Below are 144179 nucleotides of genomic sequence, written 5' to 3' on the forward strand. Positions count from 1 at the left end.
TATGCAGCTATTCAAGTTCTGAAAAGAGAAATTTAAAACGTCATATGCTTACCCATACTGGAGAAAAGCCTTATTCATGTTCTTTGTGCGGCTATTCATGTGCTCAAATGGTACTTTTAAGACGTCACATGATTACCCATACTGGAGAAAAACCTTTTACATGTTCCGTATGCAGCTATACATGTTTTGAAAAGGGAACTTTAAATCGTCACATGCTTACCCATACTGGAGAAAAACCACATTCATGTTCCTTTTGCAGCTATTCATGTTCTGAAAAGGGAAATTTAAATCGTCACATGCTTACCCATACTGGAGAAAAGCCTTATTCATGTTCTTTGTGCGGCTATTCATGTGCTCAAATGGTACTTTTAAGACGTCACATGATTACCCATACTGGAGAAAAACCTTTTACATGTTCCGTATGCAGCTATACATGTTTTGAAAAGGGAACTTTAAATCGTCACATGCTTACCCATACTGGAGAAAAACCACATTCATGTTCCTTTTGCAGCTATTCATGTTCTGAAAAGGGAAATTTAAATCGTCACATGCTTACCCATACTGGAGAAAAACCTTATTCATGTTCCTTGTGCAGCTATTCATGTTCTGTTAAGGGAAATTTAAAACATCACATTCTTACCCATACTGAAGAAAAAACTTATAAATGTGTAATTTGTAGCTATTCCTCCGCTTTCAAGGGACATTTAATTCGTCATATGCGTACCCATACTGGAAAAAAACCTTTTTAGCGATAAGATAAAACCCATAGCGTTTTCGTTGCTAGCATAATTCTAAGAATATAAATAATATTTGACACATTAATTTCTACCATTGTAAAATTAATAATAACAATAGCATACAATAACTTGTACGTACATTCATTGTACTTCTAAGAATTGTGGCTGTTAATTATGGAAACCCATTTTTGTACCCAACCTTAGAATTTACTATGAATTATGTATTTAAACAACTTATAATAATCTGATTTGACTTTCGTGTGTGTCTACGTTGATTTAAAAAATTAACTTGTTGTCAAACAAGTATTTGTGAATTGTATCGATATGCACTTTGTTATAGTAAATATATGTTGAACAAAAGTGGTGTTACATTTTTTTTTTTTTATTAATATCAATAGCAAAATTTGTAAGTATAATATAAGTATATTTTTTGTATTTTTTTCACAGTCCTCCTCACTAGGGTTTCCTGTTCTGAGGCGGCCTGTAGTTTTTCTTAAATTTTTGTATTTAGTTTTGAATTGTCTTTACATTGTCTTCATAATGTTTGTAAGTTGATTATTACTTTGATCTCTAAGCCATGTTTTGACTTTTGTTTTAAATATACTCATTTCGTTTATTTTTTTGGTTTCATTTGGTAGAGCATTGAACAATTTTATAGCATGGAATTTATAATTTCTCTGTCCAAAGGATGTGTTCAAACTGGGAGTAATCAGGATATTTTCGCTTTTTGCCCTGGTTGTGTATTTATGTTGGGCACTGGAGTATTCGGATATGTTTTTTTTCAGTTTAAATAAAATATTTTTTGAATATAGTTTCTGTACATTGTAAACATTGAAGTTTTTGAATATTTCTTCTGTCGGAGTTCTAAGCGGAACTTTCAGTATAGTCTTTAATACTCCTTTTTGTGCTATATTGAGCCGCTCTGTGTGAGTGCTCAAGGCAGACCCCCATCCAGTTATTACGTACTCTATTTGTGATTGACACAAAGCATAGTATACTTTTTTAATATCGTTTATATTGAGGATATTGCGAATGTTTCTAAATAAGTATATGTACCTGGTTAGTTTTTTTTTAATTACATCTATATGTGAGTTCCAACGGAGATTATCATCAATTTCAATTCCAAGATATTTGATGCTTTTGGAGTGTGCTATAGTGGGACAGAGGCATGATAAGCCTCGATTTTTTTGATAAATTCCTTGGCATGAATGTAATTTGAGATTAAGGTCCTCTGACGGCTGCCCTCTGGCTGTTTTAGAAAATGTCAGATAATTTGTTTTATTGGCATTAAGCGTCAGGGAGTTTCTTTTAAGCCAGTTTTGCAGGAGACCAAGTCCGTGTTCAGCTTCTTTGTAGGTATTTATCCAATCTTTTTCTTTAAATAAAATTACTGTGTCATCAGCAAAACTAATGATTTTTCCTCTTGTTTCTAGGTTACAGATATCATTAATGTATATTAAAAATAATATCGGACCTAGTACGCTTCCTTGTGGTACTCCATGGTTGATTAGGAGAGGTTTGCTTTTTCTCTTATTAATTTGGACGCTCTGTGTACGCTCCGTCATATAGCTTTTTAGTAAGTTTAGTGTTGTACATGACATACCAATTTTTGAAAGTTTTGAAAAAAGTATTTTGTGATCTATTGTGTCAAAAGCCTTTTGTAAGTCTATGAAGATTGCCAAAGTTTTTTCTCCACTGTCTAAACTTTTAGTGATCATATCGGTAATTTTTTCTATGGCGTCACTAGTACTTAAGTTCTCCCTAAATCCATACTGAGTTTTTGATAATTTTTTATTGTCTTCTAAGTAGGATAAGAGTTGTTTTTTTAGTATTCTTTCCAATATTTTTGAAAATGTATTTAGTAGGCTTATTGGTCGGTAATTGTTTATGTCATTTTTACATCGTTGTTTAAATATTGGTATAACAATCGCTTTTTTGAGGGCTGTAGGGAATATGCTATTCGTTATAGACATGTTGACTAAGTATGTAAGTGGTTCGATAAGTTCTTTACAGAGATATTTTATTGCGTTGGTTGAGATTGTGTCCTCCCCTGAAGAAATATTTGATTTTAAAGAAGAAATTGTGTTTTTGATATCGTCAGCTGTAATTTGTTTAAAATTGAGCTGATTTCCTTGCTCAGGTGGTTCGTTTATTTGTACATCTTCATTACATTTTGTAACTTGCTTTGCTAGATTTGATCCTATATTTATGAAAAAATTATTGACGTATTCAAGTATTTGGTCAGGATTATCAGCGTATGTCCTGGGAACATTGTTTATATTCAGCACGTCAATTGATGTAACGTTGGCAGATTTAGAACTGGTTATTTCATTTATTATTTGCCACATTTTCCTGGGATTTTGTTTACAATCTACAATTTTTTTCTTATAGTAGGTTTCTTTTGTACACATAATAACTTTTTTGCAAACGTTTCTGTATCTTTTGTAGTATCTTAACATGTGTATATCGTATGGAATTTTTTTAAGTTTCTTGTGTAACTCGTCTCTTTTTCTTATGCAGTTTATAACATTCTGTGTAATCCATGGTTTAATATGTACATTTTTGTGTGAGATTTTCTTAGTAATTTTTGTGGTATTAGATAGTATGTTATTCTGAAGAAGTTCTATGAAATAATTCCATGCATCATTTGTATTGTTCATACTTTGCAGTTTTTTCCAATCGGTACATTGTAGATTACGTTTAATGATATTCCAGTTGATTTCTGTTTTTTCTGTTGTTAATGGTTTTTTCTTCATTTTATTTGACTTGTTTATTTTTATTGAAAGCATAGTTGTATAATGATCGGTTATAGTTGAATTAAATACAACAGTTTGAGTAATGTCTTTTGTTTTACTCATTATATGGTCTATGCAACTTTCACTGTTGTCCACTTTTCGAGTAGGAACATTTATTAAGCTTTCCAGTCCATGGGATGCTAGCATCTGCAGATATTGAATTCGCTTAGGGTGTCCATTTTCTAAAATATTTATATTTACATCTCCAATAATAAATATGTTTTTCGTTTCTTTAAGAAGGCAGAGTTCCTTGTCTACGGATTTAAGGAATGGGTCGATGTTTCTTGTTGAGGGCGATCGATAGATTGCTAATATAGCTTTTTCTTTACTGATTTTAATTTTTAAACAATTGGCATTTGTGATAATAATTTCTTCAACTTCGGCTTTTATTTCGTTTTTAATGCATATAATTACACCATCGTTTTGTTTTTTGTTATTCAAACTTGAGTAGGTTGTATATCCAGCAATTTCCAATTTCATGTATTTATGATTTATCCAACATTCAGTAAGTATTATTATTTGAAAATTAACTTTTAAATATTTTAATAAAATTTGCAATTCATCAAAATTTTTTCTTATGCTTCTTATGTTTTTGTGTAGTATATTGAAAGAGTTGTTATTTAAATTCGATAGATCATTTGGGTCCGAGGTTAATATAATGTCTGCCATTTTTATATTTTTTTCGTAATCGTTTTTGTGCCCTTTTGTTATACAATATTTTTTATATCATCTACATGTTTTATATAAATTATTTTTTCGGTTGGCATTCTTCGCATCATTATTTTTCCATCTTTGAACCAAACGTAGGAGTACATTTTTTCGTTGGCAGATTTTTTCGTTTTCCAGAGCAGTTCCCTTTGATATGGGCTCAATTCCTCTGCAATATAGATTGGTTCGGTGGAGATATCTTTTATAGCTGCATAATTAATATTTTTCCTTTTAGAAAGAAGATTGTCTCTTGTCTTTTTTTCCGCAAATTCCACTAGCAGTTTCGGTGGCGCATTGTTCCTTCTATCATGTGTCCTTTTTATATCAATTATATCATTGTGCTGGATTTCCATTCCTGCCGCCGCCGCAACTCTTTTTACTATCTCCATCTGCTGCTCTCCATTTTTTTGGGGAATGCCCGCTATTTCTAAGAAATTAGACCGAGATTTGTATTCGAGGTCTGAAATTTTTATTTCAAGTTGTTTAATAATGATATTCTTTTCCTGGTGTTCCTTTTTTATGTTTTCAAAATCATTTTCAATTTTTTTATTTTGTAGAATTGTTATTTCTAGTTTTTTTATTAGTTCATCGTACTGACTACTCATAAAATCAATGCTTTTTTGAGTGTCCTGGGTTTGTTTTTCAATTTTTGATATAATTTCTTTTTTCATGGATTCAAATTTTTTTTCAATAATCTGTATAATTTTATCAATGTTAAATTTTTCTTCGGTTTCCGTTATAACTCCCTTTCCTCTTGTATTTGCCATTTCCTATTTCTTTTTTTTTTTTTTTTTTGGTTTATTAATTATATTTTTATTAATGTTGGAACAAAAATGCCCCTAAGTATATATTAATTTATGTAAATTGTCTATGGCGAAATAGTTTTGTATTGTCTATGGTTATTGTATGTTTTCACCAAATTTGATTTTGGGTTACAATGACAATACTCTTTTTGCACTTCAATTTACAAATGTTTAATTTCACTGCCACCGTCACAAATACTGCCACTTTGTCTAGCGTATCACTATATATTGTTTTTTTAAGCGGGTTATGTTATGAGGTTGTTTTATTGACACTATATTGATATTATTTACGGTGCTGTCAAAAACGGCTATTGAGTCAAATCATAGACAATTGTTAATTGTTTGAATTATATGTTTTTGACGAGTACGACTATCAGTTTAAAAGCTGTGGGTTAAAACATGCAATGTACTACATTATTTTCTATAATAATAATGTTAGTTTAAAAGTTGGCAACATGTTGTGTGTGGTAACCCATTTGGTTTTCTTTTATCTATGCTCTGTACACTGCTTCCATCTTTCTTGTAATACGTACATCGTCAATAAAACCAGTTATTAAAAGTGTTATATTTTAATTTAATAAACACAGAAGATTACAACAGGTTATGGGCCCAGATCACCACAGGTCACAAACCTATCAAAAATAAATCTTCCGTGAAGTTACTAGTTGAAAACAATTACCGGAGAAACGAAAATAAACACCACACGCGTGTTGGCGTTGGAAGTTAAGTTGCCGGGAAGGAGAAAAACACTTGCTACATTCGGCTACAAGGAAGGAAAAAACTAGTAAAGGCAAGGCAAAACCGCCGCGATCATTTTGCGTCCGCGATGGCGTGCACGGTGAGCGTCCTGTGTGCGTGCAGAACCGTTCACACCAAACTAGCGATCAACTAGCGATCAGCTGGCGTCCGTGGCACTCGTTCGTTCGTGTCGGTTGTGTGGTAGGTATAGCCCGGAGCGGGAACCATTTAAATAATCATAATCATGTTTGGAGACGAATCTGAAGAAGAATTATTACTTCTAGCGGCTATTGCAGATGATGAAGATAGTAGCTTATCTACCCTAATAAGGAATATTTTCGATTTACGATTTACGGTTTATTTATTAATTAAGTTGGAGTTTATAATTCGGTAATCGAACCTATGTATAGTGGCTATATAGTGGATAAGTTGGGCGATTTTTTTAACCACTGCATGTATTTTATTTTTATTTTAATAATATTCGTTATTAGGGTAGATAAGCTATTAGGAAGATGGTGAAAAAGCCCCTGAAAAGTGTAAATTTACTTAAAAGACGGTTTGGTAAGATAAATAATTTCGACGGGTTGGTAGGATAAAATGAAACCCATAATGCAATTTTGTTAGAATTTATGTATATTTGAATTAACTATTTTTTAATGAATTTCAATTACAAGAGTTTCTTTCGATTTCAATTTTTTAAATATCAGATTAATGGGGACAAAATTCTTAAGAATGATTTACACTTACATAAAACAAATTAATCGAACACATATAATAACTTCTTACAACTTCTTTTGTACAAAATATAAACATAGAACTCTGCTAAAAAAATACACGCGTTCCGGTGCTGTGTAGTCAATACACATCTCAAAATAAGCGATTTAATATCGGAAAAAATATGAATATTCATAGCTAATCGATTATGTTTATTATATTTTATATCGAAAGTGATAATAATTGTAATTTAATTGCTGAAAACATGAAAAAACCATCGGCAGATGCTAATTTCGTTGATCATTCTCTCTGTATTTGTATCCGACATCATGAGAAATACCACAAACTCGGAGATAATTACGTTGCGTGCAGCGTGCAGATCCTGCAAGCAGCAACTGATCGCGGACGCGAGCGATCGCCACGTCCAGACGCTGCACAGGACGTCGCGGCCAATCTGAGAACGCTTCGATGTGAACACGTTGCTACAAGTTCATACACAACATCTGATCGCCACCGTGCACGGGATCGCGGACGCGCTTTGAACGCGGCGGTTTGTTCAGGCCTTAAGAAAGGAATTAAAAGACACGATGGACGGAAATGATACAGTTATCAAACTGGAAGGAATAAAAAACTGGAATGTTTGGAAGTTTCAAGCAATGGTGTTGTTACGGGGTCAAAATCTAATTAATGTCGTTGAAGGCAAAGTTGTTAAAGGGCAAGGCTCCGAGGAACAGAAAGCATGGGAGACACAAGATGCTAAGGCTCAAACAATGTTAGTGACCAGGATGACCGAGGAAGTGATGTTACATATATTATCTTGCACTACTGCTGGCGAAAGTTAACGAGCATTTTTGCACAAAAAAGTGAAACAAGTATTCACATAATCCAGCAAAGATTCTTCCAATATAAATGTGAAGAAGGAATAAAGATGTCAGTCTTCCTGTCAAAAATACAGGAGTTACAAAATCAACTCAAACAAATGGGTGAAGAAATTTCGGAAAAACTCATAATTACGAAGGTATTGATGTCATTGCCAGATATCTACAAACACTTCATATCAGCATGGGAGTCTGCGCCAGATAACAAAAAAACCCATGATAACCTTGTCGCTCGTTTGTTAGTGGAAGACTAGATAGTAAGGGAAAAGGCTGAAGTCGCATCGCCGTCATCTGCGTTTATGGTAAAGAAAACTGCTCCAAATAAAATAAATGTAAAGTGTTTCAAATGTAATAAGATGGGACATTATCAATCTGAGTGTATGAGTCATGTGAATAATAACCATCGTAACTTTCCAAACAAAAGTGAAAAAAAGTGTTTTTATTGCAATAAAGTTGGGCACAGCAAGAGTGAGTGCTGGCATAAGAAAGGAAAGGAGAAAAATGCGTTTGTACTACAACAAATACCTAAAGAACTGTATCAACAGTCAAAGTGGTAGGTGGACACAGGTGCCAGTGAACATATGTGTCAAGACAAATATCTATTTTCGACATTTTCACCAGAAGTGTCACAAAAGTCTGTGATAATAGGTGATGGTACTCAAATAAATATTATTGGTTGCGGACAAGTGGAACTAGAAGTATTCAATGTACAGTATTCAATGTACTGTATGTGCCAGACTTAAAAATAAACTTGTTCTCTGTAAATTGTGCGGCTGACAAAGGTTATGTCATGTTGACAGATCAAAACATTTGCAAGTTTTTCAAGAATAATAAAGTATGGGCCGTAGCAAATCGTGTTGGAAATATGTATATTATGGATGTTCGTTATAAATATAAAAAGTGCATTGCAAATGTAACTACAGTTAAATAAAGTTTGAGTGAGTGGCATGTGAAACTTGTACACCAGAATATACAGCAGGTGAAAGACGTGTTAGAGAACAATAATATTAAAGTCTCAAGTAATTCTCTTCAGAAGTGTCAAGGCTGTCTACAGGGTAAATCACACCGGCTGCCCTTTATGAACTCTGAGACAAAAGCTGTTAAAACATGTGAACTGTTACATGCCGATATTTGCGGGCCGATGGAGGCAGTATCTGTCGGCGGGGCGAGGTACTTCTTGATTTTAAAAGATGATTACTCTTGCTATATGTACTGGACGGGAGTCCGCACAAGACTGTAGATTTTGGGCGCCGGTTCCAAACCGTGTCTTCAACCGATGAAAATGCTCCTATACGGCCGATGATGATGATAGTAGTACAAATTTATGAACAATCTGCCTCCCGCACCTAGTGCTCGGTGATTGTTGGGCACTGGGAGTGCTTTCGTCTCTGCTCACTTCTGGTGTTGGCGGTTTTTCCTGAGCAGGGCCGGCTGGTCTTGATGAGGTAACACCAGAAGGTTTTGGAGCAGAAGACTCGGCGAGGTGAGGCAGTTGGTGGGCAGAAGTCACTTGTTGATAATAAAACGCTTGTTTTGGTGGTAAAGATGAACTGATTTAATATTTTTTGTGTTGCCGCTTATATGCAATAAGCTTGACTCGCAGCCGACATTGTGCTGTCAGCCAAAAGGTGGTGGGGATTATATCCGCGCCAGTAATGCGTTTATATGCCCCCGCAAAATGTAGCATATTCATTTTTCCGGTGGTATAGCCGAAGGCAGACGCTTAATTTTGGGAGTTTGCAAAGATTTTGCAAGCTCGCCTGAATAACAATTACATAGTTTAATTACATAGCAGTTATAAGAATGTGTACCTTGATAACTAGATTTTTAGTTATTTTTTTTATTTTTTTAGCCAAGATACGACAGAAAATAAAAAAAAAGTTTGTAAATAGTTAGTATTTTTCTTAGGTTCCCCGTAACATAGCGCTCAGAAAGAGAAAAGATTCACTATGCTACGAGGTTCCTGGATTTTTGTACAAGCGAAAAAGGTAAAAATAATTGTACAAAAATGGTTATACAAATATGTCAAAAACAGCATTTTTAATATCTCCTCAGTGGTAGCACATAGCAAATAGTGTTTATTTAACTACCGCCGAGGAGATGTACAAGTAAAAAATAGGCATTTGCAACATTTAATAAATTGATATTTCTTAGTAAATTGTACATAGGAAAAATTTGGACATCGTTCCGCTCGGCAGAGGTAGGTGCGCGATGCGGTACCGATGCCTTTCGGAGTCAAAGTTTTCAGCCCGCTTTGGCCGAAACGGGGACAAAATGAGCAGTGGCGGGGAGTGAGGATTTCGCCAGTGGCGTGGGGTAGGCACATTTTATAAATGTAAAACATATTTTGATAAAAATAAATAATGTGGTCAACAACGTCCGTTACACTATAGAACTGTATATTTTATTAAAAAGAAGGACGAAGTGATTAATTGCATTAAAGATTTTCTAAACAATGCTGAAAATGTCACGTGTAACAAAATAATCACTTTTAGAAGTGACAACGGCTTAGAATTCATTAATAAAGCTGTGTCAACTTTGTTCTCAAGCCGGGGTATAGTATACCAAACTTCTGTACCATACACGCCACAACAGAATGGCAAGGAACGGGAAATAAGAACCTTAACAGAAGCAGCAAGGTCAATGCTGTGTGCAGTGGCGTAGCTAGGTAACCAAGAGCCCTGGGGCAAATTAATAAATGGGGCCCCTCTGCTATGTAAACTGATTGGGTTTTATCAAATAAAAATATGAAATATACAAACACTTTAAAAATGCTAAGCTACTTAAGCTCTTTTTTGTGCACTGCATACTGCAGGACAGGTAATAAAAATATTAAACATTAACAACACAAATTACAATTAATACTTGGTGTACGTTTGGCTAATAAAACGAAATAGAGAAGATTCAATGGTTTATTATATAAAGGTCGGGCCTAACAACTGATTAGATAACAATTATATTTACATTTTTTTCCTAGCTTTAGTTTTCGCAAAAGTATCAACGACATCGTTTAAATCCAGGCTTGATGCGGTTTTGTTTTCAATTGCTATTAGCGATAAATGTCGGAGTCGAGTTTGGCCCATCTTATTTCTTAAATTATTTTTAATTTGCTAAATATCCTTTCAGCTGCTGCAGAAGTGACAGGAATTGTAAAGAATAGTAAAATTCCATGTTTGCTCATTATTTCCTTACATAATTGGTGAACAGTCCATGCTTGAGTTAGTTGAGGTAAAACTAGATGGTAAATATTAATAAATTGAAGTGAAAAACTAGGGCCTATTATATCTGAATATTTTCTTTGGAATTCGTCACACTTTTGTAATAAAGTTGCTTCATCAACATGTAATAAAAATGTTGGTGTTAGAAAATCGAATATGTGACAGACTGCACTCATACCAATAAAACGTGTATCTAATTGAGATATTACTGTGTCTAGTACATTATTGAAAATCTCAATTTTAAATATTTTTTCTCGGTTTGGAAATCGGTGATCAGCAGCTAATTCATCAAAATGTTTTTTAACTTTTCTTTGCCTTTTTTCTTGAAAATGGGTATTATTACCATATTTTCTTGCAGTTTCACTGGCTTTGCACTTGAATAATTCGAAATCATTTCTACAAATTTTCAACTTTGCTTTGGTCTCTGCTAAAACTTTACTCGCCTCGCCCAAATTGATGTCGCATTTTTGTAAAGTTTTGGATGCATAAATGATGTCGTTCAATACACTGTGCATGAATTCGCAAAGCAACACGAACTCGAAATTTAACATTTTTGTTTTAATACTCTCTGCTTCACTACGCTCATCTTTATTAGGACTCTTTAGAACTATTTCTGATAATGCTTTGATAACATCAAAATAACGAAGTTTTATTGCAGATTTTATTATCGTATTGACCTTACTGGACCATCTAGTCGGATTTAGTTTTTTTAGAGTGGTGTCCGATTCGCCAGTGACTTTTGTAAATCCCAAAGTTTGATGCTGTTTCCGAAAAAGTTATACAAATCTTGCAACGTTGCGAAAAAAATGTGTATTTCCACACAACTGCTAACGGCATAATTTATCACCAAATTTAAATAATGAGTGGCACAATGTATGTACTCTGGGTTAGGCTGGATAGCCTTAATATGTGTTTGTACACCATTATACACACCACTCATCACACTGGCTCCATCATAGCCTAGAAACACTTATTTTACTTCTATATCAATTGGCTGTCCATTTTCCGATCTGGTTATTACTGCATACCTCACAACAATGCTTAGCTGATCTACCTTCGATATGTCCTGTGTCGTGTCCAGACAGATGGTATCCTTCCTGACTTAAGTCTTCTTGATGTCTTCTCAAAGCCAAAGAACTCTTTGCTAGGGTAAGTATGATATCGCATAACCTTTGAAGAACCATTTTCCAAAATGATGCTTCTTTGCGAATTTCATCTTCAAGTTCCTTGTCGATAGTATTAGTATCGTTTTTTTCCCAAATTCATACACAGCACATGCTTCCGAATGGCCACTCGAACAACTGTGTTGTTTAATTCTTTCTGATAAATGCTTCCAATCTCGATTTCCCGTACACCAAACATTATTCCTTTGTGAAGCAAATAACCAGCAGGGTTGACAATAGGCAGCGTCTAGTATTTTGGAATAACACAACCAAAAACGATTAACTGGCCCATATTTAGAACACGAAAAGTGGTACGATTTTGAAAAACACCTATTGTTCTGGTTGATGTCTGTTGGAAAAGGTCCTGAAGGCTGTAAAGGCCCCATATCAAGAATTTCACGTTTTTCGTTGTCATTTAATATTTTGTTCGTGAAGTTTCCCAAGTCATAAGAAGATTTGAGGTCTGTGGTTCCTTCAAACCCTCCGCTCTTATGTGTGTCATGCAAACATCATCCACGTTCACATGATCGGCGGCGGAGGTATCTCCAACTGCAATAATTGTCGAATCTTCTTCAGTAGGCTTCTCAATTGAGTCACTATCAATAGAAATATTTTGGCCAGATGTACTTGCAGAAGGCTGACTAACTAACTTATTAAAAAAATTAACTAACTTGTCAATTTTGGGAAATTTTTGTTTACTATCTTCTCTTTCTTGGCGTTGTTTGCGTTTAAATGCACCACTAGGTTTCTTCTGAGTTGTCATGATTAAAGTGGGGTTGCAAGTTGCAACCTGTCATATTTATTTTGAAAATGGGAGAAATTTCCAAAAGTTCAGTTCGATCGAGATTTCTGGTAAGGATTCGAGGGCCCCCTGAGCTTGAGGGCCCCGGGGCACTGCCCCGCGTAGCCCCTAGGTAGCTACACCGCTGGCTGTGTGCCAAGAACCTTAAAAAAAAATTATGGGCAGAAGCAGTCAATCCTGCAGCCTATGTTCTCAACAGAACCAGTAGAAGTAATGAACCAGGAAAAAACACCCTATGAATTATGGACAGACAAACATTTTGATCTCAGTAACCTACATATCGTTGGTACGCCCGTAGCTGTTCATATTCCAAAAGAAAAACGGAGAAAATGGGATTCTAAAGGAGAAAATGGAATCATGGTAGGGTACGGAGAAAATGTGAAAGGGTATAGAATTTTTTACCCTGATAAAAATGATGTTCTTATAAAGAGGGATGTCATTTTTCTGGAACCTGTTATTGGGAAATGTAATAGCTTAAACCTAGAGTCTGTAACAGAAGAATACAACGATGAAACCGATAATAACCAGCAAGAGTTAGTAGAAGATGTTGTGAGTGATCCAAACATTACAAATCAGATGTCAGATGATGAGCAGCACAGCTTATATGAACCTAAAGAAACAAGTGATGAAGATAGTGATAGTACATTACAGCCAGCTTCTCCTTGTCAAACCAAACGTGTCAGAAAGGCGCCACAATTCTATACTTGCCAAAATGTGTACACTGCAGAGACAGAACCAGGCACCTATAAGGAGGCTATGCAGAGGAGTGATGCCTGTCAGTGGGAAGAAGCTGTAAAACAAGAACTGGAAACTCTCAAAGAAAATAATACTTGGACATTTTGCGCTGTACCTGAAAAACAAAACATTATAAGTAGTAATTGAGTATTCAAAATAAAGAAAATTGATAATATTATTCAATATAAAGCAAGATTGGTTGCCATAGGTTTTGAACAGAATGATACAAAAGATTTATATGAAATTTACTCACCTGTTGCCAAATTGTCAACAATTAGATTATTTGTTTCAGTTGCTACAAAACTAAAACTATCAATACATCAGATGGATGTGACTGGGGCTTTTTTTATATGGGGATATAAAGGAAATTGTGTTTATTAAATTACCGGAAGGGGCATATAATGGTTGTGATAATATTGTAAAACTAAATAAATCATTGTATGGGATAAAAAAATCCCCTAAATATTGGAATGAAAAATTTAACCATGTAATAAGTAAAGCAGGCATGTAAAGTTAAAGAATGGTCCTTGTTTGTTTACTAAATGTAATGGAGAAAACTAAACTTATGTCTTACTGTACGACAATGACCTCTTGATGTTTAGTAATAATGAACAGGAATTAAGTGATCTTAAATTAAAATTACACAATGCGTTTAAGATGATTTGGGACTAATTTCAAATTTTCTTGGTATCAGTGATAAACAGAATTTGAAAGATGGTGTAACTAAATTATGTCAAAGATCTTATTTAGAAAATGTATTAAAAAGATTTAACATGGAAAATTGCAAACCCATGTATACCCCTATTGATCAAAATTTTAATGTAAAAATCTTAGAATCCAAAGAAGTCTGACAAGGATATTGAAAATACTTGTAGGAAAATTATTGGAAGTGTAATGTATGCGGTCTCAGGCACTAGCCCAGACCTTTGTGTAGCTGTATCTATATTAATTAGGTACCAAAATAATGCAAGTGATGTTTTGTTGACTCATTTAAAAAGAATTTTAAGATATATAAAATATACTCTAGATTATAAGCTGATTTTCAAATGTAAGGATGATGGGCTTGTTGGGCATTGTGATGCAGATTGGGGTGGTGACACACGAGATAGAAAGTCTACCACTGGCTACTGTTTCAAGTTCTCCAATTGAATTATATCGTGGTGTTCTAAGAAACAGTGTTCCGTAAGCTTATCATCAACCGAGGCAGAGTATGTTGCAGTCAGTATGGCGGCTAGTGAATCTTGTTGGCTGTTAAGTATATTTGCGCATTTGGTATTGTAGCGCCCTTCGTGGCAGCAGGACGCGTCCTAACGCTTCCTCCAACCGCTTTGTGTTTTTTTAGTATTTTCAAGGGAAATGAGGCAACATCCCTTTGAAATTATTTTTAAAATCAATCCATCAACATTTGAACTTAAATAAAAATAAACTTAATAATTATTAGAACTTTATAATATGTGATTTGAGTGCAGTGTTTTAAAGTGAATATTCTGAAATTTGCTCAAAAATATCGGACTTTCAAAACGAACGGCGACCGGTAAATGCACTCCAGATGTTTTCAACAAAATTCTCGGAAACTGGGCAAGCTTGGACACTGGCAAGTTTTTTTACTAAGCCCAGGGCAATTTATTACCCAACCGTCGCTTTTTATTGCGGACAGAATGCACCACTTCAACAATTACCAGGAACAGGATTACATGGAGATAAATGATGGACTTGCCAAACGTCACAGCGGTGCTGCCAGGGTATCTTATCTATGTGAGGTGTCAGCGCTTTATTAGCATCAGATACATACCTGGACGCTGTTGTTGGACGCGGTGGACTCTCTTACTGCAGCAGCTGGTCCAGTTCCTTCACCACTTAGGATTCTTGCTGCAGAGTCTCCATCTTCTATCTTCGTAGAACGTCACAGCGGTGCTGCCAAGGTCTGGTATCTGTGAGAGGATAGTGTGTCAGCGCTTTATTAGCAGCAGACACATACCTGGACGGATGACGAACCTCGTGCTGGCACTGTTGGTGGACGCGGTGGACTCTTTCGCTGCAGCAGCTGGACCAGTTTCTTCACCACCTGGGATTCTTGCTGCAGAGTCTCCATCTTCTATCTTCGTGTCACCTGTTCCTTTACTTCATTTTACTTAACTTAACTTCACTCTATTTTTGTAATATTTATATTTTCTGTAATACCTGCATCAACTGTAAAGCGCCCCTGAGGTGATATCTCACAAAAGCGGCGCTATACAAATTATCCAATAATAAATAAATAAATAAATAAATAAATAAATTGAAAGACTTTAATAACATAAAGGTTTGTCCTGTACCTATATATTGTGATAACCAGTCTGTCATAATGGTTGCAAATACTAATAATATTAAAAGACTAAAACATATTGATATAAGTTATCATTTTGTCAAAGATTTAATTAAGGAATGTAAAATATGTTTAGTGTATGTTAAGACTGAGGATCAAATAGTTGATATGTTTACTAAGTCATTAAACAAAAACCTATTGTTTAAATTTGTTACTCAATGTGGCCTAGTATAAAATCTCTCAGTTATAACATAGGTTGTTAAAAGTTATAGATATAGATAATATAAGAATGTGTTAAATTGAGCGGGGGTGTTAAAACATGCAATGTAATACATTATTTTCTGTAATAATAATGTTAGTTTAAAAGTTGGCAACATGTTGTGTGTGGCAACCCATTTGGTTTTCTTTTATCTTTTTATTTTTATTTTTATATTAACTCCACACAGGAGGCCCTGAAGAAAATAATTTCCCTCAGGGCCTATGTCATCTTTGGGGATGCTGTGTGGAGGGTCTTTTTGTGGAGAGGAAGGAGTGAACATGGGTCTTGAAGAGTCCCATATTGTAGGAGGGAGGAAACACAGAGGCCGGCAGTTCGTTCCACAGCCGAGCTGTTGAACTTAAGAACGAATCGTAGAAGCGACCCGTTCTCATGTGACAAGTGTCAACCGTGTACAAATGTTGGGCACGCGTTTGGCGTGTATCCCGACTACGCATCGGTGCCAAAGGGATCAATGACGCTAGTTCCTCAGAGCATCTTCCATTGTAATACCGATAGAACAAGGACAGCATACCTACCTGACGCCTGTGCTCTAAAGATTGCAGTCCGTTTGTTAAGATTGGGGAATCTATCAAACGGACCGCCCGTTTTTTCACAGAGTCAAGGGTTTTTTTTAGGTATTTAGGGGCTCCGGACCAGAGATGGCTGCCAAATTCGACAGTAGGGCGCACTTGCGATTTGTATAGGGTCAGCAGTTGTGTACTAGTAAAGTATCTGCGGGCCCTGTACAGTATGCCCAGCTTCTGAGAGGCCAGCTTTACTCTGGCTTCGATGGAGCCCCCATACCTGAGCTAGTCACTTATAGTTACACCAAGCATATCAATGGAAGGCCTGTTCGGAAGATTGCTTCCGTTGAAGGAGACTAGATTATCATTTAGATACCTTTTAGACGTAATCAGACAGGATTGGGTCATTGAAACATTAAATTCGACGAGATTATTTTTACCCCAGGAGGAAATACTCTCGAGATAACCGTCCATTCTCTGCTTCAAAGCCCTCCGAGCCGTTGGAGTTTGTGTGCCCTTTGGAGGCTTGTCAAACAAAAAGCTATCATGAACTGTACTGTCATCCGCGTAACAATGAATCGGTGCACATGTCAAAAGGTCATTGATGTGCAACAAAAACAAAGTCGGAGACAGAACCGTTCCCTGTGGGACGCCAGCATTTATAGAGTGTGAGGATGAGGTGAAACCGTCAGCAACTGCCTGAATAGACCTATCCCTTAAAAAGTCAGCAATCCACGTACACAGGGATGCGGGAAGTCCGTAAGAAGGCAATTTGTTGACAAGTCCTCGGTGCCAGACCCGGTCAAAGGCCTTGGATATGTCTAGTGCGACCGTTTGGGTCTCACCGTGACGTTCCAGGCACCGCCCCCAAACATGCGACACATACGCGAGAAGATCACCGCACGAGCGGTTCCGCCGGAATCCGTATTGACGGTCGTTGATAATTTTGTTCTTCTCGAGGTATGTGAGCAGTTTGTCGTTGATCACACGTTCCATCACTTTGGACAGAACTGATGTGATCGCTATGGGGCGGTAGTTGGCCGGGTTGGAGCGGTCACCTTTCTTGGGAATAGGGTGAATGACCGCTTTTTTCCAACCAGAGGGCACCGTGCCACACTTCAGGGACATTTTGAAGAGCTTTGTCAAAACTGGAACTATTTCCGCAGCACACCTCTGCAATACCAGGGCAGGTATTCCATCAGGTCCACTAGCTTTATTAACATCGAGCCCCCGTATAACGTGGAGTACATCCCGATGCCGGATCCTCAGCTTTTTCATATAGAAGCCGCAGTGAGGAACCGACGGCGGAACAGCACCTCCGTCATCGAAGGTCAAGCCGCGTTTTTTCGTCGAACTGCTTCGGAGCATTGTCGACTGAACCACGGCTTTGAGCCCACACCAGTTTCTTTAGTAGTCGATTGTATGAAGCCATCCATTGCCGATTTGATGACTTCACCAATCTCCTGGACACATCTTGAAGGGTCCGAAGTCCGAAAACAAACAGCTGACCACGGAAAAGCGTTGAAATGGGCCCGCATACCGAACCAATCTGCTGACCTATAGTGCCACACTTTTCTCCTCAGCCTCTCATTGGTTGGTCTGAGGCTAACGAGGATTGATGTCGTCACTAGGCAGTGGTCAGATGCAGTGCCGTCTTAAACTAGGCTGGGGCCCTTGGGCACACAAGAATTTGGGGCCCTTTTCCTATCAGACTGAAAGTTTAACCTGTCATGGGTCGGGCCTGATGGGGCCCCCTTCCCTTCCCTTTCCCTAACAAAGCACCACTTTGAATTTTAAATTGAATGTTTTGTGGATTAATTTTGAGCTATCATATATTTTATTGACCGAAACACATTCCTAGAACAATAAAATATGTACAAAAAAAAATTTTTCGTTAATTTGATAAATTGATAGGTTTTACGATGTTTTCGTCAAGTATCACGCATTAGATTTAGATCGCAGCTAATTTGACATTTCGATTCCAAAGATAAATTATTTAAAAATATTCTGGTGTTGCCAGGTGAAAGAAACTAGTGGCTATATCATCAATGATGGTGGCGCAAGCGATTCTGACCTTGTTCTTTACACAAATTCTGTACACAGAAGGGTCGAAATTGCATTCAAAATTTTTTCCTCGCGCATGTTCACACACCGCCCGCATTATCGCGTTTCGCGAGAGAAATTGTCAGTCCTTCGGGGCCCCCTGAGAATGGGGGCCCTGGGCACGGGCCCCGTGTGCCCTTATGGTGAAGACGGTATTGGTAAGATGATCTCAGAGGCGCTGTGACGTCAATCTTATGACCGTGTGGCACAGTAGTTAAGAATAGGTCTAACAGATTGGAACGGTGAGTCTGGACATCAGGAACCCTTGTAGGCTCCTGAACCAGTTGCTCTAATCCGTAGCAAATGGCAAAGGATTCCGCCTGTCGGCCAGCCGAGTCCGTTGGGCCAGAGAACTTCAACCATTGTTCGTTATGAACATTGAAGTCCCCCAAAACAATAAACTCGGCCGAAGGGTAGCGGGGCAAGAGATCATCAATATTATCTCTTAAATGTTTGAAGAGCTCGGAAGTTTCTGATTCGCTATGGTTCGGGGAGCGGTATAGACATGCGTAGAATCTTGCCGTACTGGCAAGATTGACGCGCACCCACATTACGTCGAATCTGGAGTTTTCCAGACTCAATAGTCGTACACAGTTGACGTCAGCTCGACTATAGAGGCAGACTCCTCCTTTGAATCGGAACTTGTTTGCTAGGTTAAAGCCCGGGCAGTCCAGATAGGAGGAGTCTGGCGGCTCGGCTATCTGAGTTTCGGATAGGAAAAGAAGGTTGGGACAAAAGATGGTGATGAACTGAATTTAAATTAGTGTGCAGACCGCGAATGTTGGCAAAATTTACCAACAGTTTTGGCCCGCACCGGGGACGCCTGCTACTCGCCGCTGTAATGATGTTAAGTTTTTTTTTATGTATGATTTTAATTTTTTTTTTTTAAGGGTATGAAGTGAAAGGAAGGTCTGGAATGGAAAGGTATGAGGGGTGGGTAGGAATCTGGGGTTCAGGCTGTCCAGGAGTGATGAGCGTTTGATTCCAGCCCACCCACTGCGGTGCTAGGCGATAGGCTGGGAGAGTCCGGCTGGAGAGGGCATCCAATGCGCCCCAAACGCTGCTGCTGGGTCCCCTCCGCTGATGGGGCAGCCCACCCTTAGTCGTGAGCCTGAGGGTCGGGCCCCTGTACTATCGAGCGGCCCGGACAGCGGTAACCGGTTGTAAAGGGTCTCCCTCAACCAGCATCTCCCAACCGGCCCGCCACGCAGAAGGTGGGCCGACGCACCCGCCACCAAGACCTGGGCAAACCTTAACCCATGAACCCGGGCACCCCTGCTCACCAAACGTAGCGAACCACTTGGGGTGACCTGTGGCAGAGGTGTTGGTCATCCAATAAATGGTTCCCAGGGCGGCGGTACCCATTCCCGCCTACCAAAAAAAATCTATGGTCTGTACACTGCTGTCATCTTTCTTGTAATACGTACATCGTCAATAAAACCAGTTATTAAAAGTGTTATATTTTAATTTAATAAACACAGAAGATTACAACACTGTAATTATGTTTTCTTTTATTATTTTAATAATTAGATTTTTTCGAAGATCATTAAATTTGAAACTTTAAACTCTTCATTAACAATGCATCAAAAATTGGGTGTATTGTTAATCTCGTAATTTTTTATAATTAGACTTTGCACAATTTCATCAGGAAGCAGATTTATTTTGTATGCAGCTCCCCAGCTGACTCTACAGCGTATTGGAGATTTGATTGTACTATAGCTTGGCAGATTGACGTTATATGTTCCAATGACAGATGTGTCAAACTTTCAAAAATAAATCAACTAATTTTGTTCGCATAACAGCACTTTATTGAATGGATTTTTCTTGTTGTGAGGGAATATTTCGACATATCAAACATTTTATTTTTGAAATAATTTTTTAGGCTGGTGATGGGTTATGCTTCGAATGAGAATTATATTGTCTATGGTTTCGCCTTTTTTTGATTCGTCTATGCTCGTTCGTGGTGTGTAAATTAATCAATGATATAAAACACCCATAGTGGACTAGATCGCCAGTCACCCTACCTCCCGTATAGCAGCGCCCGTAGTGATTTGAAGAGCCGATCCGCCATCTTGAAAAGGTCAGCCAGCGTGATTTGTGTACAATGGAGAATTGGTTTATCAATTTTAATTAAATATTTAGGATTGGAGACCTGTTGTCAAGCGGACCACCATGTTGCCGGCAAAGCTGGACCAGATGTAGCCGCAAACATCGGAGTCGGTCAAGAAGCGCCTAGTGCCTAGGTGCTGGCCGCAAAGCCGCCTTTGATTTTATTCTAAGGATTTCAATTGTCTGCTCTGAACAAGTCTTTATGAAGCAAATGTAGGTCTATGTGCAAATTCACTTTTTTAATATTATCAGGGTCCAATTGCTTAGGTAATATTGCCTACAATTTTTTATCTACATTGATTTGTTTATATTTATAAGATATATATGTACTGTTTTGTGTTATTTACATTAATTTTAGGCAAAGACTGATATAGGCCTACCGGTATTCCAATATTTAATGTGAGTGGTAACTTATGTTTGCCTAAGAAAATCACTCCCTATCAATTATTACAATACATCTGTAAATCCTTCAGCAAATATTTACCTTGATTTATTTACGTTACCAGTCTTAAACCTGTAACTATATGACTATGACTAGGCCTATGTCTTATGTGACTATATACGTTATTGCAGCATATTGTCTTATCCCATTGTAAACTTTTTAAGTACAACGTAAAAGCAGAAATCATTCAAAACAGTATTTTTTTTGGTAAACTAATGTTTAAGACAAGATTTTTTATGCATAGTACAAAGGGTAACAATTATTTTATAATTAATAATTATTAGCCTGAAACACTCATCCACATTGAAAAATCTTCTGATAAAAGATACATAACGCCAACGCAACAAATAAAATAAAGTTGGTTGTTTTCAGGTGAAAAAATATAACTAGCAGTAATTGTTGAATGAAACACTAGTATATATTGAATTATTTCGCGGATAAGAGATAAGCCGCCATAGCTCAGTGGTCAGAGCTGTCGACCGAAAATCGAAAGGACACGTGTCCCGTTGGCGTCATGTATCTTTTATCAGGAGATTTTTCAATGTGGATGAGTGTTTCAGTTATATAATAATTATTGCTTTTAAAATAATTGTTACCATTCAAAACAGTGTTTGTTATGCTTAGTTGTGTTGCTTTGAAAAATGAGTGTATATATTCTAGTTTCTAATAAAAACCCAGGAGCCTATCCTGTTAGAATATAATACGTCATTTTTTCTCTTTTCCCAATTCCCAATCAAACTTTTGTCAAATCCAGTCCTTTTTCTTTCACAATAACTTATTTTAATATATTTGGCAAAAGTTGAGTCCTAAAATGATGGTTAAGGCGGGTCACGATTGTATGGGGGAAAAAAAACTTGTTTTGGTTTGTCTCTTAGTGATAAAAGGGTGTTAAATGAAGATGTAAAATCACGTAATTTTTTTAATAATATTTGGATATCATCTTCTTCCTCCGGATTGAGTTTGAAATTTCACAAAATAGAGAAAAACTCACCCCTGTTAAATCTCTAAAAAATATTAGATAAACAATTAAAAATGATTTTTTTTTCAATAAAACACAAATTAGAGAGAATATTCTGACTTATTTATTAAAAAAATATATGATTATAATTAACATTATCTCAAGACAGTGTATTCAAATACCAGCAAAATCCTTCTTACTCTCAAATTTCGGCATTATTTTGCGAGACTCAATCTTTGCCTTAATAAAACCTTCTCTTGCAGACTTCGTACATAAAGTAGTCGAGGCTTCAGTAACAGTCTTTACAGCTCTTTCAACTGCTTGAGTATGACATGGCAGACGCAGAAGAGGCAATTTACCTTCTCCCCCCTGTGCTACAAATAATTAAAGATCTTCATCCGATATATTCTTCAGTATTGGGGGTTCGGTTACATTTTGCTGCCAATTAATACGGTCGTTGTAATATGAAGCATCGAGGTTTATGTTTGGAAGTTGGAACAGCCTTGTTTTACTTAGTTTCTTACTGCGTGCTTTTAGAACACGACGCGCAGCTAATTCCCGGATATGCTTGTGAGGGTCAGTTAACATTGCAAGTAGTAAATTTTCGGGGTGTGCGAAGTAACTGTTTCTTTCTATGACTGGATCAATTATAGTTTTTAGTTCAGGGGATAAGTATCTAGACGCTGAAATTAGCTGCCATAGGTGACGTGCTCCATCTTTACAGGTGGGATGAGTTTTAATACTGAACCAAGTCGGAGCATAAACTTTAACAATGTACGTTGCTAAAATAATAAGAATCTCTGTAGGAGCTTCCGTTGCAACATAAAGACGAAGAAATCGGTTAGCACGCGTAAGCCATCTGGCATGACACATTTTTCCAGGAGATTTGTGGCATAAATCTTCAGGTAATTCCCCCACCGTAACTGCAGATACGATTTCTGGTGAGGTTGGTTGAGGTAAAACTAGATGGTAAATATTAATAAATTGAAGTGAAAAACTAGGGCCTATTATATCTGAATATTTTCTTTGGAATTCGTCACACTTTTGTAATAAAGTTGCTTCATCAACATGTAATAAAAATGTTGGTGTTAGAAAATCGAATATGTGACAGACTGCACTCATACCAATAAAACGTGTATCTAATTGAGATATTACTGTGTCTAGTACATTATTGAAAATCTCAATTTTAAATATTTTTTCTCGGTTTGGAAATCGGTGATCAGCAGCTAATTCATCAAAATGTTTTTTAACTTTTCTTTGCCTTTTTTCTTGAAAATGGGTATTATTACCATATTTTCTTGCAGTTTCACTGGCTTTGCACTTGAATAATTCGAAATCATTTCTACAAATTTTCAACTTTGCTTTGGTCTCTGCTAAAACTTTACTCGCCTCGCCCAAATTGATGTCGCATTTTTGTAAAGTTTTGGATGCATAAATGATGTCGTTCAATACACTGTGCATGAATTCGCAAAGCAACACGAACTCGAAATTTAACATTTTTGTTTTAATACTCTCTGCTTCACTACGCTCATCTTTATTAGGACTCTTTAGAACTATTTCTGATAATGCTTTGATAACATCAAAATAACGAAGTTTTATTGCAGATTTTATTATCGTATTGACCTTACTGGACCATCTAGTCGGATTTAGTTTTTTTAGAGTGGTGTCCGATTCGCCAGTGACTTTTGTAAATCCCAAAGTTTGATGCTGTTTCCGAAAAAGTTATACAAATCTTGCAACGTTGCGAAAAAAATGTGTATTTCCACACAACTGCTAACGGCATAATTTATCACCAAATTTAAATAATGAGTGGCACAATGTATGTACTCTGGGTTAGGCTGGATAGCCTTAATATGTGTTTGTACACCATTATACACACCACTCATCACACTGGCTCCATCATAGCCTAGAAACACTTATTTTACTTCTATATCAATTGGCTGTCCATTTTCCGATCTGGTTATTACTGCATACCTCACAACAATGCTTAGCTGATCTACCTTCGATATGTCCTGTGTCGTGTCCAGACAGATGGTATCCTTCCTGACTTAAGTCTTCTTGATGTCTTCTCAAAGCCAAAGAACTCTTTGCTAGGGTAAGTATGATATCGCATAACCTTTGAAGAACCATTTTCCAAAATGATGCTTCTTTGCGAATTTCATCTTCAAGTTCCTTGTCGATAGTATTAGTATCGTTTTTTTCCCAAATTCATACACAGCACATGCTTCCGAATGGCCACTCGAACAACTGTGTTGTTTAATTCTTTCTGATAAATGCTTCCAATCTCGATTTCCCGTACACCAAACATTATTCCTTTGTGAAGCAAATAACCAGCAGGGTTGACAATAGGCAGCGTCTAGTATTTTGGAATAACACAACCAAAAACGATTAACTGGCCCATATTTAGAACACGAAAAGTGGTACGATTTTGAAAAACACCTATTGTTCTGGTTGATGTCTGTTGGAAAAGGTCCTGAAGGCTGTAAAGGCCCCATATCAAGAATTTCACGTTTTTCGTTGTCATTTAATATTTTGTTCGTGAAGTTTCCCAAGTCATAAGAAGATTTGAGGTCTGTGGTTCCTTCAAACCCTCCGCTCTTATGTGTGTCATGCAAACATCATCCACGTTCACATGATCGGCGGCGGAGGTATCTCCAACTGCAATAATTGTCGAATCTTCTTCAGTAGGCTTCTCAATTGAGTCACTATCAATAGAAATATTTTGGCCAGATGTACTTGCAGAAGGCTGACTAACTAACTTATTAAAAAAATTAACTAACTTGTCAATTTTGGGAAATTTTTGTTTACTATCTTCTCTTTCTTGGCGTTGTTTGCGTTTAAATGCACCACTAGGTTTCTTCTGAGTTGTCATGATTAAAGTGGGGTTGCAAGTTGCAACCTGTCATATTTATTTTGAAAATGGGAGAAATTTCCAAAAGTTCAGTTCGATCGAGATTTCTGGTAAGGATTCGAGGGCCCCCTGAGCTTGAGGGCCCCGGGGCACTGCCCCGCGTAGCCCCTAGGTAGCTACACCGCTGGCTGTGTGCCAAGAACCTTAAAAAAAAATTATGGGCAGAAGCAGTCAATCCTGCAGCCTATGTTCTCAACAGAACCAGTAGAAGTAATGAACCAGGAAAAAACACCCTATGAATTATGGACAGACAAACATTTTGATCTCAGTAACCTACATATCGTTGGTACGCCCGTAGCTGTTCATATTCCAAAAGAAAAACGGAGAAAATGGGATTCTAAAGGAGAAAATGGAATCATGGTAGGGTACGGAGAAAATGTGAAAGGGTATAGAATTTTTTACCCTGATAAAAATGATGTTCTTATAAAGAGGGATGTCATTTTTCTGGAACCTGTTATTGGGAAATGTAATAGCTTAAACCTAGAGTCTGTAACAGAAGAATACAACGATGAAACCGATAATAACCAGCAAGAGTTAGTAGAAGATGTTGTGAGTGATCCAAACATTACAAATCAGATGTCAGATGATGAGCAGCACAGCTTATATGAACCTAAAGAAACAAGTGATGAAGATAGTGATAGTACATTACAGCCAGCTTCTCCTTGTCAAACCAAACGTGTCAGAAAGGCGCCACAATTCTATACTTGCCAAAATGTGTACACTGCAGAGACAGAACCAGGCACCTATAAGGAGGCTATGCAGAGGAGTGATGCCTGTCAGTGGGAAGAAGCTGTAAAACAAGAACTGGAAACTCTCAAAGAAAATAATACTTGGACATTTTGCGCTGTACCTGAAAAACAAAACATTATAAGTAGTAATTGAGTATTCAAAATAAAGAAAATTGATAATATTATTCAATATAAAGCAAGATTGGTTGCCATAGGTTTTGAACAGAATGATACAAAAGATTTATATGAAATTTACTCACCTGTTGCCAAATTGTCAACAATTAGATTATTTGTTTCAGTTGCTACAAAACTAAAACTATCAATACATCAGATGGATGTGACTGGGGCTTTTTTTATATGGGGATATAAAGGAAATTGTGTTTATTAAATTACCGGAAGGGGCATATAATGGTTGTGATAATATTGTAAAACTAAATAAATCATTGTATGGGATAAAAAAATCCCCTAAATATTGGAATGAAAAATTTAACCATGTAATAAGTAAAGCAGGCATGTAAAGTTAAAGAATGGTCCTTGTTTGTTTACTAAATGTAATGGAGAAAACTAAACTTATGTCTTACTGTACGACAATGACCTCTTGATGTTTAGTAATAATGAACAGGAATTAAGTGATCTTAAATTAAAATTACACAATGCGTTTAAGATGATTTGGGACTAATTTCAAATTTTCTTGGTATCAGTGATAAACAGAATTTGAAAGATGGTGTAACTAAATTATGTCAAAGATCTTATTTAGAAAATGTATTAAAAAGATTTAACATGGAAAATTGCAAACCCATGTATACCCCTATTGATCAAAATTTTAATGTAAAAATCTTAGAATCCAAAGAAGTCTGACAAGGATATTGAAAATACTTGTAGGAAAATTATTGGAAGTGTAATGTATGCGGTCTCAGGCACTAGCCCAGACCTTTGTGTAGCTGTATCTATATTAATTAGGTACCAAAATAATGCAAGTGATGTTTTGTTGACTCATTTAAAAAGAATTTTAAGATATATAAAATATACTCTAGATTATAAGCTGATTTTCAAATGTAAGGATGATGGGCTTGTTGGGCATTGTGATGCAGATTGGGGTGGTGACACACGAGATAGAAAGTCTACCACTGGCTACTGTTTCAAGTTCTCCAATTGAATTATATCGTGGTGTTCTAAGAAACAGTGTTCCGTAAGCTTATCATCAACCGAGGCAGAGTATGTTGCAGTCAGTATGGCGGCTAGTGAATCTTGTTGGCTGTTAAGTATATTTGCGCATTTGGTATTGTAGCGCCCTTCGTGGCAGCAGGACGCGTCCTAACGCTTCCTCCAACCGCTTTGTGTTTTTTTAGTATTTTCAAGGGAAATGAGGCAACATCCCTTTGAAATTATTTTTAAAATCAATCCATCAACATTTGAACTTAAATAAAAATAAACTTAATAATTATTAGAACTTTATAATATGTGATTTGAGTGCAGTGTTTTAAAGTGAATATTCTGAAATTTGCTCAAAAATATCGGACTTTCAAAACGAACGGCGACCGGTAAATGCACTCCAGATGTTTTCAACAAAATTCTCGGAAACTGGGCAAGCTTGGACACTGGCAAGTTTTTTTACTAAGCCCAGGGCAATTTATTACCCAACCGTCGCTTTTTATTGCGGACAGAATGCACCACTTCAACAATTACCAGGAACAGGATTACATGGAGATAAATGATGGACTTGCCAAACGTCACAGCGGTGCTGCCAGGGTATCTTATCTATGTGAGGTGTCAGCGCTTTATTAGCATCAGATACATACCTGGACGCTGTTGTTGGACGCGGTGGACTCTCTTACTGCAGCAGCTGGTCCAGTTCCTTCACCACTTAGGATTCTTGCTGCAGAGTCTCCATCTTCTATCTTCGTAGAACGTCACAGCGGTGCTGCCAAGGTCTGGTATCTGTGAGAGGATAGTGTGTCAGCGCTTTATTAGCAGCAGACACATACCTGGACGGATGACGAACCTCGTGCTGGCACTGTTGGTGGACGCGGTGGACTCTTTCGCTGCAGCAGCTGGACCAGTTTCTTCACCACCTGGGATTCTTGCTGCAGAGTCTCCATCTTCTATCTTCGTGTCACCTGTTCCTTTACTTCATTTTACTTAACTTAACTTCACTCTATTTTTGTAATATTTATATTTTCTGTAATACCTGCATCAACTGTAAAGCGCCCCTGAGGTGATATCTCACAAAAGCGGCGCTATACAAATTATCCAATAATAAATAAATAAATAAATAAATAAATAAATTGAAAGACTTTAATAACATAAAGGTTTGTCCTGTACCTATATATTGTGATAACCAGTCTGTCATAATGGTTGCAAATACTAATAATATTAAAAGACTAAAACATATTGATATAAGTTATCATTTTGTCAAAGATTTAATTAAGGAATGTAAAATATGTTTAGTGTATGTTAAGACTGAGGATCAAATAGTTGATATGTTTACTAAGTCATTAAACAAAAACCTATTGTTTAAATTTGTTACTCAATGTGGCCTAGTATAAAATCTCTCAGTTATAACATAGGTTGTTAAAAGTTATAGATATAGATAATATAAGAATGTGTTAAATTGAGCGGGGGTGTTAAAACATGCAATGTAATACATTATTTTCTGTAATAATAATGTTAGTTTAAAAGTTGGCAACATGTTGTGTGTGGCAACCCATTTGGTTTTCTTTTATCTTTTTATTTTTATTTTTATATTAACTCCACACAGGAGGCCCTGAAGAAAATAATTTCCCTCAGGGCCTATGTCATCTTTGGGGATGCTGTGTGGAGGGTCTTTTTGTGGAGAGGAAGGAGTGAACATGGGTCTTGAAGAGTCCCATATTGTAGGAGGGAGGAAACACAGAGGCCGGCAGTTCGTTCCACAGCCGAGCTGTTGAACTTAAGAACGAATCGTAGAAGCGACCCGTTCTCATGTGACAAGTGTCAACCGTGTACAAATGTTGGGCACGCGTTTGGCGTGTATCCCGACTACGCATCGGTGCCAAAGGGATCAATGACGCTAGTTCCTCAGAGCATCTTCCATTGTAATACCGATAGAACAAGGACAGCATACCTACCTGACGCCTGTGCTCTAAAGATTGCAGTCCGTTTGTTAAGATTGGGGAATCTATCAAACGGACCGCCCGTTTTTTCACAGAGTCAAGGGTTTTTTTTAGGTATTTAGGGGCTCCGGACCAGAGATGGCTGCCAAATTCGACAGTAGGGCGCACTTGCGATTTGTATAGGGTCAGCAGTTGTGTACTAGTAAAGTATCTGCGGGCCCTGTACAGTATGCCCAGCTTCTGAGAGGCCAGCTTTACTCTGGCTTCGATGGAGCCCCCATACCTGAGCTAGTCACTTATAGTTACACCAAGCATATCAATGGAAGGCCTGTTCGGAAGATTGCTTCCGTTGAAGGAGACTAGATTATCATTTAGATACCTTTTAGACGTAATCAGACAGGATTGGGTCATTGAAACATTAAATTCGACGAGATTATTTTTACCCCAGGAGGAAATACTCTCGAGATAACCGTCCATTCTCTGCTTCAAAGCCCTCCGAGCCGTTGGAGTTTGTGTGCCCTTTGGAGGCTTGTCAAACAAAAAGCTATCATGAACTGTACTGTCATCCGCGTAACAATGAATCGGTGCACATGTCAAAAGGTCATTGATGTGCAACAAAAACAAAGTCGGAGACAGAACCGTTCCCTGTGGGACGCCAGCATTTATAGAGTGTGAGGATGAGGTGAAACCGTCAGCAACTGCCTGAATAGACCTATCCCTTAAAAAGTCAGCAATCCACGTACACAGGGATGCGGGAAGTCCGTAAGAAGGCAATTTGTTGACAAGTCCTCGGTGCCAGACCCGGTCAAAGGCCTTGGATATGTCTAGTGCGACCGTTTGGGTCTCACCGTGACGTTCCAGGCACCGCCCCCAAACATGCGACACATACGCGAGAAGATCACCGCACGAGCGGTTCCGCCGGAATCCGTATTGACGGTCGTTGATAATTTTGTTCTTCTCGAGGTATGTGAGCAGTTTGTCGTTGATCACACGTTCCATCACTTTGGACAGAACTGATGTGATCGCTATGGGGCGGTAGTTGGCCGGGTTGGAGCGGTCACCTTTCTTGGGAATAGGGTGAATGACCGCTTTTTTCCAACCAGAGGGCACCGTGCCACACTTCAGGGACATTTTGAAGAGCTTTGTCAAAACTGGAACTATTTCCGCAGCACACCTCTGCAATACCAGGGCAGGTATTCCATCAGGTCCACTAGCTTTATTAACATCGAGCCCCCGTATAACGTGGAGTACATCCCGATGCCGGATCCTCAGCTTTTTCATATAGAAGCCGCAGTGAGGAACCGACGGCGGAACAGCACCTCCGTCATCGAAGGTCAAGCCGCGTTTTTTCGTCGAACTGCTTCGGAGCATTGTCGACTGAACCACGGCTTTGAGCCCACACCAGTTTCTTTAGTAGTCGATTGTATGAAGCCATCCATTGCCGATTTGATGACTTCACCAATCTCCTGGACACATCTTGAAGGGTCCGAAGTCCGAAAACAAACAGCTGACCACGGAAAAGCGTTGAAATGGGCCCGCATACCGAACCAATCTGCTGACCTATAGTGCCACACTTTTCTCCTCAGCCTCTCATTGGTTGGTCTGAGGCTAACGAGGATTGATGTCGTCACTAGGCAGTGGTCAGATGCAGTGCCGTCTTAAACTAGGCTGGGGCCCTTGGGCACACAAGAATTTGGGGCCCTTTTCCTATCAGACTGAAAGTTTAACCTGTCATGGGTCGGGCCTGATGGGGCCCCCTTCCCTTCCCTTTCCCTAACAAAGCACCACTTTGAATTTTAAATTGAATGTTTTGTGGATTAATTTTGAGCTATCATATATTTTATTGACCGAAACACATTCCTAGAACAATAAAATATGTACAAAAAAAAATTTTTCGTTAATTTGATAAATTGATAGGTTTTACGATGTTTTCGTCAAGTATCACGCATTAGATTTAGATCGCAGCTAATTTGACATTTCGATTCCAAAGATAAATTATTTAAAAATATTCTGGTGTTGCCAGGTGAAAGAAACTAGTGGCTATATCATCAATGATGGTGGCGCAAGCGATTCTGACCTTGTTCTTTACACAAATTCTGTACACAGAAGGGTCGAAATTGCATTCAAAATTTTTTCCTCGCGCATGTTCACACACCGCCCGCATTATCGCGTTTCGCGAGAGAAATTGTCAGTCCTTCGGGGCCCCCTGAGAATGGGGGCCCTGGGCACGGGCCCCGTGTGCCCTTATGGTGAAGACGGTATTGGTAAGATGATCTCAGAGGCGCTGTGACGTCAATCTTATGACCGTGTGGCACAGTAGTTAAGAATAGGTCTAACAGATTGGAACGGTGAGTCTGGACATCAGGAACCCTTGTAGGCTCCTGAACCAGTTGCTCTAATCCGTAGCAAATGGCAAAGGATTCCGCCTGTCGGCCAGCCGAGTCCGTTGGGCCAGAGAACTTCAACCATTGTTCGTTATGAACATTGAAGTCCCCCAAAACAATAAACTCGGCCGAAGGGTAGCGGGGCAAGAGATCATCAATATTATCTCTTAAATGTTTGAAGAGCTCGGAAGTTTCTGATTCGCTATGGTTCGGGGAGCGGTATAGACATGCGTAGAATCTTGCCGTACTGGCAAGATTGACGCGCACCCACATTACGTCGAATCTGGAGTTTTCCAGACTCAATAGTCGTACACAGTTGACGTCAGCTCGACTATAGAGGCAGACTCCTCCTTTGAATCGGAACTTGTTTGCTAGGTTAAAGCCCGGGCAGTCCAGATAGGAGGAGTCTGGCGGCTCGGCTATCTGAGTTTCGGATAGGAAAAGAAGGTTGGGACAAAAGATGGTGATGAACTGAATTTAAATTAGTGTGCAGACCGCGAATGTTGGCAAAATTTACCAACAGTTTTGGCCCGCACCGGGGACGCCTGCTACTCGCCGCTGTAATGATGTTAAGTTTTTTTTTATGTATGATTTTAATTTTTTTTTTTTAAGGGTATGAAGTGAAAGGAAGGTCTGGAATGGAAAGGTATGAGGGGTGGGTAGGAATCTGGGGTTCAGGCTGTCCAGGAGTGATGAGCGTTTGATTCCAGCCCACCCACTGCGGTGCTAGGCGATAGGCTGGGAGAGTCCGGCTGGAGAGGGCATCCAATGCGCCCCAAACGCTGCTGCTGGGTCCCCTCCGCTGATGGGGCAGCCCACCCTTAGTCGTGAGCCTGAGGGTCGGGCCCCTGTACTATCGAGCGGCCCGGACAGCGGTAACCGGTTGTAAAGGGTCTCCCTCAACCAGCATCTCCCAACCGGCCCGCCACGCAGAAGGTGGGCCGACGCACCCGCCACCAAGACCTGGGCAAACCTTAACCCATGAACCCGGGCACCCCTGCTCACCAAACGTAGCGAACCACTTGGGGTGACCTGTGGCAGAGGTGTTGGTCATCCAATAAATGGTTCCCAGGGCGGCGGTACCCATTCCCGCCTACCAAAAAAAATCTATGGTCTGTACACTGCTGTCATCTTTCTTGTAATACGTACATCGTCAATAAAACCAGTTATTAAAAGTGTTATATTTTAATTTAATAAACACAGAAGATTACAACACTGTAATTATGTTTTCTTTTATTATTTTAATAATTAGATTTTTTCGAAGATCATTAAATTTGAAACTTTAAACTCTTCATTAACAATGCATCAAAAATTGGGTGTATTGTTAATCTCGTAATTTTTTATAATTAGACTTTGCACAATTTCATCAGGAAGCAGATTTATTTTGTATGCAGCTCCCCAGCTGACTCTACAGCGTATTGGAGATTTGATTGTACTATAGCTTGGCAGATTGACGTTATATGTTCCAATGACAGATGTGTCAAACTTTCAAAAATAAATCAACTAATTTTGTTCGCATAACAGCACTTTATTGAATGGATTTTTCTTGTTGTGAGGGAATATTTCGACATATCAAACATTTTATTTTTGAAATAATTTTTTAGGCTGGTGATGGGTTATGCTTCGAATGAGAATTATATTGTCTATGGTTTCGCCTTTTTTTGATTCGTCTATGCTCGTTCGTGGTGTGTAAATTAATCAATGATATAAAACACCCATAGTGGACTAGATCGCCAGTCACCCTACCTCCCGTATAGCAGCGCCCGTAGTGATTTGAAGAGCCGATCCGCCATCTTGAAAAGGTCAGCCAGCGTGATTTGTGTACAATGGAGAATTGGTTTATCAATTTTAATTAAATATTTAGGATTGGAGACCTGTTGTCAAGCGGACCACCATGTTGCCGGCAAAGCTGGACCAGATGTAGCCGCAAACATCGGAGTCGGTCAAGAAGCGCCTAGTGCCTAGGTGCTGGCCGCAAAGCCGCCTTTGATTTTATTCTAAGGATTTCAATTGTCTGCTCTGAACAAGTCTTTATGAAGCAAATGTAGGTCTATGTGCAAATTCACTTTTTTAATATTATCAGGGTCCAATTGCTTAGGTAATATTGCCTACAATTTTTTATCTACATTGATTTGTTTATATTTATAAGATATATATGTACTGTTTTGTGTTATTTACATTAATTTTAGGCAAAGACTGATATAGGCCTACCGGTATTCCAATATTTAATGTGAGTGGTAACTTATGTTTGCCTAAGAAAATCACTCCCTATCAATTATTACAATACATCTGTAAATCCTTCAGCAAATATTTACCTTGATTTATTTACGTTACCAGTCTTAAACCTGTAACTATATGACTATGACTAGGCCTATGTCTTATGTGACTATATACGTTATTGCAGCATATTGTCTTATCCCATTGTAAACTTTTTAAGTACAACGTAAAAGCAGAAATCATTCAAAACAGTATTTTTTTTGGTAAACTAATGTTTAAGACAAGATTTTTTATGCATAGTACAAAGGGTAACAATTATTTTATAATTAATAATTATTAGCCTGAAACACTCATCCACATTGAAAAATCTTCTGATAAAAGATACATAACGCCAACGCAACAAATAAAATAAAGTTGGTTGTTTTCAGGTGAAAAAATATAACTAGCAGTAATTGTTGAATGAAACACTAGTATATATTGAATTATTTCGCGGATAAGAGATAAGCCGCCATAGCTCAGTGGTCAGAGCTGTCGACCGAAAATCGAAAGGACACGTGTCCCGTTGGCGTCATGTATCTTTTATCAGGAGATTTTTCAATGTGGATGAGTGTTTCAGTTATATAATAATTATTGCTTTTAAAATAATTGTTACCATTCAAAACAGTGTTTGTTATGCTTAGTTGTGTTGCTTTGAAAAATGAGTGTATATATTCTAGTTTCTAATAAAAACCCAGGAGCCTATCCTGTTAGAATATAATACGTCATTTTTTCTCTTTTCCCAATTCCCAATCAAACTTTTGTCAAATCCAGTCCTTTTTCTTTCACAATAACTTATTTTAATATATTTGGCAAAAGTTGAGTCCTAAAATGATGGTTAAGGCGGGTCACGATTGTATGGGGGAAAAAAAACTTGTTTTGGTTTGTCTCTTAGTGATAAAAGGGTGTTAAATGAAGATGTAAAATCACGTAATTTTTTTAATAATATTTGGATATCATCTTCTTCCTCCGGATTGAGTTTGAAATTTCACAAAATAGAGAAAAACTCACCCCTGTTAAATCTCTAAAAAATATTAGATAAACAATTAAAAATGATTTTTTTTTCAATAAAACACAAATTAGAGAGAATATTCTGACTTATTTATTAAAAAAATATATGATTATAATTAACATTATCTCAAGACAGTGTATTCAAATACCAGCAAAATCCTTCTTACTCTCAAATTTCGGCATTATTTTGCGAGACTCAATCTTTGCCTTAATAAAACCTTCTCTTGCAGACTTCGTACATAAAGTAGTCGAGGCTTCAGTAACAGTCTTTACAGCTCTTTCAACTGCTTGAGTATGACATGGCAGACGCAGAAGAGGCAATTTACCTTCTCCCCCCTGTGCTACAAATAATTAAAGATCTTCATCCGATATATTCTTCAGTATTGGGGGTTCGGTTACATTTTGCTGCCAATTAATACGGTCGTTGTAATATGAAGCATCGAGGTTTATGTTTGGAAGTTGGAACAGCCTTGTTTTACTTAGTTTCTTACTGCGTGCTTTTAGAACACGACGCGCAGCTAATTCCCGGATATGCTTGTGAGGGTCAGTTAACATTGCAAGTAGTAAATTTTCGGGGTGTGCGAAGTAACTGTTTCTTTCTATGACTGGATCAATTATAGTTTTTAGTTCAGGGGATAAGTATCTAGACGCTGAAATTAGCTGCCATAGGTGACGTGCTCCATCTTTACAGGTGGGATGAGTTTTAATACTGAACCAAGTCGGAGCATAAACTTTAACAATGTACGTTGCTAAAATAATAAGAATCTCTGTAGGAGCTTCCGTTGCAACATAAAGACGAAGAAATCGGTTAGCACGCGTAAGCCATCTGGCATGACACATTTTTCCAGGAGATTTGTGGCATAAATCTTCAGGTAATTCCCCCACCGTAACTGCAGATACGATTTTATACAAATATAACTGATCTGTACTTAGGTCTTTAGTTAATAATTCAGGCAACTCTCCGTCAATTTTCTGAAAGTGAACAATAGGCTTTTTTTCACAGTTTTCTAAAGCTAGTCATATTGTCCCTGAATATGTTTGAGGTCCAGATGTCTTACCGTCAAGATGTGTGAACAAATGACGAAATGGTAACTCGTTCATGTGAAGCAAGCAAATTATCCATTGCAATGGTTTATCCAAACGTTTTTCAAGCAAACTTATTATACCTCCATGTTTTCCAACGTTCACGTTCGTTCCGTCACATCCAATAGCCATTAATGGTTCAAATGGTATTTCTTCCTTTAAAAAATAATCGACAATTGTTCTTTCCATAACTTTCGACGTGCCAGAGTTTGGTGCAATATAACCCAAATAGATTGAGTCTGGCTCTTTTATCATTGAAATATGCTCTTCAATGATTAGTTCTCTGTAATGCCTCCCCCCCTTTTCCTTGATAATTAATGTTTTATCTTTCCGGCCATCAAAATATAATGCGGGTATTTGTAAAACTATGTGTTGTGCCTTAATATTTTCCCTTGTTTTTTTTTCGTTCTCTGCGAAGTTTACTTTTGTCAATAACTGGAATATTAGACTTGATGTCATACAGAACTGCTGAGGCAATGACTGCCGCTGCTCTATTCGAAACTCCATATCTATCACAGGTTTTCGACAGTGTAGAATAATCAATAGTGACCGCAGCCTGCTTCTGAGGCATTTGAGATACAACATTTGGTTTGAAAACATCATTGCAATCAGATTCATTTGATGCAGAAGACGTGGAAATATCGATTAGAGAGGTAGTTCGCTTACCTGTGCTTTCCTTTTTAGACGTACGCAAGGATTTTTACTTCAGAAGTTTTCTTTTCAACGCAGTTTTCATTCGTTTTGTTGTAGCGGTATCCACATTTCCTTTTATCATTTTTCGTGTAGTACGTTGGTCACTAATGAAACTCTGTTTATTTACAGGTATTTTTTTATCTTTAGGACAGTCACATTTACTGAAATCTTTGCATTTGCAAGACGAAATATCAAACAGCACTTTACTTCTGCGACGGAATTCCTCCATTTTTTTCTCCGGTATTTTAGGATGTGACTTAAGAAGGTTTTTGCATTTAAAATGATATGACCTCAACATGCGTGCTACTCGCGAGTGTGTAACGATGGGAATAGAAGCCTTTCTCCATATTTCTTCAATTCGTGCTGTCACAGTACACTCTATTTGCTGAAATTTGGGTTCTAGTTTGGTCTCTTGATTTAATTTTATTTGATGCCTGGTCCACTCAAAAAACTTCATAACATCACAATAAGTTGGTAAAACATTGTCTTTAACGTCGCAAATTTCACCAAATATGGGACTTTTTAACGCATTCCGAGTACGTTCCATTGCGAAAACTTGTGCAACGCGACCTACCGCTTAAAGAGCCGTAGCGATACTGACTCCAAACTCCGACGTCGGTTGCGCAGAATCGCTGCGCTTAGTGCAATCGGTGCTTCCCCCGCCCTCACCTCGAGCCACTAATAATCAAAACACGGATTTTTTGTAAATGAATTCGTAAATACGTACCATATTTGCCATAGAATATTACAAAAAATATAGTATAAAGGATTCGTAGTAACTTTTATACACACTAGAAAATACCTCTAAAAATGAAAATTTTCAAAACTTTGAAGTGAATCCGGAGGAAGAAGATCGTATCAGAAATTTAAAAAATTTCAAACACGTCGGTTTGAACCCATTTGGCACCCTTTTATCGCTAACAGAATCTAAAATTATCATTTTTTTTTAAATGACCCACCTTAATGATGGTGCGGTACCCATGTATTAAAACCATAATTAGAAAAGCCTTTTGTCACACATTCCGTGAGGCGGTTAATAATCCATTTATTTATTTACAATCATTTACTCAATATTTAATTAGAAATATAGTATACATTTGATAAAAAGATGTTTAAACAAATATGTTCTTAATGTACGATAGAATGCATGTATTTTGAATTCCCACCGTGATCTGACTCTTACAAGATGGCTTCAAAGTCCTACAGCAATGGCCGCCAGGTTGGCTATCTAGTCCACTATGGGTGTTATATATCATTGAAATTAATATTAAATCATAGATTTTGATTTAAATATTGTCACATCTATGGTGAAAATAGCCCGAAGATATCGATCTAGTGAGTTGTTTAATTATGGGCCCGGGGAAGTATAACTCCGCTTAAAAACGTCTACACAAACTGTAGCCATTTTGAAAATCTATTTTTGTGACGTCGGCGATGCTTTTTTTGTTTCTCGCTCACTTTACCATAAGACGCGTGTGCCAGAAAGAGAGAGTTCGCAAACCGTGTAATGCGTGTTCTCGCCGCTAGGTGGCCGACTCATGCTTCCCGCCATTTCACTTCCTCGAAAAAACTGTAAACAAAGTTTGACGGACGCCATTGTTTGTCATCATAACATTGTTAAACATTTTGAAATATCTGGTTGTGTGAAACAGTTGATTTATGTGTGAAAATGCCTACCGATAAAGTCCTTAAAACGTGTTGTGTGAAAGGATGTACGGACAGAGACTATTCGACACAAGTTTCCTACCAAAACCTCTGAGAGTCCATTTCGACTCAATCTTCCCGGCATTCAAAAATATGTAGATTTACCAAGAGAACTTCAGAGACATTGTGATTACCAAAATACGGGTTCGAATCTATTTTTAATCTCGTTTTATTCATAACTAATCCCTTAGGCAATTTTGGGAGATATTAGATACAGACAAATATTTTATTTTGGTTAATCTTAACCTCTCAATTTGCAATGCATTGGCTCAAGAGAACCGTCAAAATACAGATTCGGTGGAAAATATTTTCGAATTACGTTTTGTTTCAGATAAAATCGCTTTTTGAGTCTGAAGAATATATCAGAAAATTGCCCAAGGAATTTTTAACTTAACTTCACATGAGAATTGAATTTATTTTCGTTTTAAGATAGTATCCGTGTTCCACCAGGATCATACAGCACGTTTGTGATGCCCTCCACGATAATGACTACACCCTAAAAGGTATTCTTTACTGCATCAGCCTATAATAATAATAATATGTTTTGTTAATTCGGTTTATGTAATAATTATATTTATTTCAGAGCGTAACATCTCAACCAGCAGCGTACCCGTTGCTGCACAGGGGATGCTAGTAGAAAATGAAGGTACATATCTGTTTTATATTACTAAAAAGGGAATAGTTTTGTTCCTCTAATATGTCAATCTTCTCTTCAATTTCTTCAAAAACTATTATTTATTTTTTTCTAGAAATAAGTGCAGGACCGAGTCATGTCTTCTTTTTCAACCAGCAGTGTTGCTCTTGCTGCACAGGGGATGGCAGTAGAACATGGAGTTACATATCTGTTTTATATTACTTAAAAGGGAATAGTATTGTTAGTTTTGTTCCTCTAATATGTCAATCTTTTCTTCAATTTCTTCAAGAACTATGATATATTTTTTCCAGAAATAAGTGCAGGACCCAGTCATGTCTTCTTTGCAACCAGCAGTGTCGCTCTTGCTGCACAGGGGATGGCAGTAGAACATGGAGGTACATATCTGTTTTATATTACTTAAAAGGGAATAGTATTGTTAGTTTTGTTCCTCTAATATGTCAATCTTTTCTTCAATTTCTTCAAGAACTATGATATATTTTTTTCCAGAAATAAGTGCAGGACCCAGTCATGTCTTTTCTGCAACCAGCAGCGTTGCTCTTTCTGCACAGGGGATGGCAGAACATAGATGTAAAATATCTTGTATAGGTGACCCATATGATCCCATAAATTCAACAATCTTAGCAAGCGAGTACCGTCCCACAGAGAGGTTTTGCTAAAATTATCCCACTAAGAAATTTGCTATCAACGCTCTTGAAATTCATTATGTCGTCGAGTATGTACTAAATCATAATTGCGAAAATTTATATCTTGTGCCCGTTATTAAAGAAACCATTGCCAAATATATATGTTTTGATTGGCTTAATTGTATCGATCATAAAAAAAAGATTCAATTCATTATCAAAATTACTGTACCATTTATAATCAATGCATGGTGTACCAATGTCAATAGAAAATTAATTGGCAAGGATACACGACCATACAATGGACCTGACTCCATGAAGAAAATTTCAGTACTGCGACATTTAAAATATGCTAAATGTATTAAGAAGTGGTTGTCATAACTAATTTCTTTATAAGTTAAAACCAATTGGGACCACACTTTTTTCTTATAAGCGTCTTTTAAATATCGTAGTACTGCCATGCTCCTCATCAAATCAGGTCCATTGTATGGTTGTGGTGTATCCTTGCCAATTCATTTTCTATCGACATCTCTATATGAGTAGTAGAATAATAACGAAAAAATAAATATAAGTCAAATATTGTAATGTTAAGCCAAATATTCTCTGATGCGGCGTTTACATTATTCAGTTTGGCCGTATTAGTCTGCAGCCCATTTTCAGTCACCGACTAGTGTTAATAAAAAAATATTCAAATTAGTTTATTTTATATGTCTACTTTATATATAGTTCTATTTTTTTATTACATACTTGACATCATAATGAATATTCTCTCAACACCTTCTTTAAATTTATTTTGTGCGTATATACTCTTGTATTTGGTGTTTTTATTTGTTATTATTATACCCTATTTATTTATCAGGTGCCAATGTGTATTGTGAAAACAATAACATATTGTTAAATTTACTTTTCTGTTTACACTGTTACATTCTTTATGTTGTCTACTATTCGTAAGTAAAAAATATCTTTTTTTTTTTTTTAAAGAAAGACAAACATTCCCGGGTTACGAATAACCTGACAATATTTGAAAATCTCCTACTACCACCACAGAAAATGTTGCTTGTGTTGTGATGGAGGACTTAGGCAGCCGAGGAATTGAACACGGTACGCCTGGGTGGGACCCAAGCGCGATGTCAACTCGGCCACCGACCGGTCTAAAAGGCATATAAAGTTTTTAAAACTAAAAAGTATCACAAAAGTATGAACTTACTATTTATATATGAAAGGTTTAAATATTTAAGTAATAAGATAAGTTAGAGGGAAACAAAAAAATAATAATGTAATTAGACGCTAATACAGCTAAAACAGTAAGTTGAATCATTGACTGCCTTATTGACTTATTTTTTTTTTTCAATAGCGTTGGATGTTGAAAGAAAATAACTATCATTTCCAACAGCTAGTTTTTTATTGATACAGTAATTTCTTCTAAATTGACCTTCTAAATGTGTTTTGTGCTTAAATTATTGTATTGCATGTTTATATTTAAAAAATGAAATTATTGTACATGTAATTATGAGTTTGTTTTTCAGCTTCCTTCTGATAAAACGCTGTCCTGAGAAAATGAGCTGTAAAGGAAGATACTTTAAATGTCATTTCTTTTATAGGACAGGGCTTTGTCAGATGGGACCTTGTGGTCTTGGGTGACATTTTACTTATGTTTTAGGCTAATGAATTGGGTTTTCGGTTGGTTCCGAAGCAGAATTATATTGTCTATGGTTGCGCCTTTTTTTTTAAATTTCCTCTATCCTTTGTCGATGGTGTGGTGTGACGTCGGCGATGCGTAGTGTACAAATTTGTCAGATCTAAGTTTAAAACTTGACCAAACCAAACGTATGGAAAGAGGGCGGAGGGGGGGGTCGACTCCGACCTAAATTTTGGTCCTAGAATGGTGGTGCTTTATGTGACGTCATAGCAATATTTAAAATGCCAATATCCAATAGGAACACTTTGAACGCCATAGAAGAACTGAGTTGTATAAAATGGGATATCTGTGGTAACAAAAGTCAAAACACCACATGTTTATGGTTATGTTCATGGTTCTTCGCCGACGTAAATATTTGTGAAAAGTGAAAGTAGATTTGTTAAAATGCCTCGCTAATTTCGCTGTAGTGTCGAAAGCTGTGAGGATGTTGTTTCAGTGCGACACGACAATAACGAGAGTCTGTTTCGGGAATGGGCGTGGAGAATTGGCAGAATATATTATATTTATTACCCGATTTTGGCAAATTATGCACATGTTTGTAGTTCGCATTTTGCAAAAAAATTAAAAACGACTTGTGGCTCGTTGAAAAAAGATGCTTTGCCGACCCTTAATCTTCCAGATATCGGAATATATCGGGATTTACCTGGTGCACAAGGGACCCGGGATGTTAACCAAAATGCAGGTGCGAATCTCCCTCTGTTTGTTTAATGTTTCTAATGTAACTTATCATTAACTTTATTTATTATTAGAGAGATAGAATGAAAGAATAGACGTTGATTTGAGTCGTTATTATGATAAAGATATTCATTCAATAGAATTATTATTTCTTCAAAGCCAGCAACTGAATTACAGATATAATATTCTATGTTTTGTTTGAGTAATGTGATGTTTATTTATTTCAGAAGCTAATGTCTTCCCTGAAGCCAGCAGCGGGCCCATTGCTGCCAAAATGGACGTAGAAGCGTATACCTTCATACGCTTCTATATACAACTGTTTTATTTTTCTCTAAAGGAAATAATATTCTAATATTCTGTTTTGGTGTGTTAACATTTTATTGTCATTTAAAATGTGTTTTGTGTTTACACAAGCTTGTGTGTCCCTTTTTTGTGTTATCTGTGTTTGAGTAATAAAATAATTCATGCAATTACGAGTTTTTCATTTTTAAATAATATTTTAGGCTAATAAATGGGGACCGTATTTATATTGTTTATGGTAGTACCGTTTTTTTTTTTTTTACTTTCCTCTATCTTTGGTCGATGGTTTGTGACGTCGTGACAACATATACCCTTCTCTTTCTTTTTCTCTTAGTTCCAAAAAAATCCGTCGGACGAAATATGTTCAGTACTAAAAGCACGAAGATGACGATCTAGGTGTAGGTTCATTTATGGGCCTATCTGTCAAAAGAACAAGACGCTTTACAGCTCGACGTGTTGTAAATATCAAATGTGCAATTCCTTGTGATCATTGAACCGCTAACTGTGAGTAAGAAGATAATGTGAGTACCCATTTACTTTAAATATTACTGGATTATTCCGAGAATTATGCAATCGATCGTTTTCCATATTTTGTGTTCAAATTAATTGAGGTTATGTGCGTCTTCACGCATTGTGCCTTACTATCATTTAGTTTGGTTGGGAAGTTGTATCAATCTGGATGAGTTTAGCCGAATGTTGAACCATGTGGAGATGCGTTGTATGTGATATGTGGCGTGGCTATTAAGTAGAACGGTTAGAACATCCAACCACACAACCGTTCAACCAAGTTGGATCATCTGTTTCGTGGTTGATTCAACCTTTCTCAATCGGCCTAGGGAGCCGTCATACATAATTGTTTGTAAGCGTACATGTAACTGATAAAATAAAATAAAAATGTCAGGCATGACAAAAGGACGTGATGTTTTGACGGATTTTTTGACATTATATGTTTAATGATTTGACTAGCTTTGGGTATACTACATGCAAGAAGTTCTTTGATAGAGATGCTAAAACGAAGTTCTTGTTATCTTTTTGGAACAGTTCAATGTATTTAAAAGGATGTAGCGAATGAAACCGCAAAAATATAAATTTTTTTATTATTTTAGTAGCATCATTGTTATTTTTGTGTCGAGGTTCGTTTTTTTTTCATTTCATACTTAAAGTTAAAGAAGCTTCAAGAGCACACAATTTGTTTTTTTAATGTAGCGGGAGTCATGTTGTATATGTTCTCCAGAGTAAAAAACTGACCAAATGGACTCATAATCTAAGCTATAACTACAAACTACCAGTAACATATCTATCCAATATTTTAAGCTTTTTTGGGTTGCATGGAATTGTGCTGAGTTCCAGTGGCAGAGGTTGTAGGAGTAGGTAGGGGGTTGGGAAGATAGTGGTATTTGTCAATAGGGAAGAACCTAAGTATTGGTTTTCTATTTGTGTTGATTTGATTGTTGTTAAATTGGCCATAGATTTTTCACAATTATGTTTTTAAATGTAAGATTCTTCGAATAAGTGATCAGTGGGTTCAAGCTCCCTTATTATAAGAGTCGTTGTGGACTCGCTAATAAATGTTTATTAAATAACCAATTACCATCACATAACAGCAGATCCATGGACCTCCCCAACCCAGAGAATTTTTCCATCAAGAAGGAATCAGGGTCCCAGGAAGTAGGCGCTGGTGAAATGCCGTATATGGATATAGACATCCACCTTCCGGGTGTAAAGAAGGAATGTGTGCAGTATGCCGGGAGTGTTCAGCCAACTAGTAAGTTGCATTACGTATATTATCACAAAGGAGTTTCAGATGACGCAGTCAGGACAGCTGCTTGAGTTCTCCTCCCCCTCTTGGCGTTAATCAGTACTTTTGATTTTATCTTTGTAATATTGCTTTGCAGGAAACCGTCGATCTAAAAAAATGTGAACTTATAATGCCCGCAAACAATTCCTAGTTCCTCAAGTAACTTGTATCCTGACTTATGACGGGGATTTCGGAATTCATTATTTGATTGGTATTAAGAAACTAGACCTTCTCAAGAATAGAACACAATCGATGAAAAAAGCGGCCATCTGGTTCTATATTTTAAAGTGAAAAAATTTCTTTTCTTATTTCCCTTTCCTTCGTAATTTCTCAATAGTATCTTTAATGCGATATGTAATAGTACCGTCATTTTATTTTGAATCGTATTTGTTTTTCTCCAGCATTTTCTCTGAAAGGGTGTATCAAAGCATAAAGTTATTGTAAAAACTAATATGTTTATTGTTGTTTTAAAAAAAAAGTTTTCCTTAAATTTTATGACTCGGTGATGGCATTATTAATTTTGTTTAAATTACAAATAATTGAGATTATTTTTTTATCATGTATTTAATGGAAATTTGTACCCGCAAGGGGTACAAATCACATCGCAGGCCGACACTCAGTACGTCTTTACATATCATTGTGTTGATGTTTTGTTATTCCAGGTAGCATTAATGTGGAGACTGTTCCGATCCAGGCAGGACACAGAGAAGAAGACGAAGGTGAGATTCCTAGGGACATAGACCTGCTGGATGTTAAAAGGGAATGCTTAGAGCACTCTGAAAGTATTACCCAGACTTCAGGTAAAATCGGTTTGATTTGTCTGAACCCGTATTAATATTATTTTGTTTTCCTTTAAAATAATACAAATTTATTGGGCTTTGTCTACTATCTTTTTCAGACTTGACATCGGCCCTGAAGACGCATCCTGGAGGAAAATATTATTCATGTTCCCATTGTAACTTCTTCAGCCGCCGCAAGTCAGTGTTAGCACGACACTTGCATTCTCATACTGGAGAAAAGCCTTGCAACTATTCATGTTCTCACAAGGAAACTTTAAACCTCCACATGCTTTCCCGTACTGAAGGAAAACCTTATTCATGTTCCTTCTGCAACTATTCTTCTTCTCTAAAAGGAAATTTAAAATGTCACTTGTTTCCACACCGGAGAAAAACCATATTCATGTTCGTTATGCAGCTATTTATGTTATATAAAGGGAAGATTAAAACGTCACATGTTTACCCATACTGGAGAAAAACCATATTCATGTTCCTTATGCAGTTATTCATGTTCTATAAAGGCAAATTTGAAAAATCACATGCTTACCCATACTGGAGAAAAACCACATTCATGTTCCTTGTGCAGCTATTCATGTTCTGAAAAGGGAAATTTAAATCGTCACATGCTTATCCATACTGGAGAAAAACCTTATTCATGTTCCTTCTGCAACTATTCAAGTTCTGAAAAGGGAAAATTAAACCGGCACATGCTTATCCATACTAGAGAAAAACCACATTCATGTTCCTTGTGCAGCTATGTATGTTCTGAAAAGGGAAATTTAAATCGTCACATGCTTATCCATACTGGAGAAAAACCTTATTCATGTTCCTTCTGCAACTATTTAAGTTCTGATAAGGGAACATTAAACCGTCACATGCTTACCCATACAAAAGAAAAACCTTACTCATGTTCCCTCTGCAGCTATTCATGTTCTGTTAAGCGAAATTTAAAATATCACATTCTTACCCATACTAAAACAAAAAACTTATAAATGTGCATTCTGTACCTATTCCTCCGCTCTGAAGGGACATTTCATTCGTCATATGCGTACCCATACTGGAAATAAACCTTTTTATCGATAAGATAAACCCTATAGCGATTTCGTTGCCAGCATAATTCTAAGAATATAAATAATATTTGACGCATTAATTTCTACCATGGTAAAATTAATGATAACAATTGCATACAATAACTTGTACGTACATTCATTGTACATCTAAGAATTGTGGCTGTTAATTATGGAAACCCATTTTTGTACCCAACCTTAGAATTTACTATGTATTATGTATTTAAACAACTTATAATAATCTGATTTGACTTTTTTTATTTAAAAAATTAACTTGTCAAACAAGTATTTTTGAATTGTATCGATATGCACTTTGTTATAGTAAATATATGTAGAGCAAAAGTGGTGTTACATTTTTGTGTTTGAATTATATGTTTTTGACGAGTATGACTATCAGTTAAAAAGCTGTGATTATGTTTTCTTTCTTTTATTTTAATACTTACATTTTTTTCGAAGATCGTTAAATTTGAAACTTTAAACTCTTCATAAACAATACATCAAAAATTGGGTGTATTGTTAATCTCTTGACTTTTTATGATAACACTTTGTACAATTTCATCAAGGAGCAGATTTATTTTGTATGAAGCTCTCCACCTGACTCTACAGCGCATTGGAGATTTGATTGTAATATAGCGTGGTAGATTGACGTTAGATGTTCCAATAAGAGATGTTTCAAACTTTCAAAAATAAGTCAAATAATTTTGTTATTTTTTATGGTAAGGTTGATTCCATCTTTCCACTTTAGGTTTGTGTCTAAAATTATTCCTAAGTATTAAATTTTATTGGAAGTTTTCAATGAGTAACAGTTTATTGTGCGGTTAATTTTGTTATGTTCTTTAACCCGCCTGCGTCTATAATGTAACTATGGTCTATATTGCTCTTGAAATCTTCCATATCTCCGTAAATACATTTAAAAATAAATCAGTATTTTTGGTATTCCTAAAACACTTTTTTTTAAAGCCATTAAAAATATTTTTTAAATTGTGGCGATTCTCGGTAAAATAATAAAAAAAATATGTTTTTATACATCAACCCAGTTCGACAACAAATGCAACAGATAATTTTCCAATTTCTTTGGTATATACAGAGAAAACACCTGGAGAAGAGCCGCCTTTTATGTTTTCTATTATATGTTGTATTTCGGAGTCAGTACTTTTTTTAAAAAACTAATAGTGTATTTTGATTTTGTGTCTTACAGGTTGCGGGCTTAGGCAAGTGTAGAGGCTTAGAGATATTTTCAGCGAGGTTATTTTCTAATTTAGAGAAATAATAATTAAAAATGTTTGTTGTTTGTTTAGGGTCTCTGGATACATCTATAATATTATATTCGTGTTTAATTTATTTAATAGTATTATTTTTTTCTTGTTTTCGATTGAATAATTTACCATTTTTCAAATATCTTTCAGATTGTTTTCAGAAGTAGAAATAATTTTTATAAAGAAGTCGTTTTAACTTTTTTTAATGAAACTTGTTAATTTAGTCCTATATTTTTTTAGAAAGCTCTTGGCTTTTTCATCATATGAATATTTTTTATATAATTTTTCTTTTTCTCTAATTGATTTTATAAGACCGCAAGTGATGATCCAAGGTTGTAGACGTCTGAATTTGGAATGTATGTATAATGATACCTCTGTAGTAAAGTTTTTTACTAAACATATTTGAACATTTTTCAACATTGTTGGAATGTTATATTGTATACCGAGTTTCTGCTTTTATTTTTCATCTAATATCGAAAAACTGTTTTTTTTTTGGTAATTGGGACATTTATTTCCGTTTTCGTTTAATAATTATAAAAATATAAAAAAGTATGGTGGTCATTAATATCTGTTTGCCAAACTATTGTTTTAATTTTATAAAAGTTTTGAAATTTTACATTTACCCAAAGATGATCTAAGCAGGAAGATTTTTGCACGTAAATTTCTCTAGTATTTTTGTTTGTAACTCATACTATCATCAATAAAAGCGGAATATGTTGTTTATGGGCATTTTTGACAAACTTTTTTATTACATTTATATGTTTTCACTGAGTAGCGTCCTCGATTGTGACTTCCAGAAGCCTCCAGTCAGGTTGTAAGGCTGATCGGTTTGTTGGCTTCCTTCGTTATCACGCCAAGGATTGGCTTGCCGTTTTGAGAGAGATTGAGGTGTTGAGAGGTTCTCTTTCTAAAGATAGCATTCGGATCTCGGCAGTCGCGGCCCGGCAGCCGCTGAAGCTGCCGCGACCCATTATTACTGCTGTGCGGCGCTGCCAGAAGCTTTCGGATAGCAGCGTCCACGGCCCGGGCAGTGACTGCCAACCGCACTAACCGTAGTAGTCACGCAGAAGTCAGTGCGAACAGTTGTGTATTGCAGTTGTGTATTATTGCAGTCGTGTATCGAACATTAACTATGTCTGACAATTTTAATGAACGAAAGCGAGAACTCGTCAAGAGACTGATACAGGATGAAGAAAAGGATGATGAAATAATGTTGCTCTTACTTTCATCAAAAAGGAATAAAATCGATTCATTATATTCATCCAGAGTCGATGAAGGTAGCTATCAAATCCTGATAAAACGGCACTTAAATCTAAAGGATCAGAAATTCAGGAAATACTGCAGACTAAATAAAACTCAATTTCAATTTGTACTTAGTTTAATTGAAAACGATATTCAACCAATGAAAAAAGGATCGTAATTGTAAAAAGCATTCACTTTGTGGCTCATCATAATTTATAATAAAAACACATAAATTTGTTTTTGACCACGATAGTTTTATTTTCACTCTACCGGTTTCGGAAGATCCCTTCCTTCGTCAGGAGAATATTTAAAACTAATCTACTACACAAAATATTGACACATAAATACAAAAATGATAAGTGTTTGAGAGAGATGTCGACAAAGTGGAAGGGGTAATTACGGGAATTCCAGGAAGAACAGAGCGGTTAACTGGAAATATGTCAAGAATAGGACTTTAAGACAGATTAATTTGGTTATTTATTATACTGGAGTTATTATTGATGGCTTTTCTGATTTCAAGTGCTTCTAAATTATCTAATTTTTTGCCTTTATCACTACGGTGAAGAATTTTAACCCCTGTATCTTTACTAAAAGTATGATCGGTGGAAATGAGATGATTGGCAAACTCCGAAAAATTATTGTTATTTAAACATCTTAAATGTTCGGTGATTCTAATATTTATATTTCTAGTTGTCTTACCTATGTGAAACGATTGACAATCATTGCAACATAGTTGGTAAATGCCTGAGTGGCTAAATTTGTGATCTTTATCTTTAGTATTTTTAAGTAATTTTCCCAAGTTGTTATCAGTATAGAACGCGGGTTTAATGTGGGTAGGCAAATTTTTTGTACTAAGTGAACAAAAATTGGATATGTATAAGATTTTACGCCATTGAAAGGGATTTATGATTTTATTATTAGTTTCAGGTGTACCAAATAAAAATGTATTCGTCGAAATGAGTTTAAGTTTCTTATTCAGGATTTTATCAATTAAGTGTGTCGAGTAACCATTATTTAGGGCAATTTGTTTTATTTTTGACAGTTCAATTTCGAAATTAACAGCTGATAGTGGGATTTTTACTAAGCGGTGTACCATTGAATGATAGGCAGAATGTTTGTGTGATATCGGGTGGTTTGACGTGTTATGTATAGTTATATCCGTGAATGTCGGTTTACGATAGATGTTAAATTCAATTGTATTATTTATTGAAGTTAGTGTTAAATCTAGAAAATTAATCGATGCATTACTGCCTACCTCTACAGTGAATTGAATTTTTTTATGAAATGAATTTATAAGAAGAAGGAATTTAGTTAGTTGCCGCTCTGTTCCCGTCCAGATACAAAAAATATCGGCTACATATCGTTTCCAAGTGAGAACATTATTTAAGAGTGATGACTTACAATTAAAAATCTTATTTTCTAAGTTATTCATAAAAATATCTGCCAAAAGTGGGCTAGTAGGAGCTCCCATAGGTAGCCCTTGGCTCTGTTGGAAGACGCAGTTGTTATACTGGAAATAATTTTGATTAAGGCACATATTGAATAAACGAGACAGGTCATCAATCATATCTTTATCTAAATTAGAGGATTTTAACATATCTACAATTATTTGTTTGCAATCAGTAGTTGGAACATTTGGAAATAAGTTAATTACATCAAACGAAATTAGCTTAGCATTGTTGGGAATGAACAAGTCCTTAACTGAATTTATTAAATCAAATGAGTTTTTAATGGTATATTTGGGTGAAAACACATTAAAATTGTTGAAGACATTAGTGATATGAGAAGCTATTATGAAATTCGGGGAAGCACAGCATGACACGACAGGACGAATAGGTTCATTGATTTTATGTATTTTTAAAAACCCGTACAACTTGGGAATTTTAGGATTAGACTGCAAGAATTTATTCTGGTTAGGATAATCATCTTTAAAGATTTGGGATTTGCATGCATTTATTGAATTTTTTATATCTATTTGAAATTTATTAGTCGGATCTTTTTTTATAATAACGAAGTCGTCACTTTTTACGAAGTCTTCCATTTTTTCGTGGTAGGCCATTTTGTTCATTATGATCACGGTGTTTCCTTTGTCTGCCCTAGTAAGCACTAAATCCTTTTCAGCCAACGTTTTGCGAATTTTATTGGTGCATAAAATTTCTGGATGTATGACCTTTTTAATTTTATCTTTTGTTATTAGATTTTTAATTGTCTCAGCACTTTTGTACAGAAACGGTCTAGGTTGGTACGATAGAGCCGTTTCAATGTCCACTGCCACATTCAATAGGCTGCCACATTAAATGAGGTCAAAATTAATAAAATTAAAAAGGTCATACATCCAGAAATTTTATGCACCAATAAAATTCGCAAAACGTTGGCTGAAAAGGATTTAGTGCTTACTAGGGCAGACAAAGGAAACACTGTGATCATAATGAACAAAATGGCCTACCACGAAAAAATGGAAGACTTCGTAAAAAGTGACGACTTCGTTATTATAAAAAAAGATCCGACTAATAAATTTCAAATAGATATAAAAAATTCAATAAATGCATGCAAATCCCAAATCTTTAAAGATGATTATCCTAACCAGAATAAATTCTTGCAGTCTAATCCTAAAATTCCCAAGTTGTACGGGTTTTTAAAAATACATAAAATCAATGAACCTATTCGTCCTGTCGTGTCATGCTGTGCTTCCCCGAATTTCATAATAGCTTCTCATATCACTAATGTCTTCAACAATTTTAATGTGTTTTCACCCAAATATACCATTAAAAACTCATTTGATTTAATAAATTCAGTTAAGGACTTGTTCATTCCCAACAATGCTAAGCTAATTTCGTTTGATGTAATTAACTTATTTCCAAATGTTCCAACTACTGATTGCAAACAAATAATTGTAGATATGTTAAAATCCTCTAATTTAGATAAAGATATTATTGATGACCTGTCTCGTTTATTCAATATGTGCCTTAATCAAAATTATTTCCAGTATAACAACTGCGTCTTCCAACAGAGCCAAGGGCTACCTATGGGAGCTCCTACTAGCCCACTTTTGGCAGATATTTTTATGAATAACTTAGAAAATAAGATTTTTAATTGTAAGTCATCACTCTTAAATAATGTTCTCACTTGGAAACGATATGTAGACGATATTTTTTTGTATCTGGACGGGAACAGAGCGGCAACTAACTAAATTCCTTCTTCTTATAAATTCATTTCATAAAAAAATTCAATTCACTGTAGAGGTAGGCAGTAATGCATCGATTAATTTTCTAGATTTAACACTAACTTCAATAAATAATACAATTGAATTTAACATCTATCGTAAACCGACATTCACGGATATAACTATACATAACACGTCAAACCACCCGATATCACACAAACATTCTGCCTATCATTCAATGGTACACCGCTTAGTAAAAATCCCACTATCAGCTGTTAATTTCGAAATTGAACTGTCAAAAATAAAACAAATTGCTCTAAATAATGGTTACTCGACACACTTAATTGATAAAATCCTGAATAAGAAACTTAAACTCATTTCGACGAATACATTTTTATTTGGTACACCCGAAACTAATAATAAAATCATAAATCCCTTTCAATGGCGTAAAATCTTATACATATCCAATTTTTCTTCACTTAGTACAAAAAATTTGCCTACCCACATTAAACCCGCGTTCTATACTGATAACAACTTGGGAAAATTACTTAAAAATACTAAAGATAAAGATCACAAATTTAGCCACTCAGGCATTTACCAACTATGTTGCAATGATTGTCAATCGTTCTACATAGGTAAGACAACTAGAAATATAAATATTAGAATCACCGAACATTTAAGATGTTTAAATAACAATAATTTTTGGGAGTTTGCCAATCATCTCATTTCCACCGATCATACTTTTAGTAAAGATACAGGGGTTAAAATTCTTCACCGTAGTGATAAAGGCAAAAAATTAGATAATTTAGAAGCACTTGAAATCAGAAAAGCCATCAATAATAACTCCAGAATAATAAATAACCAAATTAATCTGTCTTATAGTCCTATTCTTGACATATTTCCAGTTAACCGCTCTGTTCTTCCTGGAATTCCCGTAACTACCCCTTCCACTTTGTCGACATCTCTCTCAAACACTTAACATTTTTGTATTTATGTGTCAATATTTTGTGTAGTAGATTAGTTTTAAATATTCTCCTGACGAAGGAAGGGATCTTCCGAAACCGGTAGAGTGAAAATAAAACTATCGTGGTCAAAAACAAATTTATGTGTTTTTATTAGAAAAAAGGATCAATCACAGCTGAGGAAAAACTATTTTTCAATTTAAGGTAAATATGAAAAAAGAACTGTTATCTAGCTGGAAATATGTATTAGGAATGTTTTCAGATGTATTTGTTGGCAAATTAAAAGTATTTGAAACACTTAAGTCAGTAGCTTCAGTGACTGAACTGGGTGAATAAGGATTTGTTGAAATGGGGGACTGCTTAAAGAAGTACTAGAACTTTGGTTCAGGCGCCTTAATTCATAATCTGCTAAAATATTGAAAACCTTAGTTTTAGCTTCTATTCTTAAAGCAGGAGTAAGCTTGTCCCAACGTGTGAGCAAAACGATTTAATGCCATCCACATCTGGTTCCTGCTCGCAATTTGAAGTTGCTTGAGGCGTGAGGGCCAGTGTCCCTCTCTTTCCACTATTTTAACAAAGCCGCCTGTATAGTTCTTCTTCAACAGCCGTTTCTTCAACATTTACCTCTGTAGCACTCGATGGCGCATTGACCATTAGTGTTATACTTGTTCCTTTGCTATTAATTTCTATTTCATTAGGTTCCACGTTAATTTCTTTGTTGAAACAGGTTCCCTCATAATTTGATTCTTCATTTTCACTATCATTACCATCATTAGTTCTCTCAATATTACAGATAGTCTTTCTTTCAGTGGGAACATTTTCCAAGAAAGTCAGTCTTTCAACTAAAGGCCATTTTTTTACTTGCTGCCGGCCGCTGATCCGGTTGGTAATTTATTTTTTCGCTTAATTCTTTGATAGGAATCTCGAATGAATTTCCAGCGTTTTCTGCAGTCATCACCTAAAACAGATTTAAAACTCATAGTAAATGTATGTTTTAGTTATATAAAAAGAAACCAATTTTAAAATTTGAACACGTGTTCCTTTTGATGCCACTCACATGCATGCCGTATTTGTAGCTCCTGTTGTACAGAAAACAAACATATGAATGATTTTTTTGCACTTTCAGATTCCTAGCAACTGGCGAAACATACACATCTTTAGAATTCAATTATCGTATATCAGCAAGCTATATAAGCAGAATAGTCCAACAAGTTCTCGCAAGTTTGCGAAAGAATTTAGTATCAATTTTTCTTCCTGTGCCAACGGAAAATCAATTAAAACAAATAGCGGAACATTTCTGGAAAAGGTGGAACTGTCCAAATTGCTTTGGAGCAATTGATGGCAAACATATACGTATCAAGTGTCCTAAAAACAGTGGATCAATGTTCTTTAACTATAAAGACTACTATTCCACTGTGTTATTGGCTTTTGTAGACGCAAACTGCAAATTTATTGCTGTTGATGTGGGTTCTTATGGAAAGGAAGGAGACAGCGGTATATTTAAAAAGTCAGTTATGGAAAAACAAATTATTTCCGATCAATTTAATGTGCCTCAACCGACACCCTTATCAGGGACAGATATCTTAACCCCACATTATTTAATTGGTGACGACGCGTTCGCATTAGATGCCCACATTATGAAACGCTATTACAGAAACCATATTAGAGGCGATCGTGACAAAGCGATTTTCAACTACCGCATCTGCCGAACAAGACGAGTCACAGAGAATTCTTTTGGACTTCTAAGTCAAGTTTTCCGAATTTTGTATTCACCTATAGCAATTAAACCAGAAATATGTGATGACTTAATCATTACACTCTGTTGCCTCCATAATTTACTACGGGATGCTTATTTAGAAAAAAATGGAATACCATATTATAGTTATAACGAAAAAAAAACGAAATCAACAGAGAACATGATTCCACTGGCGCGTAGGGGTGGGTTTCTGAACATAGATTGATTTCAAATCAGAGATATTCTTAAAGATTACTTTACCTCAGAAGCTGGAAAAGTCTCATGGCAAGAACAGTGGATAAATAGAATGAACTAGAATAGTTATGAACTACGCACAGCAAGCTTGATTTGTGAGATGAATGTAGTAAATCTGTATTGATTCTGTAAAAATAAAAATACAAGGTACTTACCAGTTTTATTGAGTGTTCTTCCAATATGCTCCCATATATTATCTCGAACAACGTTATCCTTGTAGGTTTAAAGTCGAGAATCGTAAAGAGGTGGATTTTTAGCAATTAACTCTAATAGAAACTCGTCAATTTCATCGGTAAACGTTGCCATTTCGTCGACTTGCGTGGAGGGCAGCGCGACCATACTGCCACCGGAGCGGCTCGGCGGCGCTGACAGGGTCGCGCGCAGGCCACGCCCCCCGGCCGCGCTGCACGGTCGCTTGTGTCGGAAACTATTGCATACAAATCCCTACAAAGCGGTACGGCGCGACCACGGCTGCGGCTGCAGGGCCGCGGCTGCCGGGCCGTGAATGCCGAGATCCGAATGCTACTTAGTTTATTCAAGGAATAATTCACAAACAAGAGGGTAGACTTAAAACTCAGAAAGAGAAGCGAGAGTTGATTGATAATGAACGTAGACTGAATTATAATGTAGAATTGAATACTAATTTGGAATCACCACCCTATTTTTAAACAAAACAATGTTTGAGGTGACCACAGACACAAGATATTATAGACGCGAAATTCATGACAATATTACACTATGACGTGCCATAGACAAAAATATTTAATATAAAAGGTGGCATAGACAGAAAGAGATAATGTAAAAAGCTCTACACATCGAGATTATAACATGAGAAAATGAAAGAGCTTAGGCTTGACTGAATTTAAATATAAAACAGGACAATCACAACATTCACCAATCCCAGATTACTAGAAATAGGGATTTTTTTCAGTGCAGAAATTCTGGGACTAATTACCATAACATGAACTCATCAACTAAGCGTGCTAAGTTTAGCCCAAAACGAGTTTTAATATTTTTTCGAAAATTCGGTTTTCCTGAAAATCTACATACAATACTATAAATAGCACTCTGGTATACCCAAAAGCCACGAGCCAACACTGCTCCTCATTGCCCAGAATACTAATGAATGGTAATAATGTGAATTTTTCTGTGGACATCTTCAATTTATCATAAACATACAAAAGATTGGTAGTATAATTTATCATTGAAGAAGAGTATGATTTAAAATCTATTTAGTCATACAATTTATGCACTCATTTTAAAAAGACTTTCTGAATTTTCATTAATATTAATATTAAAATCGCCAGCAACGAAACAGGTTTTATCTTGTAGTGTTAATAAAATATTTTTCATTTGGTTAATAAATAATAAAATATTGGATTCGTGTGTTCTGTAAATGGCAATTAAATGATTAATATATTTATCGAGTTTTATTTCAATTAGAATGCAGTTAGTAAGAAATATCGGGTGTTCTAAAATAGTGATAATACTGAATTTAGTATGAATGAACACTGCGATTCCGCTATTGTTGTTAATGTTTATTGTTGTCGGGATGAAATTACAGTTTGGTACGTGATAGGCGGGAGATTCATCATTTGTGAATGTCTCTGTTAACAACTGTATAACTTGCAACAATGTTTTTGTGTACACATTACTTGTTCTGTAATCACTCTATTGTATCACTCTATTGTAAATCCATTTTATGGCGTAAATAAATAAATAATGCCATAAAGAGAACGGGTCGCTTCTATCGGCCGAAGACTGATTTGCCGGCCTCTGGGTTATTCCCCCCTACAACATGTGACTCCTAAAGACCCAGGTTATTACGCACATTATTTTTCTCAAAAAGCAGTTCACACAGCAATTCCAGAAGTGACATTAGCCCCAAGAGAAAACTTTCCAGTGCGGAGTTAATGTAAAATATCAATATTATTTCTCTGATGCTCGTAGGTTCCTAATTGTCGCTCGTCTAGTGTTAGGTGGGAAATGATATTAAAATGAACACGAATATGAGTTAAAGTTAGTATAGTCAGTAGGTACTTGTGAATTGGGGTATATTTGAATCGATGCGCGAACATTTGTTGCTCTAGACTCTAGTACCTACCGTATTGCGAATGTCGTAAACTGGCCATCTATTTTAACACACATCTATGGCCTAGCTGTCAAATGAACAAAACGCTTTTATGCAGCGCGGTGTGTTGTAAATACTAAATGTGCAATTCCAAGAGATTATTGAAAAGCTACCTGTGAGTAAGAAGATAACGTGAGTACCATTTATCTTCGAATATTATACCGAGAGTTATTTCAGAATATTAGTTAAATATGTCATTGACCTTTTTCATTCGTTATTCGTGTTAAAATTAATTGAGGTTATGTTCCTCATTAGGCAATGTCCCCTAAGGACCATTCCATTTAGTTGAGCGGTTGTATCAACCTGGTTGAGTTGAACGTAAAGTTGAAGTGGCTATCAAGTAGAACGGTTGTACCGCCATAGTATCTAACTGCTACCCACCCCCTAATCGTTCGGTCGTCCCAAGTTGGTTCGTATGTATCGTGATTGAGCGGTTTGATCAACTTTTCTCAGTCGGCCTAGGGAGCTGTCGTGCGTTATTGTTTGTAAGCGTACATTTAACGAATAAAACCAAGTAAAACTAATGGACTTGAAGTTAGACGGATTTTTTGACATAATACGTATAAGAATTTAACTTGCTTTGGATATACTACAAGCAAGATGTACTCTGATAGAGATTCCAGGAACGAAGTTCTTCTTAACTTTTAGGAACAGTTCAAATGTTTTTAAAAGGATGCAACGAATGAAATCTAAAAACGCAAATTTGTTTATTCTTTTGGTACCATGTGATTGAATTTAATTCGATCCAAGAGCCATTTTTGTGCAGAAGTTTGTTTTTTTCCTTTCGTGTTCATAGTATAAAAAAAGCTACTGGAACGATCGCAAAATTTAGTTTTTTTTATAAAATGGAAGGCATGCTGTGTGTATTCTCCAGAGAAGCAACTGATGAAAAGGCTATCCATAACTTAACGTTAACTAACCTAACCGAGCCTAACTTAACATAACCCAAAAAAATCTTCCACATTTGGGTTTTTTAATACTTAATTTACATTTTTTTTTTATATTAACTCCACACAGGAGGCCCTGAAGAAAATAATTTCCCTCAGGGCCTATGTCATCTTTGGTGATGCTGTGTGGAGGGTCTTTTTGTGGAGAGGAAGGAGTGAACATGGGTCTTGAAGAGTCCCAAGTTGTAGGAAGGAGGAAACACAGAGGCCGGCAGTTCGTTCCACAGCCGAGCTGTTGAACCTAAGAACGAATCGTAGAAGCGACCCGTTCTCATGTGACAAATTTGAACCGTGTACAAATGTTGGGCGCGCGTTTGGCGTGTATCCCGACTACGCACCGGTGCCGAAGGGATCAATGACGCTAGTTCCTCAGAGCATCATCCATTTTAATACCGATAGCACAAGGACAGCATACCTACCTGACGCCTGTGCTCTAAAGATTGCAGTCCGTTTGTTAAGATTGGGGAATCTATCAAACGGACCGCCCGTTTCTGCACAGAGTCAAGGGTTTTTTTCAGGTATTTAGGGGCTCCGGAACAGAGATGGCTGTCAAATTCGACAGTAGGGCGCACTTGCGATTTGTACAGGGTCAGCAGTTGTGTACTATTAAAGTATCTGCGGGCCCTGTACAGTACGCCCAGCTTCTGAGAGGCCAACTTTACTCAGGCTTCGATGGAGCCACCGTACCTGAGCTGGTCACTTATAGTTACACCAAGAATATCAATGGAAGGCCTGTTCGGAAGATTGCTTCCGTTGAAGGAGACTAGATTATCATTTGGATCCCTTTTAGACGTAATAATTTTGTTTTTATTAAGTACCTAGTTTAACCATAACTTTATAAATACCACTTTCGTTTTTTATACTTAATGCCGACCCGGTTTCGCTACAACTGTAGTTTCATCAGGGCTGTAAAATAATATTTTGAATTTTAGAATCTATAATCTACCAGTAACATGTGTTATCAGTATATTAGGCTTATATGGGTTACATGGAATTGTGCTGAGTTCCAGTGGCAAAGGTTGTATGAGTAGGTAGGGGGTTGGGATGATAGTGAAACATAATATAAGGAGATAGTGAACATATTCACAAATGTTTTTAACATGCTAATTACCTAGCATATGCAGATGATAAAAAAATATACTTAGTTATTAAATCAATGAACGACTGCATTAAACTTCAAGAGGACCTCAATCGTCTCTTTGTCTAGTGCGAATTAAACAAACTTGTTATTAACATCGCAAAATGCAATAAATTAACATTTACACGTAATAAAAATAAAATATCATTTGTATACACACTAAACGGCACACACATCAATGAAGTAAAATATATCAGGGACCTTGGGGTAACACTGGATGTTAAATTAAACTTTATCCAACACACCGATGACATCATTAACAAATCCAATAAAATGCTGGGATTTATAATTCCCATAGCAAAACCCTTCCACAACATAAACACTCTATATTCCCTTTGCACCTCATATATTCGCCCGCACCTGGAACACTGTACAACGATCTGGACTCCTTTATACCAAGCCCGTATCGAAAGAATAGAAATAATTCAAAAAAAAATTTTAAACACATAAATTATAAACTAAACTTGCACTTCTCAAATTATACCAAATCCATTAAATTTTATAATTTTAACTCCCTCCAAACACGTTGTCAAATTTTTGATTAAATCTTATTATTTAAAATCCCAAATCACCAGACCCCGACTCACCAGAACTTATCAATTTAATAAATCTTCATATTCCGTCTAGATCAACCCGAAAATCTGATTTATTTTATCTACCCTCTTGTAGAACAAACATTCGAAAAAAATCCCCAATTCCTCGCATATGTGCACAATATTATACAAAATTTTACAGCATTGACATTTTTGGTAATAACCTAAAGAAATATCAATATGAAGTAATGCGTACGATCGATTATTAATATGAGAGTATGGAATGTATCGGCAGCATCTCCTATCCTCTTCCTATTTTCCTCTTCCTCTCCCCTTCCTTTAACACCAAATTAATTATAAGATACTAAAACTTCATTTCTAATGCACTTTAACATAAGAAACTTCTGTGGCTTGACTTCAGTTAACTTGTATATTTATATATTGTATATTATATAAAAGCTGTTTGTTTCTTACAAAATAATTAAATAAATAGTGGTCTTTGTCAATATGGAACAACCTAAGTATTGGGTTTCTATTAACGTTGATTTGACTCTTGATGGCTTGTCCATAAATGTTTCACAAATTAGTATTTAAATGTAGGATTCTTCGAATACGCGATCAGTGGGTGATCTATTTCAAGCTTTCCTATTATAAGGGCCTTGTTGGGTTTATTAATTATTTTTTTTTGTTACAGTTATACTTTATTGTAAGCTGAAACAAATAACCACCGGATAACAGCAGTGTCATGGACCTTCCCAACCCAGAGAATTTTCCCATCAAGACGGAACCAGGATCCCAGGAAGTAGGCGCAGGTGAAATGCCGTTTTTTTTTTTTTTTTTTTTTTTTTACAGTATTACCGCACAAGAGTCCCAACTGCTCCCGTCTGGAGCCAGTGAGACTATGGCATCCCCAATTGGGGTATGTTGTGAGGCGGAGGGTATTGGGGAGGGGAGGGAGATGGGGAAGAGGAAGGTGGGGAAGTACCTGGCTATTCAGATCTGGTCACCAAACACGGCTAAAGCCATTTCAAGCAACGTTTCAATTCTGAATGGTGGTCTTACACCAGGGCGATACTGAGAGTATCTTCCACTCTGGAACGTGCCGCAAATATACTATATATTATTTTAAATGAATTAATTGTGAAATAACACAAATTAATCAAATAAAATTTATTTGCGCACGCCGGGTTCGAACCCGCGACCTTCGGATCTGTAGTCGAAAGCGTATACCACTAGACCACGCCGGCCGCCGTATATGGATATAGACATCCACCTTCCGGATGTAAAGAAGGAATGTTTGCAGTATGCTGAGAGTGTTCAGCTAACTAGTAAGTTGCATTACGTATATTATCACAAAGGAGTTTCAGACGACGCAATCAGTACTTTTGATTTTACCTTTGTAATATTGCTTTGCTGGAAACTGTCGAACTAAGAAAACTTTTAACTTATAATGCCCGCACACAGTGCCTAGTTCCTCAAGCGATTGCCTCACCATATTTTTCCCTGAAAATAAACTATCTCTTCTAAACGTTCTCCATTGCAAGAGTTATTTTAAATTATAAGATATTTGTAACGTTTATTATTAAATTAAATTTATATCATGACTTATGACGGGGATTTCGGAATTCATTATTCGATTGACATAAAGAAACTAGACCTTCTTAAGAATATAAAACAATCGCTGAAAACTTTCTTACAGGGGCCATCTCGAGTAATGTTTTTAAGTGAATAATAATAAAAAAATTTCTTATCTTATTTTCAATTCCTCGGTGATTTCTTGCATCAATTGCATCTTATTAATGGAAATTTGTACCCGCAAATCGAAGGCAGATTTTCTTTCAGCAGATCTTTACATATCATTGTGATGATGTTTTGTTATTCCAGGTAGCATTAATGCGGAGACTGTTCCGATCCAGGCAGGACACAGAGAAGAAGACGAAGGTGGGATTCCTTATACGGAAATAGACATAGACCTGCTTGATGTTAAAAGGGAATGCTTAGAGCATTCTGAAAGTATTAACCAGACTGCAGGTAAAATACGTTTAATTTGTCTGAATCCAAATTAATATATTTTTGTTTTCATTTATAATAATACAAACTTATTGGGCTTTAACCACGATTTTTTCAGACTTGACATTGGCCCTGAAGACGCATCCTGGAGAAAAATCTAATTCATGTTCTCACAAGGAAACTTTAAACCGCCACATGCTTTCCCGTACTGGAGAAAAACCTTATTCATGTTCCTCCTGCAACTATTCTTCTTCTCTAAAGGGAAATTTAAAATGTCACTTGCTTACCCACACTGGAGAAAAACCTTATTCATGTTCGTTATGCAGCTATTCATGTTATATTAAGGGAATATTAATACGTCACATGTTTACCCATACTGGAGAAAAACCATATTCATGTTCCTTATGCAGTTATTCAAGTTCTATAAAGGGAACTTTAAATCGTCACATGCTTACCCATACTGGAGAAAAACCACATTCATGTTCCTACTGCAGCTATTCATGTTCTGAAAAGGGAAATTTAAATCGTCACATGCTTACCCATACCGGAGAAAAACCACATTCATGTTCCTTGTGCAGTTATTCATTTTCTAAAAAGGGAAATTTAAATCGTCACATGCTTACCCATACTGGAGAAAAACCACATTCATGTTCCTTCTGCAGCTTTTTATGTTCTGAAAAGGGAAATTTAAATCGTCACATGCTTATCCATACTGGAGAAAAACCTTATTCGTGTTCCTTCTGCAACTATTTAAGTTCTGATAAGGGAACATTTAACCGTCACATGCTTACCCATACAAGAGAAAAACCTTACTCATGTTCCTTCTGCAGCTATTCATGTTCTGTTAAGCGAAATTTTAAACATCACATTCTTACCCATACTGAAAAAAAAAACTTATAAATGTGCATTCTGTACCTATTCCTCCGCTCTTAAGGGGCATTTTATTCGTCATATGCGTACCCATACTGGAAATAAACCTTTTAAGTAATGAGATAAAACCCATAGCAATTTCTTTGCCAGCATAATTCTAGGAATATAAATAATATTTGTCGCATTAATTTCTACCATTGTAAAATTAATAATAACAATAGCATACAATAACTTGTACGTACATTCATTGTGCATCTAAGAATTGTGGCTGTTAATTACGGAAACCCATTTTTGTACCCAACCTTAGAATTTTCTATGAATTATGTATTTAAACAACTTATAATAATCTGATTTGACTTTCGTGTGTGTCTACGTTGATTTAAAAAATTAACTTGTTGTCCAACAAGTATTTGTGAATTGTATCGATATCCACTTTGTTATAGAAAATATATGTTGAGAAAAAATGGTGTTACATTTTTGTGTTTGAATTATATGTTTTCGACGAGTATGACTATCAGTTAAAAAGCTGTGATTATGTTTTCTTTTATTATTTTAATACCTACATTTTTTTCGAAGATCATTAAATTTGATACTTTAAACTCTTCAAAAACAATATATCAAAAATTGGGTGTATTGTTAATCTCTTGATTTTTATAATAACACTTTGCACAATTTCATCAGGGAGTAGATTTATTTTGTATGCAGCTCCCCAGCTGACTCTACAGCATATTGGAGATTTGATTGTACTATAGCGTGGTAGATTGACGTTAGATGTTCCAATAAGAGATGTGTCAAACTTTCAAAAATAAATCAACTAATTTTGTAATTTTTTTTGGTAAGGTTGATTCGATCTTCCCACTTTAGGTTTTTGTCTATAACTATTCCTAAATATTTAATTTTTTTGGAAGTTTTCAATGAGTAACAGTTTATTGTGCGGTTAGTTTTGGTATGTTGTTTAACTCGGCCGCGTCTATAATGTAACGATTGTCTATATTGCTCTTTAAATCTTCCATATCTCCGTAAATACATTTAAAAATAAATCAGTATTTTTGGTATTCCTAAAACACATATTTTTAACGGCATTAATTTTTTTTTAAATTGTGGCGATTCTCGGTAAAATAATAAAAAAAAAATATTTTCATACATCAACCCAGTTCGACAATAAATGCAACGGATAATTTAAAATTTCTTTGGTATAGACAGAGAAAACACCTGGAGAAGAGCCGCCTTTCATGTTTTCTATTAAATGTTGTATTTCGGTGTCATTAGTTTTTAAAAAAACGGATAGTGTATTTTGGTTTTGTGTATTACTGGTTGCGGGCTTAGGCAAGTGTAGAGGCTTAGAGACTTTTTCAGCGAGGTTATTTCCTACTTTAGAGAAATAATAATTAAAAATGTTTGCTGTTTGTTTAGGGTCTCTGGATACATCTATAATATTATGTTCGTGTTTAATTTATTTGATAGTATTATTTATTTCTGGTTTTCGATTGCATAATTTACCGTTTTTCAAATATCTTTCAGATTGTTTTCGAAAGTAGAAATAATTTTTATAACGAAGTCGTTTTTACTTTTTTTAATGAAACTTGTTAATTTAGTTCTATATTTTCTTACAAAGTTCTTGGCTTTTTCATCATACGAATATTTTTATATAATTTTTCTTTTTCTCTAATTGATTTTATAAGACCGCAAGTGATGATCCAAGGTTGAAGACGTCTGAATTTGGAATTTGTGTACAATGATATCTCTGTTGTTAAGTTTTTTAAAAAAACATATTGGAAAATTTTTCAACATTGTTGGAATGTTATATTGTATAGGAGGTTTCTGCTTTAATTTTTCATCTAATATCGAAAAACTGTTTTTTGTTTGGTAATTGGAACATTTCTTTCCATTTTCATTTCATTATTATAAAAATATAAATAATTATGGTGGTCATTAATATTTGTTTGCCAAACCATTGTTTTAATTTAATAAAAGTTTTGTAATTTTACATTTTCCCAAAGATGACCAAAGCAGGAAAATTTTTGCCCGTAAATTTTTCTAGTATTTTTGTTTGTAACTCCTACTTACATCATGAAAAGCGGAATATGTTGTTTATATGCATTTTTGACTAACTTTTATATTTGATTTATATGTTTTCACTGAGCAGCGTCCTCGATCGTGACTTCCAGAAGCCTCCAGTCAGGTTGTAAGGCTGATCCGCTTGTTGGCTTCCTTCGTTATCACGCCAAGGATTGGCTTGCCGTTTTGAGAGAGATTGAGGTGTTGAGAGGTTCTCTTTCTAAGTAAAACACTTGTGCTTTGGCTTGATATGGTTACTACTTAGTTTATTCAAGGAATAATTCACAAACAAGAGGGTAGACTTAAAACTCAGAAAGAGAAGCGAGAGTTGATTGATAATGAACGTAGACTGAATGATAATGTAGAATTGAATCCTAATTTGGAATCACCACCATATTTTTAAACAAAACAAAATTTGACATGACCTCAGACACAAGATATTATAGACGCGAAATTCATGACAATATTACACTATGACGTGCCATAGACAAAAATATTTAATATAAAAGGTGGCATAGACAGCAAAAGATAATGTAAAAGGCTCTACACACCGAGATTATAACATGAGAAAGTGAAAGAGTTCAGGCTTGACTGAATTTAAATATAAAACAGGACAATCACAAGATACAACACGCAACATTCATCAATCCCAGTTTACTAGAAATCGGGATTTTTTTCAGTGCAGAAATTCTGGGACTAATTACCATAACATGAACTCATCAACTAAGCGTGCTAAGTTTAGACCAAAACGAGTTTAAATATTTTTTCTAAAATTCGGTTTTCCTAAAAATCTACATACAATACTATAAATAGCACTCTGGTATACCCAAAAGCCACGAGCCAACACTGCTCCTCATTGCCCAAAATACTAATGAAGGGTAATAATGTGAATTTTTCAGTAGACATCTTCAATTTATCATCTACATACAAAAGATTGGTAGTATAATTTATCATTGAAGAAGAGTATGATTTAAAATCTATTTAGTCATACAATTTATGCACTCATTTTAAAAAATTAATATTAAAATCGCCAGCAACGAAACAGGTTTTATCTTGTAGTGTAAATAAAATATTTTTCATTTGGTTAATAAATATTGGATTCGTGTGTTCTGTAAATGGCAATTATATGATTAATATATTTATCGAGTTTTATTTTAATTAGAATGCATTTAGTAAGAAATATCGGGTGTTCTAAAATAGTGACAATACTGAATTTAGTATGAATGAACACTGCAATTCCGCTATTGTTATCAATGTTTATTGTTGTCGGGATGAAATTACAGTTTGGTAGGTGATAGGTGGGAGATTCATCACTTATGAATGTCTCTGTGAACAACTCTCTACTCAAACACTATGCAGTTCGGCTGAATTTTCAAATTATTGATTTTAATAATGAAATCAATCGAAATTGCTGGATATACATCGAATATTTTGGTGAATTATTAATAAACCGTTGAAATTTGGGGGAAAACAGATTTTCAAGTATTAGTGCTTGTACATTCGTATATCCGAATTTCAAAAATATTTTCTAATTGTTTTGATATGAAATCATAAATTTTAAATTAGTATAATTATGGTTTGTTTTTGGGTAATATCAGTTTATTTCGAATCGTACTAGATTTTTTGTTTAGCAATGTTTGACATGAAATTTCTAAACTTAATTTCTAACTGTTTGTTCGGTGATCTGTTGGGTAATTTTGATTTTTCTTTAGATTGGAAACCCAACTGTTGGCACATTTGGGGGGGCGGTCCAGATTTTACATCCCTGGTATTATTGGTGGTCTTCGGCGCAGTGCATACATTTTGGATTCTTTATTTTATTAAGGCTTTTATGTGCAATATTTCCATTATTGTGTTTCGTGCTTATATATTATTGCTTTCCTGTTTCTGTAATATTTATATTAAAATACAAATTATATTAACAATTTTCCAAAAAACTTTTTTTTCTGTAATAACTATATTAATTTACATTATAGATTAATCATTAAAAAAAACTTTAAAAGCATGAAAATTTATATTTTATGCATTACAACCAAAGTAAGAATCGTGCCTCCCTTTTTATAAAACCAAAGAAATTCGCTTTTCTGATATTATTTTCTGATTCTGTATTCATATTATCTTTTTAATAACTTCATGACTAAATCCTCAAATTGAAATATTTAATCATTTAATAAAATATTAGCGACTCAAATGAATATTTAAATCAAAAAAGCTTCAGTCGCAGGCTTCGTAAACATTTAAAATGAGTTTTGTGATTAAAAATTAATTTGTTTCTGTTTCTGTTATCTTACTGAAATAAAATAAGCAATACTTCACAACATGTATCAAAGTTTTTTCATTTTTCTGATAAACAGAGAAATGTTAACATTCAATGCTGTCGTAGAAAAGCACAATCATTGTTTAAAAATTAAAGTAAAGGAATTCAAATTTCAAGTAATTTTGAGCTATTTTTACGACGGTCTCGGGACGACAGATTTACAAGTTACAAAGCGCCGTCCTGAGAAAATGAGCCGTAAGGAAAGATACCTTGATTTTTCAGTAGGTGCCTACCTGGGCAAGATCATATTGTCTATGGCCGAGCTTTTTTTATTGTCACCTCTACTTTGCTGAGTGGTTTGTTTATGACTCAAATCTTGTAATGACGTCATCCATAGACAAAATTTCCCCCTACTAAAGGCCGAAGTTATCAATCTAGTGATTGGTTTATATATGGCTACGGCCAGGGGGGTATAACTCCGAGAAAAAGGTGGGTCAGAAAAAAAGACACGGTAATCTCTATGGGTAACTTGTGACGTATATTTTCCACATTCCAATACGAACTTCATGCATGTTTATAGGCCGCTGTCACGAACTTCATGCATGTTTATAGGCCGCTGTCATTGGCCGATTTTGGGCTAGCCAATGGGTTGGCTCCGAATGAGAATTATATTGTCTATGGTTACGCCTTTTTTATAGTTTCTATCCTAGTCGATGGTGAGTATGTGTAGTAGTGACGTATATTTTTCAGTTACAGACTTTTATCTATGGCAAACATTAGGACCCATGGGCTCAGTACTAAAAACCCGAAGATATTGATCTAGTGAGTGGTTCATTTATGGCTACGGCCTACCTGTCAAATGAACAAGACGCTTTACAGCTTGACGTGTTGTAAATATCAAATGTGCAATTCCTTGTGATCATTGAACAGCTAACTGTGAGTAAGAAGATAATGTGAGTACCCATTTACTTTAAATATTACTGGATTATTCCGAGAGTTTTGGCATCGATCGTTTTCCATATTTTGTGTTCAAATTAATTGAGGTTATGTGCGTCTTCACGCATTGTGCTTACATACCATTTAGTTTGGCTAAGCGGTTGTATCAATCTGGTTGAGTTTTACCTAAAGTCGAACCATGTGGTGATGCGTTGTATGTGATATGTGGCGTGGCTATTAAGGAGAACGGTTAGAACATCCAATCACACAATCGTTCAACCAAGTTGGATCATCTGTATCGTGGTTGAATCAACCTTTCTTAGTCGGCCTAGGGAGCCGTCGTACATAATTGTTTGTAAGAGTACATTTAACTGATAAAATAAATAAAATGTCAGGCATGACTAAAGGACGTGAAGTTTTGACTGATTTTTTGACATTACATGTTTAATGATTTGACTAGCGTTGGGTATTCTACAAGCAAGAAGTTCTTTGATAGAGATGCTGAGATTGTTATATTTTTGGAACAGTTCAATGTATTTAAAAGGATGTAGCGAATCAGTAGCATCATTGTTATTTATGTGCCGAGGTTCGTTCTTTTTCCTTTCATACTAATTATTAACGAAGCTTCAAGAGCACACAATTTGTTTTTTTAATTTAGTGGGAGTCATGTTGTATATGTTCTCCAGAGTAAAAAACTGACGAAATGGACTTATAATCTAAGCTATAACTACAAACTACCAGTTACATGTCTTTCCAATATTTTAAGCTTATATGGGATGCATGGAATTGTGCTGAGTTCCAGTGGCAGAGGTTGTAGGAGTAGGTAGGGGGTTGGGAAGATAGTGGTCTTTGTCAATAGAGAACTACCTAAGTATTGGGTTTCTATTTAAGTGGATTTGATTGTTTATGACTTGGCCATTAATTTTTCGCACTAAAGTTTTTAAATGTAAGATTCTTTGAATACGTGATCAGTGGGTTCAAGCTCCCTTATTGTAAGGGCCGTGGTGGACTCGTTAATAAATGTTTATTAATCAACCAATTACATCACATAACAGCAGTGCCATGGACCTCCCCAACCCAGAGATTTTTTCCATCAAGAAAGAACCAGGGTCCCAGGAAGAAGGCAAAGGTGAAATACAGTATGGGGATATAGACATCTGCCTTCCGGATGTAAAGAAGGAATGTTTGCAGTATGCTGAGAGTGTTCAGCCAACAAGTAAGTTGCATTAAGTATATTATCACAAAGGAGTTTCAGACGACGCATTCAGGACAGCTCCTTGTTTTCTCTTTCCCCTCTTGTCGTCCAGCGGTACTTTATTTTACCTTTGTAATATTGCTTTGCAAGAAACTGTCGAACTTAGAAACCGTGAACTTATAATGCCCGCAAAGAATTCATCAAGCTGTATTTTACCAATAAAATAAAGTATCTCTTCTTAACCGATATCAAACAGAGCAATTAAATATCTTCTAAACGAGCTAATCTACCCACTGACGTACCTTGTAAATCTTTCAACAAGAAAAGGTATTTTTCCCATACGTCTTAAAATTACTACGATTATTCCAATATACAAAAGCGGTCCCAAAAATGATATATCTAACTATCGACCAATTAGTCTATTACCTACACTAATCGAAAATATTGAAAAAAGTAATAAAAAACAAATGGTTAAATTTTTGGATGAAAATAAAATATTATCAACGACGCAATACGGTTTTAGGGAAAACCTGGGTACTGGTGATGCTATAGCTAAAGTAACAAATACAATTATAAAAAAACTGGATGAAGGTAAAAAATGCTTGGCAGTTTTTATTGACCTTCAAAAAGCTTTTGATACAATTGACCATGAAATACTATTTTTTAAATTAAAAAAAAATGGAATAACACAAACAACTCTAAATCTAATCAAAAGTTACTTAACTGGAAGAGAGCAGTATGTAGAAAATGGTAAAAAAAAGTAGCAAAACTCTATCAATCAAGTACGGTGTCCCTCAAGGAAGCGTATTGGGTCCAATACTATTTCTCGTTTATATTAATGACCTTATGAGTCTTCCCATTGAAGGAGACATAATGAGCTTTGCAGATGACACTGTCATTATATTCTATGAACAAAATTTGACAAGCACACATAAAAAAGCGGAGCAAGGTCTGACTGTACTCCAAAACTGGTTAAAAGCAAACTCCCTTACATTAAATGTGAGTAAAACTAACTATCTAACATTCTCTAAAACCAAAAGAGGTCAACCAACGAATAAGCATACACTCAAATTACATGAATGTCTAAACAAATATCCGCAATGTTATTGCCCGCATATAGCCCAAACTAAAACAATTAAATATCTTGGGATCGTAATTGACGACAAACTTCATTGGGATGCACACATCGAAGGAACCTCAAAAAAGCTAACAAAACTCATCTATTTCTTCAAAAAATTCCGAAATATCTTGTCAACTGCAGATCTAAAGAGAGTATATTATGCTCTACGCCACTCTCTACTGGAATATGGAATAATAGGATGGGGCTCAGCATCATCAAACCATATTAAACAACTAAAGAAAACTCAAAATTGGATCATAAAGACCATATTAAAGCTCCCCGTAAGGACGCCAACTACTGATATTTTTAATCTGTTTGATGTTCCAAGTCTACAAAAAATCTATGCTAAAAATATTCTAGTTCATCACTTAAAAAATAAACCAGACGCAAACCCCTCTCACGATCATAAAACCAGGGCCAAGCTAACAGACATGCTAAATATTCCTAAATGTAATTCTACCTTTGGACAAAAAAACTCTGAATTTTTAGCAATAAAATTATATAATAAACTCCCTCTCAACATCAAACAAAGGAAAACGAAAATTAACTACATTAAGGACATCAAATCTTGGCTTAAGGAAATATCGGAAGAAGAACTGGCTAATATATCAAAAACATCATCTTAGTCGCTGAAAACGTATACTAACATATTATAGTCCCCCTCAGCACAGGATCTCCTAGTGAGGAGGACTTCAATGATCTGTTTAAATTTTTTTTTTTTCATGTGCCATACAAAAATGTACCTAATTATTTAAAATAGTAACTAAATTAAAAAAAAAAAAAAACGTTTTCTGTTCCTAAGAAAAAACGAATAATTTGAGATAATAAGATATTTGTAACGTGTATTTTAAAATTAAACTTGTACCCTGACTTATGACGTGGATTTCGGATTTAATTGTTCGATTGGCATTAAGACACTACACCTTCTCAAGAATAGAACACAATCGCTGGAAAAAGCGGCCATCTGTTGTAATGTTTATAAGTGAAAATAATTACAAATTTTCTATTCTTATTTTCTCTTCCTTCGTAATTTTTCAATGGTATCTTTAATGCGATATGTAATAGTACCGTCATTTTATTTTAAATAGTATTTGTTTTTCTCCAGCATTTTCTCGGAAAGGGTGTTTCAAAGCATAAAGTTCTTGTAAAAACTAATATGTAATATTGTTGTTTAAAAGAAAAGTATTCCTTACATACAATGACTCGGTGATGGCATTATTTATTTTTTTTAAATGACAAATAATTTATATTTAACTATTTTATTAAAATAAAGTGATAATCTTTGTCTTAATAAAAAAAAACTGTATTTATATAATTGCATGTTTTTAATGGAAATTTGTACCCACAAATCGCAGGCCGACATTCAGCACGTCTTTACATATCATTGTGTTGATGTTTTGTTATTCCAGGTAGCATTAATGTGGAGACTGTTCCGATCCAGGAAGGACACAGAGAAGAAGACGAAGGTGGGATTCCTTATACGGAAATAGACATAGAGCTGCTGGATGTTAAAAAGGAATGCTTAGAGCATTCCGAAAGTATTAACCAGACTGCAGGTAAAATCGGTTTGATTTGTCTGAACCCGTATTAATATTATTTTGTTTTCATTTAAAATAATACAAACTTATTGGGCTTTATCCACTATTTTTTTCAGACTTCACATTGGCTCTCAAGACGCATACTGGAGAAAAACCTTATTCATGTTCCTTATGCAGTTATTTATGTTCTGAAAAGGGAAATTTAAAACGTCACATGCTTATCCATACTGGAGAAAAACCTTATTCATGTTCCTTCTGCAACTATTCATCTTCTGAAAAGGGAAAATTAAAACGTCACCTGCTTACCCATACTGGAGAAAAACCTTATTCATGTTCCGTCTGCAACTATTCATCTTCCGAAAAAGGAAAATTAAAACGCCACATGCTTACCCATACTGGAGAAAAACCTTATTCATGTTCCTTCTGCAACTATTCATCTTCTGAAAAGGGAAAATTAAACCGTCACATGCTTACCCATACTAGAGAAAAACCACATTCATGTTCCTTGTGCAGCTATTTATGTTCTGAAAAGGGAAATTTAAATCGTCACATGCTTACCCATACAAGAGAAAAACCTTACTCATGTTCCTTCTGCAGCTATTCATGTTCGTTTAAGCGAAATTTAAAACATCACATTCTTACCCATACTGAAAAAAAAACTTATAAATGTGCATTCTGTACCTATTCCTCCGCTCTCAAGGGGCATTTAATTCGTCATATGCGTACCCATACTGGAAAAAAACCTTTTAAGCGATAAAATAAAACCCATAGCGATTTCGTTGCCAGCATAGTTCTAAGAATATAAATAATATTTGTCACGTTAATTTCTACGATCGTAAAATTAATAATAACAACTATGAATTATGCATTTAAACAACTTATAATAATCTGATTTGACTTTCGTGTTTGTCTACTTTGATTTCAAAAATTAAGTTGTTGTCAAACAAGTATTTGTGAATTTTATCGAAATGCACTTTGTTATTTTGTGGAACACAACGCTCGTTATAACCTACGTTTTCGTAGATAACGTTAATTTATTTATTTGGTTGAAATAAGCTTATTAACAATAATAACTTAAATACTAATTCTTTATTCATATTCGTATGCAATATTTTTTAAATATAATTAATGAATTCACAGAATATCATTTATATTTACTAAAATGATTCGAAAAATTACTTTTGACCGCTTTTGATTTTTTTATGTTTCTCTTCTATAGAAGCTGGCGCTCGTGTTTAAAAGAGTGGTGATCATTAATATGAAGAATTATCAGTTTTTTTTAATTATTTATGATTTAAGGAAATAAGATTATTAAAAAATATATATCTACTCGCAAATAAACAAAATAAAAATTACATCAATTATAAAGATAATATCATCATTTTGGAATTTTTACATTGAATTTCTCTTTAATTCCTTTTAGTGGGTGTTTATCGTTTTCGATTGTTTTGATATTTTCGGGTAGGCTGTTGAAGCATTTTTTTCCTAAAATATGTTATGATGTTGAGCAAAAGTGGTGTTACATTTTTGTGTTGGAAGTGTATGTTTTTGACAAGTATTTTCATCAGTATTTTAGGTATTTCTAAAATACATATTTTTACAACCATAAAAAATATTTTAAAAACTGTTGCAATTCTAGGTCAAATAATAAAAATCATTTTCTTAAATATATATACACAGTTCGACGTCAAATGAAAGAGCATATTTTTAATTTCTTTGGTATAGAGTATAGACAGTGAAAACAACGCATTATTTTCCGTTTCAAATTGGTTAACCTACGTTCAACATGGCGACTCATTTTTTTCTCTAATCAGATCTCTAACATCTCTATGTTACATCAAACTTTGACATTTATTCTTTATTTTTAGTCTACTTTACTTGACAAAGTTGACACTTTATATTTGTAGTATTCTCTTTTAAGCGCAGTAATTTTGGCTTTCTAAAGATAGAGATGTCAATTATCTGTAGCTTACTGCAAAAAAAATGAAATATACAATTTCATTGCAAGATCCGAATGAACCAAGTCGAAAAGCTGGATCGTCCGATTGTCCGTTCCTTAAGCCCATGCCATTTTTTGTATTCGTTTCCGCACGTTTGCTTCAATTTGACGACCAAATCAGAGAAGTCTCTTTGTGTGCAAACCGGTACACATGCAGTGATCTACGAACACGTGGTGGTTGTTTAGTAGGTACCTGCGACCCGAGATCCAACACAATGCTCTTACAAGTCACATACACATTACTTTTGAAATACAAACTGTCAATTAGTTCGAAAGAAATAAATATTTCTACAAACCATTCTCGTATTTGAAATGCAACTATAAAGTTCTATTTGCAGACTATGTGCTAAAAAAAACGGAATTTACCTTTTTTAAATCAAATCGTATTTAGATCGAACCTTAAATAAAAAAAGTAGTTTTGTCTTCCAAATGCTTTGTTAAAATTGCATTTGCAGATTCATCTGTTGACACATTTTGAAAGAATCCATTCGCATGTTCCGAGTGGAGTATAAATTCTAGTTTCACAATATATGCTGCGAAATTACGACGAAATCCATTCGATTGCTCCTTGTGTTATAATTATTTATGCTCGTGGACTATAGTAAAATTGTTAGAGTTGTTAAATATTTTCGAAATGACACAATAAAAGAAAAACCATTCTTGCATTCCGAGTGCAGTTATATTTTTGTGATGCATGGTAATAAGTTGGGTATTCAAGCGATAGATGGCACTAGTCAGAAAGCTTACTCCAGAGTCCGACAGATGTCGCTAGAGTGTAGCAATTGCCTGTGGGGTATCCTTGTCAGACTTCAAGCTTCTTAAAACAGAGAATTATCTACCCTCGGGTAATGAACAGTGTAACTCAATTCAGTCTTATTTATTGTAACGTAAATACGCGCAATTATTGTAAAGAACCTTTTATTTTATCAAGAGTTCCCAACACGCACTAAATCTGCAGGTAAAGGCAGAGATATAACAATTTCCTAGAAGAATTCTCTTTAGGTTAAGTTTAAAAAAATCGGTTCGTGGTTAAATAAGGTAATGATAATTTCCTTCCCTCCCTCCCCCTCCCTTTTGTCGGAAGATCTAAGTGCGGCCCACGGGAGATAAATACCAGTCTTGGTTAAACGGAATCCAAAAATGTACTGCTTCGTTCCTAGTTAAAACAAAAATTACCTTGTTTAAGAATTTCCAATAAAAAGTTTTATACATTTATGTCATGAGTATTTTTTATTAATTTTTAAATTAATTTTTTAAAAAGAAAGACAAACATTCCCGGGTTACGAATAATCCAACAATGTTTGAAAATCTCCTACTACCACCACAGAAAGCCGAAAATGTTGCTTGTGTTGTGATGGAGGACTTAGCCAGCCGAGGAATCGAACACGCGACGCTCGGGTGAGACCCAAGCGCTATGCCCACTCAACCACTGACCGGTTATTTATTTTTTTATTGAATAAATATTTAATACATATCAACAAACAAGTCCTGCTATGCCAATTGAATTGGATTGTCAACAGGTGCTTAAGTTTAGTCACATATACATTTTTATAAGTTATAATTTACATCTTATATCTACAGAATCAACAATTTTTTCATGCAATTTTTCATACATATTAAAGAAAATATTTTTTTCCGATTGCCAATTTTTCACCATATATATAATCTTATGCATAGAATTACATTGCTTTATAGTGTCAGGTAATAAATTAAATATCTTCGGTATGTTGTATTCAAACATTCTCTGTACGTATTTATTATTAAATTTCGGAACTATTAACCCCTCATTGCGCGTGAATCTAGTACTGTATTTAAATGTATGGTAAATACATACATAGAATAGCCTTAACAGGTAGAAGTGTAAGATTAAATTGACATATGTACGTTTATATTAGAAACATGAAGAGCATCTATTTTAAGTGTACTAAATAATTTTAAAAATAACATAACCTACAAAAGTGGCAAATAGTGACAGCATAAATAAACCTGTGACTAGTTCAATATCTACGGGCTTTTTGTACTGAGCAGATTGGTCATACATTTTACCATAGATGTGCCAATATTTAAGAAGAATTTTATGCATACGCAAAGAGTACGTCACAAACCATCGCCTACTCCATTCACTGGCCTTAAATATTATTTTAAAAATAAAATTGTTTGAAATGTCGAAATATTCCCTCACAACAAGAAAGATTCATCTGACAACCTTTCTATCTTTCCTTTAAGCTCATTTTCTCAGGTCAGCGCATGTCAGGTGAAATCTTGTAGTTGTGAGATGAACAATCAATCTGTCGTAAAAATAAACTAAAATTACTTGAAATTTAAAATGCTATAAATAAAGGTAAAACATTTATAAGATTATCAAATATGAAATGTGCTTTTTACGACAGTGTCCAATTTTGAAATTTCTCAATTTTTAACAGAAAAAATGAAACATGCTGTATATTTTTTTGCTTCGTTTTGATACGAGCTACATTTATACATGTATATTTAACAAGAAATTATATTTAATATCATGTATTCCTTATCAGAAAAGAGTATATCTTTGGCCTGATAAGAAGGCAGCGACGATTCTTAATTTAGCTATCTTGAATAAAATATAAATTTAAATGCATTTTTTTTAAATGATTAAAATATATAAATAAATTAATATAGTTATTACAGAAAAGACAATAATGTGTATAAGCACGTAACAAATTTAGAAGGTGTACCAAGATAATAAAAAATTACATTAACAGGAAATACAAGAATGTATAAGTATAAAACACATTTCATTTGTTTCGTGCTTATATATTATTGTTTTTCCTGTTTCTGAATATTTATATAAATATAAAACATAAATTAATCATTTTCCAAAAAAAAACGTGCACTTAAATTAATATTTTCTGCAGTACAACCGAAGTAGGAATCGTGGCTCCCTTTTTATCAGACCAAAGAAATTATCTTTTCTGATAAGGAATACATAACCAAAAATATAAAATCTTGTAAAATATATATGTATAAATGTTACTTGGGTTTAAAAAAAAATACAAAAATCTACTGTGTTTTTCATTTTTCTGTTAAAAGCAGAGAAATGTCAAAATTCGATACTTTCGTAAAAACCATTATAAAATTTGATAACCTTATAATTTTATGCCTTTGTTTAAAAGATTTCAATTTATTTTTATTTTTTTAGGATTGTCAACAGTGATTCATATCAAAGTTTTTGTAAATACAACTACATTTAACATGATTGATACAATTACTAATTACAGACAAACAACATTGATGACATAGTTGATAATATGCTTCACAGTATATAACAACAAGAACATTGTAAGTAAAGAACAATGTACATGTATGCTCCTACGTGCATACATGTATACACAAATACATACAAACACATATAAACACACATACACACACCCACATATGCATTACATTCATACATACACTTAAATATACATTTCATAATAGTAACAGTAATGAGTCTTTTTAAAAACAAGGAACAATATCGGGCACAAATGGGACCCTTGGGGTACTCCAGACGACACATCTAATCCTCTTGACTCATAGCCATCAAATAAAACTAAATTTCAAGTCAGTTTAATTTATTTTTACGACAAATTGATTGCTCATCTCAGAACAATAAGATTTCACCTGACAGCGCTGTCCTGAGAAAATGAGCTTTAAAGAAAGATACTTTAAGCTCATTTTCGCATAATAGCACTTTATCGAATTGATCTTTCTTGTTGTGAGGGAATATTTCGACAGGTCAAACATTTTTATTTAAAAAAAATATTTTAGGCTAGTGATGGGGTAGGTTCCAAATAAGATTTATATTGTCTATGGTTGCGCCCATTTTTAGTTTCCTCTATCCTGTGTGACGTAATTTTTGCAAACATAAAATTTGTCTGAAATATTGGCATATCTATGGTTAAATAGAGGACTAATTTGCTTGGTACAAAAAGCCCGAAGATATCGATCTAGTGAGTTGTTTATTTATGCTACGGCCTATCTGTCAAATGAGCAAGACGCTTTACAGCTTGATGTGTTGTAAATATCAAATGTGCAATTCCTTGTGATCATTGAACAGCTAACTGTGAGTAAGAAGATAATGTGAGTACCATAGACATATGAATATTAGTAGACCTGCCCTAAGTGATTAAAAGCGTATTATCCCCACTCCCCATACCGGTTCCATTGAGCCGGCTGGGCTCGCGTATGGCCTCAAATGAAATTTGAAAACGTGACGTCATCATTCTTGTGCGAACTATGGTCGAGGCATCATCGGTTCATTTTACAAAATAACACGGCAAAATGTTGACTTGTGATATGAAAACTTGTAAAAATAGATGTGAAAAAGAGAATAAACCCAATTGTCGTATTACATTCCATAAGTAAGCATTATTTTACTTTATTTTAAGCTTATTCACACCGTATTATATGGATCAGTTTTAGAAACATATACTATCACATCACAATGTAGCGATTCTCAAGTGTGCTCATCGTTGTTTACTGGGGTAAGTAAATTATGAGACATTTGTAAAAGTGTCTTAACTAAATACTCTGAAACTAACTACGACTCTGCAAACAGAAGAAATTTACTTTGCCGAATTTGGACTTCGCAAATTAGTTCATAACGTGGCGAGTAATTTGCGCTCCCATGTAAAAATGTCTATTCATTTAAAAGCAGATTTTACTTTTAAGAACTAAATGGTGATATTATAATGCGAGATGCCTATTTACTGTCAGATTGATTTATTGACGAATCACAGTCAGCTTAACCCCCTTCGTTCTTCAACAGTTGATTTTACCCCTCGCCATTATCTTCTCGTCTATTAATTCCTATGTCTGTGGTGAGTACCCATTTACTTTAAATATTACTGGATTATTCCGAGAGTTATGCCATCGATCGTGTTCCATATTCTGTGTTCAAATTAATTGAGGTTATGCGCGTCTCCGCGCATTGTGCTTACATACCATATAGTTTGGTTAAGCGGTTGTATCAATCTGGTTGAGTTTTGCCGAACTTTGAACCATGTGGTGATGCGTTGTATGTGATATGTGGCGTGGCTATTAAGGAGAACGGTTAGAACATCCAATCACACAATCGTTCAACCAAGTTGGATCATCTGTATCGTGGTTGAATCAACCTTTCTTAGTCGGCCTAGGGAGCCGTCTTACGTAATTGTAAGCGTACATTTAACTGATAAAATAAAAAATGTCAGGCATGACTAAAGGACGTCAAGTTTTTACGGATTTTTTGAAATTATATTTTTAATGATTTGACTAGCTTTGGGTATACTACAAACAAGAATTACTCCTATAGAGATGCCAGGAACGAAGTTTTTTTATATTTTTGGACAAGTTTAAATGTACTTAAATAGTGTAGCGAATGAAACCATATGAATGGAACATTTATTCATTAAATTAAAAAATTCACTTTGTAAAACACCACTTTTATTTTGAATTAATATTAACAGCCAACCAGGTTTCGCTTAACTCAAGCTTCGTCAGGGCTTATTATATCAACTAAAGTTATTTTCATACAGACACATATATAGAGAAGAAAATAAAACAATGAGTGAAAGAGATAGAATTAAAAGAGCAGACACCTTATTAGTGCTAGAACGAGAAAGGATGTAGACTGATTACAGGATGGGTAGGAAGGGAGGGGGAAGGGAGGAAACAGTTTTATCAGAGGTTAACGGAATAAATTAAATATTGGACCATCAGTTAAATTGATTTCATTGTTGATTATATTTGATTTATTATTGACGGCTTTTTTAATTTCGATGGCTTCTAAATTGTTTAACCTAATTTTAATTGAATGGTTAGTTTCTAGTAGATGATTTGCTCATTTGATAAAACCTCTGGGACTACAATATTACATAAAATTGGAATAAGGTTAAACAATTTAGAAGCCCTCGAAATTAAAAAAACCGTCAATAATAAATCAAATACAATCAACAATCACAAAGTGTTTGCTTCCTTCGATAAAAGAACATTTATTCGTTCACAGAATTGTATTCGTTCCTTAAGCCGTTTTTGTGTCGAGGTTCGTTTATTTTCCTTTCAAGATTATAGTTAACGAAGCTTCAAGAGCGGTCACATTTTTTTAATGAAGTAGGAGTCATGTTGTATATACTCTACAGATTAAACAAAACTGACGAAATGGCGACCCATAATCTAACCTATAACATAACGTAACGTAACCTAACCTAACCGAGCCTAGTGGTCTTTTTTAAAAGGGGACAAACTTAGTATTGGGTTTCTATTTAGGATGATTTTATTATTGATGACTTGGCCATTATATCGCCAATAAGTTTTTAAATGTAAGATTCTTCGAATACGCGATCAGTGGGTTCAAGCTCCCTTATTATAAGAGCCTTGTTGTACTAATCAATTAATGTTTATTAATTAACCAATTACCATCACATTACAGCAGTGCCATGGACCTTCCCAACCCAGAGAGTGTTTCCATCAAGAAGGAACCAGGATACCAAGAAGAAGGCGCAGGTGTAATGCCGTATATGGATATAGACATCCACCTTCCGGATGTAAAGAAGGAATGTTTGCAGTATGCTGAGAGTGTTCAGCCAACTAGTAAGTTGCATTAAGTATATTATCACAAAGAAGTTTTAGACGACGCAGTCAGAACAGCTGCTTGTTTTCTCCTTCACCTCTTATCGTCCATCAGTAATTTTCATTTTACCTTTGTAATATTGCTTTGCAGGAAACTGTCGAACAAAGAAAACGTGAAATTTCAATTCCTACGTTCTCCATTCCAAAAATAATAAGAGATTATAAGATATGTATGCAAAGTGTATTTTTGTATTATAAAACATCATTCTGTATCATGACTTATCACGGTGATTACGGAATTTTTTTGTCCTCCGCTGCTCGTGTCTCTAGAGAATTCCTGTGTTGAGAAGAGCACATTACAAATCTAATTGAACTTAATCAAATAAGCACATTACATCACATACAAAGATGGATTATATCGAATATGGGCTTTCTAAGGTATGATGACCGAATGACAGAAGCTACGATGAGAGTAATCCAAATTCACCACTCTCAGCTACTATACCCCAACAGACAATGTATAATGTTAATAAGTGAAAATAATTACAATTTTTTTTTTATTTACCCTTCCTTTGTGAATTTTCAATAGTATATTTAATACATTCGTTAATGGTATCGTCATATTATTACATTATTAAATTTTGGTTTTCTCTAGCACTTTCTCGGAAAGGGTCTTTTGTAGTCTAAAGTTGTTGTTAAAACAAACTTGGGGATGGCATTTTTTATTTGTTTTGTTGTGAAAAAGTGTATTAATCTTTTAACTAAACTATATTGTATTTATTGCCTTTGGAATTTGTACCCACAAAGGCTGTGTTACTGCAAACAGCTGGACATTCAGCAGATCTTTACATATCATTGTATGGTTGTTTTGTTATTTCAGGTAGCATTAATGTGGAGACTGTTCCGATCCAGGCAGGACACAGAGAAGAAGACGAAGGTGGGATTCCTTATACGGAAATAGACATAGACCTGCTGGATGTTAAAAAGGAATGCTTAGAGCACTATGAAAGTATTACCCGGACTGCAGGTAAAATTACTTTTGGTGTGTCTGAATTTGTTTTTATAATTTTCTTTTTTTTAAAGATATAAATTATTTAGCTTTATCTACTATCTTTTCAGGCTTAATATCGGACCTGAAGACGCATCCTGGAGGAAAATCTTATTCATGTTTCAATTGTAACTACTTTAGTCACAGCGACTCAATGTTAACACAGCACTTGCTCACCCATACTGGAGAGAGACCTTATACATGTTCCTTATGCAGCTATTCTTGTTCCCAAAAGGGAAGTTTAAAACTTCACATGCTTACCCATACTGGAGAAAAACCATATTCATGTGCCTTTTGCAGCTATACTTGTTCTCAAAAGGGAAATTTAGCACGTCACATGCGCACCCATACTGGAGAAAAATCTTATTCATGTTCCTTCTGCAGCTATTTATGTTCTAAAAAGGGAAATTTCAAACATCATATGCTTACCCATACTGGAGGAAAACCTTATTCATGTTTGCACTGTAACTATTTTAGCCAAAGGAAATTAATGTTAACACGTCACTTGCGCACCCATACCGGAGAAAAACCTTATTCATGTTCGTTCTGCAGCTATTCATGTTCAGACAAGAGAAATTTAAAACGTCACACGTTTACCCATACTGGAGAAAAACCTTATTCATGTTCCTTCTGCAGCTATTCATGTTCTGATAAGGGAAATTTAAAACGTCACGTGCTTACGCATACTGGAGTAAAACCTTATTCATGTTCCTTCTGCAACTATGCATGTTCTGATAAGGGACATTTAAACCGTCACATGCTTACCCATACTAGAGAAAAACCTTACTCATGTTCCTTCTGCACCTATTCATGTTCTGTTAAAGGAAATTTAAAATATCACATTCTTACCCATACTGAAGAAAAAACTTATAAATGTGCATTCTGTACCTATTCTTCTGTTCTGAAGGAACATTTAATTCGTCATATGCGTACCCATACTGGAAATAAACCTTTTTAGCGATAAGATAAAACCCATGGCGATTTCTTTGCCAGCATAATTCTAAGAATATAAATAATATTTCTCACGTTAATTTCTACGATCGTAAAATTAATAATTACATTAGCATAAAAAAACTTGTGCGTACATTCATTGTACATCTAAGAATTTTGGCTGTTAATTATGAAAACCCATTTTTTGTGCCCAACCTTAGAATTTTTTATGATATATGTATTTAAACAACTAATAATAATAAAAATCTAATTTAACGTTCTTGTTTGTCTATGTTGATTTTAAATTTTGAGTTTTTGTCAAAGAAGTATTTGTGAATTTTAATTATAATATTATTTGGATTATTTGTGTAGCGCCGCTTTCGTTTAAAATCACCTCAAGGGCGCTGTACAAATATATAATACACGTCTACAAAGATTTATGTTATTACTTATTATTTTTTTGGTAAACTTATGTTTAAGACAAGATTTTTTATGTACAGCACAAAGGGTAACAATTATTTTTACAAGCAATAATTATTCGCCTGAAAAACTCATCCACATTGAAAAATCTCCTAATAAAAGATACATGACGCCAACGGGACTTGAACCCGTGTCCTTTCGGAAAAATGTAACAAGCAGTAATTGTTGAATGAAATACTAGTATATATTGAATTATTTCGCGGATAAGAGATAAGCCGCCATAGCTCAGCGGTCAGAGCAGTCGACCGGAAATCGAAAGGACACGGGTTCAAGTCCCGTTGGCGTTATGTATCTTTTATTAGGAGATTTTTCAATGTGGATGGGTGTTTCAGGCGAATAATTATTGCTTGTAAAAATAATATGTTATTACTAACTATATAGGGAGATAATATACAGTACCATACTTACTTGGTAGGGCACTTGAGATTAACACTTATTTAATATAAACTAATTGTTTATTTGCGAAATTTAGATATCGTATTTACGACATAATTGTGTATTTGGATATAATTATTCTTTGTCTCAGGAATGGTACATCTAATTTAAGGGTTTTCCGGCTTGAAAAGGTAAGTTTTTAGTTTAGACCTGAATTCTGTTGGTCTCGTTATGGATCTAAAACCCGGAGGGAGTTTATTTCAAGCTTTCTGCCCAAATGCTCCGAAAGCGCGATCACCAAACTTAGTATTTGGCTTGTTCTTAGGTTCCATCAGTCTTACAGCTGATGATTTTTTTTTTATTTTTTTTTTATTTTTTTTTTTTATTTTTTTTTATTGTACAACAGAACATTCGTTCCAGTTACAGTACAATTTTACAAACAGTATAATTTTACATCATATCAGCATTTGGGTAAGTGACTCTTCAATAATTGTTTTAGGTCGTTTAAAGAACAGTCATTTACATCCAAATTCTTTGCTAGTTCGTTCAACAGCACCACTCCCCTCGTCATGCTATGCTTTGCCAGGACGTCGGTTTTGCCTTTTGGTACTCTAAATAAGTCATGGTATCGACTTCGGCTGTATGGGTCTGGTACATATAAATCATAGCATCCCAAGAGGAATGGGCTATCAATAAAATTGTTCCAAATTTTGAAAGATATAGTGGCTAGGCTTGCTTTCCGCTGTTGTTGCTGATCTATGAGTTGACTGCCTCAGACCAGTGTTTTCCGGGACGCATAGTTCAGATATGTAGGATGGTTCCAATTCATTGATGGATTTAAACACCATCCAGCACAATTTGTACTGGATTCTTTCAGGGCACATGAGCCAGTGAAGGTTACGAAGGTGTTCTAAAATGTGCGAATATGTAAAAACCCCTGTTGTGAGCCGTTCTGCTGCATTAAACACTGATTAAAGTTTGTCAATTTAAATATTTTGGAATGCTGGCATAAATGGCGTTGCAGTAATCGAGACGTGAGATTACGTAAGAGTTTTGATTTCAAATAAGTATGCCATAAATATTGAAAATTTTAGTAACTTTTTTAACAATTTCATGTGCTACTCTTGATATAGTTATGAATTCTGATCGCATCAGTGCAGCAATAATAATAATAAAAATCTCAGATTTATCTACAAAAAATGTAAAACAATTTTTTATATGCATCAATTACTCGCCTGAAATATCCATACAAATTGAATATATTTCCCGAGTAAAAATAATTGCCGCCGACAGGAATTGAACCCGCACCTTCTGATGTCCAGTCAGGCGTTCTGGACCACTGAACTACGTTGGCTTATTCAGAACCCGCCAAATAATTCAATATGTACAAGTACTTCAATCGGCTATTTTTTTTTCAAATTTTTAAATTTTAAAAATTTTTCAAATTCTATTTTTTTTCACTTGTAAACAACCAAATTTATTTTCGTGGGAAAGACTTTGTTAGTACTATTAACATTTTGAGTTAAATTAATTAATATTTTGAACTCTGAACAAAAAACAGTATGACAAATACTCTAAACAGAGATGACATCATGTTTTATGCAGATGCAGTCTGCTGCTGTATGCTCAGCGCTGATTAAGTGGTTTATACCAGGTAAAAGGATAGTCTATCGTACGGGATACAAAAACGTCGAAACTAAACTACAATGTTTCGAAGTACTCGAGTCTGTTACACGAAAGAACTGTCTTTATGCTTAAAACTAGAAGATTTTATCTCCCGTTCTTCGTACCATTATATGCTTAGTTATATTCCAACCTTTCCCCAACAATTATATCGTAACTTAAAAAAAACACCCATAAATTTTCACACTTCCAATATTCAATATGAGATGTAAACCATACAAAATTGCCAAAGTAGTTTTCAACAATTTATATAATTGTTTACTTATTATTTTAATGTACTCAATCCTTTTCGAGTACGTGATTTAAACAAATTTACAGTATTTTTATACAAATGAGATAATATACAAATAAGATAGAAGTGAAAACGATCACTTCTTTTTAACAAATTGGTAGGCGGGAATGGGTACCGCTGCCCTGGCAACCATTTATTGGATGACCAACACCTCTGCCACAGGTCACCTTGAGTGGTTCGCTACGTTTGGTGACTTAGCAGGGGTGCCCGGGTTCATGTGTTAAGGTTTGCCCAGGTGTGGGTGGCGGATGCGTCGGCCCACCTTCTGCGTGGCGGGCCGGTTGGGAGATGCTGGTTGAGGGAGACCCTTTACAACCGGTTATCAATTAACATAATTAGTCCACACATAACTGATTTGCAGAAATGAAATGACCAGATTTCAAACATAACTTTCAAGTTCTGTGAAATTATTATTTAATCGTCGGCCAGTTGTTTCACAGTTCAATATTAATTTCAAATATCCATTAATAACTATTCGACCTCCGGTTACATTTTTTATTCCTTAGAGCGATACTAATTATCTTGAAAATGTATTTATAAGAAGAAGCTGTAGCACGTTAAATAGATTTTGCACAGACATCAATTTTTTTAATACAAACCTCACTAAATTAATAACATTTGATGGAATATTTTAGAAAAATTATCATTTTATAGAATTTTTTTTCTTCAAATTTCCTTTAATTTTTCGTGTGATATTTTCAGTTTGAATTGAATAAAAATAAGTTTGAATGTGTAACAGAATAATATCATAATTGAGTAACGGCGGTTCTTATTCGAAGTATGATACAGTTAAAAGTGACCGAGGGGGATAGGGTCCCATTAGCTCAGTTGGTAGAGCACTGTCCCGGAAAGACAAGGGTCCTGGGTTCGAGTCCCAGATGTGACCGTTTCCTTTTCTGATTTTTCTGTTTCAGATTTTCGTTTAGAAATCACTAATATTGTCTTCAATATTTAAATATTACAATTTGAGGTTTTACTCAATAAAGTTATTCCGAAAAATAAATATATTTTATTATTTTAAAGGTTATGCAGATATAATAGATAATCTGAGTTAACATATTTAACATTCGCAGTATTGTTGTGTTTCGTCAATAGGGACAAGTGGCCAATTTGAAATTTTTTTACAAAATTAATTTTTAGTAAACATGAGTCCTTTCCATTGATAAAAAGGCGAAATGATAGAAATATTAGGAAATAGAGATACACGCCAAACATGGGCCAACGTTTTTACACCATTGACATATTATATAATTATTTCTTATCCAAAAGTATCATAAAATCGTTGACAGCCCTGCTTTACTAAAGCCAAATTGCGATACTTGCCCAGCTATTCCAAGTAGAATTAATTTTGAAGGCAACAATAAACTCACCACTAATTACTCTATTATAATATTTTGCTAGATTATACATGTGAAAAAGTCACTTTTTTATACATATTAATATTCTGGTTAAATAAAATATTCTCTGTTATTATAAAATTCTAGGCTTTTATAGAATTTACTTCATATTAATTACTATTCATTATCATAAACACCTCATACCACTTATTATGTCAGGTTTTATACAAACCTAGTATTCATTCAACTATTTCTACACTAGTGGATATTTCTTTTAATTATGTATTGTTTAACTGCACTTCTATTAACAACTATATAACTTGCAACAATATTTTTGTGTACACATTACTTGTTTTATAATCACTCTATTGTAAAAGCCATTTTATGGCGTTTAAATAAATAAATAATGTCAAAGAGAACGGGTCGCTTTTTTTTGGCTGAGGATTGATTTGCCGGCCTCTGCGTTTCTTCCCCCCTACAACATGTGACTCATAAAGACCCAGGTTATTACGCAAATTATTTTTCTCATAAAGCAGTTCGCACGGCAACTCCAGAAGTGACATTAGCCCCGAAAGAAAACTTTCCAGTGCGGAGTTAATGTAAAATATCAATATTATTTCTCTGATGCTCGTAGGTTCCTAATTGTCGCTCGTCTAGTGTTAGGTGGGAAACGATTTTAAAATGAACACGAATATGAGTTAAAGTTAGTATAGTCTGTAGGTAATTGTGAATTGGGGTATATTTGAATCGATGCGCGAACATTTGTTGCACTAGACTCTAGTACTTACCGTATTGCGAATGTAGTAAACTGACCATCTATTTTGACACCCATCTATGGCCTAGCTGTCAAATGAACAAAACGCTTTTATGCAGCGCGGTGTGTTGTAAATACTAAATGTGCAATTCCAAGTGATTATTGAAAAGCTACCTGTGAGCAAGAAGATAATGTGAGTACCATTTATCTTCAAATATAACTGAATTATACCGAGAATTATTTCAGAATATTATTAAGTTATGTCATCGATCTTTTTCATATCGTGTTATTCGTTATTCGTGTTAAAATTAATTGAGGTTATGTTCTTCTTAACGCAATGTGCCCCGAGGACCATTCCATTTGGTTGAGCGATCGTATCAACCTGGTTGAGTTGAACGTAAAGTTGAAGTGGCTATCAAGTAGAACGGTTGTACCGCCATAGTATCTAACTGCTACCCACCCCCCAAACGTTCGGTCGTCCCAAGTTGGTTCGTATGTATCGTGATTGAGCGGTTTGATCAACTTTTCTCAGTCGGCCTAGAGAGCCGTCGTGCCTTATTGTTTGTAAGCGTACATTTAACGAATAAAACCAAGTAAAACTAATGGACTTGAAGGTAGACGGATTTTTAGACATAATATGTATAAGAATTTAACTTGCTTTGGATATACTACAAGCAAGATGTACTCTGATAGAGATTCCAGGAACGAAGTTCTTCTTAACTTTTAGGAACAGTTCAAATGTTTTTAAAAGGATGCAACGAATGAAATCTAAAAACGCAAATTTGTATTCTTTTGGTACCATGTGATTGAATTTAATTCGATCCAAGAGCCATTTTTGTGCAGAAGTTTGTTTTTTTTTCCTTTCGTGTTCATAGTATAAAAAAAGCTACTGGAACGATCGCAAAATTTTGTTTTTTTTATAAAATGGAAGGCATGCTGTGTGTATTCTCCAGAGAAGCAACTGATGAAAAGGCTATCCATAACTTAACGTTAACTAACCTAACCGAGCCTAACTTAACATAAACCAAAAAAATCTTCCTCATTTGGGTTTTTTAATACTTAATTGACATTTTTTTTATATTAACTCCACACAGGAGGCCCTGAAGAAAATAATTTCCCTCAGGGCCTATGTCATCTTTGGGGATGCTGTGTGGAGGGTCTTTTTGTGCAAAGGAAGGAGTGAACATGGGTCTTGAAGAGTCCCAAGTTGTAGGAGGGAGGAAACACAGACGCCGGCAGTTCGTTCCACAGCCGAGCTGTTGAACCTAAGAACGAATCGTAGAAGCGACCCGTTCTCATGTGACAAATGTCAACCGTGTACAAATGTCGGGCGTGCGTTTAGCGTGTATCCCGACTACGCACCGGCGCCGAAGGGATCAATGACGCTAGTTTCTCAGAGCATCTTCCATTTTAATACCGATAGATGGCCGGCATAGTCCAGTGGTAACGCATTGGACTGCCATTCCGAAGGTCGCGGGTTCGAACCCGGCGTGCGCAAAGAAATTTTATTTGATTGATTTGTGTTATTTCACAATTAATTAATTAAAATAATATATAGTATATTTGCGGCACGTTCCAGAGTGGAAGATACTACCAGTATCGCCCTGGTGTAAGACCACCATTCACAATTGAAACGTTGCTCCAAATCCCTTCCCCCCACTTACCTTTAACCTCACAACATCCCCCAATTGGGGATGCCATAGTCTCACTGGCTCCAGACGGGAGCAGTTGGGACTCTTGTGAGGTATTCACTATAAAAAAATAAATAAAAAAAAGAACAAGGACAGCATACTTACCTGACGCCTGTGCTCTAAAGATTGCAGTCCGTTTGTTAAGATTGGGGAATCTATCAAACGGACCGCCCGTTTCTGCATAGAGTCAAGGGTTTTTTTCAGGTATTTAGGGGCTCCGGACCAGAGATGGCTGCTAAATTCGACAGTAGGGCGCTCTTGCAATTTGTACAGGGTCCTGGGAGGCCAACTTTACTCTGGCTTCCATGGAGCCCCCGTACCTGAGCTGGTCACTTATAGTTACACCAAGCATATCAATGGAAGGCCTGTTCGGAAGATTGCTTCCGTTGAAGGAGACTAGATTATCATTTGGATCGCTTTTAGGCGTAATCATTTTGTTTTTATTAAGTACCTAGTTTAACCATAACGTTATAAATACCACTTTCGTTTTTTATACTTAATGCCGACCCGGTTTCGCTACAACTGTAGTTTCATCTGGGCTGTAAAATAATATTTTGAATTTTTAAATCTACAATCTACCAGTAACATGAGTTACCAGTACATTAAGCTTATATTGGTTGCATGAAATTGTGCTGAGTTCCAGTGGGAGAGGTTGTAGGAGTAGGTAGGGGGTTGGGAAGATAGTAAACATATTCACAAATTTTTTTTACATGCTAATTACCAAGCATATGCAGATGATAAAAAATATACTTAGTTATTAAATCAATCAACGACTGCATTAAACTTCAAGAGGACCTCTATCGTCGCTTTGTCTATTGCGAATTAAACAAACTTGTTATTAACATCGCAAAATGCAATAAATTAACATTTACACGTAATAAAAATAAAATATCCTTTGTATACACACTAAACGGCACACACATCAATGAAGTAAAATTTATCAGGGACCTTGGGGTAACACTGGATGTTAAATTACACTTTATCCAACACACCGATGACATCATTAACAAAGCCAATAAAATGCTGGGATTTATAATTCGCATAGCAAAACCCTTCCGCAATATAAACACTCTATATTCCCTTTACACCTCATATATTCGCCCGCACCTGGAACACTGTACACCGATCTGGACTCCTTTATACCAAGCCCGTATCGAAAGAATAGAAAGAATTCAAAAAAAAATTAAACACATAAATTATAAACTAAACTTACACTTCTCAAATTATACCAAATCCATTAAATTTCATAATTTTAACTCCCTCCAAACACGTTGTCTAATTTTTGATCAAATCTTATTATTTAAAATCCTAAATAATTGTCTGGACTCACCAGAACTTACCAATTTAATAAATCTTCATATTCCGTCTAGATCAACCCGACAATCTGATTTATTTTATCTACCCTCTTGTAGGACAAACATTCGAAAAAAATCCCGAATTCCTCGTAAATGTGCACAATATTATACAAAATTTTACGGCATTGACATTTTTGGTAATAACCTAAAGAAATATCGATATGAAGTAATGCGGACGATCGATTATTAATATGAGAGTATGGAATGTATCGGCAGCATCTCCTATCCTCTTCCTTTTTTCCTCTTCCTCTCCCCTTCCTTTAACACCAAATTAATTTTAAGATACTAAAACTTCATTTCCAATGCACATTATATAAAAGCTGTTTGTTTCTTACAAAATAAATAAATAAATAGTGGTCTTTGTCAATAGGGAACAACCTAAGTATTGGGTTTCTATTTACGTTGATTTGACTGTTGATGGCTTGTCCATAAATGTTTCACAAATTAGTATTTAAATGTAGGATTCTTCGAAAACGCGAACAGTGGGTGATCTATTTCAAGCTTTCCTATTATAAGGGCCTTGTTGGGTTTATTAATTATTTTTTTTGTTACAGTTATACTTTATTGTAAGCTGAAACCAATAACCACCAGATAACAGCAGTGTCATGGACCTTCCCAACCCAGAGAATTTTCCCATCAAGACGGAACCAGGATACCAGGAAGTAGGCGCTGGTGAAATGCCGTATATGGATATAGAAATCCACCTTCCGGATGTAAAGAAGGAATGTTTGCAGTATGCTGAGAGTGTTCAGTCAACTAGTAAGTTGCATTAAGTATATTATCACAAAGGAGTTTCAGACGACGCAATCAGTACTTTTGATTTTACCTTTGTAATATTGCTTTGCTGGAAACTGTCGAACTAAGAAAACGTTTAACTTATAATGCCCACACCCAGTGCCTAGTTCCTCAAGCGATTGCCTCACCATATTTTTCCATGAAAATAAACTACCTCTTCTAAACGTTCTCCATTGCAAGAGTTATTTGAGATTATAAGTTATTTGTAACGTTTATTATTAAATTAAATTTATATCATGACGTATGACGGGGATTTCGGAATTCATTATTCGATTGACATAAAGAAACTTGACCTTCTTAAGAATATAACACAATCGCTGAAAACGTTCTTACAGGGACCATCTCGAGTAATGTTTTCAAGTGAAAATAGTAATAAATTTTCTTATCTTATTTTCAATTCCTCGGTGATTTCTCGATAGTATCTTAAATGTTATCAGTAATGGTATCGTCATTTTATTTTGAAAGTATTTTAATTTATTTTTCACTTTCTCGGAAAGGGTCTTTTAAAGGATAAAGTTCTTGTAAAAATAAATATGTATATTGTTGTTTTAAAAAAAAGTTTTCCGTACCTCTAATCACTAGGTGATAGCATTATTTATTTTGGTAGTAGGAAAACTAATTTAGATTAAATTATTTAATATAAAAATCAAGTAACGTTCTTTGTCTGAATAAAATATATTGTATTCATATAATTGCATCTTTTTAATGGAAATTCGTACCGGCAAATCGCAGGCAGACATTCAGCAGATCTTTACAAATCATTGTGATGGTGTTTTGTTATTCCAGGTAGCATTTATGTGGAGACTGTTCCGATCCAGGCAGGACACAGAGAAGAAGACGGAGGTGGGATTCCTTATACGGAAATAGACATAGACCTGCTGGATGTTAAAAAGGAATGCTTAGAGCATTCTGAAAGTATGAACCAGACTGCAGGTAAAATCCGTTTAATTTGTCTAAACCCAAATTAATATATTTTTGTTTTCATTTATAATAATACAAATTTATTGGGCTTTATCCACGATTTTTTCAGACTTGACATTGGCCCTGAAGACGCATCCTGGAGAAAAATCTAATTCATGTTCCCATTGTAACTTCTTCAGCCTCCGCAAGTCAGTGTTAGCACGGCACTCGTACACTCATATTCGAGAAAAGCCTTATTCATGTTCTTTATGCGGTTATTCAAGTAATGAAAATCGTAATTTAAAACGTCACATGCTTACACATACTGGAGAAAAACCGTATTCATGTTCCATATGCAGCTATTCAAGTTCTGAAAAGCGAAATATAAAACGTCACATGCTTACCCATACTGGAGAAAAACCTTATTCATGTTCTTTGTGCGGCTATTCATGTGCTCAAATGGTACTTTTAAGACGTCACATGCTTTCTCATACTGGAGAAAAACCTTTTACATGTTCCGTATGCAGCTATACATGTTCTGAAAAGGGAACTTTAAATCGTCACATGCTTACCCATACTGGAGAAAAACCACATTCATGTTCCTTGTGCAGCTATTCATGTTCTGAAAAGGGCAATTTAAATCGTCACATGCTTACCCATACTGGAGAAAAACCTTATTCATGTTCCGTCTGCAGCTATTCATGTTCTGAAAAGGGAACTTTAAATCGTCACATGCTTACCCATACTGGAGAAAAGCCTTATTCATGTTCTTTGTGCGGCTATTCATGTGCTCAAATGGTACTTTTAAGACGTCACATGCTTACCCATACTGGAGAAAAACCTTTTACATGTTCCGTATGCAGCTATTCATGTTCTGAAAAGAGAACTTTAAATCGTCACATGCTTACCCATACTGGAGAAAAACCACATTCATGTTCCTTGTGCAGCTATTCATGTTCTGTTAAGGGAAATTTAAAACATCACGTTCTTACCCATACTGAAGAAAAAACTTATAAATGTGTAATTTGTAGCTATTCCTCCGCTTTCAAGGGACATTTAATTCGTCATATGCGTACCCATACTGGAAAAAAACCTTTTTAGCGATAAGATAAAACCCATAGCGTTTTCGTTGCTAGCATAATTCTAAGAATATAAATAATATTTGACACATTAATTTCTACCATTGTAAAATTAATAATAACAAAAGCATACAATAACTTGTACGTACATTCATTGTACTTCTAAGAATTGTGGCTGTTAATTATGGAAACCCATTTTTGTACCCAACCTTAGAATTTACTATGAATTATGTATTTCAACAACTTATAATAATCTGATTTGACTTTCGTGTGTGTCTACGTTGATTTAAAAAATTAACTTGTTGTCAAACAAGTATTTGTGAATTGTATCGATATGCACTTTGTTATAATAAATATATGTCGAGCAAAAGTTGTGTTACTTTTTTGTGTTTGAATTATATGTTTTTGACGAGTATGACTATCAGTTTAAAAGCTGTCTGTTAAAACATGCAATGTACTACATTATTTTCTATAATAATAATGTTAGTTTAAAAGTTGGCAACATGTTGTGTGTGGTAACCCATTTGGTTTTCTTTTATCTTTGCTCTGTACATTGCTTCCATCTTTCTTGTAATACGTACATCGTCAATAAAACCAGTTATTAAAAGTATTTTAATTTAATAAACGCAGAAGATTACAACAGGTTATGTCACTTAAATTCAAATGAATTATTAACTAAATACCAATTTGCATATAGACGGTTCCACTCCACAGAAACCGGGTTACTACGTGTTTTGTCGGACATAACTACTGCCATTGAGTCGGATAAACTAACACTTCTTTCAGTCTTGGACATGAGTGCTGCATTTGACACGATTGACCATGACTTTCTTATTAAACGATTAGATGAATCATTTGGTTTAAACTGTAATGTTAAGACCTGGCTGACATCGTACCTGGCCAACCGTTTACCAGCCGTAAAAGTGGGAAAAAACCAATCAAATTATGCAACCCTTTCATCTGGAGTACCCCAAGGGTCCGTTCTGGGCCCACTACTCTTCATCCTCTTCACAAATGATGTCGCTAAAATAATAGAATCATTCGGCTTTCTATCTCACTGCTACGCTGATGACCAGCAAGTTTATTTTTACTGCTTACCAGAAGAAATAAACAGTCTAAAAATTCGTATAACTGAGTGTATAGAAGCAATTACTCGCTGGATGACCTCAAATAGATTGAAACTGAATCCCACAAAGACTGAGTTTCTGTGGACTGCTACAAGCAGACGTCAGCATAACATTGAAAACTCCCCAATAACCATTTCCGGAAGTGACATCACTCCAAAAACGTGCATCAAATTACTGGGTGTCAATCTGGACGCTAATTTTTCCCTTAAAACTCAGGTGAACAGAACTGTAAGCACGGGGTTCTTTCAATTAAGGCAAATTAAAGCAGTGCGGAGAAACCTGCCAACAGAGGCGACTAAATTGCTAGTCAATTCCCATGTTGTTTCACGTCTAGATTATTGCAACGGAATATATGCAAGTCTCCCTAAATGTCAAATCAACAAATTACAATCCGTTTTCAACGCCGCGGCAAGGCTTATCACCGGAGTATCTAAATACTCCCACATTTCAGAGCATCTCAAAAATCTGCACTGGCTCAAATGTCCTGAAAGAATCCAGTTCAAGGTATGCTGGATGGTATTTAAGTCACTTAACGGAATGGCTCCGGCTTATTTATCAGAATTGTGTATTCCAGAAGATTCCAATTCCCGACAGTCAACCCTTAGGTCAGCAACGTCATCAGCTATCGGAAGGTTGAAGGAACCAAAGCGCACACCAGATACTAAGTTCGGTGAGCGTGCTTTTGCCGTGTCAGGACCTAAAGCCTGGAATGGACTGCCACATGATTTGAGAATGATCGCAGACTCGACAGAATTTAGGTCTAAACTTAAAACGCACCTTTTCAGACAGTCGTATCCATAATTTCAGAAACCTCCACTTTCACAGTTGACGGCAATTTAAATTTAAATTAACAAAATGTAAAAAATTCTAAAAATAAAATAAAATAATAATTAAAAATAAATAAATAAAAATGATAACAACTAACAATTTGTAGGCTTTTAAGACAGTTAAAATACATTTCAATTAAAATAAAAAAAAAACTATAGCAGACTTAAGATCATGCGACGACCAGTGTTTTTTGATATAGTGTCCTCTGCGTGCAGTTCTATCTTTTATAAGCATAAACTTTTTAATATAAGTGTGTTTGTTGGAAGTGACTTGCCAGGTAAGTATGTTTTGGTATCTTTTCTAAATAACAAATGTAGATCCTAGGAAATAAATTGTACAGCGCCCTTGAGGTGATTTTTCACAAAAACGGCGCTCTACAAATTATCCAATTATTATTATTATTATTATTATTATGGGCCCAGATCACCACAGATCACAAACCTATCAAAAATAAATCTACCGTGAAGTTACTAGTTGAAAACAATTACTGGAGAAACGAAAATAAACACCACACGTGTGTTGGCGTTGGAAGTTAAGTTGCCGGGAAGGAGAAAAATACTTGCTACATTCGGCTACAAGGAAGGAAAAAACTAGTAAGAAAGGAATTAAAAAACACGATGGACGGAAATGATACAGTTATCAAACTGGAAGGAATAAAAAACTGGAATGTTTGGAAGTTTCAAGCAATGGTGTTGTTACGGGGTCAAAATCTAATTAATGTCGTTGAAGGCAAAGTTGTTAAAGGGCAAGGCTCCGAGGAACAGAAAGCATGGGAGACACAAGATGCTAAGGCTCAAACAATGTTAATGACCAGGATGACCGAGGAAGTGATGTTACATATATTATCTTGCACTACTGCTGCAGAGATGTGGCGAAAGTTAACGAGCATTTTTGCACAAAAAAGTGAAACAAGTATTTACATAATCCAGCAAAGATTCTTCCAATATAAATGTGAAGAAGGAATAGAGATGTCCTGTTCCTGTCAAAAATACAGGAGTTACAAAATCAACTCAAACAAATGGGTGAAGAAATTTCGGAAAAACTCATAATTACGAAGGTATTGATGTCATTGCTAGATATCTACAAACACTTCATATCAGCATGGGAGTCTGCGCCAGATAACAAAAAAAACCATGATAACCTTGTCGCTCGTTTGTTAGTGGAAGACTAGATAGTAAGGGAAAAGGCTGAAGTCGCATCGCCGTCATCTGCGTTTATGGTAAAGAAAACTGCTAAAAAAAAAATAAATGTAAAGTGTTTCAAATGTAATAAGATGGGACATTATCAATCTGAGTGTATGAGTCATGTGAATAATAACCATCGTAACTTTCCAAACAAAAGTGAAAAAAAGTGTTTTTATTGCAATAAAGTTGGGCACAGCAAGAGTGAGTGCTGGCATAAGAAAGGAAAGGAGAAAAATGCGTTTGTACTACAACAAATACCTAAAGAACTGTATCAACAGTCAAAGTGGTTGGTGGACACAGGTGCCAGTGAACATATGTGTCAAGACAAATATCTATTTTCGACATTTTCACCAGAAGTACTCCAATAAATATTATTGGTTGCGGACAAGTGGAACTAGAAGTATTCAATGTACAGTATTCAATGTACTGTATGTGCCAGACCTAAAAATAAACTTGTTCTCTGTAAATTGTGCGGCTGACAAAGGTTATGTCATGTTGACAGATCAAAACATTTGCAAGTTTTTCAAGAATAATAAAGTATGGGCCGTAGCAAATCGTGTTGGAAATATGTATATTATGGATGTTCGTTATAAATATAAAAAGTGCTTTGCAAATGTAACTACAGTTAAATCAAGTTTGAGTGAGTGGCATGTGAAACTTGTACACCAGAATATACAGCAGGTGAAAGACGTGTTAGAGAACAATAATATTAAAGTCTCAAGTAATTTTCTTCAGAAGTGTCAAGGCTGTCTACAGGATAAATCACACCGGCTGCCCTTTATGAACTCTGAGACAAAAGCTGTTAAAACATGTGAACTGTTACATGCCGATGTTTGCGGGCCGATGGAGGCAGTATCTGTCGGCGGGGCGAGGTACTTCTTGATTTTAAAAGATGATTACTCTTGCTATATGTACTGGACGGGAGTCCGCACAAGACTGTAGATTTTGGGCGCCGGTTCCAAACCGTGTCTTCAACCGATGAAAATGCTCCTATACGGCCGATGATGATGATAGTAGTACAAATTTATGAACAATCTGCCTCCCGCACCCAGTGCTCGGTGATTGTTGGGCACTGGGAGTGCTGTCGTCTCTGCTCGCTTCTGGTGTTGGCGGTTTTCCTGAGCAGGGCCGGCTGGTCTTGATGAGGTAACACCAGAAGGTTATGGAGCAGAAGACTCGGCGAGGTGAGGCAGTTGGTGGGCAGGAGTCACTTGTTGATAACAAAACGCTTGTTTTGGTGGTAAAGATGAACTGATTTAATATTTTTTGTGTTGCCGCTTATATGCAATAAGCTTGACTCGCAACCGACATTGTGCTGTCAACCAAAAGGTGGTGGGGATTATATCCGCGCCAGTAATGCGTTTATATGCCCCCGCAAAATGTAGCATATTCATTTTGCCGGTGGTATAGCCGAAGGCAGACGCTTAATTTTGGGAGTTTGCAAAGATTTTGCAAGCTCGCCTGAATAACAATTACATAGTTTAATTACATAGCAGTTATAAGAATGTGTACCTTGATAACTAGATTTTTAGTTATTTTTTTAAATTTTTTTAGCCAAGATACGACAGAAAATAAGAAAAGTTTGTAAATAGTTAGTATTTTTCTTAGGTTCCCCGTAACATAGCGCTCAGAAAGAGAAAAGATTCACTATGCTACGAGGTTCCTGGATTTTTGTCCAAGCGAAAAAGGTAAAACTAATTGTACAAAAATGGTTATACAAATATGTCAAAAACAGCATTTTTAATATCTCCTCGGTGGTAGCACATAGCAAATAGTGTTTATTTAACTACCGCCGGGGAGATGTACAAGTAAAAAATAGGCATTTGCAACATTTAATAAATTGATATTTCTTAGTAAATTGTACATAGGAAAAATTTGGACATCGTTCCGCTCGGCAGAGGTAGGTTGCGCGATGCGGTACCGATGCCTTTCGGAGTCAAAGTTTTCAGGCCGCTTTGGCCGAAACGGGGACAAAATGAGCAGTGGCGGGGAGTGAGGATTTCGCCAGTGGCGTGGGGTAGGCACATTTTATAAATGTAAAACATATTTTGATAAAAATAAATAATGTGGTCAACAACGTCCGTTACACTATAGAACTGTATATTTTATTAAAAAGAAGAACGAAGTGATTAATTGTATTAAAGATTTTCTAAACAATGCTGAAAATGTCACGTGTAACAAAATAATCACTTTTAGAATTGACAACGGCTTAGAATTCATTAATAAAGCTGTGTCAACTTTGTTCTCAAACCGGGGTATAGTATACCAAACTTCTGTACCATACACGCCAGAACAGAATGACAAGGAACGGGAAATAAGAACCTTAACAGAAGCAGCAAGGTCAATGCTGTGTGCCAAGAACCTTAAAAAAAAATTATGGGCAGAAGCAGTCAATACTGCAGCCTATGTTCTCAACAGAACCAGTAGAAGTAATGAACCAGGAAAAACACCCTATGAATTATGGACAGACAAACATTTTGATCTCAGTAACCTACATATCTTTGGTACGCCCGTAGCTGTTCATATTCCAAAAGAAAAACGAAGAAAATGGGATTCTAAAGGAGAAAATGGAATCATGGTAGGGTACGGAGAAAATGTGAAAGGGTATAGAATTTTTTACCCTGATAAAAATGATGTTCTTATAAAGAGGGATGTCATTTTTCTGGAACCTGTTATTGGGAAATGTAATAGCTTAAACCTAGAGTCTGTAACAGAAGAATACAACTATGAAACCGATAATAACCAGCAAGAGTAGAAGTTAGTAGAAAATGTTGTGAGTGATCCAAACATTACAAATCAGATGTCAGATGATGAGCAGCACAGCTTATATGAACCTAAAGAAACAAGTGATGAAGATAGTGATAGTACATTACAGCCAGCTTCTCCTTGTCAAACCAAACGTGTCAGAAAGGCGCCACAATTCTATACTTGCCAAAATGTGTACAATGCAGAGACAGAACCAGGCACCTATAAGGAAGCTATGCAGAGGAGTGATGCCTGTCAGTGGGAAGAAGCTGTAAAACAAGAACTGGATACTCTCAAAGAAAATAATACTTGGACAGTTTACGCTGTACCTGAAAAACAAAACATTATTAGTAGTAATTGAGTATTCAAAATAAAGAAAATTGATAATATTATTCAATATAAAGCAAGATTGGTTGCCAGAGGTTTTGAACAGAATGATACAAAAGATTTATATGAAATTTACTCACCTGTTGCCAAATTGTCAACAATTAGATAATTTGTTTCAGTTGCTACAAAATTAAAACTATCAATACATCAGATGGATGTGACTGGGGCTTTTTTATATGGGGATATAAAGGAAATTGTGTTTATTAAATTACCGGAAGGGGCATATAATGGTTGTGATAATATTGTAAAACTAAATAAATCATTGTATGGGATAAAAAAATCCCCTAAATATTGGAATGAAAAATTTAACCATGTAATAAGTAAAGCAGGCATGTAAAGTTAAAGAATGGTCCTTGTTTGTTTACTAAATGTAATGGAGAAAACCAAACTTATGTCTTACTGTACGACAATGAACAGGAATTAAGTGATCTTAAATTAAAATTACATTTGGGACTAATTTCAAATTTTCTTGGTATCAGTGTTAAACAGAATTTGAAAGATGGTGTAACTAAATTATGTCAAAGATCTTATTTAGAAAATGTATTAAAAAGATTTAACATGGAAAATTGCAAACCCATGTATCCCCTTATTGATCAAAATTTTAATGTAAAAATCTTAGAATCCAAAGAAGTCTGACAAGGATATTGAAAATACTTGTAGGAAAATTATTGGAAGTGTAATGTATGCGGTCTCAGGCACTAGCCCAGACCTTTGTGTAGCTGTATCTATATTAATTAGGTACCAAAATAATGCAAGTGATGTTTTGTTGACTCATTTAAAAAGAATTTTAAGATATATAAAATATACTCTAGATTATAAGCTGATTTTCAAATGTAAGGATGATGGGCTTGTTGGGCATTGTGATGCAGATTGGTGTGGTGACACACGAGATAGAAAGTCTACCACTGGCTACTGTTTCAAGTTCTCCAATTGTATTATATCGTGGTGTTCTAAGAAACAGTGTTCCGTAAGCTTATCATCAACCGAGGCAGAGTATGTTGCAGTCAGTATGGCGGCTAGTGAATCTTGTTGGCTGTTAAGTATATTGAAAGACTTTAATAACATAAAGGTTTGTCCTGTACCTATATATTGTGATAACTAGTCTGTCATAATGGTTGCAAATACTAATAATATTAAAAGACTAAAACATATTGATATACGTTATCATTTTGTCAAAGATTTAATTAAGGAATTTAAAATATGTTTAGTGTATGTTAAGACTGAGGATCAAATAGTTGATATGTTTACTAAGTCATTAAACAAAAACTTATTGTTTAAATTTGTTACTCAATGTGGCCTAGTGTAAAATCTCTCAGTTATAACATAGGTTGTTAAAAGTTATAGATATAGATAATGTAAGAATGTGTTAAATTGAGCGGGGGTGTTAAAACATGCAATGTAATACACTATTTTCTGTAATAATAATGTTAGTTTAAAAGTTGGCAACATGTTGTGTGTGGCAACCCATTTGGTTTTCTTTTATCTTTTTTTTAAAATTTTTATATTAACTCCACACAGGAGGCCCTGAAGAAAATAATTTCCCTCAGGGCCTATGTCATCTTTGGGGATGCTGTGTGGAGGGTCTTTTTGTGGAGAGGAAGGAGTGAACATGGGTCTTGAAGAGTCCCATATTGAAGGAGGGAGGAAACACAGAGGCCGGCAGTTCGTTCCACAGCCGAGCTGTTGAACTTAAGAACGAATCGTAGAAGCGACCCGTTCTCATGTGACAAGTGTCAACCGTGTACAAATGTTGGGCACGCGTTTGGCGTGTATCCCGACTACGCATCGGTGCCAAAGGGATCAATGACGCTAGTTCCTCAGAGCATCTTCCATTGTAATACCGATAGAACAAGGACAGCATACCTACCTGACGCCTGTGCTCTAAAGATTGCAGTCCGTTTGTTAAGATTGGGGAATCTATCAAACGGACCGCCCGTTTTTTCACAGAGTCAAGGGTTTTTTCAGGTATTTATGGGCTCCGGACCAGAGATGGCTGCCAAATTCGACAGTAGGGCGCACTTGCGATTTGTATAGGGTCAGCAGTTGTGTACTAGTAAAGTATCTGCGGGCCTTGTACAGTATGCCCAGCTTCTGAGAGGCCAGCTTTACTCTGGCTTCGATGGAGCCCCCATACCTGAGCTGGTCACTTATAGTTACACCAAGCATATCAATGGAAGGCCTGTTCGGAAGATTGCTTCCGTTGAAGGAGACTAGATTATCATTTAGATACCTTTTAGACGTAATCAGACAGGATTGGGTCATTGAAACATTAAATTCGACGAGATTATTTTTACCCCAGGAGGAAATACTCTCGAGATAACCGTCCATTCTCTGCTTCAAAGCCCTCCGAGCCGTTGGAGTTTGTGTGCCCTTTGGAGGCTTGTCAAACAAAAGCTATCATGAACTGTACTGTCATCCGCGTAACAATGAATCGGTGCACATGTCAAAAGGTCATTGATGTGCAACAAAAACAAAGTCGGAGACAGAACCGATCCCTGTGGGACGCCAGCATTTATAGAGTGTGAGGATGAGGTGAAACCGTCAGCAACTGCCTGAATAGACCTATCCCTTAAAAAGTCAGCAATCCACGTACACAGGGATGCGGGAAGTCCGTAAGAAGGCAATTTATTGACAAGTCCTCGGTGCCAGACCCGGTCAAAGGCCTTGGATATGTCTAGTGCGACCGTTTGGGTCTCACCGTGACGTTCCAGGCACCGCCCCCAAACATGCGACACATACGCGAGAAGATCACCGCACGAGCGGTTCCGCAGGAATCCGTATTGACGGTCGTTGATAATTTTGTTCTTCTCGAGGTATGTGAGCAGTTTGTCGTTGATCACACGTTCCATCACTTTGGACAGAACTGATGTGATCGCTATGGGGCGGTAGTTGGCCGGGTTGGAGCGGTCACCTTTCTTGGGAATAGGGTGAATGACCGCTTTTTTCCAACCAGAGGGCACAGTGCCACACTTCAGGGACATTTTGAAGACCTTTGTCAAAACTGGAACTATTTCCGCAGCACTCCTCTGCAATACCAGGGCAGGTATTCCATCAGGTCCACTAGCTTTATTAACATCGAGCCCCCGTATAACGTGGAGTACATCCCGTAGGTAGGCTCGGTAAGCCGCGTTTTTTCGTCGAACTGCTTCGGAGCATTGTCGACTGAACCACAGCTTTGAGCCCACACCAGTTTCTTTAGTAGTCGATTGTATGAAGCCATCCATTGCCGATTTGATGACTTCACAAATCTCCTGGGCACATCTTGAAGGGTCCGAAGTCCGAAAACAAACAGCTAACCACGGAAAAGCGTTGAAATGGGACCGCTTACCGAACCAATCTGCTGACCTATAGTGCCACACTTTTCTCCTCAGCCTCTCATTGGTTGGTCTGAGGCTAACGGGGATTGATGTCGTCACTAGGCAGTGGTCAGATGACTCAGATGATCCCAGAGGCGCTGTGACGTCAATCTTATGACCGTGTGGCACAGTAGTTAAGAATAGGTCTAACAGATTGGAACGGTGAGTCTGGACATCAGGAATCCTTGTAGGCTCCTGAACCAGTTGCTCTAATCCGTAGCAAATGGCAAAGGATTCCGCCTGTCGGCCAGCCGAGTCCGTTGGGCCAGAGAACTTCAACCATTGTTCGTTATGAACATTGAAGTCCCCCAGAACAATAAACTCGGCCGAAGGGTAGCGGGGCAAGAGATCATCAATAGTATCTTTTAAATGTTTGAAGAGCTCGGAAGTTTCTGATTCGCTATGGTTCGGAAAGCGGTATAGACATGCGTAGAATCTTGCCGTACTGGCAAGATTGACGCGCACCCACATTACGGCGAATCTGGAGTTTTCCAGACTCAATAGTCGTACACAGTTGACGTCAGCTCGACTATAGAGGCAGACTCCTCCTTTGAATCGGAACTTGCTTGCAAGGGTAAAGCCCGGGCAGTCCAGATAGGAGGAGTCTGGCGGCTCGGCTATCTGAGTTTCGGATAGGAAAAGAAGGTTGGGACGTTGGGACAAAAGATGGTGATGAACTGAATTTAAATTAGTGTGCAGACCGCGAATGTTGGCAAAATTTACCAACAGTTTTGGCCCACACCGGGGACGCCTGCTACTCGCCGCTGTAATGATGTTAAGTTTTTTTTTATGTATGATTTTAATTTTTTTTTTTTTTAAGGGTATGAAGTGAAAGGAAGGTCTGGAATGGAAAGGTATGAGGGGTGGCTAGGAATCTGGGGTTCAGGCTGTCCAGGAGTGATGAGCGTTTGGTTCCAGCCCACCCACTGCGGTGCTAGGCGATAGGCTGGGAGAGTCCGGCTGGAGAGGGCATCCAATGCGCCCCAAACGCTGCTGCCGGGTCCCCTCCGGTCACGAACCGGCACAACAGCAGTGGCAGGGTTTTTTCACTCGCTGATGGGGCAGCCCACCCTTAGTCGTGAGCCTGAGGGTCGGGCCCCTGTACTATCGAGCGGCCCGGACAGCGGTAACCGGTTGTAAAGGGTCTCCCTCAACCAGCATCTCCCAACCGGCCCGCCACGCAGAAGGTGGGCCGACGCACCCGCCACCAACACCTGGGCAAACCTTAACCCATGAACCCGGGCACCCCTGCTCACCAAACGTAGCGAACCACTTGGGGTGACCTGTGGCAGAGGTGTTGGTCATCCAATAAATGGTTCCCAGGGCGGCGGTACCCATTCCCGCCTACCAAAAAAAATCTATGCTCTGTACACTGCTGTCATCTTTCTTGTAATACGTACATCGTCAATAAAACCAGTTATTAAAAGTGTTATATTTTAATTTAATAAACACAGAAGATTACAACACTGTGATTATGTTTTCTTTTATTATTTTAATAATTAGATTTTTTCGAAGATCATTAAATTTGAAACTTTAAACTCTTCATTAACAATGCATCAAAAATTGGGTGTATTGTTAATCTCGTAATTTTTTATAATTAGACTTTGCACAATTTCATCAGGAAGCAGATTTATTTTGTATGCAGTTCCCCAGCTGACTCTACAGCGTATTGGAGATTTGATTGTACTATAGGTTGGCAGATTGACGTTATATGTTCCAATGACAGATGTGTCAAACTTTCAAAAATAAATCAACTAATTTTGTTCGCATAACAGCACTTTATTGAATGGATTTTTCTTGTTGTGAGGGAATATTTCGATATATCAAACATTTTATTTTTAAAATAATTTTTTAGGCTGGTGATGGGTTATACTTCGAATGAGAATTATATTGTCTATGGTTTCGCCTTTTTTTTGATTCGTCTATGCTCGTTCGTGGTGTGTAAATTAATCAATGATATAAACACCCATAGTGGACTAGATCGCCAATCACCCTACCTCCCGTATAGCAGCGCCCGTAGTGATTTGAAGAGCCGATCCGCCATCTTGTAAAGGTCAGCCAGCGTGATTTGCCTGTTTGTGTACAATGGAGAATTGTTTTATCAAGTTTAATAAAATATTTAGGATTGGAGACCTGTTGTCAAGCGGACCACCATGTTACCGGCAAAGCTGGACCAGATGTAGCCGCAAACATCGGTGTCGGTCAAGAAGCGCCTAGTGCCTAGGTGCTGGCCGCAAAGCCGCCTTTGATTTTATTCAAAGGATTTCAATTGTCTGCTCTGAACAAGTATTTATGAAGCAAATGTAGGTCTAAGTGCAAATTCACTTTTTTAATATAATCAGGTTCCAATTGCTTAGGTAATATTGCCTACAATTTTTTATCTACATTGATTTGTTTATATTTATAAGATATATATGTACTGTTTTGTGTTATTTACATTAATTTTAGGCAAAGACTGATATAGGCCTACCGGTATTCCAATATTTAATGTGAGCGGTAACTTATGTTTGCCTAAGAAAATCACTCCCTATCAATTATTACAATACATCTGTAAATCCTTCAGCAAATATTTACCTTGATTTATTTACGTTACCAGTCTTAAACCTGTAACTATATGACTATGACTAGGCCTATGTCTTATGTGACTATATACGTTATTGCAGCATATTGTCTTATCCCATTGTAAACTTTTTAAGTACAACGTAAAAGCAGAAATCATTCAAAACAGTATTTTTTTTGGTAAACTAATGTTTAAGACAAGATTTTTTATGCATAGCACAAAGGGTAACAATTATTTTATAAGCAATAATTATTAGCCTGAAACACTCATCCACATTGAAAAATCTTCTGATAAAAGATACATAACGCCAACGCAACAAATAAAATAAAGTTGGTTGTTTTCAGGTGAAAAAATATAACTAGCAGTAATTGTTGAATGAAACACTAGTATATATTGAATTATTTCGCGGATAAGAGATAAGCCGCCATAGCTCAGTGGTCAGATCTGTCAATCGGAAATCGAAAGGACACGTGTCCCGTTGGCGTCATGTATATTTTATCCGGAGATTTTTCAATGTGGATGAGTGTTTCAGTTATATAATAATTATTGCTTTTAAAATAATTGTTACCATTCAAAACAGTGTTTGTTATGCTTAGTTGTGTTGCTTTGAAAAATGAGTGTATATATTCTAGTTTCTAATAAAAACCCAGGAGCCTATCCTGTTAGAATATAATACGTCATTTTTTCTCTTTTCCCAATTCCCAATCAAACTTTTGTCAAATCCAGTCCTTTTTCTTTCACAATAACTTATTTTAATATATTTGGCAAAAATTGAGTCCTAAAATGATGGTGCGGTATGTATTAAAACCATAATTAGAAAAGCCTTTTGTCATACATTCCGTGAGGCGGTTAATAATCTACTCAATATTTAATTAGAAATATAGTATACATTTGATAAAAAGATGTTTAAACAAATATGTTCTGTACGATAGAATGCATGTATTTTGAATTCCCACCGTGATCTGACTCTTACAAGATGGCTTCAAAGTCCTACAGCAATGGCCGCCAGGTTGGCTATCTAGTCCACTATGGGTGTTATATATCATTGAAATTAATATTAAATCATAGATTTTGATTTAAATATTGTCACATCTATGGTGAAAATAGCCCGAAGATATCGATCTAGTGAGTTGTTTAATTATGGGCCCGGGGAAGTATAACTCCGCTTAAAAACGTCTACACAAACTGTAGCCATTTTGAAAATCTATTTTTGTGACGTCGGCGATGCTTTTTTTGTTTCTCGCTCACTTTACCATAAGACGCGTGTGCCAGAAAGAGAGAGTTCGCAAACCGTGTAATGCGTGTTCTCGCCGCTAGGTGGCCGACTCATGCTTCCCGCCATTTCACTTCCTCGAAAACACTGTAAACAAAGTTTGACGGACGCCATTGTTTGTCATCATAACATTGTTAAACATTTTGAAATATCTGGTTGTGTGAAACAGTTGATTTATGTGTGAAAATGCCTACCGATAAAGTCCTTAAAACGTGTTGTATGAAAGGATGTACGGACAGAGACTATTCGACACAAGTTTCCTACCAAAACCTCTGACAGTCCATTTCGACTCAATCTTCCCGGCATTCAAAAATATGTAGATTTACCAAGAGAACGTCAGACACATGGTGATTACCAAAATACGGGTTCGAATCTATTTTTAATCTCGTTTTAAGCGTTTCATCCATAACTAATCCCTCAAGCAAATTTTGGGAGATATTAGATACAGACAAATATTTTATTTTGGTTAATCTTAACCTCTCAATTTGCAATGTATTGGCTCAAGAGAACCGTCAAAATACAGATTCGGTGGAAAATATTTTCGAATTACGTTTTGTTTCAGATAAAATCGCTTTTTGAGTCTGAAGAATATTTCAGAAAATTGCCCAAGGAGTTTTTAACTTAACTTCACATGAGAATTGAATTTATTTTCGTTTTTAGATAGTATCCGTGTTCCACCAGGATCATACAGAACGTATTGTGATGCCCTCCACGATAATGACTACACCCTAAAAGGTATTCTATAATGCATCAGCCTATAATAATAACAATATGTTTTGTTGATTCGGTTAATGTAATAATTATATTTATTTCGGAGCCTAATATCTCAACCAGCAGCTTACCCGTTGCTGCATCTTCGTCATCAATGCCAAGGGAAATGCGTTGGAAGAAATCGAAACCTAGTTATTCGCGAGTGCCAAACAACGTTGAGAATAGAAGCGTCGAAGGTGTGAAAAGAAAATTAGTGGGTAAATCTTGTACCGAGTTCTTTGAACTATTTTTTAATGATGATCTTATTAACTTAATTGTTGAACAATCAAATGGTTACGCTCTATTAAAAAACAAAGTAGCCACATCGTTGACGATCAATAATATAAAAACATTTATAGGATTTTTATTATACACTGGGTATCATAGGTTACCTCGTGAAGAAATGTATTGGTCTCTAGATGAGGACATTACAAATCCTTTTGTAAGGTCATGCATGACCAGACAAACCTATCGTGACATCAAGAGTAATTTACATTTGGCTGACAATTTAAATATCGATACGACTGACAAACTTTGTTACCTTGTTGAATAAAAATTTTAAACAGTTCGGAATTGTAAGGCATGCGCTGTCAATAGACGAACAAATGATCCCTTATAGAGGAAAACATTCGTGTAAAATGTATATTCATGGCAAGCCAATCAAATTTGGATATAAGTCGTGGACATTGGCATCTGCAGATGGATATATTTATGCATTTGATATATATACGGGAAAAAACAAAGTGCCGTCAAATACTAATAATTTGGGTATGGGAGGCAACGTTGTGAAGGATCTTCTGAAAAGTGTACACACTCCAGGAAATCACATTGTTTATTTCGATAACTTATTTACATCGATCCCACTTTTGAAATATTTAAGTGATTATTTGTTTTTCGGTACTGGTACGATAATCGACTAAAGAACATCGGTACACTAAAAACGACCAAACAAATTAATAAATTAGAAAGAGGGGAATATGATTATAGATTCGAAAAAAACAATGAGATACTGGTCGTTAGATGGAAAGATAGTGCTGTAGTTACAGTGGCATCTAATTTTGATAACGTAGAGCCCATTAAAAACGTATCGAGGTATTCAAATATTAAAAAAAAAAATATAAATGTCACTCAACCCAGCGCTCTTACCCAGTATAATCGTTTTATAGGAGGTGTTGATTTAGCGGATAATTTCGTTTCAAACTATAGAATAAGGGTTCGTGGTAAAAAGTGGTGGTGGGCAATATTCTCCAACTTCTGTGATGTGGCACTTTGTAATGCATGGAAACTATACCAAATGGTTCATCCAGAAGAAAATATGAGCCTTTTGAATTTTAGAAGAAGTGTGGCCACCGCTCTCATGAAGTCGTCAAAAGTAAATTCTTCTTCTATTGGCAGACCCAGTAGATTTGCGACAACATCGAGGTCAAGTATAACAGGGAGTAGTCATTTTTTAAATAAGGGGGAAAATAGAAAAAGATGTCGCATATGTCATTCACACACATATTTTATGTGTCCAGAGTGTAATGTGGCATTGCACCATAAATGTAACGAATTATACCATACCGGAAAATAGTGTTTATTATAATATTTGTGTATGCTAATTTCTTATTATGTCTTTTAGAAAGGTGCACTTTCCTACCTATATATACAATATCTTTAATTTTAGTTAATATTAGTAATATAATTTATAAATGAAGAGAAATAAATCCACTTTCAAATAAACTTGTTTGGTTTCATACATTTACTTTTTACCCCCCTATTTCGCTGACGGTGCGAAAACGCACCACCTCATATTTTTGTAAGTATAAGTTTTTTCATTTTTTTAAATTTTTTATTTTCTTAATTGTGTGTTTATATACCACATATCCAAATTTCATCAAAATCTGACCACGGAAACTGATAGCGGCGAAATATGGGTTAACTTATTTATTTTTTTCAATAGCGTTGGATGTTGAAAGAAAATATCTATCATTTCCAACAGCTAGTTTTATATTGATACAGTAATTTCTTCTAAATTCACCTTCTAAATGTGTTTTGTACTTATATTATTGTATTTCATGTTTATATTTTAAAAAAAAATTGTACATATAATTAAGAGTTTTTTTTCAGCTTCCTTCTGATAAAACGCTGTCCTGAGAAGATAAGCTGTAAAGGAAGATACTTTAAAGGTCATTTCTTTCTTAGGACAGGGCTTTGTCAGATGGGACCTTGTGGTCTTGGGTGACATTTTACTTATGTTTTAGGCTAATGAATTTGGTTTTCGGTTGGTTCCGAAGAAGAATTATATTGTGTATGGTTGCGCCTTTTTTTTAAATTTCCTCTATCCTTTGTCGATGGTGTGGTGTGACGTCAGCGATGCGGATGTCTACAAATTTGTCAGATCTAAGGTTAAAACTTGACCAAACAAACGTATGGAAAGAGGGCGGAGTTATCAACCTATAGATAGTTGATTTATGTATGGGCCTATCTGTCAAATGAATAAGACGCTTTACTGCTTGATGTGTTGTAAATATCAAATGTGCAATTCCTTGTGATCATTTAACAGCTAACTGTGAGTAAGAAGATAATGTGAGTACCCATTTACTTTAAATATTACTGGATTATTCCGAGAATTATGCAATCGATTGTTTTCCATATTTTGTGTTCAAATTAATTGAGGTTATGTGCGTCTTCACGCATTGTGCTTTACATACCATTTAGTTTGGTTGGGAAGTTGTATCAATCTGGATGAGTTTAACCTCAACTTGAACCATGTGGAGATGCGTTGTATGTGATCTGTGGCGTGGCTATTAAGTAGAACGGTTAGAACATCCAATCACACAATCGTTCAACCATTTCGATTATCTGTATCGTGGTTGAATCAACCTTTCTCAGTCGGCCTAGGGAGCCGTCATACATAATTGTTTGTGAGCGTACATTAAACTGATAAAATAAAATAAAAATGTCAGGCACGACTAAAGGACGTGATGTTTTGATGGATTTTTTGACATTATATGTTTAATGATTTGACTAGCTTTGAGTATTCTACAAGAAAGAAGTCCTTTAATAGAGATGCTAAGAACGAAGTTCTTGTTATCTTTTTGGAACAGTTCAATGTATATAAAAGGATGAAGCGAATGAAACCGCAAAAATATATTTTTTTTATTATTTGAGTAGCAGCTTTTTGTGCCGAGGTTCGTTTTTTTCCTTTCATACTTAAAGTTAACGAAGCTTCAAGAGCACACAATTTGTTTTTTTTTAATATAGCGGGAGTCATGTTGTTTATGTTCTCCAGAGTAAAAAACTGACGAAATGGACTTATAATCTTAGCTATAACAACAAACTACCAGTAACATGTCTTTCCAATATTTTAAGCTTATATGGGATGCATGGAATTGTGCTGAGTTCCAGTGGCAGAGGTTGTAGGAGTAGGTAGGTAGTGGGAAGATAGTGGTCTTTGTCAATAGGGAACTACCTAAGTATTGGTTTTCTATTTGTGTTGATTTGATTGTTGTTGAATTGGCCATAAATTTTTCACAATTAAGTTTTTAAATGTAAGATTCTTCGAATGCGTGATCAGTGGGTTCAAGCTCCCTTATTATAAGGGTCGTTGTGGACTCGCTAATAAATGTTTATTAATCAACCCATTACCATCACATAACAGCAGTGCCATGGACCTCCCCAAGCCAGAGAATTTTTCCATCAAGAAGGAACCAGGGTCCCAGGAAGAAGGCGCAGGTGAAATGCCGTATATGGATATAGACATCCACCTTCCGGATGTAAAGAAGGAATGTTTGCAGTATGCTGAGAGTGTTCAGCCAACTAGTAAGTTGCATTAAGTATATTACCACAAAGGAGTTTCAGACGACGCAGTCAGGACAGTTGTTGGTTTTCTCCTTCCCCTCTTGTCGTCCATCAGTACTTTTGATTTTATCTTTGTAATATTGCTTTGCAGGAAACCGTCGATCTAAGAAAATGTGAACATACAATGCCCGCAGAGAATTCCTTGTTCCTCAATCTGATGCCTCGCCATATTTTATCGTAAATAAAATAAAATAAAGTATCTCTTCTAAACGTTTTCCGTTCCTAAGAAAAAAAGAATAATTTGAGATAATAAAATATTTGTAACGTGTATTTTAAATTAAACTTGTATCCTGACCTATGAAGGGGATTTCGGAATTCATTATTTGATTGGCATTAAGAAACTAAACCTTCTCAAGAATAGAACACAATCGCTGAAAAAAGCTGCCATCGTGTTTAAAAGTAAAAAAAAAATAAAAAATTTCTTTTCATATTTCCCTTTCCTTCGTAATTTCTCAATAGTATCTTTAATGCGATATGTAATAGTACCGTCATTTTATTTTGAATCGTATTCGTTTTTCTCCAGCATTTTCTCGGAAAGTGTGTTTCAAAGCATAAAGTTCTTGTAAAAACTAATATGTTTATTGTTGTTTTAAAAAAAAGTTTTCCTTACGTGTGAATGACTCGGTGATGGCATTATTAATTTTGTTTAAATGACAAATAATTTAGATTATTTTTTTTAACATGTATTTAATGGAAATTTGTACCCGCAAATCGCAGGCCGACACTCTTGTCACAGTACGTCTTGACATATCATTGTGTTGATGTTTTTTTTATTCCAGGTAGCATTAATGTGGAGACTGTTCCGATCCAGGCAGGACACAGAGAAGAAGACGGAGGTGGGATTCCTTATACGGAAATAGACATAGACCTGCTGGATGTTAAAAAGGAATGCTTAGAGCATTCAGAAAGTATTTACCAGACTGCAGGTAAAATCAGTTTGATTTGTCTGAACCCGTATTAATATTATTTTGTTTTCATTTAAAATAATACAAACTTATTGGGCTTTATCCACTATCTTTTTCAGACTTGACATTGGCCCTGAAGACGCATCCTGGAGAAAAACCTTATTCATGTTCCTTCTGCAACTATTCTTCTTCTCTAAAGGGAAATTTAAAATGTCACTTGCGCACCCATACTGGAGAAAAACCTTATTCATGTTCATTCTGCAGCTATTCATGTTCAGATAAGAGAAATTTAAAACGTCACACGTTTACCCATACTGGAGAAAAACCTTATTCATGTTCGTTATGCAGCTATTCATGTTCTATTAAGGGAATATTAAAACGTCACATGTTTACCCATACTGGAGAGAAACCAAATTCATGTTCCTTATGCAGTTATTCATGTTCTATAAAGGCAAATTTGAAAAATCACCTTCTTACCCATACTGGAGAAAAACCACATTCATGTTCCTTGTGCAGCTATTCAAGTTCTGAAAAGGGAAATTTAAATCGTCACATGCTTATCCATACTGGAGAAAAACCTCATTCATGTTCCTTCTGCAACTATTCAAGTTCTGAAAAGGGAAAATTAAACCGTCACATGCTTACCCATACTAGAGAAAAACCACATTCATGTTCCTTGTGCAGCTATTTGTGTTCTGAAAAGGGAAATTTAAACCGTCACATGCTTATCCATACTGGAGAAAAACCTTATTCATGTTCCTTCTGCAACTATTTAAGTTCTGATAAGGGAACATTCAACCGTCACATGCTTACCCATACAAGAGAAAAACCTTACTCATGTTCCTTCTGCAGCTATTCATGTTCTGTTAAGCGAAATTTTAAACATCACATTCTTACCCATACTGAAAAAAAAAACTTATAAATGTGCATTCTGTACCTATTCCTCCGCTCTTAAGGGGCATTTTATTCGTCATATGCGTACCCATACTGGAAATAAACCTTTTAAGCAATAAGATAAAACCCATAGCAATTTATTTGCCAGCATAATTCTAAGAATATAAATAATATTTGTCACATTAATTTCTACCATTGTAAAATTAATACTAACAATAGCATACAATAACTTGTACGTACATTCATTGTACATCTAAGAATTGTGGCTGTTAATCATGGAAACCCATTTTTCTACCCAACCTTAGAATTTTCTATGAATTATGTATTTAAACAACTTATAATAATCTGATTTGACTTTCGTGTGTGTCTACGTTGATTTAAAAAATTAACTTGTTGTCCAACAAGTATTTGTGAATTGTATCGATATCCACTTTGTTATAGAAAATATATGTTGAGAAAAAATGGTGTTACATTTTTGTGTTTGAATTGTATGTTTTTGACGGGTATGACTATCAGTTAAAAAGCTGTGATTATGTTTTCTTTTATTATTTTAATACTTACATTTTTTTCGAAGATCATCAAATTTGATACTTTAAATTAAACTCTTCAAAAACAATACATCAAAAATTGGGTGTATTGTTAATCTCTTGACTTTTTATAATAACACTTTGCACAATTTCATCAGGGAGTAGATTTATTTTGTATGCAGCTCCCCAGCTGACTCCACAGCGTATTGGAGATTTGATTGTACTATAGCGTGGTAGATTGACGTTAGGTGTTCCAATAAGAGATGTGTCAAACTTTCAAAAATAAATCAACTAATTTTGTAATTTTTTTTGGTAAGGTTGATTCGATCTTCCCACTTTAGGTTTTTGTCTATAATTATTCCTCAGTATTTAATTTTATTGGAAGTTTTGAATGAGTAACAGTTTATTGGGTGGTTAGTTTTGTTATGTTCTTTAACCCACCCGCGTCTATAATGTAACGATGGTCTATATTGCTCTAGAAATCTTCCATATCTCAGTAAATACATTTAAAAATAAATCAGTATTTTTTGTATTCCTAAAACACATATTTTTAAAGCCATTAAAATTTTTTAAAATTGTAGCGATTCTCGGTAAAATAATAAAAAAATATGTGTTCATACATCAACCCAGTTCGACAATAAATGCAACAGATAATTTAAAATTTCTTTGGTATAGACAGAGAAAACACCTGGAGAAGAGCCGCCTTTCATGTTTTCTATTATATGTTGTATTTTGGAGTCAGTAGTTTTTTAAAAAACGGATAGTGTATTTTGGTTTTGTGTATTACAGGTCAAGTGTAGAGGATTAGAGACTTTTTCAGCGAGGTTATTTCCTACTTTAGAGAAATAATAATTAAAAATGTTTGCTGTTTGTTTAGGGTCTCTGGATACATCTATAATATTATATTAGTGTTTAATTTATTTAATAGTATTATTTTTTTCTTGTTTTCGATTGCATAAATTACCGTTTTTCAAATATCTTTCAGATTGTTTTCAGAAGTAGAAATAATTTTTATAAAGAAGTTGTTTTTACTTTTTTTTAATGAAACTTGTTAATTTAGTACTTGGAAAGTTTTTTTTTTTGTATTAGGCAATTCACCCTAAAGAGAGTGCTATGTGCCGTTAAAGTTAAGGGAGATGGTTATAATTTTATGGGAAATCTATACGGGAATAGGAAATCTCAAATATTGAAGTCATTCAAGTCTATGAACTTGTATAGAACTGAGAAAATGCGAGAATTGTTGAGAGAAAGTAAATAAGGAATACTAAGGGGAGATTGGTGGGTGATTTTTATAAGTAAACGATAAATGCCTTTGAAGGATGAATGATTTTTACAATTAAAGAAAACGTGATCAAGAGTTTCATTTTCCATGCCGCACTGGCAGAGTGGACTATCTAGGACCCGGATTTTAAACAAATGGGATGCAATGGAGCAATGACCAATTCTCATTCTCGAGATACAGGATATAAATCTTTTGGATTTTTTCTTGCCGTGGAACCAAGGTTTACTTGGAATATGATTTTGTATTCCAGCATAAAAAGCACCAGTTCGGGTTTTCGTATTAGTCCAATTTTCTTCCCAGGAGCGGATCATGTTGGATTTAAGAATTGGGATGACGTCAGAGATAGGAATTCTAAAATCTAAAGGATTAGAGCCAGAAATTGTTCCAAGTTTAGCTAGAGAATCGGCTTTCTCGTTACCCTCAATTCCTAAATGGCCAGGGACCCAAACCAACATTGTTTCGAAATTTAATTCATTTAAAGATTTAAGGGTGTTTCTGATATTATAAATAATATAGTCTTCTGGTTTATGGATATTTGATGAAATTTTCAACACTGCGCTTAGTGAGTCAGTGCACAGTAAGGCTCATCGAATATTGAAAAGCTGGATTTGGCTCAAAGCTTGTTCAATTGCGAAGCATTCTGCAGTAAATATGGAAATTTCTTTAGGCAATTTATAAGACAAATCTAAATCGAATTCGGGAATGTGTACCGCAGCTCCACAATCTTTGTTATCAGACTTAGAACCATCTGTGTAAATGAGAGAAAATTCTGGAAACTTAGAAGATGTAATGTTTTTAAATTTTTCCTCAACATTTTGATTAGATGAGGTTAAAATATCAGTTCGGAAGTCTGAAGTTATAACGTTGGGGATATAATTGATAGAATCAAATGGGATGGTGAAAATAGGAAGGATAGGATCTTTTTGTAGATTTTGGAGGGAAGAAGACAGAGATTTGAATGAAAGAAAACTTTTTAGAAGGAGAGGAAGTCGATTTTTATCGGTCGATCTTTTTTCGTTATTTAAGTAATTGAACAAATAATCAAGGCTTTGTTCTAAAGGGTGACGCGATATAGAAAAAGATTTAAAAATATATTTATCAGCTAGGAATTGTCTCCTTAAAATTAAGGGGGGATCAACACATTCTACCTGGAGAGAATTAATTGGAGAAGATTTCATCGCTCCAATAATTATTCTGAGCGCTTTGGACTGAATTCTTTCAAGTTTTTTGTCCAAATATTTAGGAAGAGGATCAAAAAGAAATGTTCCATAATCCAAATGGCTTCGCACTAGAGCACCATACCATATTAATTTAAGAGTAGTAGGATGAGATCCCCACCACACTCTGGAAACAGCTCGCATAATATTTAGCCCCTTTTCACACTTAGCCGAAATGTTCTGAATATGCGGGAGCCAGGAAAGTTTATGATCCAAAAGTAGTCCAAGAAATTTAATTTGCTTAACGATTTGAAGAGGGACATTATCAAAGCAGACAGAAAAGGGGGGTATTTTTCTTTTGCGCGTAAAAGCCACTACTTTGGTTTTAGACGTAGCTAAATTCATCCCATTTGTCAACAACCAAACTTTAATATTATGTAAAGCCAAATTCAATTCCTTCGCAGCGCGCGATAGATTTTTGTGTGATAAATATATTAGAAAATCATCAGCAAAATAAAGTCGCTTAAAATCGGAAGGATTTTTTGAACTTTCAGACTTCCGGAATAAATCCCGTTTCGAACATGTAATTAATTAGGGATAAAAAATATTCAACCGACATGTCTGAGAATGCTTTAATGAAACTATATAAGATTCCATCAGGGCCAGGAGAAGAGTATGGAAGGGAATTTATTACTCGATTTAATTCACTTATTGAGAAAGGATAGTCCAGCCAGCTAGAGTGAGATGGATAAGAAATAAAGGAAGGCATTTCCTCACATCTGGCAACTGACGGAGGAGCTATCTTATCAGCAAAACCTATAATAATTTCTTCTGGAATATGTTTAGAACGCTGCGGAGTATATGACGAACCGATTTTTTTTAAATTGGACCATACGGATGACTGGGGAGATTCAGGAGACAAGCGTTCACAGAATTTTCGCCATCCAGACCGCTTTTTGTTTTTCAAAACGCGTTTCGCTTCTGCCTGGGCGCGTTTCACAGAAAGGTAATTTTCGAAAGACATACATTTACGGAAAATGGAAATTGCTTCTCTTCTGGATTTAACGACACTAGTGCATTCTTCATCCCACCATGGGGTGGAATGTTTTATCTTAATGTTAAGATTACGTTTTTTAAGTGTTTTTTCTGCAGCTTTTATTATCATGTTAGGAAATAATTCACATTGTAAACTAGTGTTGACAAGGGAAGACTTAGATTCTTGAACAATGGAGTCTAATTCTGAAGAAAAATTTCTCCAATTCGCGTCTTTCGTTTTAAATTTAAAACTATTGTTTATCGAAAAGGAATGCGTGGAAGATGGATGGTGGAAGGTAATTATTATAGGAAAATGGTCACTGGAAAGGGGATCTTTAAGAATGTTCCAAGAACATATGGGAATCACCGAAGATGAGCAAAGAGATAAATCGACTGCACTTTTCCGATGTTGAGGGGCAGTGAAACGAGTTGGAGATCCATCATTTAGTATACATAAATTATAGGTATCCATAAAATCTAATAGATTATGGCCAGAACGGTTTGTTAACTCACTGCCCCAAGAAGGAGAATGAGCATTGAAGTCCCCAAGTATCATATACGGGGGACGAATCTGGGATATAAATGTTGACCATTCGTTTTCAACAAAAATTGTAGAGGGAGGGATATATATTGATAGTAATGTAATATCAGATATAACAGCAGCTACTATCTGAAAATTATTGGAGAGAGTATGGAAAATAATTTGTTTAAAAGGGATAGAATTATGTATAATAAGAGCAGTGCCACCTTTGCCATCCAGTCTATCATGTCTTAGAAAATGATATCCAGGAATATTAAATTGGTATGAGGGTTTTAACCACGTTTCGGAGATGGCAGCAACTGAAATATTATGTTCATCAAGTAACTGTACAAGATCAATTTTGCTGGCGAATAGACTTCTACTATTCCATTGAAGTATTTTGCTCATTTGCGGATACATCGGGAAGGCTAGAGAGTAAAAATTTCATATAATCGGCAGCGTTGGACGGTACTTTATTGTTATTTGAAAGGATCGTAATCAATAGGGTAATTAAAGTTTGAATAAAAGAAGAATTTTCAATCGTGACTTTAGGGAAGATATCGGAATTGGAACAGTTTTTTAAGGCAGTCCCATTGGGAGCCTGGGATTTATTATTCCCATTCGGGTTAAGTAAAAGTTCATTATGTAGTTTTTTATCGAAAGAAGGAATAAATTTTGGATTAGATTTTATCGGTTTGAAAATTGTTTCTTTGTGGGAAGATGATAGAGGGGATTTAGGGGGAGAAAAATGAAAGAGAGAAGCGTTAGACGTTATCTCTGCAAAAAAAATTTTTGTAGGAGCGAATAATTTAGAGGCCTGAAAGTAAGAAATATTGTCTGCAGCCATTGACTGTTTGATATTTCTCTGTCTAGATAACTCTGGACAGGCCACACTAACAGCAGTATGGTTGCCCTTAAAATTAATACAAATAGGGTTATTCGTTGTATTTTGACACTGTTCAAAGGGATGATCCTCTCCGCAATGGAAGCAACGAGGAGGGGAACGACAAATAGGTTTTGAATGGCCAAAACGGCAACAGTTGAAACATTGGATAGTCGGGAATCTGTATATTTCAACGGGAAGAGCGTTATAATAAATAAATACACGGGATGGTAATGTTTGACCTTCGAAAGTAATAACAACGGATTGTGAAGGTTTCCATATAGTGGTGCCGGTGGAAGTATCCTTGAAATTCAAACGACGTGCTTTTAAAACTTTTGGAGTTAATTGAGAGTCATTAAGAGCATCTACTATTTCTGTTTCTGATAGATCGGTTGGGATACCTCTTACTCTGCCCATTCTGGTTAAATTGAATGTAGGTATGAAAGATTTAAATTTATTATTTGAAAGAGAACCTATTTTTTTAACAAAATCATTAGCTAATGTGGCTGATTTAAATTCTATGGATAGTTTGTATCGACCTTCCGGTTTTATTAATCTATTTATAATACCGAGGTTACTGAGTTTTGAGCTAAAAATAAATTTACCAAAATCCAGGGGATGAATTATTTTCCCCTGTTCAGTCCTTTGGACATTGACAATAAATGGAGCTGAAGATGAAATAGAATACATAAGCTCAATGGCTTTTGCTTCTGGAGGAATTGTATCATTATAACTTCAATGAGAGATTGGGGCTTCGTTTGATTGTGAAAGAGATTTAATTTTAGGAGGTACATTAAGGCAAAGCGGAGGACGTCGTTTTCGTGAAGGAAGGGTTACAGAAGTCTGGGTATCATCAGTATCGTAGTCGTCTACAATATTAGAAATGGGCTCAGGGTCCGGAGGTCGATTTTCATCTTCCTCCATTTCAACAAATTAAAAAAAAAAAATTAAACAATAATTAGAAATAATAAATGATATAAATAATACACGCAACTTCGTCGCAAACCAATAACACAAAAAAAAATAATGAATACGAAAAGGTAACAATAAATAAATCTAATCTGTACGCCGCGCCGCCGTCAAAGTAAGCCGTCAAACACAGAGCACTGGTAAACACGACTGCACACTACCGAGGTTCGGTGACTCACTTAGAAAGTTCTTGGCTTTTTCATCATATGAACATTTTTTATATAATTTTTCTTTTTATCTAATTGATTTTATAAGACCGCAAGTGATGATCCAAGGTTGTAGACGTCTGAATTTGGAATTTGGGTGTAATGATACCTCTGTTGTTAAGTTTTTTAATTTATCATATTTGAACATTTTTCAACATTGTTGGAATTTCATATTGTATAGGAAGTTTCTACTTTAATTTTTCATCTAATATCGAAAAACTGTTTTTTTTTTGGTAATTGGGACATTTCTTTCCGTTTTCATTTCATTATTATAAAAATATAAATAATTATGGTGGTCATTAATATTTGTTTGCCAAACCATTGTTTTAATTTTATAAAAGTTTGGTAATTTTACATTTTCCCAAAGATGATCTAAGCAGGAAAATTTTTGTCCGTAAATTTCTCTAGTATTTTTGTTTGTAATTCCTACTAACATCATTAAAAGCGGAATATGTTGTTTATGGGCATTTTTGACTAACTTTTATATTTAATTTATATGTTTTCACTGAGCAGCGTCCTCGATCGTGACTTCCAGGAGCCTCCAGTCAGGTTGTAAGGATGATCGGCTTGTTTGCTTCTTTCGTTATCACGCCAAGGATTGGTTTGCCGTTTGGAGAGAGATTGAGGTGTTGAGAGGTTCTCTTTTTAAGTAAAACACTTGTGCTTTGGCTTGATATGGTTGATACTTAGTTTATTCAGGGAATAATTCACAAACAAGAGGGTAGACTTAAAACTCAGAAAGAGTAGCGAGAGTTGATTGATAATGAACGTAGACTGAATGATAATGTAGAATTGAATCCTAATTTGGAATCAACACCCTATTTTTAAACAAAACAAAATTTGACGTGACCACAGACACAAGATATTATAGACGCGAAAATCATTACAATATTACACTATGACGTGCCATAGACAAAAATATTTAATATAAAAGGTAGCATAGACAGAAAAAGATAATGTAAAAGGCTCTACACACCGAGATTATAACATTAGAAAGTGAAAGAGTTTAGGCTTGACTGAATTTAAATATAAAACAGGACAATCACAAGATACGACACGCAACATTCATCAATCCCAGATTACTAGAAATCGGGATTTTTTTCAGTGCAGAAATTCTGGGACTAATTACCATAACATGAACTCATCAACTAAGCGTGCTAAGTTTAGCCCAAAACGAGTTTAAATATTTTTTCTAAAATTCGGTTTTTCTGAAAATCTACATACAATACTATAAATAGCACTCTGGTATACCCAAAAGCCACGAGCCAACACTGCTCCTCATTGCCGAGAATACTAATGAAGGGTAATAATGTGAATTTTTCAGTGGACATCTTCAATTTATCATATACATACAAAAGATTGGTAGTATAATTTATCATTGAAGAAGAGTATGATTTAAAATCTATTAGTCATACAATTTGTGCACTCATTTAAAAAATACTTTCTGAATTTTCATTAATATAAATATTAAAATCGCCAGCAACGAAACAGGTTTTATTTTGTAGTGTTAATAAAATATCTTTCATTTGGTTAATAAATAATAAATATTGGATTCGTGTGTTCTGTAAATGGCAATTTTATGATAAATATATTTATCGAGTTTTATTTCAATTTGAATGCAGTTAGTAAGAAATATCGGGTGTTCTAAAATAGTGACAATACTGAATTTAGTGTGAATGAACACTGCAATTCCGCTATTGTTATTAATGTTTATTGTTGTCGGGATGAAATTACAGTTTGGTAGGTGATAGGCGGGTGATTCATCATTTGTGAATGTCTCTGTTAACACTATGCAGTTTGGCTGAATTTTCAAATTATTGATTTTAATAATGAACTCATCGAAATTGCAGGATATACATCAATATTTTGGTGAATTATTAATAAACCGTTGAAATTTGGGGGAAAACATCTTTACAAGTATTAGTGCTTTTGCATTCGTATATCCGAATTTCGAAAAAAATTTCTAATTGTTTTGATATGAAATCATAAATTTAAAATTAGTTTGGTTTATGGTTTGTTTTTGGGTAATATCAGTTTATTCCAAATTGTTATCGATTTTCTGTTTAGCAATGTTTGACATGAAATTTCTAAACAATTTCTAACTGTTTGGTAAGTGATCTGTTGGGTAATTTAGTTTTGTCTTTAGATTGGAAACCCACTAGTTTAGGCAAGATCATATTGTTTATGGCCGTGCTTTTTTTATTGTCACCTCTACTTTGCTGAGTGGTTTGTTTATGACTCAAATCTTGTAATCCATGGACAAAATTTCCCCCTACTAAAGGCCGAAGATATCAATCTAGTTATTGGTTTATTTATGGCTACGGCTTACCTGTCAAATAAACAAGACGCTTTACAGCTAGATGTGGTGTAAATATCAAATGTGCAATTCCTTGTGATCATTGAACAGCTAACTGTGTGTAAGAAGATAATGTGAGTACCCATTTACTTTAAATATTACTGGATTATTCCGAGAGTTATGCCATCGATCGTTTTCCATATTTTGTGTTCAAATTACTTGAGGTTATGTGCGTCTTCACGCATTGTGCTTACATACCATTTAGTTTGGCTAAGCGGTTGTATCAATCTGGTTGAGTTTAACCTAAAATTGAACCATGTGGAGATGCCTTGTATGTGATACGTGGCGTGGCTATTAAGGAGAACGGTTACAACATCCAATCACACAATCGTTCAAACAAGTTGGATCATCTGTATCGTGGTTGAATCAACCTTTCTCAATCGGCCTAGGGAGCCGTCGTACATAATTGTTTGTAAGAGTACATTTAACTGATAAAATAAATAAAATGTCAGGCATGACTAAAGGACGTGATGTTTTGACGGATTTTTTGACATTACATGTTTAATGATTTGACTAGCGTTGGGTATTCTACAAGCAAGAAGTTCTTTGATAGAGATGCTAAGAACGAAGTTCTTGTTATCTCTTTGGAACAGTTCAATGTATTTAAAAGGATGTAGCGAATGAAACCGCAAAAATATATATTTTTTTTATTATTTGAGTAGCATCATTGTTATTTTTGTGTCGAGGTTCGTTTTTTTTCCTTTCATACTTAAAGTTAACGAAGCTTCAAGAGCACACAATTTGTTTTTTTAATGTAGCGGGAGTCATGTTGTATATGTTCTCCAGAGTAAAAAACTGACGAAATGGACTCATAATCTAAGCTATAACTACAAACTACCAGTAACATATCTATCCAATATTTTAAGCTTTTTTGGGTTGCATGGAATTGTGCTGAGTTCCAGTGGCAGAGGTTGTAGGAGTAGGTAGGGGGTTGGGAAGATAGTGGTATTTGTCAATAGGGAACAACCTAAGTATTGGTTTTCTATTTGTGTTGATTTGATTGTTGTTAAATTGGCCATAGATTTTTCACAATTATGTTTTTAAATGTAAGATTCTTCGAATAAGTGATCAGTGGGTTCAAGCTCCCTTTTTATAAGAGTCGTTGTGGACTCGCTAATAAATGTTTATTAAATAACCAATTACCATCAGATAACAGCAGATCCATGGACCTCCCCAACCCAGAGAATTTTTCCATCAAGACGGAACCAGGATACCAGGAAGTAGGCGCTGGTGAAATGCCGTATATGGATATAGACATCCACCTTCCGGATGTAAAGAAGGAATGTTTGCAGTATGCCGGGAGTGTTCAGCCAACTAGTAAGTTGCATTACGTATATTATCACAAAGGAGTTTCAGATGACGCAGCAAGACAGCTGCTTGAGTTCTCCTCCCACTCTTGGCGTTAATCAGTACTTTTGATTTTATCTTTGTAATATTGCTTTGCAGGAAACCGTCGATCTAAGAAAATGTGAACTTATAATGCCCGCAAACAATTTCTAGTTCCTCAAGTAACTTGTATCCTGACTTATGACGGGGATTTCGGAATTCATTATTTGATTGGTATTAAGAAACTAGACCTTCTCAAGAATAGAACACAATCGCTGAAAAAAAGCGGCCATCTGGTGCTATATTTTAAAGTGAAAAAATTTCTTTTCTTATTTCCCTTTCCTTCGTAATTTCTCAATAGTATCTTTAATGCGATATGTAATAGTACCGTCATTTTATTTTGAATCGTATTTGTTTTTCTCCAGCATTTTCTCTGAAAGGGTGTATCAAAGCATAAAGTTCTTGTAAAAACTAATATGTTTATTGTTGTTTTAAAAAAAAGTTTTCCTTACATGTGATGACTCGGTGATGGCATTATTAATTTTTTTTAAATTACAAATAATTTAGATTATTTTTTTATCATGTATTTAATGGAAATTTGTACCCGCAAATCGAAGGCCGACATTCAGCAGATCTTTACATATCATTGTGTTGATGTTTTGTTATTCCAGGTAGCATTAATGTGGAGACTGTTCCGATCCAGGCAGGACACAGAGAAGAAGACGGAGGTGGGATTCCTGGGGACACAGACCTGCTGGAAGTTAAAAGGGAATGCTTAGAGCATTCTGAAAGTATTAACCGGACTGCAGGTAAAATCGGTTTGATTCGTCTTAACCCGTATTAATATTATTTTGTTTTCCTTTAAAATAATACAAATTTATTGGGCTTTGTCTACTATCTTTTTCAGACTTGACATCGGCCCTGAAGACGCATCCTGGAGGAATATATTATTCATGTTCCCATTGTAACTTCTTCTGCCTCCGCAAGTCAGTGTTAGCACGACACTTGCATTCTCATACTGGAGAAAAGCCTTGCAACTATTCATGTTCTCACAAGGAAACTTTAAACCTCCACATGCTTTCCCGTACTGAAGGAAAACCTTATTCATGTTCCTTCTGCAACTATTCTTCTTCTCTAAAAGGAAATTTAAAATGTCACTTGTTTACCCACACCGGAGAAAAACCATATTCATGTTCGTTATGCAGCTATTCATGTTATATAAAGGGAAGATTAAAAAGTCACATGTTTACCCATACTGGAGAAAAACCATATTCATGTTCCTTATGCAGTTATTCATGTTCTATAAAGGAAAATTTGAAAAATCACATGCTTACCCATACTGGAGAAAAACCACATTCATGTTCCTTGTGCAGCTATTCATGTTCTGAAAAGGGAAATTTAAATCGTCACATGCTTATCCATACTGGAGAAAAACCTTATTCATGTTCCTTCTGCAACTATTCAAGTTCTGAAAAGGGAAAATTAAACCGGCACATGCTTATTCATACAAGAGAAAAACCACATTCATGTTCCTTGTGCAGCTATGTATGTTCTGAAAAGGGAAATTTAAATCGTCACATGCTTATCCATACTGGAGAAAAACCTTATTCATGTTCCTTCTGCAACTATTTAAGTTCTGATAAGGGAACATTAAACCGTCACATGCTTACCCATACAAGAGAAAAACCTTACTCATGTTCCCTCTGCAGCTATTCATGTTCTGTTAAGCGAAATATAAAATATCACATTCTTACCCATACTAAAAAAAAAACTTATAAATGTGCATTCTGTACCTATTCCTCCGCTCTGAAGGGACACTTCATTCGTCATATGCGTACCCATACTGGAAATAAACCTTTTTAGCGATAAGATAAAACCTATAGCGATTTCGTTGCCAGCATAATTCTAAGAATATAAATAATATTTGACACATTAATTTCTACCATAGTAAAATTAATAATAACAATTGCATACAATAACTTGTACGTACATTCATTGTACATCTAAGAATTGTGGCTGTTAATTATGGAAACCCATTTTTGTACCCAATTTTAGAATTTACTATGTATTATGTATTTAAACAACTTATAATAATCTTATTTGATTTTCGTGTGTGTCTTCGTTGATTTAAAAAATTAACTTGTTGTCAAACAAGTATTTGTGAATTGTATCGATATACACCTTGTTATAGTAAATATATGTTAAGAAAAAGTGGTGTTACATTTTTGTGTTTGAATTATATGTTTTTGACGAGTATGACTATCAGTTAAAAAGCTGTGATTATGTTTTCTTTTATTATTTTATTAATTAGATTTTTTTGAAGATCATTAAATTTGAAACTTTAAACTCTTCATTCACAATACATAAAAAATTGGGTGTATCGTTAATCTCTTGATTTTTTATAATTAAACTTTGCACAATTTCATCAGGGAGTAGATTTATTTTGTATGCAGCGTCCCAGCTGACTCCACAGCGTATTGGAGATTTGATTTTACTATAGCTTGGCAGATTGACGTTACATGTTCCAATGACAGATGTGTCAAACTTTCACAAATAAATCAACTAATGTTGTTATTTTTTTATGGAAAGGTTGATTCGATCTTCCCACTTTAGGTTTTTGTCTAAAATTATTCCTAAGTATTTAATTTTATTGGAAGTTTTCAATGAGTAACAGTTTATTGTGCGGTTAGTTTTGTTATGTTCTTTAACCCGCCCGCGTCTATAATGTAACTATGGCCTATATTGCTCTTGAAATCTTCCATATCTCCGTAAATACATTTAAAAATAAATCAGTATATTTGGTATTCCTTAAACACATATTTTTAAAGTAATTATTTTTTTTTAAATTGTGGCGATTCTCTGTAAAATAAAAAAAAAATATGTTTTCATACATCAACCAAGTTCGACAATAAATGCAACAGATAATTTAAAATTTCTTTGGCATAGACAGAGAAAACACCTGGAGAAGAGCCGCCTTTCATGTTTTCTATTATATGTCGTATTTCGGATTCATTGGTTTGTTAATAAACGGATAGTGTATTTTGGTTTTGTGTATTACTGGTTGCGGGCTTAGGCAAGTGTAGAGGCTTAGAGACTTTTTCACCGAGGTTATTTTCTACTTTAGAGAATTAATAATTAAAAATGTTTGCTTTTTGTTTAGGGTCTCTGGATACATCTATAATATTATGTTCGTGTTTAATTTATTTAATAGTATTATTTTTTTCTTGTTTTCGATTGCATATTTTACCGTTTTTCAAATGTCTTTCAGATTGTTTTCGGAAGTAGAAATAATTTTAATTAAGAAGTCGTTTTTACTTTTTTTAACGAAACTTGTTAATTGAATCCTATATTTTTTTAGAAAGTTCTTGGCTTTTTCATCATATGAATATTTTTTATATAATTTTTCTTTTTCTCTTATTGATTTTATATGACCGCAAGTGATTTTTTTTTTTTTTTTTATAGTGAATACCTCACAAGTGTCCCAACTGCTCCCGTCTGGAGCCAGTGAGACTATGGCATCCCCAATTGGGGGATGTTGTGAGGCTGAAGGTAAGTGGGGATGGGAAAGAGGAAGGTGGGGAAGTACCTGGCTATTCAGATCTAGTCACTAAACACGGCTAAAGCCATTTGGAGCAACGTTTCAATTCTGAATGGAGGTCTTACACCAGGGCGATACTGGTAGCATCTTCCACTCTGGAACGTGCCGCAAATATACTATATATTATATTTTAATTTTAATTTATTAATAGTGAAAATAACACAAATTAATCAAATAATATTTATTTGCGCACGCCGGGTTCGAACCCGCGACCTTCGGAATGGCAGTCCAATGCGTTACCACTGGACTATGCCGGCGTGATGATCCAAGGTTGTAGACGTCTGAATTTGGAATGTATGTATAATGATACCTCTGTTGTAAAGTTTTTTACTCAACATATTTGAACATTTTTCAACATTGTTGGAATGTTATTACCGTTACCGAGTTTCTGCTTTTATTTTTCATCTAATATCGAAAAAAAAAATTTTTTTAATTGGGACATTTCATTCCGTTTTCATTTCATTATTACGCTGCCCTGAGAAAATGAGCTTTAAAGAAATATATTTAAAGCTCAATTTCGCATAACAGCACTTTATTGAATGGATTTTTCTTGTTGTGAGGGAATATTTCGACATTTCAAACATTTTATTTTTAAAATAATATTTTAGGCTAGTGATGGGGTATGCTTCGAATGAGAATTATATTGTCTATGGTTTCACCTTTTTTTAGTTTCCTCTATCCTCGTTCATGGTGTGTAAATTAATATTAAATCATAGATTTTGACTTAAATATTGTCACATCTATGGTGAAATTGAGTACCAATTTGATTGGTACAAATAGCGAAATAGCCTGAAGATATCGATCTAGTGAGTTGTTTAATTATGGGCCTGTCATATGAACAAGACGCTTTACTGCTTGATGTGTTGTAAATATCAAATGTGCAATTCCTTGTGATCATTGAACAGCTAACTGTGAGTAAGAAGATAATGTGAGTACCCATTTACTTTAAATATTACTGGATTATTCCGAGAGTTTTGGCATCGATCGTTTTCCATATTTTGTGTTCAAATTAATTGAGGTTATGTTCGTCTTCACGCATTGTGCTTACATACCATTTAGTTTGGTTGGGAAGTTATATCAATCTGGTTGAGTTTAACCTAAAGTTGAACCATGTGAAGATGCGTTGTATGTGATCTGTGGCGTTGCTATTAAGTAGATCGGTTAGAAAAGTGTTTCCCAGCCTTCTTTATGCCATGCCCCACCGTAGTCTTTCCAAAAGTCAGATGCCGCACCGGCATTTAAAAAAAAAAATAAACAGCAGGTAAATTTTCAAATCACATTGTAAATTGTTTGTAAACATATGAATCCCAAAGTAAAATATATAAAACCTATTCTAATAGATGTATTATAGCTGAAAGTAAATTGAGTTACGCTTGCTACAAATAAATTTTATGTCCGGATCTTACTAACTTAACTTCATTCTTAGGTCCCCTCTATTAGTTATATCCAATAGATTTCGTTTTTTAATGAATTAATCGCTAAGGCGCTAAATTCACGTTCCGCTAAATAAATTGAGGGAAAGGTTTATAATAATTTTCTGGCATGCAATATTAGGATTGAAGTGAAACAACACAAAACTGCGCTATATAAATGCTATGATATTATTATTTTTAGGATCTTTTGTGGTAGTTTATTCGCAAATCCTTAGTGTACTCAGAAGTAGGAATGGCAAACATTCGCATTCATATTAATGAAAAACTATTCTCATGTTCTGACTGTAACTGTTCATGTTCACAAAATACAAATTTAATTCCTCACATTCGCATTCACACATAGGATAAATCATTTTCATCTTCTTACTGTGATAATTCATGTTCACGGATAGCTTATTGTTACAAATTCACACTCATGCTTAGGAAAAATCATGTATCATGTTCTTATTGTTATAACATATTTTTTTTTAGTAAAATTAACAGTTACCTGGTTGGTTTGTACATGTGCAATTCACTTAACTGAAAAACCAATTATGGATTTTCTCATTATACTTATACATTATGTATAAAACAACTAAGCATTTTCTGTTTTTTTAGATAATTATTGAAATTGTAACGGGTTTCATTCTATTTTAAGTTCAATTTGTGGTATATTTCAATTTTTGTAAATCTCAAGCATTTTTTGTATGATCGATGAGTATTCCCCTTTATATGTGGAATGTCTACGTGTCTCATCTCTGAATCGTGGTGCCCCACTTCTGAGGCGTTATGCCCCACCGTGGGAAACACTGGGTTAGAACATCCAATCACACAATCGTTCAACCAAGTTGGATCATCTGTACCATGGTTGAATCAACCTTTCTCAGTCAGCCTAGGGAGCCTTCGTACGTAATTGTTTGTAAGCGTACACTTGACTGATAAAATAAAATAAAAATGTCAGGCATGACTCAAGATCGTGACGTTTTGACGGATTTTTTGACATTATATGTTTAATGATTTGACTAGCATTGAGTATACTACATGCAAGAAGTTCTTTGATAGAGATGCTAAGAACGAAGTTCTTGTTATCTTTTTGGAACAGTTCAATGTATTTAAAAGGATGTAGCGAATGAAACCGCAAAAATGTATTTTTTTTTATTATTTGAGTAGCATCATTGTTATTTTTGTGCCGAGGTTCGTTTTTTTTCCTTTCACACTTTAAGTTAACGAAGCTTAAAGAGAACACAATTTGTAATTTGTTTTAATGTAGCGGGAGTCATGTTTTATATGTTCTCCAGAGTAAAAAACTGATGAAATGGACTCATAATTTAGAAGCTATAACTACAAACTACCAGTAACATATCTTTCCAATATTTTAAGCTTATATGGGTTGCATGGAATTGTGCTGAGTTCCAGTGGCAGAGGTTGTAGGAGTAGGTAGGGGGTTGGGAAGATAGTGGTATTTGTCAATAGGGAACAACCTAAGTATTGGTTTTCTATTTGTTTTGATTTGATTGTTGTTGAATTGGCCATAAATGTTTCACAATTAAGTTTTTGAATGTAAGATTCTTCGAATACATGATCAGTGGGTTCAAGCTCCCTTATTATAAGGGTCGTTGTGGACTCGCTTACAAATTGTTATTAATCAACCAATTACCATCACATAACAGCAGTGCCATGACCTCCCCAACCCAGAGAATTTTTCCATCAAGACGGAACCAGGATACCAGGAAGTAGGCGCTGGTGAAATGCCGTATATGGATACAGACATCCACCTTCCGGATGTAAAGAAGGAATGTTTGCAGTATGCTGAGAGTGTTCAGCCAACTAGTAAGTTGCATTAAGTGTATTATCACCAAAGAGTTTCAGACGACGCAGTCAGGACAGCTGCTTGTTTACTTCATCACCTCTTGTCGTCCATCAGTACTTTTGATTTTATCTTTGTAATATTGCTTTGCTGGAAACCGTCGATCTAAGAAAATGTGAACTTACAATGCCCGCAAAGAATTCCTTGTTCCTCAAGCTGATGCCTCGCCATATTTTACCATAAATAAAATAAAATAAAGTATCTCTTCTAAACGTTTTCTGTTCCTAAGAAAAAAAGAATAATTTGAGACAATAAGATATTTGTAACGTGTATTTTTAAATTAAACTTTAATCCTGACTTATGACGTGGATTTCGGAATTCATTATTCAATTGGTATTAAGAAACTAGACCTTCTCAAGAATAGAACACAATCGCTGAAAAAAGCGGCCATCTGGTGCTATTTTAAAAAGAGAAAAAAATAAAAAAAATCCTCTTCTTATTTCCCTTTCCTTCGTAATTTCTCAATAGATCTTTTATTCGATGTGTAATAGTACCGTCATTTTATTTTGAATCGTATTTGTTTTTCTCCAGCATTTTCTCTGAAAGGGTGTTTCAAAGCATAAAGTTCTTGTAAAAAGTAATATGTTTATTGTTGTTTAAAAAAAAGGTTTCCTTACATGTAATGACTCGGTGATGGCATTATTAATTTTGTTTAAATGACAAATAATTTAGATTATTTTTTTTATCATGTATTTAATGGAAATTTGTACCCGCAAATCGCAGGCCGACATTCAGCAGGTCATTAAATATCATTGTATTATTGTTTTGTTATTACAGGTAGTATTAATGTGGAGACTGTTCCGATCCAGGCAGGACACAGAGAAGAAGACGAAGGTGGGATTCATTATACGGAAATAGACATAGACCTGCTGGATGTTAAAAAGGAATGCTTGGAGCACTCTGAAAGTATTACCCAGACTACAGGTAAAATCGGTTTGATTTGTCTGAACCCGTCTTAATATTTTTTGTTTTCATTTTTAATAATACAAACTTATTGGACTTTATCCACGATCTTTTTCAGACTTGACATTGGCCCTGAAGACGCATCCTGGAGAAAAATCTAATTCATGTTCTCACAAGGAAACTTTAAACCGCCACATGCTTTCCCGTACTGGAGAAAAACCTTATTCATGTTCCTTCTGCAACTATTCTTCTTCTCTAAAGGGAAATTTAAAATGTCACTTGCTTACCCACACTGGAGAAAAACCATATTCATGTTCGTTATGCAGCTATTCATGTTATATTAAGGGAATATTAAAACGTCACATGTTTACCCATACTGGAGAAAAACCATATTCATGTTCCTTATGCAGTTATTCAAGTTCTATAAAGGGAACTTTAATTTGTCACATGCTTACCCATACTGTAGAAAAACCACATTCATGTTCCTACTGCAGCTATTCATGTTCTGAAAAGGGAAATTTAAATCGTCACATGCTTACCCATACTGCAGAAAAACCACATTCATGTTCCTTGTGCAGTTATTCATGTTCTAAAAAGGGAAATTTAAATCGTCACATGCTTACCCATACTGGAGAAAAACCACATTCATGTTCCTTATGCAGCTATTTATGTTCTGAAAAGGGAAATTTAAATCGTCACATGCTTATCCATACTGGAGAAAAACCTTATTCGTGTTCCTTCTGCAACTATTTAAGTTCTGATAAGGGAACATTTAACCGTCACATGCTTACCCATACAAGAGAAAAACCTTACTCATGTTCCTTCTGCAGCAATTTATGTTCTGTTAAGGGAAATTTAAAACATCACATTCTTACCCATACTGAAAAAAAAAACTTATAAACGTGCATTCTGTACCTATTCCTCCGCTCTTAATTTTATTCGTCATATGCGTACCCATACTGGAAATAAACCTTTTAAGTAATAAGATAAAACCCATAGCAATTTCTTTGCCAGCATAATTCTAAGAATATAAATAATATTTGTCGCATTAATTTCTACCATTGTAAAATTAATAATAACAATTGCATACAATAACTTGTACGTACATTCATTGTGCATCTAAGAATTGTGGCTGTTAATTATGGAAACCCATTTTTGTACCCAACCTTAGAATTTACTATGTATTATGTATTTAAACAACTTATAATAATCTTATTTGATTTTCGTGTGTGTCTTCGTTGATTTAAAAAATTAACTTGTTGTCAAACAAGTATTTGTGAATTGTATCGATATACACCTTGTTTTAGTAAATATATGTTAAGAAAAAGTGGTGTTACATTTTTGTGTTTGAATTATATGTTTTTGACGAGTATGACTATCAGTTAAAAAGCTGTGATTATGTTTTCTTTTATTATTTTAATACTTACATTTTTTTCGAAGATCATTAAATTTGATACTTTAAACTCTTCAAAAACAATACATCAAAATTGGGTGTATTGTTAATCTCTTGACTTTTTATAATAACACTTTGCACAATTTCATCAGGGAGTAGATTTATTTTGTATGCAGCTCCCCAGCTGACTCTACAGCGTATTGGAGATTTGATTGTACTATAGCGTGGTAGATTGACGTTAGATGTTCCAATAAGAGATGTGTCAAACTTTCAAAAATAAATCAAGTAATTTTGTTATTTTTTTATAGTAAGGTTGATTCGATCTCCCCACTTTAGGTTTGTGTATAAAATTATTCCTAAGTATTATAATTTATTGGAAGTTTTCAATGAGTAACAGTTTAATGTGCGGTTAGTTTTGTTATGTTCTTTAACCCGCCTGCGTCTATAATGTAACTATGGCCTATATTGCTCTTGAAATCTTCCATATCTCCGTAAATCATTTAAAAATAAATCAGTATTTTTGGTATTCCTAAAACACTTTTTTTTAAAGCCATTAAAAATATTTTTTAAATTGGGAACTAGTTAACAAACTTGCAAATGAATGTATTAATATCTTAAAATCATGGTTTGATAATAACCTACTCACACTTAATGCCAAAAAAACAACATATGTATTATTTTCACAACAAAAAATACCTAAACACAAAGTAAATATCATAATCCATGATGAAAATTGTGACAATGTCAACTGTAAACTACTTAATCCTATTTGTACTGTAATCAACTCTTCATCTGAAATTAAATATCTTGGTGTGATCATCGATGAAAATTTGAAATGGAAAAGCCATATTACGGAGTTAGTAAAGAGAATAAGGAAATGTATATATATATTTGTTAGGTTAAGAAATATTTTAAATGTGAAAATACTAAAAAATGTATATTATGCTCTTGTCCACTCCCTGCTTATTTACGGAATCATAGGTTGGGGAGGATCTTATAAAAACAACCTAAACTCAGTAAAAGTCTCGCAAAAAAATATTATAAAGGTAATACTTAAAAAAAACTCTACTTTCCCAACAAAATTGCTTTTTAAAATGTTTCCAGTACCAAATATTGATGATATATTTAAGCAAACTTCAATTATAAAAATGTGTAAAGAAAAAAATAACACAGAATATCAAGAATTTTACAAACTGATGAGAAATGGAAATCAATTTATTACGCCAATCTTCAAAACAACTCAAATGCAAAACCATTATATTTACCAAGCCATAAAAAACTACAATAATCTCCCTTCCGAATTGCGCTGTATTACGAACCAACAAGAACAAATCAATAAAATCAAACTTTTTTTCAAAAAAAACTTATATTAAAAAAATATATGGATATATTATATTTATATTTTACACATAACATTGAATCACTGAAGTAAGAATCGTGGCTCCCTTATCAGGCACAAGAGCTCCTCTTTTCTGATAAGGTAAACATGACCAATTATGTACCTAAATATTATATTTTGCAAAAAAATGTATGTATTAATGTAACTATGATCTATATTAAAATAAAAAAAAAATTGTGGCGATTCTCGGTAAAATAATAAAAATAAAATATGTTTTTATACATCAACCCAGTTCGACAACAAATGCAACAGATAATTTTCAAATTTCTTTCTATAGACAGAGAAAACACCTGGAGAAGAGCCGCCTTTTATGTTTTCTATTATATGTTTTATTTCGGAGTCAGTAGTTTTTTTAAAAAACGGATAGTGTATTTTGGTTTTGTGTATTACTGGTTGCGGGTTTAGGCAAGTGTAGAGGCTTAGAGATTTTTTCAGCGAGGTTATTTCCTACTTTCGAGAAATAATAATTAAAAATGTTTGCTGTTTGTTTAGGGTCTCTGGATACATCTATAATATTATGTTCGTGTTTAATTTATTTAATAGTATTATTTTTTTCTTGTTTTCGATTGCATAATTTACCGTTTTTCAAATATCTTTCAGAATGCTTTCGGAAGTAGAAATAATTTTTATTAAGAAGTCGTTTTTACTTTTTTTAGTGAAACTTGTTAATTTAGTTCTATATTTTCTTAGAAAGTTCTTGGCTTTTTCATCATATGAATATTTTTTATAAAATTTTTCTTTTTCTCTAATTGATTTTATAAGACCGCAAGTGATGATCCAAGGTTGTAGACGTATGAATTTGGAATTTGTGTATAATGATACCTCATATTCAAACATTTTTCAACATTGTTGGAATGTTATATTGTATAGGAAGTTTCTGCTTTAATTTTTCATCTAATATCGAAAAACTGTTTTTTTTTTTGGTAATTGGGACATTTCTTTCCCTTTTCATTTCATTATTATAAAAATATAAATAATTATGGTGGTCATTAATATTTGTTTGCCAAACCAATGTTTTACTTTTAAAAAAGTTTTGTAATTTTACATTTTCCCAAAGATGATCTAAGCAGGAAATTTTTTGCCCGTAAATTTATCTAGTATTTTTGTTTGTAACTCCTAGTTACATCATTAAAAGCGGAATATGTTGTTTTTGGGCATTTTTGACTAACTTTTATATTTCATTTATATGTTTTCACTGAGCAGCGACCTCGATCGTGACTTCCAGAAGCCTCCAGTCAGGTTGTAAGGCTGATCGGCTTGTCGGCTTCCTTCGTTATCACGCCAAGGATTGGCTTGCCGTTTTGAGAGAGATTGAGGTGTTGAGAGGTTCTCTTTCTAAGTAAAACACTTGTGCTTTGGCTTGATATGGTTGCTACTTAGTTTATTCAAGGAATAATTCACAAACAATATGGTAGACTTAAAACTCTGAAAGAGAAGCGACAGTTAATTGATAATGAACCTAGACTGAATGATAATGTAGAATTGAATGCTAATTTGGAATCACCACCCTATTTATAAACAAAACAATATTTGACTTGACCACAGACACAAGATATTATAGACGCGAAATTCATGACAATATTACACTATGACTTGCCATAGACAAAAATATTTAATATAAAAGGTGGCATAGACAGAAAAAGATAATGTAAAAGGCTTGATATGTCCCTAGGTATATACATGACTTGAATTCACAGAAAGACCAAAGCGAACACGTGCTCCAGCATTTGTCTCTGTGATTTTACACGCAGATGGAGGCGGCAGTCGAATATTATTAGACCTTAAGTATTTAGTAAAGAGCCTGGCCGGAAATCGCAATAAAAATTTAGAAAGCCAACTCAAGCAATACACCCAGATCGGCAGATTTAGCTCAAGACCCTCATCAAGTCGTAATCCGAAATGGGTGTATTGTTAAACCAGCGACCCGGCAATAAAAACCTTCGCCCAAGGCTAGGCTATATTGTAATTGTTTGAAAGCTTTGTACAAATGTCATTTTAGCATCTTTTAAAATAATAATAACGACTACGGTGAGAATGTCGATGCCAGCGCCACGGACTCAAGCAACGTACCGAAGTGGTGTAAAGCGGAACCAATTTAGTTCCAGCACCACACGACAGGCGCGTTACGGTCGCCGGATTGCGCAACTCAACATTTTCCGCAACCAAAACAGTCAACAGTACCCAGTCAGAGAGTGATCATCTCGCCTCCCCTTGGGGCGGCCGCCGAGGCGCCTCCGCCCAGGAGGCTGCCCTCTCGGCGGTCACGATCTCGCCTCAACAGCTGAAGACAGATTCCGCAACCAACAGTCCCGAGTCAAGAGTACACAGTCAGAGAGTGATCATCTCGCCCGCCCCTTGGGGCGGTCGCCGAGGAAACTGCCCTCTCGGCAGTTCTCATCTCGCCTCAACAGCTGAAGACAGATTCCGCAGTCAAGAGTACCCAGTCAGAGGGTCATCATCTCGCCTCCCCTTGGGGCGGCCGCCGAGGCGCCTCCGCCCAGGAGGCTGCCCTCTCGGCGGTCACGATCTCGCCTAGTTCTCGACAGTTCACATTTCCGCACTCGACAGTCATCATCTTGGGAGTCATCATCCTGCTCTCCCCCTTGGAGCGGCGCCGAGGCAGCTGCCGACCAGGGAACTGCCCTAGCAGAAGTTACCGTCTCGCCTCCGCCGAGAAACTTCCTGCTCTCCCCCTTTGGAGCGGCACCGAGGCTCTTCCGACCAGGGAGCTGCCCTAGCAGAAGTTACCGTCTCGCCTCCGCCGAGAAACTTCCTGCTCTCCCCCTTTGGAGCGGCACCGAGGATCTTCCTACCAGGACGCTCTCGCCTCTCAAGAGTCGCTGCCTGCCGACTCCGCCCTTCGGAGCCTTGGCCCAGGCTGAACTACTTCCGCCCTTCGGATCCAACCCAAGTTGCCGCTTGTGTGTGTCTGTGATAAGTGCGAACGTGGAGATCCGCGGCTCCAGATAAGAACTATAATTTACAACTAGTATTAAGCTAGATTAAGATTAACCCTTCTTTATACGTTTTTTTAAATAAATTTTAATCGTGTTCGAACTTAAGTAAGTTCTTTTTTTACTCGTTCCTCCTTTTCTTTAACTTTAATAATATTATTATTAACTTCCCTTAAGTAGAGTTGTAACAGGCTCAACAAATCGAGATTATAACATGAGAAAGTGAAAGAGTTTAGGCTTGACTGAATTTAAATATAAAACAGGACAATCACAACATACGACACGCAACATTCACCAATCCCAGATAACTAGAAATCGGGATTTTTTACAGTGCAGAAATTCTGGGACTAATTACCATAATGCCGGCGCCAGACATGTGTTCAAAGAAGTGTTCACATAAGTGTTCACATGTGTGGCACGGGCATTTGATACTGTGTTCACTTATTTGCGCACTTAAGTGCGCTTTGCCGTTCCGTGTCGGTTTCTTTGCCGCACATCAAAGGGATCAAAGTCAAAATGTTTGCAAACCTGCCACACAGGCGCGAAGGCCAGTAGCGTGAGCGTCGCCGTGGAGAGTTGTCGTGCCGCGTGCGTACACAAATAACCCATAACCAAGCGAACTAGCGATGGAGTGGAACAATGAGGGCGTGTTTGAATTCATTGAATTAATACAAGGAGAGCTTGACATATGGGACCCAAAACGAAAAGGGCATTAAAACAGATATAACATTAATGACGCCTGGAGCCGTATTCAACGAAATTTCTCAATACCTTGCGCTATCGAGGAATTAAAGCGCAAAAGAAACACTTTACTAACCCAGTACAGAGATTGCTTGAGGAAAGTAAAAGAATCTAACAAAACCATTGTCTGAATGGTGCATCGTAAACAAATTACATCTTAATATCAACAAATGCCAAACGATCAGTTTCCATAGATCTAAAACCCCTTTATTATTCGACTACTCAATTAACAATGCCAATCTAAAAAGAGTTTTTGAATTCAATGACCTTGGAGTTATCTTTTACTCCAAATTACGCTTCTTGAATCACATTAATAGCATTACCAGTAAGGGATTACAAATGCTTGGATTTATTCTCAGAATCGCTAAAGACTTTAATAACATAAAAACTATAAAATTACTGTACACGTCTCTGGTTAGAAGTCAGGTTGAATACAATGCAAGCATTTGGTGTCCTCATTTCAACTCTCATTGTTTACAAATTGAAAAAATTCAAAATAAATTTTTACGTTTTATTAATTTCAAAATTGGTATTCCTATTATTGAAATCAATTATGTCAATTTACGCAGTAAACTTAACTTATCGAAATTATCTGAAAGGCGAAAAATATTTGATCTTCTTTTATTATATAAAATTGTGCATTCAAGGTTAGACTGCCCTGACACTATAAACTTGCTATCTTTACATATACCTCCAAAATATACTAGACGGAATATTTTATTCTACAACAATAACATCGCCACAAATTCTGTGTTAGAAAGAATACATAGGTTGGGCAATGAACTAAGTGATGTCGCTGACATATATAATTTAAACTTTAATACATTTAAAGCCAAATTAGTCTACCACTTTTTAAATGTAAATAATGTATAAGAAATCATTATATTTTATTTCGATTTTCTATTGTTTGTTTTATACTGTTGCTAAAAATGAAATTTTTAATTTTTATGTACTTAAAAGCCCAATAGGGCGTCAATAAATGAATAGATAAATAAAACTGGATCTAGTGTTCAGGATATTTACAAACCTTCATGGTTTGCATTTGATGCCCTCCATACGTTTATGGGGGGTATATATGAGTACCGTGTGACAATTTGTACTGAAGCTGTGATAAGTAAATAAATAATCATTTTTGCGACATAATTCTTTATGTAATTTATTAATAATCGATACAAACACCTGATACAAAATTCTTAGCCCGGTTACATATAATAATATAAAAATATAAGCAAACTGTGTCGACCAAATCGTCGTCCATGTTATGTGAGGTCTATTTGAAAACTGTGAGCTCAAAGAAGTGATCAAATCTTTGAACACATATCTGGCAGAGACACACATAAGTGACCAAATGTGTGAGCAAAGTCTTCAAATAAGTGTTCACTTATTTGAACATATGTCTGGCGCCGGCATAACATGTACTCATCAACTAAGCGTGCTAAGTTTGGCCCACAACGAGTTTAAATATTTTTTCGAGAATTCGGTTTTCCTGTAAATCTACATACAGTACTATAAATAGCACTCTGGTATACCCAAAAGCCACGATCCAACACTGCTCCTCATTGCCCAGAATACTAATAAACGGTAATATTGTGAATATTTCAGTGGACATCTTCAATTTATCATATACATACAAAAGATTGGTAGTATAATATATCATTGAAGAAGAGTATGATTTAAAATCTATTTAGTCATACAATTTATGCACTCATTTTAAAAAGACTTTCTGAATTTTCATTAATATTAATATTAAAATCGCAAGCAACGAAACAGGTTTTATCTTGTAGTGTTAATAAAATATTTTTCATTTAGTTTATATAAAATAAAATATTGGATTCGTGTGTTCTGTAAATGGCAATTATATGATAAATATATTTATCGAGTTTTATTTCAATTTGAATGCAGTTAGTAAGAAATATCGGGTGTTCTAAAATAGTGAAAATACTGAATTTAGTGTGAATGAACACTGCTATTCCGCTATTGTTATTAATGTTTATTGTTTTCGGGATGAAATTACAGTTTGGTAGGTGATAGGCGGGAGATTCATCATTATTTGTGAATGTCTCTGTTAACACTATGTTCGGCTGAATTTTCAAATTATTGATTTTAATAATGAACTCATCGAAATTGCTGGATATACATCAAATATTTTGGTGAATTAACCGTTAATTATAATAAACCGTTGAAATATTGGGGGAAAAAATCATTACAAGTATTAGTGCTTGTTCATTCGTATATCCGAATTTCGAAAATATTTTCTAATTGTTTTGATATGAAATCATAAATTTAAAATTAGTTTGGTTTATGGTTTGTTTTTGGGTACTATCAGTTTATTCCGATTTGTTATCGATTTTCTGTTTAGCAATGTTTGACATGAAATTTCTAAACTTAATTTCTAACTCTTTGGTAGGTGATCTGTCGAGATTTTAAATCCCTGGTATTGGTGGTCTTCGGCGCAATGCATACATTTTGGATTCTTTATTTTATTAGGGCATTTATGTGCAATATTTCCATTATTGTGTTTCGTGCTTATATATTATTGCTTTCCTATTTCTGTAATATTTATATTAATAATTTTCCAAAAAACTTTTGTTTCTGTAATAACTATATTAATTTAAATTATATATTAATCATTAAAAAAAACTTAAAAGCATTAAAATTTATATTTTATGCAATACAACCAAAGTAAGAATCGTGGCTCCCTTCTTATAAGTCGCAGTCGCACATCGCACGGAACGTACACGTCTCTACATCGCGCCAAATTTTTTAAAATTACTACGCGTTTTAGAGCTTAAATATGAGTGATTCCTTGCTCCATGAATTAAGGAGCATTGTGCTTCAGCAAAGCAAAATGATTAATGAACTATTGACTCGTGTGAAATGCGTGGAGGCAATTTTGAATCGGCAAGTGTCAAACGTGAATTTTGTGAACAACGGCGAAGATACAAAACTACCTACAACACCTGAGTCTACCGTCCGCCACAGAGCGGGCGCTACAGCCAACGCCACGGTCCCCCCGCCGCACGCAGCCCCCCGCAATGCTCCCGCTGACCCGCCGACCGACGCAGTGACCAAAGAACGTATACGGACTAGAGCGGCTACCAAAATAATTCAAAGCCAACTCGCGGCTACCTCTGCAAGTGGCGCCCTCGCAAAGGAAACGGAATTATCGGAATTAGAGTTGAATCCAGCTACAGAGCTCGAATCGGAATCAGCTCTTTCTAATAAAAAAGAATGGGTGGTTATCAAACGCAAAAAACGTCAACAGACAGCGAGGAACCTGATCGTCGGTAACTCTCAGATCACCTCCAATGTAAAAGTAGTTCCAAGGATCAAGAATATAATTATATCTAGGATTGAAAAGGATACTACAGTGGATCACATACGTGAGCATTTAGAGGTGAATAAAATTACGGGTTGTGAAATTCAAAAATTCGTCGCACACTCTCAGGAATACGCTGCATTCCGAATCGGAATAAAGGAGGAATTGTATGAAAAGCTCCTGCAGGAAGACTTGTGGCCACGAGGAGTGCCGGTACGACACTACAGGTACTTTAAACCGCGAGAAACTACTGCGACGCCGCAAACTGCATCTCACCAAGATAAGGAACCGAGCGCCCGGAAGTGACTAGATGGCGATGATGATGTCACTCATTCGTCTCTCTACTACCAGAATGCCCGTGGACTCAGGTCAAAATCGCAGGACTTCCTAATGAGCGTGCTAGGGCAAGAGACCGACATCATTGTAATTACAGAAACCTGGCTGAACAGTAGTGTATATAATGCACAGCTGTTTGATGAGCGCTATGAAATACACAGAAGAGACCGTCACACAGGACAGACAAGAGGAGGAGGAGTACTGGTCGCCTTGCGGCGGAATAACGATAACGATGGACCTCGTGCCGAGAGACTTCAACATCTCGAGACTGACGGAGAAAATATGTGGCTGAAAATAATTTAAATGGATTTAAAATATACACATGTATTGTTTACATTCCACCGGCATCACCTGTTGAAAGGTATACTAGCCTATTTGAAAATATTATCTCAAATCACAAATTACTAAATAACAAAAAAATACTGCTAATAGGTGATTTTAATTTCTACTCGTGTTTAAATTTCAAAAACACTACTTCTGAATTTTCGTATGTATTGGATTTGTTTCAAATGTCAAACAAAAACTTTGTATTAAATTCGAAAGGACGTTCATTAGACTTAATTGTGAGTAACTTTGATTTGAATGTGTGCATGTCTATTTCTTCGCTAGTTAGCGAAGATCCTTACCATCCATCACTGGACGTAGAGTTTCTTTATATGAAAAAAAAATGTAAAAATGAACCAGTTAATGATAACAATAAATTTATGAGTAAAATGCGCGGGTGGAAATTCGAAAATGGCAATTTTAAACAGATTTATAATCACTTACAATCGCACGATTGGCAACTTTTGATGAATTTTGATAACGTTAATTTAGCCGTAGACTATTTCTATTCTACTATTTATAATAACTTTGATATGTGCTTCAAAAGGAAACGCATTCCGAAGAATGAAAGAAAGTATCCTCAATGGTTTTCCAATGAAATTATTAGTGATATAAAGCGAAAGTTCAGACATTTTAGAAAATGGAAGAAAACTGGACTAGTAAGAGAACGTGAAATGTTTTGTTGTCTTAGAGCTAAAGTTAAACGCAGTATGCAATTGGCCCATACAAATTACATTAATATCATTGAAAAAAACATCAAATCTGATCCCAAGTCGTTCTGGAAATATGTCTCATCCAAAAGAAGTGATGGTGGGTTTGTCGACCATGTCACTTGGAATGGACAATCACACTCGGGAATTGATATTCCCGAAGCATTTGCGGACTATTTTAAATCGGTTTACAGTCAGCAAGTTACGGATTTAAGTTCATTTAAACCGGGGAATTATACATCATCAGCAGCGCAGAATGTTGATATTCCTAATATCACAAAATCTGATATGTTAGCTGCAGTTAAAAAACTCAAAGCGAAAACGTCATTTGGACCTGATTATATTCCGTCATTTTTATTAAAGGGTTGTATTGAGCCTTTATTAATACCCCTACTTTACATTTTTAATTTTTCACTTAGCACGGGAACATTTCCTAATTTATGGAAGATCTCTAAAGTTACACCACTGTATAAGGATGGGGATAAATATTTGGTCTCTAACTACAGACCAGTAGCGATCCTCTCCTCTCCGGCAAAATTGTTCGAACTAATAATTCATAAATATATATACGCCCAAGTAGAACCTTATTTAATAGACGAACAACATGGTTTTAGATCTGGCAGATCAACTGTGTCAAATCTGATGGTCTTTACGGAATATGTATCTCAAGCTCTTGACGGTAACAACCAAGTTGACGTCTCATACAACGACTTCGCAAAGGCTTTTGATACCGTAGACCCGCTGATACTCTTAAATAAATTAGACCGTTTTGGATTCTCGGTAAAAATTTTAAATTTATTTGCAAGCTATTTATCAAGTAGACAGCAATACGTAACGTATGGTATTTCTAACTCGTCGTACTTTCCCACAAACTCTGGGGTTCCTCAAGGGTCTAATCTTGGTCCTTTACTTTTTTTCCTTTTTATTAATGACATTCATCATGCTATAAAGTTTGCGAAATTTTTGTTATTTGCAGATGACTTGAAGCTATTTTTAAGAATCCGGACCTTAGAAAACTGCGCACAGCTCCAGAGAGACATAAATGCTATCGTGGTATGGAGTGAAATTAGCAAATTAGGTTTTAATTTTAAGAAATGCGCCATAATGTGCTATACTAGAGCAAACACTGTGATTTATTACAACTATAGGATGTCCCAATGTTCTCTTAAACATATTTCTGAACCGAAAGATTTGGGAATAACCTTTGACCCACACTTAACATTTCACGTTCATATTGAAACGATATGCAGCAGGGCTTTGAGAATGCTTGGATTTGTGCTATGTAACTCCAGGCATTTCTGCAGCTCTGCCGTGGTTCGCTTGCTATATTTTAGCCTAGTACGTAGTATTTTGGAAAGTGGCTCAATAATATGGGGACCAGGGGATGCAACGTACACTTCTATGGTAGAGAAAGTACAAAAGAAGTTTCTACGTTATCTTTATCTTAGAGACTTCGGGTACTATCCCTATTTATACCCATCAGCCTTCCTTTCCGGAATGCTAGGTATCGATAGTCTTGTCAACAGGCGGAAAGCTGCGTTGCTGATGATGGCCTATAACTTGTTGAACGGCCACATCAACAATCCAGAAATTTTGAATAAAATTTTATTTTACGTCCCTGATAACTTCGCAAGAGCGCGTAGACACAAACCATTCATTCTTCCGAGATGTAGGACTAACTTACCATCAGCAATGCCTCTTGGAAGAATGATAGGCCTTCTTAACTCACTAGCCTCTGACATCGACATTTTCCACCTGCGCATCACTAAATTTAAATTGCTAATTAGGCAATTATGATTGTTTAATGTATGTTTGTTAATGGATATTTTTATTCTGTAAATATACATGTAAAATATAAATAAATAAATAAATAAAAATAAATAAGACCAAAGAAATTCGCTTTTCTGATATTAGGTATTTTCTGATTCTGTATTCATATTTTTTTTTAATTACTTCATGACTAAATCCTAAAATTGAAATATTTAATCATTTAAAACCATATTAGAGACTCAAATGAATATTTAAACCAAAAAAGCTTCAGTCGCAGGCTTCGTAAACATTTAAAATGAGTTTTGTCCTTATAAATCTATTTGTTTCTGTTTCTGTTATCTTACTGAAATAAGATAAGCAATACGTCACAACATGTATCAAAGTTTTTCATTTTTCTGAAAAACAGAGAAATGTTAACATTCAATGCTGTCGTAGAAAAGCACAATTATTGTTTAAAAATGTTTTTCCTTTTAAAGTAAAGGAATTCAAATTTCAAGTAATTTTGAGCTATTTTTACGACGGCCTCGGGACGACAGATTTTCAAGTTACAAAGCGCCGTCCTGAGAAAATGTGCCGTAAGGAAAGATACCTTAATTTTTCCCTAGGTGCCTACCTGGTCAATATCATATTGTCTATGGCCCCGCTTTTTTTTATTGTCACATCTACTTTGCTGAGGGGTTTGTTTATGACTCAAATCTTGTAAGACGTCATCCGTGGACAAAATTTCCCCCTACTAAAGGCCGAAGTTATCAATCTAGTGATTGGTTTATTTATGGCTACGGCCTACCTGTCAAATGAACAAGACGCTTTACAGCTTGATGTGTTGTAAATATCAAATGTGCAATTCCTTGTGATCATTGAACAGCTAACTGTGAGTAAGAAGATAATGTGAGTACCCATTTACTTTAAATATTACTGGATTATTCCGAGAGTTTTGGCATCGATCGTTTTCCATATTTTGTGTTCAAATTAATTGAGGTTATGTGCGTCTTCACGCATTGTGCTTACATACCATTTAGTTTGGCTAAGCGGTTGTATCAATCTGGTTGAGTTTAACCTAAAGTTGAACCATGTGGAGATGCGTTGTATGTGATATGTGGCGTGGCTATTAAGGAGAACGGTTAGAACATCCAATCACACAATCGTTTAACCAAGTTGGATCATCTGTATCGTGGTTGAATCAACCTTTCTCAATCGGCCTAGGGAGCCGTCGTACATAATTGTTTGTAAGAGTACATTTAACTGATAAAATAAATAAAATGTCAGGCA

At 35.4% G+C, this 144179-nt stretch overlaps 1 protein-coding gene across 1 annotated transcript; it reads left to right on the forward strand.

Annotated features, from left to right (window-relative positions):
* Nucleotides 1–42221: 42221 nt before the first annotated feature.
* LOC149413959 (uncharacterized) lies at nt 42222–79292 on the forward strand. Its single transcript, XM_089643940.1, has 8 exons — nt 42222–42320; nt 43404–43564; nt 44260–44397; nt 45016–45131; nt 60687–60743; nt 61371–61461; nt 70658–70714; nt 79213–79292. The coding sequence occupies exons 2-8, from the start codon at nt 43411–43413 to the stop codon at nt 79290–79292; spliced, it is 693 nt and encodes a 230-aa protein (XP_089500066.1). The 5' UTR covers nt 42222–42320; nt 43404–43410.
* Nucleotides 79293–144179: the final 64887 nt, after the last annotated feature.

This window comes from Hesperophylax consimilis, chromosome 20, assembly GCF_061612785.1.
Source record: "Hesperophylax consimilis isolate HC1 chromosome 20, BYU_Hcon_1.0, whole genome shotgun sequence".
Lineage (NCBI taxonomy): Eukaryota > Metazoa > Arthropoda > Insecta > Trichoptera > Limnephilidae > Hesperophylax > Hesperophylax consimilis.

Coding starts and splice junctions, on each gene's coding strand:
- LOC149413959 (XM_089643940.1), top strand. CDS start 43,411: ATGGACCTCCCCAACCCAGAGAATTTTTCCATCAAGAAGGAATCAGGG. Junction 43,565..44,259: donor CGGGAGTGTTCAGCCAACTA/GTAAGTTGCATT, acceptor TTGTTATTCCAG/GTAGCATTAATGTGGAGACT. Junction 61,462..70,657: donor TGGAGAAAAACCACATTCAT/GTTCCTTCTGCA, acceptor TTGTTATTCCAG/GTAGCATTAATGTGGAGACT.